The sequence below is a fragment of the Macaca thibetana genome, chromosome 3 (genome assembly GCF_024542745.1).
Source record: "Macaca thibetana thibetana isolate TM-01 chromosome 3, ASM2454274v1, whole genome shotgun sequence".
NCBI lineage: Eukaryota > Metazoa > Chordata > Mammalia > Primates > Cercopithecidae > Macaca > Macaca thibetana.
Window position 1 is genome coordinate 73,752,252 of NC_065580.1, and position 121,896 is coordinate 73,874,147.

The window sequence follows — 121,896 nt, forward strand, 5'->3', positions numbered from 1 at the left end:
ATGCTACCCAAAGCCAAGGGAGTTTGTCTCTAGTCATCAACTCGCATATGAATATTTTATTAGACCAGTTGAAGAGTCAATCACAACTATGAGGGGAAAAAGTGTCTGATTTTCCTCCTGTAAAGGAAGAATTCCTAATCTCTAAAGGAACTTGGAGATCATCTAGTACAGTATCCTCATTTTATGGATGAGGAAACCAAGACCCAGAGAATTCTATTTCCTTTTTTAAGGCTTCCCTACTCTTCAGTTAGTCAAAGTGACCTGGGGCAAGCAAAAACAAACATACTTTTAAATTAGACTTATTTCAGAAATGCAACGTTTGCCTTAGTAAACATCTCATGCTATATTTAATACTTCGTACAGGAGCTGAGTTTGGGGAAAATGTGACCTGTATCTCCTTCACTGATAATAGACTTTCAATATCAAGTCTAACTACTCAGTTTGGTAGGTTCAAATTGGTCTCATAGAATTTTTAAAATATTAGAGCCCAAAGGTCTTTATGGAAAATTTTGTTGATATCCCTAAATGTATAATAAGGAAGTTGAAACCTAGAGAAGATAAACAAACTATCCAAAACACGAATAGAACTCGTGAATGTGAACATAAGATATGCTGTTTCCACTCTAGAGGCACAGATGGTAATTTTTCAAAAGGGCATCAGGGAAGCCCTCATTAAGATGACAACATTTGAAGAAAGACTGGAAGGAGGAAAGAGACTGAACCATGTGGGTATCGAGTTTTTCAGGCAGAGTCATTTTCCAGGAACAGAAAGGAGGCCAGTATGGCTAGAGCTGCATGAACCAGGTAGAGAGTAGTTGGAGACAAAGTCAGAGAGGTAATGGAAGGCCAGATCATGTAGAGCCTTGGTAGCCATTGTAAGGATCGTGGCATTTACTCTGACTGAAATGGAGAGCTACTTGAGGTTTTGGATCAGAGGAGTGGTATAATATACCTTTATTTTTAAAGGAACGGTCTTGTCGCTATGCTCAGAATAGACTGCAGGAGGGCAAATTTTGAAGCAGAGATTACTCAGAGGCTCTTGTAGTAAATCCAGGCAAGGAATAATGGAGGGTCGGACCCGACCAGTAGAATGAAGTGGTAAAAAGTAGTCAGATTCTGTGTACATTCTGAAACTCCATGGATTGAGACTAGGGAAAGGGAAGAGTCAAGAGTAACTTCCAGGGTTTTGACCTGGGCAACTGGAAGGGTGATGTTTTCATTAACTGGGATAATGAAGGCTATGAGGGGAATAAGAATGGATCTAGAACTAGAAATGCCATTTGACCCAGCAATCCCATTACTAGGTATATACCCAAAGGATTATAAATCATGCTACTATAAAAACACATGCACATGTATGTTTATCATGGCACTATTCACAATAGCAAAGACTTGGAACCAACCCAAATGTCCATCAATGACAGACTGGATTAAGAAAATGTGGCACATATGCACCATGGAATACAATGCAGCCATAAAAAAGGATGAGCTCATTTCCTTTGTAGCAACATGGATGAAGCTGGAAGTCATCATTTTCAGCAAACTATCGCAAGGAGAGAAAACCAAACACCGCATGTTCTCACTCATAGATGGGAACTGAACAATGAGATCACTTGGACACAGGGTGGGGAACATCACACACCAGGGCCTGTTGTGGGGTGGGGGGATGGAGGAGGGATAGCATTAGGAGAAATACCTAATGTAAATGACGAGTTAATGGGTGCAGCAAACCAACACGGCACACGTATACATATGTAACAAACCTGCACATGTGCACATGTACCCTAGAACTTAAAGTATAATTTTAAAATAAATAAATAAAAAGAAAATGTGGCACATGTATATCATGGAATACTATGCAGCCATAAAAAAGGATGAGTTCATGTCCTTTGCAGGGACATGGATGAAGCTGGAAACCATCATTCTCAGCAAATTAACACAGGAACGGAAAACCAAACACTGCATGTTCTCACTCATAAGTGAGAGTTGAACAATAAGAACACAGGAATAAGGAAGGGGAACATCACCCACTAGGGTCTATTAGGGGGTGGGAGTTAGGGGAGGGATAGCATTAGGAGAAATACTCAATGTAGATGATGGGTTGATGGGTGCAGCAAACCGCCATGGCATGTGTATACCTATGTAATAAACCTGCATGTTCTGCACATGTATCCCAGAACTTAAAGTATAATAATAATAATAATAATAATAATAAAGAACAAGATCATGTCCTTTCCAGGGACATAGATGGGAAAAAAAAAAAAGAAGAAGAATAGAGGTGAGGAAGGCCAGGAACTCAGTTTTGGATGTCTGAAGTTTGAGCTGTCTATTGCTGTATTATGCAGTTTTTACATTGCTATAAAGAAATACCTGAGGCTGGGTAAGTTATGAAGAAAAGAGGTTTGATTTGATCACAGTTTTGCAGACTGTACAGGAAGCATGGCACCAGGCACCTGCCCAGCTTCCGATGAGGCCTTCGGAAGTTTACAATCATGGCGGAAGGCAAAGGGAGAGCTGGCACATCAGACGGCAAAATCAGGAGCAAGGTGCAGGGAGGTGCCACATATTTTTAAACAACCACATCTCTCGGGAACTCACTCACTATCACAAGAACGGCACCAAGTGGATGGTGCTAAACCATTCATGAGAAATCCACCCCCATAATCCAACTACCTCCCAAGAGGCCCCTCCTACAATACTGAAGATTACAATTCAACATGAGATCTGGGCAGGGACAAATACACAAACTTTATCAATTACTATACATAAAGTAGATAAGTCAAGTGTACAAGTCTGGAGTACAGGAGAAAGTCCAAGTCAGATATGCAAATTTGGGAATTGTCCATTATATTTGGCACAAGTGGTATTTGAATCGCTTTTCTTAAGCTAAAGAAATACAAAAGCAACATGCAATACATGAATTATGTTTAACTGTACTTCAGTGTCCACTTAAGAAAACAGTTAACAAAAATATCATGAAATAATAAATCAATCTTTATTAAATTTTAGATTCACTTTGTGCTGGGTTTCTTTGGGATTCTAAATATTAGCAAATTTTTTTTTTTTTTCTGGATGAAAATAACAATCAGTCTACAAGGTATCATTGGGTTGTCTCCTTATTCTTTAAACAATTTCTTTGTGCATATGCATTAGATTGGCTTTTACTATTATAGTCATTATATCAAAGATGACCCCATTCTGAATACTTACATGAAATGATGTTTTAATTTGACAACTAATTATAGTTTTCTTCACATCTCACGATCTGAGAAAATCAAGAGACCCAGTCTGGGATATGCAGAGAGACATGAGACCCTGACTGCCTCGCCAACCGTTAACAAGGTTTGATTTACTATACGTAACATCTTGCCTTTTTCCCAAGACAGCTGTTCAGAAAATACACAAAAGATGTATTTTGTAAGTATATAATACCCAGTAACAAACAATTTAAAGATCAATCAATTAATCATCAAATTTTCCCTGTTAGGTATTTTGGGCTATATCTCTATGGTAAAGTCACTAATGAAAGTCACATACACTGCTGTTTCATTTCCCTTGAGAGAATACATATCAAATTTAATTAGCCCCCTTTAAGTATATTTAAATCTCTTACATCTAGAATATTTTAAATAAAAGTTCCCACTTAGGCTTACAAATTCCCCACTTTAAAAAAAAAAAAGAAAAGAAAAAGAAGTGGGTCCAAGGAATACATATTCCTGGAAGGAACATCCCTGTGGTGATTTTATTTTAAACTGAGTAAATAAAGGTTAAGTAGGATGGTGTTGAAGAAGACACTTAGCATCCAAAGAATCTTTGGGAAAGAACTGAAGTAAGTTAGTTCCACCGCTAGACATCTAAGAGTAAATTATTGTGCTAAGACAGGATTGACTTACTCGGTTTTCTCTGCAAATTCCTTCCTCCCCAGCAAAACATACCTAGGATATAGTTAAAGAGATGGGAGATTGTAAAACAATACTAGAGGCAACACAAGTGGAGGCAGCTGTTGGCTTTATTTTATTTTAGCAGCATAGAAAGGTAACTAAAAACAGAAAGACATATGGAAGTGGGAAAAAAACAAAATTTACAAAGGCATAAGCCATTCAAATGAACAAAAACACACACTAACAATCCAAACACTGTATGCAGAGACCATGATCAGTGAATAAACAATCTGTACATGACATGTGTTCCCCTTTTCTATTTTTACTGTAAAAGACTCAACTGTCATGTCATTCAGTCAACAAATATTTCTAAGCTCCTCCTCCAACCCTGCACGATGCTAGGCATTGAGAACACATTGGGGAACAAGCTCATGAAGTTTTCAGTTGAATAGGAAAGATGCATAATAAACCAGGCAAGTGAGGCAGGATGAATGCTTGTAAAGGGGAACCTCAGACATCTCTGCTTTCTGTCACTCTCTTACTATCACCACCTATCACAAATGGTTCTTTTGCTAGTGTCTGCCATTCTCCCTCAACTCTGCAGTTGCCACTTGATCATCTAAATGAGTTCAGAATTCTACTGTGCGGGAAGGAAAAGGTAAATTTTTCATTTAGTGGTTTATCATTGCCATGAGTTCTCATACAAATCCTTAAATTCATTAAATTCATTCCATGTGTACCTATCTCTTCCTAGTTACAAGCCAAGGAAAGCCCAGAAATAACAAGCCATGTTCTTTGCTCTTATGAAGCTGACCCTCCTAAGAAAAGACAGATATGAACATGAGTCATTCTCACACATATCCATATGATAAAACATCCAAAGTCATGTATAAAGAGCATTGTTTTGAGAGGCCAAGGCTAAGGAGGGAAACAGTCAACACAAATCAAAAGACTACCAAATGAATTAATTATATCTGAGATGGAACATAAACAATGCTTAGAATTTCAACAGGCAGAAAAAAAAAATAAAGGACAATCCAGTCTGTAGAGAAAAAGATAGCCAAACTCACAAATATGGAAAAGTAGGGTGAGATGAAGAGACAACAAATGGTCGAGAATAACTGGAGCATGAAAGGAACACTTTACTTTGTCCGTGTTGTGTTTGCGTTCACTTGTGTGTCAGCGAGTGCTTTTTGTGCATTTCTTGCATACGGACACCCCATTCCTTACCCAAAAGTATTTCAGTTGTGAAGTGCCAGCCTTGGACTTAGAAAACCTAAGATCCAATCCCAGTGACTGTGTGATCATGAGTAAGTCATGTTATCTTTCTGATTTCCTCTTCTTTCTGTAAAGAAGACAATCATATCTTACAGAAGAGTCCGAGTGTGCAATAAGATAATGCCTTTGGAAATATACCACACAGTAAAGGCTGTGGAAATGCTTACAATCTTTCCTGGGACTTAATAGGTGCTCACGAAAGGTTTTGTTGTTTCCTAAGTCAGTACAACTACAGCCACAAATCTTTATTTAATTTCAAGTTACCAGTTTCACTTGACAGTATCATCAGAGATCACTCTGTCACAGCAAAATAGAACCCACCATTATTCTTCTAAACAGATTTAGTCTTCACAAAGGAATGACAGAGATATCAACATCATCTATAATGCTTAACCATATTTTAATTTTTGGCTTGAGATTTCTGTTAAGGAAAGACGCTGTATCACTTTTATTAAAAAAATCACAGCATCTAACATAGCTGTTATCGCTTTCTACAGGAATATTACAGTTTATGAAAGTTCAGGCTAGCACTATAAATTCTTAAAATTAAGAAGGATAAAAAGAAAGTGCAGAGAGGATAAAGGAATAGTTAAGAGGTGATGCAATTTCATTTCCTCTCCATGTCTGGAGGACAACTCCCGGAAAATACACAAGAATTTCAAGAATTGAAATAAGAGATTTACTGTTTTAAATTCATATATAAACATAAACTTAAAATATAGATTTAATAAAGACTCTATTACTTAAATCTCCAATTAAAATGTTTGGGGTTTTATTTTTGCCGAGAGTGCCATTTTAGTATATAAAACATCAGAAATACACAACCACTCGAAGTGTTACATAATAGAATGTTTCTGTGAACTTCTATTATTGCTAAGTGTAAACCAATCTTTTTTGAAACTCAAATTCAAATTGCATTTCAATTTCATGTAATTCTAGTGCTCCCTTCCTTCCACAGTGGCAAGCATACATTATTAAAATGTATTTAATTGTTTAAATTGAGTATTCCATTGAAAAGAAAGGCCTAAGTCTTGAAATATACAGTATTTAGTGTGTATAGCGCTATCGAAAAAACTGAACTAATACTACTTGGTATGAGCAAATAAAAGAATCACCTTCAAAACTGACTTGGCTCCTCAAGTATGATGTAAAGACAACCCTTGTCACTGGACTTGTGGTGAAATCTGATATGATGTATAATAAATCCAGGTGGAGTCTATGGTGTTTGCACATTAGGTAGAAGGCAGTAAGATGTCATAGAAAAAGCAGTGGTTTGGAAGATGGAGAATCCCTGCCCTCTTCTCAGTTCATATGAAATTGAGTCAGTCATAGAACTTTTCAGGACCTTGTTTTCCTCATTGACAAAATGAAAGGCTGGCTCTGGACAGGGTTCTAAAACACACATGCACAAAGAAAAAAAAATATTCTAAACATCATTTACTTTCCAGTTACAAATAGGAGGAGCCCCACAGCAAATTCCCACAGAAAGTTCCAGAAACAAAATTAGAAAAAAATCACATCATTAGAACTACAAATCCTCTTTCCCTCATCTTTTCTCTCCTCTGCACCCAGGAATTTGTATGGGGATGGCAGGGAGGGAGGATAGAATGGAGGTGAATTGTGGGAGTGAGGCTCTGAGAGGATCCTGAAATATTTTAGAAAGGAGTAAAGCTATTTGGTTTGCTTCCTGTTTGGTTCCAAGTATGTCTCCAATAGTTAGCCTTTGATGTCTCACTCTGTAGCAGCTGTGTCAGATGGGAGCATGTCTCTCTCTTAGATTGAATACAGTTCTTAAATTGTCTCCACGGTGAGTTTTTCCCGCCTTCATAATTCTCTGAACACTTAGTATATACTGACATCATTATAGGATATTTTTAAAGTATAAATGTTTCTTCTTAGATGGATTGTAAATCACATTTTGAGAAATACAACACATTATATACTCTTTGTTTTTGCATTTGGGACCCATCTAAAACCTTAGTTCGTAGAGCAAAGCTTTTCTTGCATGTCTTTAATAAGTATTTGCTTATTAATTAATAAATTAGTGTTGTAGGAGGTTCTATAATAGTTCCCAGTGGGAGTGACTTCCCACCTACTGATACCCATGCCCTTGTGTTATCCCCTCTCCTCAACTGTGGACTGGATTTAGTGACTGGAGTCTAATGAACAGTATACAGGAAAAGTGATGGGATATCACTCCCAGATTAGGTTACAAAAAATGTGACTTCCATCTTCTTTGACAACAATCACTCTTTCTCAGAGCCCTTAATCTAGGGGAAGCAAATGATTATGTTGTGAGTACCCCTGTGGAGAAGCCCACATGCAAGAAACTGATGTCACCAGCCAACAGCCATCAGGAGTGTGCCAACAACCACATGAGTAACTCTGGAAATGGATCCTCCGCAGGTAAAGCCTTGAAGTGACTAGAGCGCTAGGCAACACTTCGATTGCTATACTGTGAGAGACTCTGAGCCAGAGGAACCAGAGGAGCCACATTCAGATTTATGACTCACAGAAACTGCGATTAGAAATGTTTATTGTTTTAAATCTCCAAATTTTGGGACGAGTTGTTACACAGCAATAGATAACTGCAAAGCAGATGAGAATCTCCAAAAACATTTAGAAATGTAGCATCCAAGGATGTATAAGCTTCTTGTACTGATTTGCCTTGAAGGAATATTGAGGAAAAATCCCTCTCCCTAATCTTCCTTACTGTCTACACACATATAAACCTTCAATTAAAATGGGCCACAAAACTGTTCCTGCACTTGTCAGAATTTTTTGTTGGTTCATAACCATATTCATGCTGTTAAAAGATCAATCTTTGAATCAGTTTAAAAATCTTTTGCAAAGCAAACAAAACAAAAGGGTAAAGACACAAGCCACCTCATGGGAGAAAATATTTGCAAATTATATATTTGAAAGTGGGTTAATATCCAGAACATATAAGGAACTTAAATAACAGCAGAAAAAAATTAAAATGGACAAAAGACTTTATTAGACGTTTCTCTAAAGAAGACATACAAATTACCAACAGGTACCTAAAGAAAGTATCAACCTTATTAACCATCAGGAAAATGCAAATCCAAACCAAAATGAGTTACTATCTCACTCAAATTAGAATGGCTATTATCAAAAAGAAGAAAGAAAACAAGTGTTGATGAAGATATGGGGAAAAGGGAAGCCTTACACACTGCTAGTGGGAATGTAAATTAGAACAGCTAATATGGAAAACAGTCTGAAGTTTCCTCAAATAACCAGAACTATAGCTAGCTTATGATCCAGCAATCCCACTACTGGGTATATATCTAAAGGCAATGAAATCAGTACATCAAAGAGATACTCGCATTCTGATGTTTACTGCAGCACCATCCACAACAGCCAAGACTTGGAATCAACCTAAATGCCCGACAACAGATAAATAAAGAAAATGTGGTATATCTACACAATGGGATACTATACATCCATAAAAAAAGAATAAAATAATGTTATTTGAAACAAAATGGACAAACCTGAAGGAGATATATTAAGTAAACTAGGCCAGGAAGAGCAAAATGAATACCACATGATCTTACTCATATGTGGAATCTAAAAAAGGGTTGATCTCATAGAAGTAGAGAGTACAATAGTGATTACAAGAGTCTAGGGAGTGGGTGGAGAGGGGAGGATTGGGAGAGATTGGTCAATGGATACAAAGTTGTGATTAGATAGGAAGAATAAGTTCTGTTGTTCCGTTGCACAGTAGGGTGATAACAGTTAACAGTAGGGTGTTGTGTATTACAAAGTTGCTGGAGCAGGGGAGGTGCTGGGTGTTCTTATTATGCAGAGATGGTAGATGCATGAGGTGATGGATATGCTAACTACCTGATTTGAACCCTACAATGTATAGATGTATCAAAACATCAAATTGTATCCCATAGATATGAATAATTATAATGTGCCAATTACATTTCTTTAAAAGAAAGATCAATCCTTGAAGTAAGAAGCAAACAAGAATGGAGAGGTTCACATATAATATTCACTAATGAAATAATTAAAGATATAGTTCATCCACAGGCACAGTCCATTATGACCCGGATGAAGAGGCTAAATGGCTGTGGCTTCAACTATCCTCACAACCAGTCAGGAACTGAGTGCTTGTGTCCAGAATTCTCTTCTCAGCACTGGTTAGAGGAGACAGATGCGATAATGCGAAATGTATCTCACCTCAATTCAATGATTCAGTCTGGACATGTAGAGACATGAAGCTTTACACTAATTCCTCCACTTTGAGTTAAGCCTCTAAGTCCAGAGAGAGGAAAACATCAGGCTTGCTAGCAGTTAGCCCATGGAAAAAGAAAAGCATATTTGGGAGGAACCATGAAAACTCAAAACCTTTAAATACTTTTTGGGAAAAGAAAAAGAAAAAATAAAAAGAGCACCTGGGATTTTCATTAAGGCCAACATTTTCAGAAGGCTGGCCATTCTCTGCAGAGATTCTGCTACTATATGCCAAAGGATTCTTTGTTGTCATTGCAGGGGAGGGTGTGTTTATTTTAAAGCTTTCTCAACTCACTGCTTGTACCTCACCCATCTGGGGCACTTTCTCGTGCCTATGTGCAATATTGTGGAAGTAGTATGTCCAAGTTTCACCACCTTGAAACAAAAAAGCCCTACCCCAAAGTATGGCAACCACGACTTCCTGCTTTCCTAAATGAGCAGGAAGTCCCTGTTTCTCCAAAGTTCCACAACCTAGGTGTGTATAAAAGCCCCAGAAGTAAGAGTCAGGTGCCCTTGGTGCTGGCTGGCTCCTAGAAATCCACACAAGCTGTGTGTGCTAAAAGCTAGTGCAGCTGAAGATTAGCACAACAGGACCAGGCCTTTATGTAGAGATCCACAGCTCAGGGTTTAATGGGCAGAGACTCAAAGAGCATCTTTCTTAGAGGCACAGTTAAAAATGAGCAGTAATCACAGAGGTACTACGCAAAGGTCACAGCCCTAGAGAGATATCTCTTTTGCTCTCACCCTTCTATCTTGATTCTTTTTCTCCTTTCCTCCCAACCTATATCTAATCTAATTCAGAGTTTATCCTCAATGCAGCCACTTCTCACCATCTCCACTGTGACCACCTATACCCACATGAATGACTCCTTTTTCTTTTCTTGCTTAAACTAACGCAAGTTCTCCACCCCTGCCACCATCAGTTACAGTGTCAATGATTGTTCAGAAATATAAATCTCACCTGCTGATAGTTTCCAGACTTGCATGGCTCTTTAGGATCCATTATTTACTCACCTCTCCAGCGCTGTCTCCTGCTACATTCTCCTTGTTCTCTCTGCTCTCTGCTCTCATGATGCCAATCTCCTTCCCTCCTCAGGCTTTGCACTGCTTCCTCCGTGGGGCCCACTTTTACCCACATGCCCATGTCCCTCTTGCTCTGACTTCATTTCGTTTTCTGCTCAATATACTTCCCTCAGAAAGGCTTCCCTGGCCACTCTCTCTCAGATGAACCCCCCATACTCACAGACTCACTCGCACCCTACCTCCTTACCCTACTTTGTTGGTTTTTTTTTTCTTCATGGCAATTATCTCTACTCGAAATGATATTTTATATGTATTCATTTCTAGAAAATAAGCTCCATGTGGGCAAACATTTTGCCTGACTTTTTACTTTTATATCCCAAGTAATGAGAGAAGTGTCTGGCATATAGTCGATCCTTGATAAAGAGCCTTGACTAAATGAAGTACTGAACAACACTCCAGGGGAGCTGCGCAACCTGATGGTCTCACTGACATGTATTTCCAACAGAAGCATTTGCCCCTGCTGATCCCTGTGTCTCAGTTGTTACCATTTCTAACTTGGAGACTTACTGATTTAAAAAAAAAAAAAAATGCCGCAGGTGGGCCATCTACTCTGTGCTCAAACCCCCTAACCTATAACCACCCACAACAGAGAGGCAGGGCTCTGCCAATTCGTCACAGGCATGGTATTCCCCTCAGTGTGGAGGTGGTGGAATCTTCCTTTGATATTAGGCTCACTCAAGAATGCTTCATGCCGAACCTGGCCTTGATAGTTTTAATATAGCTCTTCAAATTCACTCACATGGCCACTTTTCTCGGAGCTAAGGCTGCTACCAAGAGAGGGGCCAGGATGGACTCTGGTATCAATTGCCACGAGGAACCAGTAGCAACTCTTCAACTTTTCGCTTCAACCCTTGACTCTCAGTACTGAACACACCTGATATACACCCTTCTTCCCAAACTTTGTTCATTCAATTCTCACAAGAAACTCAATCTTTAAAGTGAACAGTTTGGAGCCTGATCATGTTTCTCCTGGGAGCCATGCCTGCTTTTTATTTAAACCTGTGGCATCAAATAACTCCACTGAGTGGTTTCCTAGCCCCATATATCACTGGATATGAATATTTTAAAATTAAGTGACATGCACCTACACAACCCCAGCAAAAGACTTAAGTTAAAAAAAGTTTTATTACCCATGGAAAAAACAGGACACTTTAAAAAAGCGTGACATTACCAAATGTTCCAGATTGAAGGCCCACTTCATAATCGTTTCTTTGCTAAAACAAGGGGGATATAAAGACAAACAAATTATCTAGTTTGCCCTCCATGAGCTGACCCTATAGTCAGAGAGACCGATATTGTGATATAAGTGCAAACCCAAGTATGAGTTAGATAAAAATTGCACCCCTGAGCAAGGGGAGGGAGAATTGTACAGAGGGGATAGTTAAGCTGAGTCTAAGAGTGGTAGGAGGCTGCATGGTGGACAGGAGTGGAAAGGGCATTTCCAACAGAAGGAACAGCCTGAGTAATGGCCTCAAGGGTCTGACTCCAGCTTCACCTTCCAACACAGCTCGCTCAACCACTTCTGCTCTAACTGCGATGAACTGCACACTGTTCTCTGAATATGAATTGCATGCTCTTTCTCACCTTTGAAAATGGTGTTCTCTCTGCCTGAAGCAGTTTTTCCTTGCCCTCAACTCCTAAGCATCGGTGGAAGCTGAACAGCACTTCTCAACCTTCAGGTCTTAACTTGGATATAACATGTCTTCTTTGACCTCTTCAAGTCCAAGTTAGGTATTACTTCTACATCCCCTGAGACCATACCATAACTTCCCTACTGTAGCGCTTAATACACTCTAGTCTAACCTCTGTGGATTTACTCCATAGTTTCCTGCAGATTACACATTCCAGGGGGACAAGACTATATCTATCTTGATTATCACTGTATCCCCAAGGTCTGGCAGAGGGCCTGCCAAATAGTTGGCAATGCATGCAGAATGGATCAATTGTTCAAAATTTCCAGGCACAGGATGGGGCTGGAGAAAGGACTGGGATAAGATTAAGATTGAATTTATAGATTAAAACTAAGCCTGAAAGACGACGTGTGCCCTGCTGTGTACATTTGTTATCCTCTCTTCCAGAAGTCATGGAAGTGTTAAACACAAGAGGAGAGTAGCAAGTCAGCAATAAGAAAGCCTGAGATAACAGCAAGGGACTAGGGACTAGAGACAAGACTGATGGCAAGAGATACAGTATTTAAGAAGTTGTAGCTCCAAGACCTGATGATTTATTACAGGGTTAGGTAACAGAGTAGGAAAGAAAGAATGACTCACAAAATTGGTAAAATGGAAGATCTGTGGAGAGTATCTTTATTTTCCTCTTACATGAGAGAAATGAGTAATATAAACAATAGGATGGCCCTGGGTATTCAAGACTAAAATGTATCTGTTGTTCATTACTGTGTGTCTTGATATTGGCAATTCTATAAGCTATGGGGACATTTGCACCCACACAAAATTTGAAGGAACTGCTTCATAATTAAATTAGCAGAGAAATGGATAGAATGCTTTTTTATAAAAATAACACAAAATAAATCATCTTTAAATCTTTAAAAACTGGATAGTAAGTGGAGGTTAAATCACTAAATCTTGACTTAGGAAAATGACAAATTATCTGCCTATTTTTCTCATTACTTCTCACCTCAGATCACAAAGAACTTTCCCAACGTTGCAAACAAAACAACAAAAAGCCAATGTCTTTAAGGAGATGTTTATCTAAGTGGAAACACTGAGGAAACAACACTGTAATAGAGATGGGGAAAGATACACTTGATAAGTGAGAAAAAAAACCTCTGAGGCTGAGAGAGGCAACAGTTTTCAGAAAACACTTTGAAGAGATGAGAAAGGACACAAGACAATAACAAAACACTTGCATGGGGGTGGGAGACAGGATTTTGGAAGAAATCAGAAAATGGAGAGTGCTGAGAGAATAATTCTTAAGAAAGACTGCACAAATAGAAGGGGGAAATGGAATCAAACCTGTGGTTAGAGAAAAAAATAACAAAGCAGCCCCCCCAAATCTCACCCTGAGCTGGAAAAGACAGAGAGGTTAAAAACAGGATTAGAATACTGTCAGTTCTTTAACTCAGTGATCTAAGTAAGCCTTAGTTTCTTCATCTATAAAGGATTGCATTAGTCAGCTCAGGCTGCCATAACAAAATAGCATAGACTGGGTGACTTTAGAAAAAAATTAATTTCTCACAGTTCTGGAGGCTGAAATTTCAAGATCAAGGTCTGGCAGGATCAATTTCTTGTAAGGGCTCTCTTCCTAGCTTGCAGATGTCCACTTTCTCACTGTGTCCTCATATGATGGAGAGAGGGGGCCCTCTGTGTCTCTTCCTATAGGACCACTAATCGTATTGGATCAGGGCCCTACCCTTAGGACCTCGTTTAACCTTAATGACTTCCATAAAAGCCTTGTTTCCAAATACAACTACATTGGGAAGTAGGGTTTCAACATACAAATGTAGGGGAACATGATTCAGTCCATAGCAAGGTTGTTATAAGAAATATGAGAAATGATGCAAAGTGCATTATGCCTGGCACATAGCAGGTGCTCAATAAATGCTAGCTAATGTTAGCTATAAAATCATCACTGTAATAGGCATCATATCTGAAGTAACTTATACTTTATGTATTTTTAAAGGAATGCTGCAGATGGAAAAGCCACGTGTCGCCTACTGCCCCCCTGAAAACTGCCCAGTTGCTCAGTTAATATGGTTTGGCTGTGTCCCCACCAAATCTCATCTTGAATTGTAGTTATAAAAATCTTTTTGGGTTACTATTATTATTATTATTATTTTACTATTTCACAAGTAGGTAAATCAAAGAGCTTGCCCAAGTTTATGTAACTAATAAATGAAGGTTCGAATTCAACCCATGTGTGACTGCAAACACATCTCTCCTTTATGCCAGAATCATCATCATCCTTAGGTTACAGGGACATGTGAGTATGACTAGGAAAAAATGGGTCAGTAAAACACAAACACACACACACACACACACGTTGGCATTGATTCTTAAATCAAAGTATTTATTTTCTAATGTCATTATAAGTATTTACTCAAATTCTTTAAATCACCTGAAAAATGTCTCTCAATACCGAAAAATTGCTCTACCATTCTAGTCATATGATCACATAATGGGCTTTTTAGTTCAGATTCTAGAGCAGAAGATCTGGGTTGCAAATCAGCATTGCTACTTCTAAACTGTGTGATTTTGGGTAAATTGCTTATCCCCCCCTTAGCATCCATTCTCAAGGGAGCATTGTTGCTCATGTCACAGGGAAATTTTTAAAATTACATAAAACGCAGCCTGCAAAAGCATAGTAAGCTGCCACATTACCACTCAGTGTCTATATTTTAAAAGTTAATGAAAATTTTGCCAACTTCTCTATTTCTGAATAAGGGTAAGCAAGAGAGACTAAAGATTTTTACAAAGAATTCTAAAGCCTGAGAATTAGGACTCATTGCCATGTAAACTCCAGACATAATCAGAGTTGTTTTCGAGCTTCATTGTTCCAATCTAGTTTATCTCTTTTCTTCCCCAGTTATTTTGATGGGTGTTGCACAAACTATGCAGACTTCAATAACTCACTCTCTAATAATATACTCTGGATAATTGTTAGCTTCATGAAATGCAATTGCCTATACTTTAAGTTATAATTAGAGGAATTACTTAAAGCCTCAAATGGCCTTTGGAAATCTGAAAATGGAAGCTGAATTTATAAACGCTAGGAAAGAATAGGAAATCCCAGAATCCTAAATCACCAGACTCAAATTCATGTGAACTCACTGAGAGATATCCTCTTGCTTTGGTTATAATCACCAGACTTACACTGACATTAACACCAATGCTACAGTTACTAAATGAGAAAACTGAACTCACAGAGATCAGTTTTTTAATGTTCAATATATTTACCAAAGAAAAGTCTTTGTGACTCAGCTGAACAAAGGAAGTGTAGTTTTTAAAACTGACTTGTTGAGTAACGGACAACTCTAGTCATAAGATGGAAAATTAGCCTCTGTGGCATCTGATTCAATGACAATGGTGAATTTGGCAAATTACATATCTAAGACTTGGTCAGTCTGGGACCATTTGCCTCCATTTCCATCATATTACTGGCTGTTGTTAGAAAGTGACCTGAATAGCCATATATAGAAAGACCCATAAGTTGTCGCTATTATAGACAGTTTGAGCATTGTATCGTTTTCTTCAGAGAACTCAGTAATTTGTCTACCTTTCAATAACTTTGTCAGATGAATTCCATTGCACCAACTATTCTAAAATGAAATTAAGATCATCTCACCCTAAAGTCCTGGTCCAAGCTCTACCTTCTTTTCCATCACTAGTTAAGCTTAATTCTCTACCCAATATATGTATATTAAGATAAACTACTTTTACCCTAACTTTTACCCTTTCTACCTACACATATCATTAAAATGTAAAATATAAGTCTCTAAATACAGAACTAAGCCCCTCCTCCAATGAACAATAGTGTTGGTTCTTCTTTCAAGTAGGTTCAAATTAATACACTAAAAAAATTTTTATGGCCCAAGCAGTGTATTTAGGGTCAGATACACTAAGGTGAATTAGCCAGGAACCCTATCCTCAAAGATGTCTACTGAAGACTTACATAATACCTCTACTTTGTGAAATGTAAATGTAAATGGTTCATACTCTTCCCATTTTCCAGTCAAGAACTGTATTTACAGCTTTCCCTTATGTTATCTCTGACTACATTACTGCACAGAACATCATTGTTTTGTCTACTTGTTTTGGTACTTTAAAAAATAAAATTAGAATCAGATTAATAAAGCAGAAGGTGACCTGAGATCATTGATTTCAGACCGTGCTGCGGTCTGAGACTCTCATTTTATAGATGAAGAGAATGAAGTTTTACAATTCTGATAACATGGAGAATTGAGGAAACATGAACCTGTTCATGTTCAGCCATATAGAAATATATGATAAAACAGGATGAAAAAAAAAGTGTTCAATACATAGTCTGCCTCCAAAGAAAGAAACAAGAATTCCTGGAGCCAACAGGAGAGAGGAATTTATTGTGGCAGGAATGGTAAGCTCCAAGTAACTCTGCCACAGTTCCTAGGGGTTTGGGACCTCACAACTGGCCAGATCTCTGGCTGCCTCTACTGTCTCAGCCACTGTGGCTTAGGCAATCACTAGCTGCACTGGCCATACAGGTGTGTTGCTACGATTTCCTTCAAGAAAACTGTGCTGGCAACTTAGCTGATTATTAGCTCCAGCTGTCACCTTTGGGATTCATGCTTTCCCTAGCTATCCCTAGCCCATGCCTGAGCATAGCACAGGGTAGTAGAGCTAGCCCATTCCTACCTCACACTGGACTCCTCCAACCAACAACCTTTGGTGGAGGAGTTCTCATCAGCCTGGGGTATATCATCTCAGAACTGTCCTGGGGTCTGAGTTTTCCGATCCAACCCTCCCTTTCCTCTCTTCTTTCACAGGTGTCAAAATTGCATTGACATCTCAAGACTCTCGCTACCACATCCTTCCTTCTTTCTCCTTCAGAAGCGCTTTCCAGAATAAATTTCTTATACATCTAATCTCATCTTTCTATCTGCTCTTCCAAGGACCTAAAGTGACACCCAGTCTGAGCACACCATTGGAGAACTTAGGAAGCTCTACACCAAAGAACTTTCAGACATGTGCACAAGAAGACCTATAAGAAACAATGTCCATTACAGCATGGTTTGAAATCGTCGAAAAGCAGCAACAACCTAAATTTTCAAGCATAGAGAAAGGGAAAATTTGGGGATGTATTTACTTAATGGTACAGTAGATAGATATAAAGAGTAAATAAAACCGTAAGTATCAACCTGGATGCATCTTACCAATATAATATTAAGTGAACAAAAAAGTTGCAAAAATACACAAACAATATGTTTCACAATTTGTTTACATTTCAAAACACATAAATAGTACTCTAGATAGTTTTTTAATTACAAGAATTTGGGTAGCAAGAACACACACCAACTTCAAGAGAATGGTTATCTCTGGGATAGGAAGGAGAGAAAATAGGATAGGGTGGATTTTAACTTTTTCTGTAACATTTCATCCCTTTTTAAAAAGGATAACAACTGTTGTTAGATTTCATTGGTGGGTAGATGAGTGTTTGTTATAGTATTTGTTGTTCTTTTCTATGTGTTTGAAATATTTCCAGATATTTCAAATGAAATAACATAAATATATCTTGAAAGAAAAGAAACTGAGGCCCAAAGAAATGAAATTACATGACCAATTTCACATACTTAGTTCATGGCAGAGCAGCTGGTAGGTTCCTGGACTGGCCCTCTGGCCATCACATTTTGTTGTTATATACTTTTCTAATCCAGAAAACTATGGTCAACGTGTCTTTGGTATCCTTCACAGTGACTGGCACCATTGTGGGTGCAAGAAAGCACTTAAAATGTACTAGAGCAAATTGAACCATTAGCGTTCAACCTTTAATGCAAAATTATTTTATCACTGGAAGTATACCCCAAGAGAAAAAACTTCTTGCTGCAGTTTAACTGCTAAATGTTCAGAAATGTGTGGGCCGTGCACCCAGCAGGACCTAAGTCCTGTGGTCCTAATTCCGGGTCCAGATCTTGTCCAGAAACACCAAAAACTGTGTGTAAGACATGAAGATCAGCCATCTGAAAACTGTGAAAGTGTGCCTGTAGCACATAGATGATTTTGGAGAGCTTACGTTCTTCCTCTGAAGATTCACATCTATAAGAGTCCCACCAGCAGCTGTACTCAGGAACCACTTTGTTTAGAATCTGGAAAATTAAACTGGCTCCACTCTCTACACTCCAATAGTGAGGTAGGCCCCTTCTTCTCCTGAACAGAAAATGAGGGGCGTACTACCCCTCTAGTGGTCCTACAGAGTCCAAATGAAGATACACAGTGCCTGCTCTCAAGAGCTACCTAATATACAATAGAATGCAAGGCCAACAGCAGCCAAAACAAAGCACCCTTATATATTTTAAACCTGAATCATGGGCTAAAACCACAAGCAGAAAAGAATAATCAGTATGTACATTTATTAGGGTCATCTTTATGTATTTCTATTGTGAAAGGCAATTATTTTTCTAACTTTAGTAAAATGTGACACCTTTTTACTAATTTTGATTACATAAGAATTTGAGGTGAATATATCCTTGAGGATAAGCTTTGACTTTTTTATTAGTATATTTTTAAAAGCTGGCAAAGGGCTTGGCACATTATTAATGTTTGTCGATTGAATGAAATGATGAATAAATGAATATAAGCGAAATTAAGACATATTTCTTACTGACAGACACTAATGACTAAAAAAGGCTTCCAACAAATGAGCAGAGTTGACAATTAAAGTGTAAATAGGAATCTAATGAATGTTCTAATTGATCTTCCCTGCTTTAAAATGTAGCCAGAATTTTTTAACCTTGAGTTACAATGCTCAGCAAATTAGGAGACTGTCCTTGTGTGAAAATCTCTCTAATCAATCTAACAGTTTGTCTACTCAACTACAGACTTTAAGACCTCTGCCGAATTAGTGTTTTGTTTTGTTAGTCTCAGCAAGAGTTACGTCTCCATAATAGGTTCACATAGGAGGTTTAGCTTGGCACTTTGGACTTCTGTGAAAATAAAGAACATATGTTAAATTAAAAAAAAAAAAGTCTTCAAAGGTAATAAAGCTGAGAGGAAAAAGGAAACTCATTCTTTCTTGGTGATTCTACCTACAAGAAAACAATAAATCCTTAATATCTGAATCAGATTCTAACAAGATTTTTTAAAAATTGATTATTTCTCTTTAGTTGTGCAGTGGCTTCAAGAAAATGAGTGTTAAGCATTCCTTCAACCCATCAAGAAGTTTGATACCATCTATACAAGGCTTGCTAAGAGGTGGCAAAGCAAAAAAAAAAAAAAAAAAAAAAAAAAAAAAAAAAAAAAAAAAAATTTATCCTGACCAGGCCACTCCCCTCCAGCCTATAAAGGAGAATAGAGGCTGAAAGGGAAATTGACATTTACAAAGTGGATTTTGTAAGGGAGCTGTTAATGAGTGTTGAGTCCCACACAACTCCCATGGGGAGAAGGATTAGGGGTGTCTTCCTTCATTTCAAGCCCAGGGAATGTGGCTTCAATGGAATGGGACCATGTAGAGAGCTCAAGGTGTGCCCCAGGTACTGACAGAGGACAAAAGAATATGGGAAAACTCTAACTGACTAGTAATTCTGATCTGATGGAAGACAAAGAAAAGCTGACATGAAGAAAGGTAGAAACAGAATTTCCTGATGTAAAGAATATGCATAGTTACATGAATTTAACAGAAAAGAATCAACCTTGAGGTCCTCTAAATATTGCCCAAAATAACTTCCTAGAGGCACACAGTAGCCCCAACACAGGAGTGTACCACTAGGAGACTACCATGTAAGTGAGCAACTATAGTGAGGAACTTCCCTGAACATCAAAAGAACTGCAGACTAGGTACCCTAGTGATTCAGGATTGGTGGGTAGAAAGTTTTCAGATAATGCCCCGAAGTTTGCCAGGAGAAAGCGTCAGCTTTAAACAGCTGCCAAGCCCAGAGAGCACATCATCATTAGCTGAGAGACATCAACTAATTTCAATCGTGATCAACTAATGCCTTTGCTTTACTCTTACCTCCCCTCTATCTCAGCCCCTTCCAATCCCAAAGGGGTCAGAAACTGCAATTAGCAAGCTGGAGGAGGAGGAGGAGGAGGAGGAGGCACAGAAGCAGGAGGTGGAGAGCCTGAGACAGAGCTCATCATGTTTGCTCTCCCTACTTCAGGCCACCACCTCTTGCAGACCTACGTTAAACGAGATGAGAAGCCTCAACTTTGACTTCTACTAAGGTATTACATAGAAGCAGACATTCTGGGGGCCAAAATAAAACTTTCTGGGTGACTAGAAGAGCACAAAGGATCTCTCATTTTCTGAGAGTGGAGTGATCGAAAAAAGCCACTGTGCCATTCCTGGAATTCATTTAAGAACAGAAAAAAATTTGCCCCACTGAGTGGGTTAAAGAAATAGGGGAAAGATTAAAGCTGTCATGTGATTTCATTCCAGGAGACCTGCTTGTTCACTATAATGAGGTTATTTTCCCACATCAAAATAAAACTTCCAGTAAGTTCTATTTTCTAGTCTTGCAGTAGGTATTCCAAGAACAATGAGGGAATGATTACACTTAATTGTTTGATGTCCATGTAGTCCAGTGGAAGAAAATTTTGTCCAGGTTCTCCAGTCCCTACCTGCTGAAGCCGAGTCCCCAACTAACTCATTCAGGCAGGCAAAAAATACTGTTAATTCATTTTGCTGCCCTGAGTTCAGTACCAGCTGATGTTGGGATGGGTTTGCTCTTCACCCCCTGCCCATCATGATTTTTTCCTCATGCCCACTATTAACTGACCAGTTTGTTTTCTGATGGTGTAATGGTAACCTGCTTTCCCACAGAGACCTGGATTCTTTGGCCCACATGCCCTACCATGAGCCAGGGTCACCTTCCCGACAGATTCATCTCTTAGACTCTCAAATGCACATCACCTGACATGAAGTTCTGTCCAGCTCTGTGCTTCCTTTTCTCTGCCCCAATGACCAGATTCAACCTCTTTGTAGCAACACCCACCCACATCAAAACTGGTCATGCCACACCCGTAGGGAGGAATCCCAGGCCTTCCCAGTTCTGCCTTCAACCTCTACCTGTCCCATCACCCTTTGCTGCTGAGATCCCAGTATGCCTTGCAATTGAACCCATAGAAAGTTGGAATGAAAAAAAGAACTAGGAGGGACTCATTTGCAACTATTTCTTGTGATGAAAAATGGTGCGACCATTAAAGGAGAAAGGAGGAAGGAAAAAATTGGGGTCTTAAAAAGTACCCTTCAGTTATCATTTAAGACTAGAAAAGCAGCCACAAAGTGTTCTTAATGTTACTCAATGGTTATCATTTCAAATCAGACTCAGACCAGGAAGATGCAAGGATAATCATGAAATATAAGGCACACCGCTGCTGAGCACCAGTTAGTTCCAAATGTGTTCATTTATTCATTTGCAGTAACAGCCTCGGAAATCAGTGGAGTGGTCTCTAGGAAGTAAAGGAATAAAATAATTTTCCAACTCTCATAGTCAGAGGGCTAATTCAAATTTCAAAAGGAACACTAACTTGCTTAAAGTACCATAAAAATAGAGAGGGGGCGGGGAGAGTGGAAATTCCATCCTGTTTTAATCACTGTCCCCTGCAAGTTTCCTTAATGATTTCCAGCTGCCTCCATTTAGGCTGTTGCTTTGACAGAACTTTCATACAAACTTGGAACATTTAATGTATCCAAAAAAATTTTTTTTTACTTTGCCCTCAACTGCATTCTAACCAAAAGCAGATTTCTCTTGGATTATATAATATGATGAGCTGGAAAGGGGCGGAGTGAGGCAAGGCGTCTGCCTCTGCTTTTTGCAGTCTCCACAAACCATTTCACAAGAGGCACAAAGGAAAATGTGAAAATCCAAGGAGAAGCCCACACCCTTGCAGAAAGCCAAAATATGCTTTCACTTCAACATACTACTGCAATCCGAAGAGAAACTGACTATTCAGAATTAGGCTGCCGCAAAATAAAAACCTCCAAATTTTAATATAGTTAAAATTTTAAGAGGGGGAAAGAGAGAGAGAGAGAGTGTGTGTGTAGTAAGTTAGTATGGAAATATTTATAGCCAAACTTGTGCTGACCAACTGGCCTGTGACCCTAAGTCATCCATTTTTCTGCATGGGGAAAGGAGCAGAGAACAATGGAAACATGGATATACAATATCGTAAAAGATTAGATATTAACACTTGAATAAGGAAGTTTATTAAAAATCATGAGCTTGAGGCTTCAAGACCCTTGAAGGTCATAATTTCCTTTCCAACAGGGTTGTATGCTCTTTAAAAGAAAAGAGTAACCATCTCTTAATAATTTTTGTCTTCTCCCACAACCGCTAGCAATAGGATCTTATATACAGAAGGTCTTCAATGAAGGCATGTTAAAGCGAATTAAGAAAAGCTTTCAGAGACTGATGTTAATAAAACGGGGGGATATGTTTAAAAAGAAAATGAAGACTGTTTGCAAGATTAATTGGTAGGCTACATACGGGTGTCAAGCACTGGTTTAACTTACATTGCGTTTCTATCTAGGGAGCTTGGGAAGTTAAATTCTCCCAAGCCATTTGGTGCTGTTACATTAAGGACCTATTTTTAACATATTTTTGAGCTTTAATTCTGAATCTTTCCAAGTTCTCTATATTGTTCTCAAATTCTAGTGCCACAGATTGTACAGAGAAATTCTAATGTGGGCAAACACAGTTAAAAATAAACCAATTCATCAGTTTTTAGCGGCTGAATTTTGCCTATTTGTAGACTCCAATAATTGTACTTGTTTTTTGAACAAATTCATTATTCTTTTGGTTCCTTATGACTAATTTCAGCAGAGTGTCACCACAAGCAATCAATTTATTTTCAAAAAAGTGTTATGCAAATGAAAGGAATCAATAATACAGAATGGGAGTATATCTGTATTGAGCTTTCCTTTCTTTTGCCCACTTGTTTTATAAATTGCTACTCCTCATGTTTATTCCAGTATGCCATCTATTAACTATTTAATATATAAAATGTTATTAATAAATATTCCTGTACTGTACTATTCTTTTCTTTCATGGTCCATAGGTCTTATACCTTCTTTATTAGATTACAAATTTCTTAAAGACAGTGCCTAGTCCATTTTTGCATCCTGCTGGCCAGCATCTGGCCCTCTGAAAACATCAAAAATGGTTTGTTGAGTGAATGAGAGAATGCACTGAACCTTGAACCCTAGAAGAAAAGTATAAAATAAATCTTCAAAACTTTTATAAATGAATTCAAAAGCTGTTTCAGATAAACTATTAGTGAGTCCTCAAGTCTAACACTTCTAGAAGGCCCACTAGGGAGGGTCAACATAACCTGGTAAGGGTGTAAACACAGCTGTTGTTCTCTCCTGGATATGCTTACTTTTGATTTATTGCACGTGTCCACCTGCAAGGCTTCTCCAAGCACACAGAGTCATAATATCCAAAGTCACCTAGTGACTAGTGAGTCCCTCAGCTCCATTGCTCACTTGGATCAGAAGCTCTCATTTATCTCTCAGGCAGCTCAGAACTGCTCCCAGCCTCAAGGCCCACGAACTCAGACTTTGTCAAATCAAATGGGCAATAATTTACAATATAAGTATCTCTTATAGAATAGTGAGTTATTTCTCTTCTTTGTCATCTTTTTTCCTCAAAAAATAAAACCCTGGAATTATAATTCCACATGTAGATTTATAGTTAGTTTTTCTTCTTAAGAAGGTGTGTCCATTACTATTTCATTGATCACAAGGAAGACGAGGTAGGTAGTTTAAAGGATTTTAAATAAATATATCAACACTTGCCCTCAAAAGACTCAGAGTACATGGAATAGTTGCATATGGTGATGAGTTGAAGATTCCAGGAGAAAGGAGGGAAATCAGATAAAACCCAATCTTGAAATTGAAGTAGAAATGTAAAATTGGAAATTTAAAAAATAATCCACAAGGAAAGCCATGCTCCCTGAAGAGTTAAAATGCTAAATCCTGAGATGCGAAATTCTACTCAGGCTTTAAATCAAATCAAGCTACCTTGTACACCCATAATTTATCTCTTTGGTGATGTTTGTTCTTATTTTCAAGTAAAATAATGCATAGGTAAGACTGGACTATGTACAGAGAATGCCATAAATGAAAGGCAGACTGAACTATGTGAGTCTCCAGTGGAAAAGGGTGAGTTATGGTCGTGGTTATTCTACACGAAGAACACTACTAACAACATAGGGTTCCTGGATAAGGCATGCCTTGCAATTAATATTCTCATCAACACAGAATGCCTGTTCCCTTTCATCCTTTCTTAGCAGTATCTGCAAAGGAAGTATTTCAAAACTGTATATACCTGCTGATATAGAGTATGCACTGCCACCCACACAAGGCAGAAAGCAGAAGCAGCTACTGATTTTGAGGTTTCACACGATGATTTTTCTCCGTTACACAATAATAATACCTAACTAATTCTATGTATTTGGGAGCAAACTTTATTTGGTGAAACACTCAATTAGGAATGAAAATTTGTGTTCAAGTCTTGGCTCAATCTCTTACTATATATACATGATTTTGAGTAAAATACTTAAGAGCTCTTGCATTTTTTTCAACAATAAAATAAGTGTTAGTGATACTTGCCTTAATCACCGCCCCATATAGTTGAAAGAATCAAATGAGACGATATAGTTAATGTGCTTTGTAAATTCTAAAGTGTTATGCAAATATAAGATACTAATTAAACACATTCAGTAACATAAATTCCTTTCATAGGAATTTCCCTCTCCTCCTATGAGATGAAAAATTGCTTTAAATCTTTCCTATAATAAGAGAGCATAAACAAATGACTATAATGATACAGAAAGAGTTTTCTTGTGACTACAAACCATCTGTACCTACCAAAAACAGCTACTAAAACTACAGAAATAAGCAAATTCTTCCTGGTAGTTCCCTTCTCTTGTTTCATTGAGCTTTGGGGAAATATTTTTTAAGTTATAGTCTATTCCTTTTAACTTGTTTCTGATGCACATATGAAGGATAACTCTCTAGATGCTTACTCTTTCCAGAAAGTATTTACTTAGAGAAAATTAGAATTTAATTTATACTGGATGATCAATATAGACCTTTATGCATGCAATACATCTAATACACTGCAACCAGATTAATTTCCCTAGTCAGTGATTAATTGCCTACTCTGTCCCTGGCACTGGAGAAGGTGCCTGGAATACAACAAAGAGCATAATGGGCAGGGTCTCTGCCCTTCTAAATATCACGTCCATAGTCTTGTTTCAGAGCTCATCTTTCTCAACCTCTGTGATATTTGATTTTGTTGCCAATTTGCCTTCTCGAAACTTTTTTCTCTCTTGATTTTTGAAGATATTATTCTTGCCTAATATAGCAGACACCACTGGCAAAGTGCTCCAACCTGCATTTCCAACCCCTTCTCCTTCGTCACCTTCTAGCTTTCGGTGTGACATGATTTTGACCAATTAGACATAAAGTGAAATCTACCCTACCGTTTCTGCAAATATACAGGCATCACTGCTTCCACTTCCTCATTCTTTCTGCTAAAACGTAGACATAATTACTAGAGTTGTAGCTGACAACCTGCATCCATGGAGAGAGGTCAAGAAAATGGCAAAACTTGGGGCTGATGTTGGTAATCTAAGCACTCCTAGTAACTATCCATGTTCAGACTTCTTGCTTTGTGAAAGAACTAATCAAACAAGAAACTCCTTTTGTTTAAGCCACTATGTTCAGGTTTTCTATTACTTGCAGCCAAACACGTTTCTAATTGACATACTCTGTTTCTCATTTACTTATCTGTACAATATTTATTTCCTCCAGAAACGTCACATTTTTTTCTGTCTATTCTTTGGAGGTCAATTTTCAGCACACTTCTATGTATTCTTCCTGGGAAATCTCAATTCACTCATTCTACTTGTTCTTTCTTTAGTTATTCAACAAATAGAGATTAAAAGACTGCCACATGCCTGGCACTGCTCTGAGCACTAGGGATAGAACAGTGAACAGTAAAGCTTCCACCTTCATGGAAATTACAGTCTAGGAGTAAAATACAACCACCTAATTCTAATTCATTCTCAGTCACAGATTAAGTCTCTGCAGAGACTTCCCCAAACTTCCCAATCTAAATTAGCACATCCTACTAGATATTTTCATAGCATCCTGTCATTTTCCTTTCTATAGCATATATTTTTAGTTATATACTTCACTGTGTATTTATTTTACATCTTTTCCTCCAGTAGAAAGTAAAGTGGTAATTAAGTCTTTTTATAACTATCCTATATTCAGTGTTTCACAGATTATCTAGCACATATTACGTGCTCAGTAAATACATGTTGACATTTGATGACTTCTCTAGACTTATATTTCAAATTACCTTCTGGGCATCTCCACATTAATAATTTGCACTTTTTTTTTTTAAGATGGAATCTTGCTCTGTTGCCCAGTCTGGAGTGCAGTGGCACAATCTCAGCTCACTGCAACCTCCACCTCCAGGGTTCCAGCAATTTTCTGCCTCAGTCTTCCAAGTAGCTGGGATTACAGGTTCCCGCCCCCACACCCGGCTAATTTTTTTATTTTTAGCAGAGACAGGGTTTTGTCATCTTGGCCAGCCTGGTCTTGAACTCCTGACCTCATGATCCACCTGACTCAGCCTGTCAAAGTGCTGGGATTACAGGCATGAGCCACCGTACCTGGCCTGCACTGAATTTTTATCCCTAGTTAATGGCATCACCAAAAACCAAAGTCAGAAACTCCAAAATCACCCCTACCATTGACTCCTCCACTCCCTCTCATCTCCAACTGGTATCTAGGAGCTCTATTTCTAGCAATCTGATATTTTGTCACTCTCCCCTTCATTCCCATTAGTACTGTCCATCCTTTACAGCAGATTCTCATTTTACCTGCATTACTACCGTATTACTATTACAGTAGCCTGCTCATTCGTCTTCCTGTGTACTTGAATCCCCTCCTTACTAATGCTCCTCAACTAACCAGGTATTATACCCATTTCGCAGATTGGAAAAACTAAGCCTTTAAGAATTTAAGTAACTTTTTCCAGGTCACCCAATTAGTAAGTAGCAAAGCTGGAGTTTATACTGGCCTATACCCCTAATCAAGAGGCCCGGGAGATACTTTCCAGACCTCAGCATGACAAAAACCCCCAATCCAGATGCCCTAAATTGTAAAGGTATGTTATAAATGCATCACCCTCAGAAATCTACATATTTATTGGGAAGAGGTAAAAGGTCTTCTGCACTTCATCTCCCCCCACCTCCCACCTTTTACCCATTCTGCTCCATTATAAGCTATCAAAGGATTTTTGAGAGAAGAACGGGAGAAGGGGGAAATAAAGATTTTTTAAAAAGATGTACCCAAGGTAAAGAAATAAAGGAGGATCAAAGGTAGTAAGACCTGAGGGAGAAAGAGATAGGAGGATAAAACATAACTCACTTTGTTTAGACTCTGGTTCAGAAGTTATGCCTTTGAAAAAACTGTTAGCTGGAATTTTGGCTGATGTTTTACTTAGTTCAGCACAAGGAAAATTTCAACTTGGCCTTCTCCCTGAGGAACATTTATGAAGAAATAAGAGTTATATGAAGATGTGAATGAGGAGTCAACTCACATATACCCTTACTCAAAGTGAAAGTTAGCAACTAAGTGCCACCAAGTAAATCACTTGTCTTCTAAAAGCTTTGCCCTCTCCCCTTCAAAACAATTAGAGTCCAAAAACCCACATCAATTTCTCACTTTTTTTTTTTTTTTTACTATTTTATGCGCTAAGAGTAATTTGGGACTGTATTTGGGACTGTAGTATCTCCTCTATAGCAACTAAAAGGCTTTCAATCTGATAATTAACCTACCATGCCATTTCACCCAAATAATCTTCTGGAAATTTACCAATGTACTCCCAAATATTTCGTAGGCTGGCTTTGCCTCAGCACCACTAAATCACTCAGGATCATGTTTCTCATAGGCGGCGGCTGAAATAAAATATGCATAGTATGTAATTGGAAAAAGATTCTGTCTCATTTGCTCCGGCTGTTCTTCCTTGTTGGCAATACAGAGGGAAAGAAGGCAGTAAGAATATCTTCCTGCTGACAACTTAGAAGACAAGCCATCATCACAGAGCCACATCATCGGGGCAGGCCTGAGTCCTCTGAAAGCATCTGATGGGGCCGTTTGCCCTGGAGACCCTCATCACACAATCCCTTGATACTGAACGGGAGTTTCAATATGGTGTACGATTCCAAAACACATCCTGAGTGCCCTTACTCATTGGCCCTTTTGCCTTGCTCTTGTACAGCTTCTCCAAAAACAAAATGTTTACCTCCAGCCAAAGTGCCACATGTGCTGGGAAGGAACACAATCTGTGTTTATTTTTTTATGGGTTTCCATAATCCTTGTAATAAAACATATTAAAATGAGAACCTTCTTCATTAGTCTGGGGTTTATACAGGAGATGATTTAAAATTTTATAAGTTTACAATCACTTTTATTTTCATTTCTCTATTATTCAGAATTTAATTGTTCAATTCATGAAATAATAATAGCTAGGACTTACTGTGCTCTCCATGTTCCAGGCACTGTTCTAAGTGTCTCATGTACATTAATTTTGTCCTCAAAACAATCCTATGAGGCGGGTGCTATTATTGTCACTCCTATCTTTACAGACAAGGTAGTTGAAGCACAAAGGGGTTAACTGCTGAGGTCATCAGATAGTAAATAGTGCCAGTACCATGTACTTCTTTCTTCTTCCTTCTATGTTCCCTTTAGGACCATTTTATCCATGTATTCTTTAGAGAATTCTTACCTTTAGAGAATGTTATTAATATATAGTAGACATGCCAGGAAGCATACCCTAAAATTATGGAACTAAGGGAAATAAAGCAGGTTTAGAGAATCCTTCAGAGCATGTGCTAGAAGCAGTCAGTGCTCCCTGAATACCTGCTGTTCCCTTAATTTCCTAGCTTTCCTTTAAATTGGATGAACCCATGTCACTAGTTCTGAGCAATGGTCTTCGAGCAGAAGTAAAGCCGTGTGAAAAAGTATATTTGGAAGACAGAGTGTTTGACTGTATCAGATGCCACGGATAGGTCAAATAAAGTGAGAATTGATTATGGGGTTTGGTAATATGGAGGTCATCACCAACTTTGAAAAGAATCATTTTTCTATAGAAATTCATTAGGAGCATCACTGAATCAGAGTACAAGGAACTACTTCACTAGTGAGTATAGAACTTAGGTCTATACAAATTAGTCAATTACTGACATGGAGTTAGAGAGCCTAGATCCTTCCCAACTCAAACCTATGCTGTTCTCTCACCTAACACACCAAAAGCCTGGTTTGCTTTCCTTGTTCCATTACACATCCATATACATAGAGGTCACATTATCATAAATTTTAATAATTGGCCCCAATTCTTTACTCTCCTCTAGTAGTGCTACACATCTGTAACCTTGCCATGGTCTTATGAATGTGTAGTGTACTGCTGAGCCCCGTAACTTTGTAGTTGGTCATATTATTTACATTGATCAATTGGACATTAGCAAAAACAACCTATGTGGAAAAACTGAAATTTGCTGGAGCAACTGGACTTTCCCTCCGCAAGTCTACATAACCCTGAGTCAGTGTACATACCCAAGATAGTTCACTGGTCTCATAGAGACACCCAAAGCTAACCACAGCCTGGAACCAAGTCTAGTCTACATGAGCCAAACTTCAGTTAACCTGCAGAAGCACAAGTGAGAAAGAGATGACTTTTTTATTAGAAGCCACTGAATTTTGCAGTGGCTGGTATATAGTATTGTTGTGAATATAGCTAATTAAGACACAAGTTGCAGTAGAAATATTTCAAATGTCCTTTAAAAATAAGTAACACAGTTCTTCCTGAACTCTTCTTTAATTACGAGCTTCAGATTGATCCCAAAATGCCAAGTTGCAGTAGAAATATTTCAAATGTCCTTTAAAAATAAGTAACACAGTTCTTCCTGAACTCTTCTTTAATTACAAGCTTCAGATTGATCCCAAAATGCCATGAAGCCACTCCACCCAATACCCATACCACAGTAAAATTGGCCACTCTCCTGTTAAGAATTCAGTCTTTAAGGACTAGAAGGGACCTAAGTAGTCATGCCCAATCACCTCTTTTTATCTCTGAGAACACTCAGGAGGTGAAATGACATATGAAATATCACATTACTAATCACTGAGAACAGTGATTGGAAACTAGATTCCTGACTGTGATTTCAGGCCTATTTCTACTGTGTCACACTGCTTGTCTTAATTCCAAATTGAAGACTCTCAGATTGAAGCTACAGTCAGAAACAAGAAATCTAGAACTAACATTATAAACACTCATTCTCTTGTCACCTACTGTAACATCTTTCTCTTTGTCTAAGCCCCTTTCTCTCCAGGGTCTGAACTACCACCACTAACACACATACACACACATACACACACACAGTTTTGAATTTGGTCTTTAGTCTTTGTTTTGATTATGATTATGCATCCTTAAAAAAATCTCTGTTCCATCAATAATTAGCATACATGTTTAAAATATTTTGCTAGAATCATAGATGACACAAACTACTGGAAAAGTATTCCATGCTCATGGATTGGAAGAATCAATATCACTAAAATGGCTATACTGCCCAACACAATCTACAGATTCAATGCTAAACCTATCAAACTACCCATGTCATTTTTCTCAGAATTAGAAAAAACTATTCTAAAATTCACATGGAACCAAAAAAGAGCCCAAATAGCCAAAACAATCCTAAACAAAAAGAACAAAGCTGAAGGCATCATATTACCTGACTACAAACTATAATACAGGGCTGCAGAAACAAAACAGCATGGTACTGGTACAAAACAGACACATGGACCAATGAAACAGAATAGAGAGCCTGGAAATAAAGCTACACATCTACCACCATCTGATCTTTGACAATGTCAACAAATATAAGCAATGGAGGGCAGGGCATGGTTGCTCACACCTGTAAATCCAGCACTTTGGAGGCCAAGGCAAGAGGATCACTTGAGCCCAGAGTTTGAGACCAGCCTGAGCAACATGGCAAGACCCTGTCCCTACTAAAAAATAATATGCAATCGGGAAAGGACTCCCTATTCAATAAATGATGCTGGGATAACTTGCTATCCATATGCAGAAGAATGAAATTGAACCCCTACTTTTCACCATATACAAAAATTAACTCAAGACAGATTCAAGATGTAAATGTAAGGCTTCAAACTATAAGGATCCTAGAAGAAAACCTGAGAAATACCATTCTAGACATTCTAGACTCAATTTTGGGAAAGAATTTATGACTAACTCCTCAAACGCAATTACAACAAAAAAATTGACATGTGAGACCTAGTATTAAACTAAAAAGTTTCTGCACAGCAAAAGAAACTATCAACAGAGTAAACTGATAACCTAGAGAATGGAAGAAAATATTCTGAAATGATGCATCTGACAAAGGTCTGATTTCCAGCATCCATAAAAACTTAAACAATTAAACAAGCAAAAATGAATAACCCCATTAAAAAGTGGGCAAAAGACATGTACAAACACTTCTCAAAAGAAGACATACAAGCAGCCAACAAACATTTGAAAAACTACTCAACATCAGTAATCATCAGAGGAATGCGAATCAAAATCACAATAAAATACCACCTCACACCAGCCAACATGGCGATTATTAAAAAGTCAACAGCAACAACAACAACAACAACAAAAAACAGATGCTGGTGACGGTGCAGGGAAAAGGGAACTCTTATACTGTTGGTGGGAATGTAAATTAGTTCAACTGCCTTGGAAAGCAGTTTGGAGATTTCTCAAAGAACTTAAAACAGAACTACCAATTTACCCAACAAGCAATCGCATTACGGGGTATACATATCCAAAATAAAATACATCCTTCTACCAAAAAGAAACATACACTCTTAAGTTTGCCACAATGCTATCTACAATGGCAAAGATAAAATCAACCTAGGTGCCTATCAACAGTGGATTAGATAAAGAAAACATAGCACATATACACCATGGAATATTATATAATCATAAAAATGAATGAAATTATGTCCTATGCAGCAACATGGGATGCAGCTGGAGGCCATTATCGTAAGTAAATTAACACAGAAACAGATAACCAAATACCTCATGTTCTCACTTATACACAGGAGCTAAACATCAAAAACACATGGACATAAAGATGGCAACAATAGACACTGAGGACCACTAGAAGGGGAAGTAGGGGTGAGGGCTGAAAATTTTACTGTTGGATACTATGCTCACTACCTGGACGGCAGGATCATTTGTATTCCAAATCTCAGCATCACACAATATACCCATGCAACTAACCTGCACATGTACCCCCAGAATCTAAAATAAAAGAATTACCAAATAAAATAAAATAATTTTTTGGAAGATGTTATAAAAAGTGGTATGCCCAATAGAAGCATAATTTTTGAGCTAAAAACTTCATTTTACAGACAAGACAATTGAGCCGTAAAAAAGTAACGTGATTTGCCCAAGGTCATACAACTAGATAGCAAAAAGAAGGAACTGGATCCCAGGATTCCTTACTCTTCTGTGCCTCCCAAACCTTCCCTTTTATAACTAGCCATATATGTATATTTGTGCCATGGTGATTATTAACCTCATTACCTCATTCCTTCAGAAGAAACTAATTTTATATTATTTTTCTTTTTTTTTTTTTTTTTTTTTTTGAGACGGAGTCTTGCTGTGTCTCCCAGGCTGGAGTGCAGTGGCGTGATCTCGGCTCACTGCAAGCTCCGCCTCCCGGGTTCACGCCATTCTCCCGCCTCAGCCTCCCAAGTAGCTGAGACTACAGGCGCCCGCCACCACGCCCGGCTAGTTTTTTGTATTTTTAGTAGAGACGGGGTTTCACCATGTTAGCCAGGATAGTCTCGATCTCCTGACCTCGTGATCCACCCGCCTCGGCCTCCCAAAGTGCTGGGATTACAGGCTTGAGCCACCGCGCCCGGCCCTAATTTTATATTATTTTTCTATATATTTCTTCTATCTCTCTTTCTAGAATGAAGACAGTTTTTATATTAGAATCTAATCCAAATATTCTTGAAGGATTTCAAAAGTCAATATGACATTAACACTTTCAAAAAGACAGTCTCTCAAGAGGATAGTGAGGATAGCAGTCTTTAAACTGCTGTGCTTTCAAACAAAAAGCTATTTTGCATACTTAGAAAACATCTTTCATTTTCTCATCTGTAGAGCTCAATACTTTAAAAAACAACTCATTAATTCTTTCTTACCTCTTGTATTGTTAGAAAAGAAGCAAAACTTAAACACTCAAAAATTAAGTCATTTGCCAAAGGCTATATAGGAATTCACCAACTAAGTACATTGACTATGAAAGGTTTTGGTATGAAATTCCACATATTGTACCACTAATGATAACTCCTGTTCCAGGCACAGTGGCTCATATCTGTAATCCCAGCATTTGGGGAGGCCAAGGAGGGAGTATCACTTGAGGCCAGGAGTTTGAGACAAGCCTGGACAACATAGTGAGACCCTATCTCTACCAGAAACTTCTTTAAAAATTAGCCAAATGTGGTAGCACATTGCTGTTGTCCCAGCTACTCAGGAGGCTGACATGGAAGGATTGCTTGAGCCCAGGAGGTGAGCCATGATTGAGCCACTGCACTACAGCCTGGGTGACACAGCAAGAATCTATTTCTCAAAATAATTCCCACAAAACTAGCATTCATTGAAGTTATGCCATGCTCTATGCACCATGATATGGCTTTTGTATGCATTAACTTATTCCATGATAATCAAAATGTTAGTAGGTAATATTATTGTCCTCATTTTAGAGATGAGGAAGATGAATTTTAGAGATATCAAGTAACTTTTCCAAGGTGACACACCAGAATGAATATACCCAATTTCTGGCAAAGATATCATGTCTGTCTTACAAAGTATTACCAAATCAGAGTAAGGAAAAGATCTTGCTTGACTCCAGCACTGAAATAGTGAACAAAATGGGTTCTGAGGTTTTCATGGTGGATTGCTGTAGGTACATTTATTTATTTTTCTGGGGCATAGTGAATCTATTTTTTTTTTTTATGTATTTGAGCTACTTCGTGAAAGTAAATTAGAAATTAGCCTTTAATGTTAGCAGTCAGGATGGTGGTTTCCAGTAGAAAGGAAGGAGTGGTGATGACTTGAAGGGGAGCTCAAGGGTGACATTTAGTGCTGATTGCTTACATCTTGTTGTAAGGGATCACAATACAGTTGTGTTTACTTTGTGAACATTTGTTATGCTGGACACTTATGATTCATACAGTTTTCTTTATGTCACATATCATTAAAGTTCATATTAAAATTACTCTTTGAAAATATCTAAAAACATATTTGAAATAAGTATACTAAATACCTCGAAAAAAAACTGATTACATTTACCAGCTGTGAAACAGGTGAGGCAGTGTAACAGAGCCTATGCTTATAGATTTTGAAGATGATATGTCTTGTTCATTTCCATCCCAATTCAAGATTTCTAAGCCTCAACATACTTGCCTATAAAAATAAAGGTACTGGCCAGGTGCGGTGGCTCACCTGTAATCCCAGCACTTTGGGAGGCTGAGGCAGGTGGATCACTTGGGATCACGAGTTTGAGACCAGCCTGGCCAACATGGTGAAATCCCGTCTCTACTAAAAATAAAAAAATTAGATGGTCATGGTGGCGTGCATCTGTAATACCAGCTACGCGGGTGGCTGAGGTAGGAGAATTGCTTGAAACCAGGAGGTAGAGGTTGCAGTGAGCCGAGATTGTTCCACTGCACTCCAGACTGGACAATACAGTGAGACTGTCTCAAAAATAAATAAATAAATTTTTTTTAATGAAGGTACTGAGATCAATGAGATCTATTATAGTATTAGCTTTGTCTTGGTTACTTCATCCTCCAGTGAAGGTTTCTGTGTGCCTTGTATGTTAGTGTAAAAAACAGATAATAAGATGGAATTAAATGTGCAATCAGTTTATTGGGGGAAACATCAGAGGAGGCTTGGAGAGATGCCCCACTGCAATGCAAGTGTGAATTTTGTGAAGGTGAGAGAGCAGAGTTCATGGAAACAGATTATGCTTTAAAAGAACCAGGTTTGGGGAGAATGAGATTTTTAAAAAGAATTCCATTTTGGTATAATGAGCCTGAGGTATTTTTTAGACATCAGTTTTGCACTGTCATAGAGAAATATGGGTCTGAGTTGTGCTAAAGTTGGACATTTGTGAGTCATCTGCATATAGGCAGTAATGGAAGTCAGAGACATGAAGAGAAAGCATAAGATCATGATACTGAAGAAAAAACGGCCTCAAGCACTGAGGAATTCTGGCATTTAATGTCAAAAGAAAGAAGGAGAAGCTCACAAAGATAAGTCAGTAAAGAGGTAGGAACAAAGCAGAAAAAGATTGTGTTCAGGAAGTCAAGAAGAGTAAGAAATGATCCACAATGACAAATGCCACAGGAAGGTCAAGTAAGAGGAGGTCTAGAAATGCCCATTGCATTCAGAGACACAGCGGCTATGGTTGATCTAGCAAGAATAATTACAGTTCAGTGATGCGTACCAGCCAATTCCCCTATATAATGGTGGGGATAGGGGTGGGGCAGGAAGGGAGACAGAGGTGGAGATGGCATACAAATCTAAAATGGAACTGAATGTGTTAGTGTTACGGAGGATGCAAACAGCTCCTCTATTAAACAAGAGGAAAGGAGAATAAATTAGATACAGATGTAGGCAGTTATGTATATTTGGAAAAAGGAAGATGAGATATCCCAATCTTATATAATAGTTGCTATTTTCTCTTGAAAATGTCATCTCTGAGAGCAATGAAAAAGGTAGAAAAGTTGGAGGACTATGAAGAACAGAGAGTTTGAAAAAGTCTTTTCAGAAAATGGGAGTGAGAGTTGAACAAAACATACAGCAATGTAAAAGGTTCATTTGCTGTTGTTGACTGTACATTTAGAGTAGATTCAATGTCACCTTGCACTGTTGGATGCAATCACAGGAAGTGCAGATCACTGGGTTAATCTGGTACTGACCTTATTTCTACAATGAAACATAAGGAGACATGTGACATGTTTCATTGAAGACAATGAAAAGCCAAAGGCAAATGCATTAATGATACTGGACATGATGTTCCTGAAATAATAGTGTGTGGACTCATGGTTGAGTAGTGAAGTTAAGAAAAGAAAGGAATAATGGGTTGAGAGAACGCAGGGAATCCTGGAGAGAACCCCAGTACCTGAGCTTTTTGACCTCCAACATTAAACAATTCTTACAAAACCAATCAATTCAGTTCTCAAGAAAAAGCTTGTTATACTTCTTACAGTCCAAAAATTAGCTACATTTCTGTTGGCAAATACAACCAAAAAACCTCCCTTGCCTTCATGAAGTTTGTGTTCTAGGGAAGTCATATTAACAATACTTATTAGAAAGAAATACTATCTAATAGAAATATAATATGAGCCATATATATAAGTTTTAATTTTCTAGTAGTTACACTAAAAGAAGTAAAAATAAACATATAGGTTTGTGAGTTTTAAGAAAAAACAGGATTATACTTATACTAAAAAGTAATCCTGTTTATCTGAAAATTTATCCTATTGTCATCATTTCTAATGAGCATGTCTGTTTTCTCTAAATTCTCTCAGGGTGTTTTTAGTTTTCCAGAGTGAAACCACCTGGAAATTATTTACTTCACGGTAGAGACCCAGAAGAAGAGTAATGGCAGGCAGAAAGCTCACACACACAAAAAAAGAAGGTTGAAGCTGTCCTTTACCTCGGGGAGAGAATAATCTGTCTGAGTGCAATGTAGTCATTTTTTCTTGCCATTCTTCTTATCTGCTGAAACTGTGCTTTCCTAGAGCATTCATCAAGCAGTACTTTTTGGTTAGCAGAGAGAGCCCTGTATGCATTCTAACTTTGCAATATAATCCATCTTGGAGAGAGGAAAATATAATGAAAAAGGAGAAGGAGATAATTCTCATATTGATATTTACATTTCCCAGAACATACAAAACCGTCATTTAAAATTAACTGCTCACTAGACCAACATCTCACTGAGAAAATGCTGTTTCATTCAGAGAGGAGATTGACCTGGAGCCCCTTTGAAATGGAGACACTATTTTAATTACCATTCTTTCTTTCCTCCCCAAATGAACCCCCTTTAATGGTTCCATTTGTAAAAAGTTCTCTTCCTTTGTATTTTTAGTCTGCTGAAGTTTAGAACTCATTATATCATTTTTAATTAGTAAAGAGGTTACAAGTTCTGACCTGCCAAAACAATAATTTCTTTCCAGTCTATACATGGATGTTTTTCCGATAACAATTACGGAACCAATTTCTAAAGTTTGAATCTACCTGTAGTAGTAAGGTTAGTGCCCCAGTTTGCAGGGGAGGATAGTATAAAAATTGTAATGACCTTACAGTGGTTGGGTAATGTTTGAACATTGGAAAGATGACAGCCGAAATATACTACTGTTAAATCAAGGTTAGCCTAAAGCTGCCTCCTTATACATTTTAGGTTTGGCCTAAAGGTTTCTCTGTACATAGTGAACTATAACAAGTGGAGGTGTAAACAGACCATAGCCTGCTCTTGTGCCTGTCACTGAGTTTGGGCCAATCAAATGTAGCCAACTGCTCAAACTATGTTCAAATAAGACAAACGCCAAGCTGTAACCAATCCAGCTGTTTCTGTACCTCACTTCTGTTTTCTGCACCTCACTTTCCTTTTTCTGTCCATAAATCTTCTTCCACCACATGGCTGCACTGGAGTCTCTGAGCCTACTCTGACTCGGGAGGCTGCCTGATTTGTGAATCGTTCCTTGTACAATTAAATTCTTTTAAATTGAATTCAGCTGAAATTTTTCTTTTAACACTATCCACTGGTACTTTATTGAGGCATGGAGTCAGGAGCAATAAAAAGAAAAGAGAGGTCACCATCTAGAATCATTTATTTCCACTACTTATCATTACCAAGAACTAACAAGTTCTGAGTTCTTGAATATACTCAGCACATAAGCACAAATTTTCTCATCCCTTTCTTTTCCTCCTTACTTTCCCAAACTAGTATAAACAATCCTACAGAAACATAACATGACCTAGGATAGAATTAGGATTATGGCTGGAAAATATTCAATTGTCCTTTACCCTAAAAATGATCATTATTAGTTCTCTTAGAGGTACAAAATTGTTAGGATGCAATTCTTTGTGGGTCTCACATTTCTGCACATTTTTCAAGAGAAACACCAATTACTTTTTTATTTTAGGCTATATTCGAAAAGCCTTAGAAGAAAGAAATGGTATATCCCTCTGGAACAAAGGGCAGGCATGCTTCTCATCCAGTAAAAGAGAGATGATGCCTCCCTGCAAGCAAATAAAGGAGAACTTACCACCCAGTGTAAAATATTTGAGTTCCCTAAATTCAGTTTTCCTCTCCTGGAATCCAACCCACTGCATGTGCAAATGTCATTTGACCCGTTTTTACATCACTCTATAGGGCTCAGAGAAGTATCAAAAAAATGTTTACTCTGACCGATACTCTTACTGTAAATAATAAACAATCCTTTGTCTCTGACCCAGGAGTCTTGTGTTTTCTACTAGTATTCATGAAACTGTGGAAAGTTTCATGTGGCAGGCTTACTTGTTAGTTTGCAAGCAGGATAAAATCTCCAACCCTTCATAGTTCTTCACAAGAATCAGCAACAGAAAAATGCATAAAGTTACAGACTTTTAACACTCATATGCCTACGTCTGAAATAGACCTTCAAGCTGAGGCTGGAAGTGGTCAGAAAGTGAAGGCTTTCTGGGGAAGTTTCTCAACTGGTCGCAGCACACTGGTGTACTGTTAACTCTTCATCATTGTAGAGTATCAACTCAATGTGCAAAATGTATTTTTGATGCACTGAGGAGATGTACCACCATCATCATATACATCAGATAAGATGCTGAGTTGACCCGATCATGCTGTATGATATAGAATATACCTTTTTGAGGGTAAGAGATGAGAGGTTAAACTCAATTCAGGTTAAACTCAAACTGAAAGGAAAGCTGAGCATTTACTGGTACATGTGAGGATCTCGCTTCATTCATATAAAAGTGTTGACAGAACGTTCAAAAACTTGATTCAAACAGGGTCTAAAGCTGAGCGGTGACGAGCTGAAAGTGTGGTAACTTCAGGAAGTTTTTTTAGTTTTCCAAACTTTTCCCTTTCTTTAAACCTGCTATTCACCTTTTCATCTTTTCAAGTGTGCTTTCTCCCAATCTAGAATTCAAAAAATGTGCCAAAAAACACACCAATAATGCAAACCACAGATATGCAATGTCCACAGCTATGGATTGAGTTGAGGCTGACCATCACGGTAACTGCAAGAAAATCCTCTATGAGGTTGATTCTCACAGGAATTTATAGGTCCCTACAGGGTCTAAACTCAGAGCTGAGCAGATTAGATAGTACCTATTTGGTGTCAAAATTTTACAGTGAGAAAAACCTTCTCTGTCCTTTAAGTTCCTCTTTAATCCTCAAAACTAACACAACCTAGGTACTATATGAAAAGATTCAAAGATGTATTCTTCTTGAGTTTACCCTAGACCTCAAATATAAAACATTACTAGTCATACCTAAGGGGTAAGAGATACATGGAGAGAGAGACTCAGTTCATGAGTCCCTGCCAGACAGAAGCCTCCAGGAAAAGGTCTTGACCTCTGGAGAGAAATGCCAAGATAGGAGAGGAATTCCACAGACCACAAATAAGAAGTGGCATTATGCAGGAAGAACCAAGGACAAGTCAGCTTGACAGAGCCTATCTCCGGCCTGCGCTATGAAGGATGAGGTGAACACTAAAGTGAGTGAGCTCCTTTAATGCAAGTAAGAACACATTGCCACCATCAGACATTTAGGTTTCCTCCCTAATAGCAAGATTTGATTTAAAAAACAAACACACCAGCCTCCATGTCCACGAAGTGCTGAAATCCTGGAGGTTGGGCTATAGAGAGGGTCCTCCTCTGACATTATCTGGAGAATAAAGAAAAAATGATTTATCTTAGGAATAACCTCATTCTTCACCTCTGCTGAAAAGTAGAAAAAAACACAAATAAATATTTTAGGTGGATATGCTACTTGACTGCCTATTATGTTTATAATTTTACTTTGTAAAGGAAAATCCGGCTGTCTTTCTACTTAAAAAAAAAAATGCCTTAAATAATAAAGCTCTTCTCAGGAAAGTCCAATTTGAGGATGGCTATATGTTTTAATGAAGGCTTTTGACTCCTGGGAAATATAAAAAGGAACATCCAGAAATAGTGATAATAGATTTTCTGTCTTTTATTCCTGATGGGAAAGGCTATTTTAAAGAATTTCAATTCTTAATGAAGATACACAACAGATGACAGCACTGATTAACTGGTTAAGCATTCAATTCTTCCCCAGCTATCTAGTCAGGTTTGGATTCTCTATTAAAATTCAATACTTAGGTACACCAGTCAGGGAAGGAAGGAAAAGAATGTCTCTTGCTTCAAACTTATAATGGCCTCCAGCTCTGCTGTGCCCAACTTTAAGTAGATTGCTTAGTTTGGCCACTTCTACTGTTTTTTCTGGAAACCACTCACACTTCTTCTGGGTTGCACTCCTAAACCACTGGAAGTAGTCTGGCTGAGAAGGAATTAGAGTCCAAGTATCTTTTTTTCTTTTACCTGTGCCTTTTGAGCACCCTACACTTTAAAAAACATAGAAAACAAATTTATTGACAACTTCTTACAATTATGTCCTACAGGAAGATTTTGTCGTTACCCACTCCTTCTTTCCAAGTTTTACTGCGAAAGAATAAGCACTGTTAAATCCAGCTGGTGACTCCTATGGAAAAGTTTACCACAGAAACATTTGCAATCAGTTAAGACTTTGGTCCCATAATGCTTAGCAAAAGAAGCTGAAGATCATTCAGAACGGAAATGGAATTCTGTGTGCCAAGCCTTAGAGCTAAGCTTTAAAAAGTCACACATGAACGATGTGCACTTTTCTCTTTGTTTGGTGCCTGGCGAATGGAGACAACAATGGCTTTAAGGAGATTTTTATCCACTGTATTTGTGTCTGCATTTGTATAGAACATACTGTTTCCTTGGCAGGTCACCGAGACTTGCTCACATCTGTTTCTGCTTTCATTTCTATTACCCTATTCATTTCTGGCCAGGAGTCAAAAGAGCTCTAAGTTTACAAGTGCCACGAAGGCATTTGGTTGAGGAGAATATATTTTCTTTTATTAAACCTGTATTTCTGTTTTGATTTTTTCCTATTTTTCACTTAATCAGGATTAATCACAATGGAATAGAGGTTTTTACGAATATTCTGGAAAATGACATTTTAAAGGTGCAATTTACAGTGATCTAAATGCTTAGAAATTTTATGTTTCCTACTGATTTACAGACCGTATAGAGGGGCAGCTTTCTCATCTGTATATAGGCGATGAAAAAGAAAATTCAACATCTTTAAGTTGTGAAGATTAACTATAAACGCATGCTAAATGCTTGGGAAAGGGGGAGAATTATCAATGAAGAGTAGCTCTTATTAATACTTTGTGGCAGTAAAATGCAAGGTTCTAATCACACTCAGCAATTTTTTTGAAAGCTTGCTGGTTATCCTCTCTATGAAATCTAATTATTATGTAGTGGTTTTTCATTAGGACCAATAGCACGTCATCACTAATAATAATGGATGCAAAGGCTTACTGAGGCATAGAAGTTTTATTTGCTTAGCATAGGCAAATGGTCTCGAGGACAACACATTTATGTTTGAGGAAACAGAAACAAATTCCTATAAAAGCCAATACCATAGTGAACATTTGAGAGAAAAATGCAACACTGGTAGATGTGAAAATAAGTCCTGGTACCAGGAATAAGGGAAAACAGTGGTTAGCCACTGAAAACCAGATAGTAGACCTAAATAAAATAGACAGTAAGATTAACCAAAGGAAACTATTCTCCATCTCTCACCTCTATTATATTGATTATAATCAGCATTGGCTCTTAATCGAAGGAAAAAGCCAGACCCCACCTAGGTAAGACCAATGCCAATCTCAGTTAACCACTTGACATGACAAATGGATTTGCCTCAGAATGTCGATTTTGTTTTGACCCTGCAATCAGTAAAATTAAGCAAAGAGACTTATGTACACACATCTAGCCCAATCATAACCGTAAAAGATGCTGAAGTTTAAAATAAAGAATTTGAACAATATTTAAAAGACAACATTTTAGGCGTTCATTTCACTTCTGGAGTCAAGTAATATTGAAGAAGAAATATTGTACTATTTCGATAGGATTTACTCAACCAGCTGGATTTAAAGGTTGCTTCTTCCACATGGGTGATACTGTTTGCTGTATCAGGGGAGATGTTTATGATTCTTATCTTTAAAGCTGTGATTATTTTCCATACTTCCTAACAATTTTTCAGGTACCCCAAAGACAGCCACACTCATCTATCTTTATTCTCTAAAAATGTATTTTGTTTTTTTCTCGCTTAGGTGAGGTTGACTTTCATAAAGGAAGACAGGGATTCTTGTAAACATTGGAGTCTTTTCTTTAATCAGTTTTCTTGTCTCCTATTTGGTATCGCTTACTTCCCTCTGGGTCATTTCAATGAAATTAGACCTCACCATGCCATACCAAATAAAAGAAAAGAAAACTATGAATTAATGAAGTTTGGATAATGTAATTCTTTTAATGAAATTCAGGCTTATTGCTTTAAAGAACCTACGGTAATTAAAACAAGACTGAGAACTGCTTCGTTGAGATTCAAATTTAATAAATAACGAAGCGAGATTTGCAATTAGAATAACAGATCAGGCACCAGCCCAAGTATTGCCAATATTTGCTTATATTGTAAATCTGCTTTTTATTCATCTATTCATTCTTCCTTTCAACACAAACTTATTGAGCATGTATTATTTTTCAGGCAGTATGCTAGATGCTAGCGATAGAGTGGTTAACAAGAGAGAATTACTTCTTTACCTGCTTTATTCTGGTATACTTGGAAAAAATTTTCCTCTAATTAACCTTTCCCTTTATTATCTTATTTATATTATTCAATGTTTTCATATAATCAAAAACTCACAATTAAGATTAAATTAATGAGGTTTTGTTCTACTTTTTATAAGGGCAGAAACTGATCAGCAATTCTTCCTTTTTCTGCAGCTGTGTGTCTTAACAGATTAAAAGCTATTTGAATCTGTTTCTTTTTTCCTGACAACTTGCAGGAAATGGATACTTTTTGGCTAGAAATGACCAGAAATGGCAAATCTTGTCTTTATTTCTGCTATAACATTATTATAAGAGTTCGAACCAACAACAAGTTAAGAGATACAAACTCAAGGAAATACTGCACAGTAAAAATACAGTGAAAGTAGATTTTGATAAGAAAAAAATGCTACAACCTCCAATAGTGCATAATAATATAGTTGTCTCAGGAGGCAAAATGACCTAGGAAAGTTAAGCACAAGAACGTAAAGCCTTATGGTGCTCAGAAGTATACCTGGCACCGCTGCAGGATACTTTAACCAGAAAGAGCACAGACTTCTGGATAAAGAACTGAATCTAGTGGTCCCAAGTTCTGCTGGAACCTTGGGTCTGTCCCTTTACCTCTTAGGGATACAGTTTACTGGATAAGCAATGGAGTTGCGATCAAAGCCTGATCAAATCCGATTGGGAGTTGTAACTGTGGCCAAGCTCCTTCCCTGAGGGGGCTCTTTCATCAAAATGATGAGGTCAGACTAGAAGTTTTCTAAAGGAAGCTTTGGTGTTGACATTCTTCATTTGTAAAATTAGAGTTAACCAAGAGCTGTTTCCCTAGGTGAAAAACTTATTTTTATTTTTTTTTCTGCATGGCACCTGTTCCACTCACTACCCTCCTATAAATACTCCTTGTAGGACCACCCGAGCATACAGGAAAAGTTGGTAATGCCGTGTTATGGGCTGGATTGTGTCCCCCCCCAAATTCCTGTGTTGAGTCTTAGTGCCTAGTACCTCAGAATGTGACTTTATTTGGAGATATAGTTTCTAAAGAGGTCATCAATTTAAAATGAGGTCATTAGGGTGGGCTGTAATCCAATATGATTGCTGTCTTTATAAAAAGGGGACATTTGGACACAGAGGCAGGCACAGAGGAAAGACAAAGTGAAGACAGAGAGAGAAAATGGGCATCTATAAGCCAAGGAGGGATGCCTAGAAGAATGCTCTCCTTCACAGTCCTCAGAAGGAACCAATCCTCCCAAAAACTTGATCTCTTGAGCTCTACAACTGTGAAACAAGACATTTCTGTTGTTTATGCCAGTGCTTCCCAGCTCCTAGGCCAAGGTCCTTGGCCTTTAACAGAGCCAAACAGCAGGAGGTAAGTCAAGGATGAGAACATTACCACGGCATTAGATTCTCATAGGAGCGCGAACCCTTCTGTGAACTGTGCATGTGAGGGATCTGGGTTGCGCGCTCCTTATGAGAATCTAACTAGTGGCTGATGATCTCAGGTGGAACAGTTTTATCCCGAAACCATCCCCCTCCCACCCCCGTCCCTGGTGCCAAAAGGGTTGGGGCCTGCTAGTTTACATGACCCACTTTGTGATACTTTGTTACAGCAGCCCTAGCAAACTAATACACCCCACTGAGCTAGTTCCAAGAAAGAAAGAAAAAAAAAGAGGTCTGACTATGACAAATATCAATAAACAGTGGCTTGGATCCTAGTCTCCCTGCCCCTTCTAAAGACATACCCCAGTTTGCATGTTTTCCTTTCATGGCATCTCCCTTTTTTCCTGTATCTCCCACTCCCCAAATCTGCCTACAGACATATTTTAACTAGACATAAGTAGGCCAATTCGATGCAGAGGATTTATAACCTAATTTGTCACACTCACCCACCCTACTTGCCTGCCTCAGAATATTTTTCTTTATGGCCTGACTTCCTCATGAGGGCCCCTTTTAGCTACAATATCTGTTGAAATGGATGTGGTAGGTCATCAGTGGCCTCCTAGAGATTCTGAGTAGAGGAATCACATGATGAAAAAGGTACTTTAGGAGATGATTAGTGACCAGAAAAGGAGGATGAGGGGAAGGAAGTAGATGCTGAGAGACAAAAATTATTGTCGTTTTTCAAGCAGGTGATATGACCAAGTAGTCAACAGGAGTAGACTAGACCTGTGGTTCTCAAACTTGAGTGAACGTGGGAATGAGCTGGAGGGTTTGCTGAAACACAGACTGCTGGGCCAACCCTTGAAGATTCTGTTTCAATAGATCTGCGGTAGGGACCCAGAATTCCTATATGCGTAACAGTGCCAACTCAATGATAATTGATCATGCAAATTCTATCTTATTTTGTCACCATATTAGCCAGGAATTAGAAGCTGCCATGCCTAAAATTAAGGGAAAATATGAACTGATGCCCTCAAATCTGGCTATAGTCTTAAGTTATAAACAGAGGTGACTAACATTTCTATTCCTCCACTTTCCCCACTCCAGTTGGTAATCACTGATTTATAATTTGCAAAACCCTTACATGTGATTTTCTTTTTAAACATTTTTATTATTTTATTTTTATATATATTTTTTTATTTTTCCACAAGTTATTGGGGTACAAGTGGTATTTGGTTACATGAGTAAGTTCTTTAGTGGTGATTTGTGAGACTTTAGTGCACCCATAACCCCAGCATTATATATTACACCCTATTTGTACTCTTTTATCCCTTGTCCCCCTCCCACCCTTCTCTTCAAGTCCCCAAAGTCCATTGTATCATTCTTACGCCTTTGTGTCCTCATAGCTTAGCTCCCACATATCAGTGAGAAGAGGCATCACACTACCTGATTTCAAACTATACTATAAGGCCATAGTCACCAAAACAGCATGGTACTGATATAAAAATAGGCACATAGAACAATGGAACAGAATAGAGAACCCAGAAATAAACCCAAATATTTACAGCCAACTGATCCTCGACAAAGCAAACAAAAATATAAAGTAAAGAACGGATGCCTTTTTCAACAAATGGTGCTGGGATAATTGGTTGGCCACATGTAGGAGAATGAAACTGGATCCTCATCTCTCACCTTCCATTTGACTTTCAAGAGCAATTGATGAATTCACAAATAATGGTTCTGTTCATCATTCTATTAAATAGGCTTTGAAAATATTACCCCCAATTTACAGATGAAAGAAATGATGAGAGAGGGCATTTCACCCCTCTCTCACTTCTGTTCCTGCCAAGTTTTTAACAATTTGCCCAAAAAATTAATGTCCCAACTCTAGAAGTCGCCCTTAACTATACGATGGGAACAATATTAGATTGATCATTACATTCACACAACTAATTTAAAGCAAAGCACCACCCAATCAGAGTCCATTAAAAACAGCAAGTCAACCTTAACAGACTTCTCATTGATAAATTATGGATTGTGCTTGAATGTTCATCCTATAAAACTGATCAAGTTTCTGGGTTTTTTTTCTCTGTCCTTAGACTTCATGTTATATAAAGAAGTGTCAGGCTATACATTCAATAAGTTAGCTCCTTGTGAAGTGAGGAAAAAACAAGCTTCTCATTTCTGATTTCCTTCAAGTTTATGAAGAGAAAAATCCCAAGAACTGTACTTTCTATTAAATGAGAAGAAAGATATGTAATGAGGAAAGAATTTTGTTCAACAATAGCAGCAGTGCCACATAGCTGACCAGCTGGAGTTTAGCCTGGTGGTGGCTCTGCCGCCCTCCCTTCCAGGGAGAAGCCAGCGTGGCTCAACCTCTCTCCGTGAGGGTGAGAGGCGCCTTCACAGAGGGAGTTTGCCCTCAGCCCTCATCAGAGAAACCAGCCATCCTTTCTGTAGTAGAATGTATGCACTTATAAAACTTTTGTAATCTCTCTCTCTCTCTCTCTCTCCCCAACTTCTACCTTTTAAGTCAGTTTGGTGGCTTTCACATGAGCATTTAAGTGTATTGGGTCCACCCGGGCAAACCTTGGATTTAAATGAGTTGCTTTTATTTCCTTGGGGACTTAATTTTATTCAAAAGATGAGGGTTACACACTGATGCTTTATGTGAGAGAGAGAAACAGAGAGAGAGAGAGGAGAGAGAGAGGCCATTCTGAGATCAACATTTCAACCTCTCCTTCCTGATTGCTATTTAAAGCACTTATTCCAACTTGGGGACAATGTAATATATAGTTTCTTAATGTGTTTAGTTAAGGACTTCATGAATCATGTGGATTTCTCCTCAACTTAAGTGGTTATTATGCTGACCCAAGGGTGTGCCGTTTTGTGGACACTTCATTTTTGTGTCCCTGTTTATTTGTAGCAAGCAAGCTCAGTTCTGTAAGACACTGATTACAGGGACAATGGAAGTTGTTATCTACTGTAAATCGCATACAGCAAAAAGCTGCCAAGTGGTGTTCACATAATTGAAGAGGTAGAGCTTTCAGACTTGATTGTGATTTTGGGTTTGGGGCTTCCAATTCTAACTCAGGCTCTCAATAAGGCTAAGACCACCCCTTATCTTGAATTGTTCCTTTTTAGGAACAACATTCTAACTACAGATCTTGGAGATCGCATACAAGTTGTTGCATTTAAAACCTCTTTCTTAACTAAGACAATCTCTTCCTCAGTCTTCCTAAAGCTAACGAGTCCAAGCTGCTTCTTTTGCTTGCTGCTGGATATCAACTTTGCAAGGGATTTTACTAAGTGGAGAGAGACTATGGGGGATGGTAGTGGCAGTGAGTTACTTAGTACAACCCCAGGGCTGGGAGGGAGGGAGATGCTGTGCTTTCTTACCAGCTGTTATACTTCAAGAAGAAACAGGATTTTGTAACCCTTTCCTGGCATACCAGTTTCAAAACAAAGGCCAGACTCAGTTTTGACAAAGATTTTCTTGTGAAAATACACACAGCATAACAGTATGAATGCATTCCTATCTAAATATGATTAATAACATGTGACACTGTTTCTGTGTTTTGGATTATCACAAGAAAGTGTGAAAACAGAGGCATTAAACAGTGTTGGTCTCGTTGACATCCAAATGGCGCAGCTATTTGCATCTCCCTCAAGGAAAGCCAATCTTTTCCACTGAGGAGTAGGGAAAGAAAACACCAATCTGAAAAAGAAAAACTGGAGGGTTGGACCTCCTCTTGGTCAAAGCCCAGAAGCGTATTCAAATGTGCTTCACTTAAGAGTTAAGCACAGGCACCTCCCAGGAAATGACAAATGGTCCTACAGCCACAGCTCTGCTAATTTCCCTGCCCCCAATATCCAGACTTCCAGACATCAAATGGTTAGAAAAAGTGTTTAGTTTGAAAAAATTCTTGAGGTTTAGCTTGCCTCACAAACCACATTCTTGTTACTCTTCTCCCCCAGCCCAGTTTAAAAAAAAGGCGGGGGGGAAGGAAAGGGGCATGCGTTGGAATTCTGACGATAGATTTTCATAAAATTGTCCACGTTGCTTGCTGAGGCAAAAAAAAACAAAGAAAGAAAAAAAGAAAATCTATATAAAGTTATGACTTTTTTAGCTGTTGGTCTTCAATTAGAGATATTTGTCTTCTATTTTTACTTCTTTATCTTCTATATTTACTTCTTTACATCTTGAATTTTTCATTTTTATTTTATTTTATTTTTTGATAGAGGACCTAGTTCTATTTCTCAGGCTGGAATGCAGTGGCATGATCATGGCTCACTGCAGCCTTGACCTCCTTGGGCTCAGGTGATCCTCCCACTTCAGCTCCCTGAGAAGCTGGGTCTCTAGGCATGTGCTACCACACCCATCTAATCTTTTTACTTTTTGTAGAGACAGGGGTCTCACTGTGTTGCCCAGACTGGTCTTGAACTCTGGGGCTCAAGTAATCCTCTAGCCTCAGCCTCCCAAAGTGTTGGGATTACACATTTGTGCCACTGCACCTAGCCACATCTTGAATTCTTGTTGTAGTTTTCATTTTGCAATTTTTTATTCCGACAACCTAACTGCATATTTTCTGAAGCTCAAGTTCTCTGAATATACCAAAACCCTTGAGTCAGTCTGTGAGCAGTTTTTAACCTACAAATGCATGGGGCCCAGCCTCAGAATTTCTCATTCAGGCCCAGCACAGTGGCTCACGTCTAATCTCAGCACTTTGGGAGGCCGAGGCAGGTGGATCGCTTGAGACCAGCAGTTCGGGACTAGCCTGGCCAACATGGCAAAACCCCATCTCTACTAAAGATTAAAAAAATTAATTGGGCATGGTGACACATGCCTGCAATTCCAGCTACTCTGGTGACTGAGGCAAGAGCATTACTTGAACCCAGGAGGTGGAAGTTGCAGTGAGCAAAGATTGCACCACTGCACTCCAGCCTAGACAACAGAGTGAGACCCTGTCTCCAAATAAATGAATAAATAAAGTCTCACTCATTAAGTCTTATTTGGGCCTTAGAAAGTGTGATTGGCTCCTCCAGCGGTTTAAATACAGATCTGGGCTTGGAAGACACTGCTGCATAGTATACACCTACACACACACACATACACGCAAACACACATTACTTTCCTTAATGACTACTATCCAATAAGATCAGTCATCATTAAAAGTTCTGTTTGTAATTCTATTGTAGAAGATATCCTATTTTGCCTGTACTGCTAAACTTCTTGAAAAAGTGGCCAGTCTGGCCTCACTTTTCCTACTTCCTAACCCCAGGGCCCACTTTCATTAGATACAATCAGGTTTCCTCCCAACAATTTCTAGATCCATAGTCAGTGATCTCATAATCATGATCTTCTTTAGTCCTCTGCTTCTTAAACATATTTTCAGCATTTAACACTTGATCATCCTCACCTTCTAAAAGCTCCCTTCTTTTTAGGATTATTAAGATCTGCTCTCCCTGGCATTCCCCTAGGTCTCTTCCTCTGGATCATCGTATTCTTTCTGCTCCAGGTCTGTCTTTGGCTATTTTGTGTTCCATCTCCACAAATTCTCCTCTGGCAGGCTTATTCAACCCCGCAGACTCAACTAGCATCTCTTTGCCTATATGCTCTCAGATCTAGTTCTCTAATCCTCACTTCTTTCCCAAACTCCATTTCTCTTTCTTTATTGCTTGTACAACTCCTTTACCTGGCTCTTCCACTATGCCTCCAAAGTAACTTATTTCAAAAAGGAAGTTACATTTTCTGCCATACCCCTGTCCATCTGGTGTTTCATGATTCTGTGAATGGTAGCTCAATCCTCTCAGCTATCAAGGCTCAAAGCTACAATATCATCTCTGACCAGCTCCTATTGCTAGCCTACAACATCCAGATGGGCATTTTGCCCCGTTAATTCTTTCACCAAAATATCTCCAACTCAGTCTTCTCTTTTCTGTTCCTACATCAGACTATAAATGCTATTGTATTTCAAAAATGGGGAAGATTTTTTTGAGAACTAGAGTATTCAAAGAAAGATTGTAAATGCTCACCCTGAAACTGAACAAGCCTGGAAGGACAGGTAGGCTCTAGGAAAGTCAAAGGAGGAGAGGGAAGGAACGTCTTGGGAAGATCAGCAGGATTAAAGGTCCAGATGCAGGAATAAGCATGGCATGAGCAAGTACAGTGAGAATTTGTTTGACTAAAGCCAAGTGTGTATAAAGCAATCTTCAAAAGTTGCTCCCTAATGAACTATGCTTCCAGGTAATGATGTCCTTGTGCAATACCATCCTCTTCAATTTCAGTTGGCATTGTGACTCTCTTTTTTCTACAGAATGTAGTGGAAGTGACACTGCATAACTTCCAAGGCTAAGACAGAAAAGTCTTGCAGCTTCCTCGTTGCAGTCTTAGAACACTCTCTGGGAGCCACATAAGAAATCTTCCTGCTATGCTAGAGGTGCCAGATATAGGCATTTCAGTAAACAGTTCCAGCTGAGCTCAGCCTTCTAGTCATCCCTGTTAAGACAATAGACATGTGAACAAAGCCATCTTGCATCCTTCAGACCAGACCAGCTGCCATCAGGATCCTAAGAGAACTCAGTCAGTACAAATTAGAATAGAATAATTTCCCAGCTAAGCCCTACTTGAATTCCTGATCTATAAAGCAGGAGATATAATAAAATTCTTGTTGTTTAAAGCCACTTATTTTTAAGGTAGTTTGTCAGGCACCAACAGATAACCAAAACACAAAGTCACAGTTTATTGAACAGTAAAAAATAGTATTAAATGTGTATGGTGGTTCCACATTCTGGATAGTCTTGAAAACACCAAACAAAGAGGCTCTTCTTACTGATATAGGATAATTGGAAGCCAGTGAACGTTTTTGAGCAGTAGGTAACTATCGCATTGCTAGTTTGGCAGAAATATACAAAATGCACAGACATTTTGGCAGAAATACTCAAAATGCATAGATAAATGACAAGTATTTGGCAATTTAATTTAGTAGACCTAGAGTTCAAACTTAGCTATGTAATATTGAGAAAGTTACTAGCTTCAGCATACTACCTCAAGGAAGTGTTGTAATGGTTAAATGGGTGACATACATGACAGTACTTTGAAAATTCATTCTAAATACACTTTAAAATAAATTCTTGTTAAACCGATGAAGGAGAAACTAGAAGCATCAGAAGCAGCTAACAAGTTGGGACAGCAATCTGGGTGTGGTAGGATGCATTTCTTGATTAGGATGATTTATTTGGTCCCTTTACAGCCTTATTTTTTGTAACTTTCTGATTCACAATATGTGCTCTGGCCATACTAACTATGAATAGTGGATTCCAAATGCCATACCTTGTACATTTTTCCTTGATTTTCGTAGTTTGAATTAATCACCCTCTCATTGGTGCCTCCACTGTACATTGTACTCTATGAGGATTCTATGTCATATTAATCAGTAGTTGTTGGTTTATGCATTTGTCCCTTCACTAGCACTACACTCTGAGCACCTTTGATTACCTGGCACATGGTAGGGCTTTAACGAATGTTTTTCTATTTATCTGTTAGCTAGAACATTAGGGGTAACAACAAAAGAAGGACTGAAATAAGAGACATCTTAAAGGAAAAAAAAATAGAACTTCATGATTTCCTGAATTTGAAGAATGAAAACTATGGAATGATCAGAGATGATCTTGAGGTTTCAGATGTGTGCAAATACAAGAACATTAGTGCACTAGGAGACTTGGTGGAAATAAGGATTCTAGACATAATGGAAGAATTCTGGAAAGCTGAGATATGAATATGTTGAACTGAGAAAATGGCAAAGCATCCAAATAAAAATATGGCCAAGGCAGGCGGATCACCTGAGGTCAGAAGTTCGAGACCAGCCTGGCCAACATGGTGAAACTCTGTCTCTAGTAAATATGCAAAAATAAAAAAAAAAAATAGTTAGTTGAGCATGGTGGCGGATGCCTGTAGTCCCAGCTACTCAGGAGGCTGAGGCAAGAGTATGGCATGAACCCGGGAGGCAGAGCTTGAAGTGAGCCAAGATCGCACCACTGCACTCCAGCCTGGGTGACAAAAAAAAAAAAAAAAAATAGCTGTGTGTGCTGGTGGGCACCTGTAATCCCACCTACTCGGGAGGCTGATGTTAAAGTGAGCCGAGATCACGCCACTGCACTCCAGCCTGGGTAACAGAGTGAGATTCAGTCTCAAAAAGAAAAAAAAATCCAGCTAGTTGTGTATATAATGCTATCACTGAGTTCATAAAGCAGAAGTCAAACTTTTTTGGTTGCAGCACTTACATCAGTGATGATATTTGGTATCTTCTTGATAAAAGGTTTTCCCAAGGGGTAGTGTAGGGAGAGAAGAAGTCCATCCTTAGAAACCAAGAGAAAAAAAGAAGTTATAGAGAGAAACTGGAATGAGTCAGCATTAATAAAACTATCCATGACAGTGTCACAGAAGCCAGCAGCTGTTGCCTGCTAGTCAGGATTGTGTTCTGCAAAGCATCCCATGTCCAAATCTAAGTTCAAACTCAGAAGTCTGCCTTTCCACTCCTTGCTTTGTGAATGACACCATCATCCATTCAATGCTTTAAAGGAAATTTAGATACCATTCTCAATTCTTCCTTTAACCCTGATATTCTATCAACAAATGTTATGAAGCTATCTCTTAAATGTAATTCTTACCGTCTTTCTACTGCTCAACCTTCTACCTCCATGTTTCATGATGCAACTGCTCCTTAGCTGACTGTCTCCAATATTAGCTCCCCATGATCCAGCCCTCCCACTGCCAGAATAAGTGTTCTAAACCACAAATCACACCAAGAAGTGCCCTACGGAGAATTCCTCAATGATTCCTCATTTCTAACACTATATACCACTGCCTCTATGATATGAGCACTGGCGCTTACTTCTTTTCTGATTCTTTCCCACGGCAGCCCACGTTGCAGCCATAGGGAATTACGTGCAGGTATTTCAAATACAATTAAAGCCCTCAAGTTCCGCCAGGATTCTCTGTCTCAGAAATGTTACCACAAGGCAGAAACCTGGTAGTCATATTTAATTCCTTTCTTTTCCTGATTCTCACATCCCAAATTCACCTAATTCTCTTCATCCTCAATTTTATCACCCCCACATCCTACCACAATTCATCTAGCATCATGAAGAGTCTCTTAAGTTCCTCTTACCTGTTCCAATCCATTCTCTAGACCATGGAATTATGTTTCTAAACACATATCTGATCAGAATTAGAATTACAACGAGGTTAGAGTTAATATTTGGGTCAGGATTTAACACTTTCAGAGAGTTCTAATTGTTGTTAGAATAAATTTCTAACATGCCTTTCAAGGCCCTCCCTAATTATCCTCTGACTAACTTGGAACGTACTTGCATTAATTCAACCCCTATCTCACTCATCTTCCTTCCCTCCACTAACTTGTACCCATTTGTCATGGACTCAATATCTGTGTCCCTCCAAAATTCATTTGTTGAAGCTCCCAATATGATGCTATTTGTAAGTGGGGCCTTTGAAAGGTAATTCCGTTTACATGGCGTCATGAAGATAGGGACCCCACGATGGGATTAGTGTCCCTGTAAGAAGAGACACCAGAATGCCTTCTCTCTCTCTCTCTCTCTCTCTCTCTCTCTCTTTCTCTTTCTCTTTCTCTGCTATGTAAAGACATAATGTGTCTGCAAGCCAGGAGGCCAGTCCTCACTGGCAACTAAATTTGCTGGCACCCTGATCTTGAACTTCCTAGCCTTCATTACTGTGAGAAATAAATGTCCGTTGTTTAAGCCAACCGGTCTATTTAGTTAACAGTAGTCGGAGCTACGACACTGTTGTAGTTCTGAGTTTGACATTTCCTCGGAGTCCTTCTCTATGTCCCATAACTAGATCAGGACCCCTGCTATATACTCCCATAGCACCCTACATATTTCCCATAAGATGTTTCATCACAGTTTATTCTGTAGACTTGTTTAATGCCTATCTTTTCTGCAGGAATCCTCTTGCCTTAGGTTCCCAAATCCCATCACAGTGACTGAGACATAGTAGACACAAAATACACACTTAATAGATGAATGAGTGAACCACCTGATTGAACCATGAGGCTACCATTTTGCATATTCCTCTTTACTTCTTAGAGTGCCAACCCAACAAATCCTCACCCATCAAGATTGATCTTCTGTTCTTGGTGATCCATCTTAATATTCTCAGGCAAAGCTAGAAGCCTTATTTCTGTTTTCCCACAGAAAGACTTCTATCACTAATCTTTTTCACATTATTTATCTCTCACGCATGTCCACCAAATTATAAGCAACTTGAAGACAATTGTCATCTAAAGCATCCTTCTATCCTTACTGCCTATGATTCAATACATAGTTGCTGAATGAATAAGAAATGATTCACATGAGAAAGAGGTAGGTTAAGTAACGTTGAAAAACAGGGATATCCTAACTATTCAGTGATACTAGTTCTTCATTATCTTACTTGAAAGAAATCATAAACATACAAGAAATAATATTTTCTTTTTAAAAAGAAATGTAGAAAATAAGAGTGTAAATGTAGCCATCTACATTAGGAAAATACCTTCATTGAATAGGGAAACTGCTCAGCAAATTCCTTATTATTCCCTACCATACATTTTTAGCCCATTCTTTATTTGTAAAAACAAGTAGTAAAGATTCCTTAATGTCCTTTGAGAAATTCATCTAAAACATTAAACACCCTACAATTTTAAGTTGTATCATGAGTTTCCACTCTGCTTTCTTAAACAATTCTTTTTCTATTACATTTATAATTCTTCTAATTACCACTGCCATTTTCTGGCTTTACTGTCTGCAAATATTTTGGAGACAAAATCTGTAGAAGGAAAACATTAAAGTTCCCAGATTTGGTGAAGTGTTCTATTTCAGACCTCTGCCACTGACAGGTCACAAGACATTGATGAAGTCACTTTATGTCTCTGGAATAACTCCACTATGCCCCACATGAAGTGTGGCCATCAGGACTGTAAAAACAGAGCAAATGGTCTCCTAAATCTTTTCTCACTCCCTGCCCCTGCCAGGGGCTTTCATTGCTGCCGAGGCTTTATCCAGACAGTTTCTCCAGTTTGAAGAACATTTTCTATTATTTGAGACCATTATAGATGGCTCACATTGATTTCCCATATTTTTACTCATCTTTCCTTCTCATGAGACTCTGTGCTTCTTTTAAAAAAAGTTTTCACATGAAATGTGCATAACATAAACCATCTTAAAAGTGTAATCAACCATCTTAATGTGTAAAATTCAGTGGCATTTGGTATATTCACAGTGCTGTGCAACTGTAACCACTATCTAGTTCCAGAACATTTTCAACATCCTCAAAGGAGACCTTGCACCAATTATGCAGTCATTCCCAATTATCCCCTCCCACCAACGCCTGGCCACCACTAACATGTTTTCTGTTTCCATATGTTTAGCTATTCTGGATACTTCATGTAAATTGAATTATACAGTATCTTACCTTTTGTGTCTGGCTTCCTTCACTTAACATTATATTTTCAAGGTTCATCCATGCTGTAGCATAGGTATGCACCATATTCCTTTCTATGACTGAATAAAGTTCCATTGTGTGGATATGCCACATTTTGTTTATTCATTCATCTGTTGATGGAATTTGGGTTGTATTCACCTTTTTGGCTACTGTAGGTAGTACTGCTATGAACATGTCAGCTTCTTAAAAACTGGAGTTATATATCTTGACGACTTCTATACCTGGGTAATGGTTACATAAAAAGTCTTGTTGATAATGATACAAACTAAGGTTTTAATAAATATTCAAAGGCAAGTACCACATACATGCACATATACAAATCCTGCTTCTCCTCCTGTCTTCCTCATCCCAAGTAACGATACCAACACCCACTTAGTAGCCCAAGCCAGAATTCTCACCTCTACTCTCCATATTTAATTGATTAGCAAGTCCTATGAATTCTAGGTCCTAAATATCTCTCTGCTTCTCTCTGTCTTCACGGCTTCAGCTTTAGGTTAGGCCCTCACCATCCATTGGCCTGCACTGTTAATTATACCCCAAGTACTAACATACATATTGTTCTTTCTCAAACATGACTTCTCTTTCATGCCTCTCTTCACTTAGCAAAAGTTAAATGAGTACCAACACTGACTGTAACCGTGCTAGGTTTTATGACACAGTACTGAATAAGACAGGCAAGATCCCAGCCCTTGTGGGACTTACCTTATACAGCAGTGGCAATATTGACATTTGAGGTGAGTAAGTCTTTGTTATGGCTCTGTCCCATGTACAATAGGATGTTTAGCAGCACCCCTGGCCTCTATCCACTAAATGCTAGTAGCATACACCCCTGCCCCCAGTTAATGACAGTCAAAAATGTCTCCAGACACTGCCAAACATCCTCTGGGGGACAAAATCACCTTGGATTGAGAATCACTGTTCTAGAGGGAGATTATAACATTAATTATATAAGTACAAATTATGATGTCACCTCCCACTACAAATATTGTATCATCTTTCCTAGAAAGGGTTTTCCTTTCCTTTCTGTTTCCGTGAATTTCTCCAGGATTCACTTCCAATGTTACCTTCTTCTTGAAGCCTCCTCAACTTCCCCAAGCAGAACTAGTTACTTTTTAACTCCCTTAGATCTTGTTAATACATTGTTCACTGCATTAAGGAAAAATACCTTTGTTTTAAAGAGCTAATGCATTATTTTCTCAGGTAAGTTATGGTAACCTCTGCCCATGCACGAATTGCCCCTACATCAAATTTTAACAAACAAGGTATTCAGTATATGCAGTTTAGTTTTGTATACTTTTTCTCAACCACAAGAATTTTAGTTCCAGTATATAAGAATTATGAGTTACTCCTTTCGGGGATAATTAGAAAAAGAGGAAATTGGGTGATGGGAATAAAAAAATAAAGGAAGGCAGATGGCATGACAGTAACAGAGGTTTTTGCCTTGAGGCTTTAGGAAATTAGGGAATCTGAGGAGACGTCAACCAGGACCTTAAAATGGAACTCCCACAGATGCAAGGAAGGAGGGAAGTAGTATTTGTGTAAGAGGGGCCTAATGGCATGTACTTTGGGGAGTTACCTCTGGGATTGAGGATGCAGAAGTCAACAATTCCAAATCATGAAATCAGAAAGGCACTACACATTTGGATGGAGAACCAAATTCGGGGGAAAGATCTTTCATATGTATATCATTTTGGCAAAGCAAAGCAAATTTATGGGCATTTTATTGAAATGCCAGAGGAGAAAGACCCTGAGAAATTTCAACGAGCAAGAGATGATAAATGGAAAGCAATTGTACCGTAACCATTACTAGTAATTTAAGATGTGAAAAATGCTACCGATATTCTTTATTTGCATGCTGTCCTGATGGTTCTGTTTTAGAGATAATACAAAGAAGATTTATGCGAGTTTGCTTCTAATCCATCTATAACTGTATTGTCCCCCTAAAATCTTAAGTACCACAAACTGCAATATCTTGTTATCCTCACAACTGGGGAGAATCTACTCTATTTGTAACAGTCTCCTGAGACTGGAATTTCTATCTTATTCCTTTTTCTATTCCCACATCTACATTGGGCACATAATAAGAACTTAATCATTATTTGTTGAACATATAACTCAAAACAAGATGTGGCAGGAGGAATTAACAAAACCTATCCTACTCTCTCAGATGGAGATTCTGAGAGCAAAGTGGAGATTGGGAGCAGGCAGAGCAGAAATGCACTCAGCTGCAGACGATAGACAGAAGTCAGAAGCAGAGAAAGCATGGAGGCAATAAGCCAGAACGGCCATCAGAGAGGTCCTGCTCGAAGGAGTGTAGGTGCTGCAACAATTGTAGGACTGTAGAGTCCTAGGGGAGCAGTATTGGAGATCCAGGCAGTTAGGTCTGCAACAGTAACTGACATGAATATACAGACATGACACTGAAGTTTAGGAGCAGAACTCCAGCCTCCAGGGTGTAAGGAAGTGGTAACAAATGACTGATTGCCAAGATCATAGCTCAGGCCCAATTTTTTTCTTTCTTTCTTTTTTTCTCTCTCCCTTTTTTCTTTTCTTGAGACAAGATCTTGCTCTGTCACCCAGACTGGAGTGCAGTGGCACAATCTCAGCTCCCTGCAGCCTGACCTACTGGCTCAACTGATCCTCCCACCTCAGCCACCTGAGTAGCTGAGACCACAGGCACACACCACTAGGCCTGACTAATTTTTATGTTTTTATTTTTTGTAGAGACAAGGGCTTTCTAGGTTGTCCAGGCTGACCTCAAACTCAGGCTCAAGCAATCCCTCCCATCAGGCCGAATTTCTAACATTGTGTCTTACACAGACAGTAGTAGTTTTGTTGAATGAATGAAGGAAGGAAGGAGTGAATAGAGTGATTGATTTTTACCAATAATAGAGGAACAGGGCACATTATCAAAAGAGAAACTCAAGTGCAAGAAAACAAGAGGGATGATATAAGAATGGACATACAATTTAGTCTGGTTTCAGAAACATGAAGCCCAGACGAAAGAACAGAGCCCCAGAGTGAAATACGATAAACAATGCTTAGAAAAGGCTAGAACTGAGCTTCTTCAATTTATCCTATACAACAGGTCCTGTTCCAAGTCTGGGCAGAAGTATGTCTGCCAGTGTGCATAAATGGCCATAGTTGTAAAATGAGGTCCCTGTCAGAAAACCCAGTAGGGACTCACAGACATGAACAGTGACTTATGTGACTGTTTTAGTCTAGCATCTTGCACATTCTGAAGTTCTGAATAGGAAGATCTATTCTCTTACCTAATCTCCTGGGTACTTCAGAAGGAAAGTCCATTTTTCAAGGCTCCAGAGTGTCATTTTTATTCAAGTGTCAAAACGTGACACGGAAACTACAGGGAATAGAAGCATATGTCTCCGATGTCAATGTGTAAATAAAATGTTTCAAAACATCACCTTGGGCCTCTGAAGGCATTTTCTAGAAGAAGTAATGAGTTTACAGTAAACTATGCATCTTTTTTGCCTCACCAGATCTGCTTAATTACCAAGGGAATGGCACCCCAAGTCCACAGAGTGGTGAATTCCAAAATACTACAACAGGGAGAAGTTAATTGGTCCACGGAGGAGCTGAGGCTACAGCCCAGACTTCATTAGCACCAGGTTTTAGCCATTACTCAAATCACATTCAGCTTTCTTGAAGAGTTCATGTATACCCTTCAGTACAAATTTTTTCGCTGTAAATATGTTAACTAAATAAGTTTAAATAGAGTTGGGATCAGCAAAAAAAGGTTTAAAATTCTTCCTTTCATGCTACAAATACTGTAATAAAGAATAATTAATAGCTTTTTAGAATATCCAGCTACCTATCCCCTTGTACTAAGGAGAATCAGGAAAAGAAGGGGCTTAGACAGGCAAGGGGAGACGCTGGCAATGGGTATGAAGTTCCTGTTAGACAGAAGGAATGAGTTCGTGATCTACTGCACAGCATGGTGACTATAGTTAATGATAACGTACCATATACTTCAAAGGAGCTAAAAAGAGAGGATTTTTTAATGTTCTCGCCAGAAAGAAATAATAAATATTTGAGGTGATAAATATGTTAATTAGCCTGATTTGATTATTCCAAATGTATACATGTATCGAAACATCACATTTTACCCCACAAATATATACAATTATTATTAGTCAACTAGAAATAAAATAGAATAAAAATAGTATGTAAACAGACATATTAAGGAGAGAGCAAAAAAATGTGAAGGAGGCTTTTTGGAGTGAAGGAGAAGAGAGAAAAGAAGTTATCTTCATAACTGGACTTCCAGATTTCCATTTTGCCCTACTCTATTCTGCTTGAGGTTATCAAAGTAATTTATCTAAATCCAAGTTTAATCATAGCAGTCATATTCCTCAACACTAGTAGTTCCCTAACTGCAGCATGATCAGAATCACCTAGAGGGCTTGCTAAACCACAGATTGCTGAGAAGCCACACCCAGAGTTTCTGATTCAGTGGGTCTGAGATAAGGCATGAGAATTTGTGTTTCTAACAAGTTCTAAGGTGATACTAATGTTACTGTCCAGGGACCACACTTTAAGAACCAGTGATCTGGAGACGGTCTTTAACTTTGAGCTTCAATTTTCCCCTTGTAAAATAATTTTTTCCTTGTAAAACTCTTCAGATTGTTGTGAGTGTTAAATATTAAAAAATATTCCAGACAAATGCTAGATGTTATTTTAATTTAAAGGAAGGAGTAAGAGGCTTGCAGTCAAGAGGCCAGTCCCCTACTTACAGGTCTACCATAAGTTGACTAGTCAAATAACCTCTCTAGGCATGTTTTCTCATTTATAAAAGGAATTAATTCATGCAACTAGCACTTATCGAATACCTGTTGTATACCAGACACTTGTCAGACAATAGAAATGCCATAGAAAAACAAATCTTGCTTCCACACATTTATAATTATGATTATGATTTGGACGATATTTAAATTGTCTTCCCACTCTCAGTTATTTCATGACTTTATAATTAATAAAATCAGCTTTTTCCTATTCTTATGGTATTTTATTCCTCATAAATTTGACTTAAATATTTATGAGCTATTAGGTAACAATTAGGTATGACTATTGGGTGAACTGCCTAAAATACGTTCGTGTGTTAAGTAAATTTCATGTGTTGATTGCCACTATAGCAATAAAAGAAAGTTTCTAATGTGTGGGTTAAGTAGTAAATCATCGGCCGGGCGCGGTGGCTCAAGCCTGTAATCCCAGCACTTTGGGAGGCCGAGGCGGGTGGATCACGAGGTCAGGAGATCGAGACTATCCTGGCTAACATGGTGAAACCCCGTCTCTACTAAAAATACAAAAAACTAGCCGGGCGTGGTGGCGGGCGCCTGTAGTCTCAGCTACTTGGGAGGCTGAGGCGGGAGAATGGCGTGAACCCGGGAGGCGGAGCTTGCAGTGAGCCGAGATCACGCCACTGCACTCCAGCCTGGGAGACACAGTGAGACTCCGTCTCAAAAAAAAAAAAAAAAAAAAAGTAGTAAATCATCAGTGAAGTAAATAACCAGTATTTATATTTAAGTTCCTTATTTTCCAGCTATGTCATGCCAAATCAGTTGTTTATTGGGTAGGTATTTGTTGAGCATCTACAGGTCAGCAGACACTAGGCCAGGATCTAGTGATAGAAGGGTAAATGAAATTGGCATTGTGTCTGCTATAAAAGACCTCACATTCAAGTGAAGCTAGTCAATGAACAATTAGCACTTTTAATTAATTAACTAATGTGGTAGATATTAGGTGTTAGAAGTATAAGCCATTTTGAAAATGTACAGTAAAAGGACTTGACCCGTTCTAGGATATCTAGGAAGCCTCAGACAATTCACTTCAGCTTTCTGAGCCTCAGTTGTCTTATAAAACTGAAAAAAGTCATAAAACACACCCCCTAAGACGTAGATAATGATTGTTGGCGCTTAGAGATAATTTATTTAAAATTCCCACCACAGTACTTAGCACACTATATAACAGGTAGTTATGACATCACATTATTCACACGCAGAATTCCAATGGTCAAAATCAAATTATAAAGAGTTTATCAGGGCCAGGCACAGTGGCTCACACCTGTAATCCCAGTACTTTGGGAGGCCAAGGCAAGGCGGATCACTTGAGGTCAGGAGTTTGAAACCAGCCTGGTCAACATGGCACAACCCTGTCTCTACTAAAAATACAAAAAAAATTAGCTGGGTGTGGTGGTGGCTGCCTGCAGTCCCAGCTACTCAGTAGGCTGAGACACAAGAATTGCTTGGATCCTGGGGACAGAAGTTACAGTGAGCCAAGTTCGTGCCACTGCACTCCAGCCTGGGCAACAGAGTGGGACTCCATCTCAGAAAAAAAAAAAAAAGTTATACTAGTAACTTAATTTGCCAGTTTTAAAAATAAAATATAAACTGTATTAATTGCACATATAGTATCACATAGAGTTAAGTCTTTATAGTTCTTTTTCTACATGTAATATATGAACCAAAGAGAGATCCTGGATGAATTAATCAATTATCAACACCCAGACTCTTTCTTGCAACTGGAAGTAAATGTTTCCGTATTTCTTTCAGCTACTTGAATTGAAAAATATGAGTCTGGAAGCCAAGCCAACAAAAGTTCTAATAAACCAGAGTGGACTTTTGGAATGCATCAACAGTCTGGTGTTTTTCAACTTAGGGATGGATTTGGAACTGGCTGCAGAAATGTTATCAGCATCTTCTCAAAGAAAAAGGCGAACTTAACTAAAAGTTGAAATTTGTGTGCCCAGATATATCCCTCTGAATTATGGGGCTTGGAATAGACAATAACAAGATACCACAAAACAACTATCTCCATACAATCTGTATAAAAGAATACTCAGAATCATGTGTAAGTAAAGAAGTGGTTATGTATTTCATATTTCTAAACTTGAAAAATGGGGCACTGGAGATTAAACTGGGATTCTCGAAATATGAGATAAATCAACTCTGTCTACACATTTTAAAGGGACCTCATGAGAAAAACTGATGATTCACTAACAAGTTAGGAAAAAAAATCCATACACACTTAAACGTTCCTTGCTTCAATACTAAAAAGCAAAGGAAGAGAGGCATAACATAGAAAACCTAAAGAATATTTTAGTGGAAGGCTTTAAAATGGGGGTGAGTGTTAAAATTCAACAGCTGCTTCAAATGGTCTTATTCTAAACATGCATTATCCTCTTGCATAGTAATCCTAACATCATCCTTAAACTCTATTCAGCTCCCTATGGACTCCTGTAATAGCTAAAATTCCACACCACATGTGTTTATTACCTCACCTTTCCCTCTTCCACTTTTGCTCACCTGGATTTTGTTCCACTGAAACCAGTTATCAAGGTCATCAGTGACCTTCAAGGTGCTAATTTATGTAATCTTTTTAGCCTTTTCTGGACCTCTCAGAAAAACATAAAACTTTTCAACATCCTAAAAAACTATTCTTTCCTCCCTGCAAAACCTGTTTTCTTTCGTTCTGTGATGGGGACATTATGGTTTTTCCCCATCCACAGTGGCTGCTCTTTCTCAGTTGCCTTGAAGATTTTTCCTCTTCTGTTCATTCTTTAATGCTGGACCTCTTCAGAGTTTTGTCCCATGTTTGATTATTTTCTACTTTCACACGCACATATAATCTGGGGGATTTCATCACTCCCATGACATTAGTGATCTGATGACTCCTTTATCCCTAAGTCAAGGCCAAATAGAGATTGTGGACTTGAGGCCTAAGTATCTAATTATCTATGAGACTTCTCCTCTTAGATGACCCAAAATCACCCAAAATTGAACAGGAATTGGCCTCTTTATCCTCCCCTCCCCACCCCAAGCTGTCTCCTCCTCAAATGTTCCCCAAGTCACTGAATGGCACCTCCAGCCAGTCAGTTGCCAAAGCCAGAAACTGGCAGTGCTCCTTGAGTCATCCCCTTGAGTCCTTCCTCTTTCTCTCTTTCTCCCCATTACCAAACATCAGAGTGCTTTTCTTCTACTTCTGAAACATTTCTAAAGCTCATCAACTTCTCTTGAGTTCCCCCACTTCTATCCTAGTTCAGGCTACCATTATTTCCCCTCAGAATTCCTGCTGCAGCCTCCTAACTGTTCTCCCTGTCTCCACTGTGCTCCCCTTCCAATCGTTACTCCACACTGCAGCCCCAGTCATCTTATTCAAAACACTCTCTGGTTTCCTACCTTCTCTGTTTAAAATAATCTAAACACTCCCATAGCACACTTGAGAAAACACAAACACCAGAATACAGCCTAAAAGGTCCTTTTGGATCTAGTCTCTGCCAAACCCACCAATCGTATCTCTAGCTCCTTCCTCTATCCTCCCTCTTTTCCACCACAATCCCATCATACTGAAATGCTCCATTCCTCAGATTGCCAAATTTTTCAGTGCTTCTGTGCCCACACCACTCTCACACCTCTTTTTAAAATTCTGTTTGTATTTAAAGGTTTAACAAGGATGCTGCATCCTCCAAGAAGCTCTCCTTGACTCCACTTACCTGATCTAGATGAGATGTCCATCCTAAATCCTCCCCTAAACATGTAAGCATTCTATTCCTCTATTGCAGTATTCATCACACTCTTCTCTATCCTCCAACAGACTATAAGCCCTCTGAGGGCAATGACCTTGGCATTCTGTTTCATAATTATATACCCACCAACCCAGTAAGTGCCTGGCATAACACTAAATATTACTTGAGTAAACATACATCTTACCAGCCTGACGTGGTGGTTTATGCCTGTAATTCTAGCACTTCGGGAGACCGAGGTGGGTGGATTACCTGAGGTCAAAAATTCAAGACCAGTCTGGCAAACATGGTGAAGCCTTGTCTCTACTGAAAAATAGAAAAATTAGCCAGGTGTGGTGGTAGACGCCTGTAATCCCATCTACTTGGGAGGCTCAGGCAGGAGAATCGCTTGAACCCGGGAGACGGAGGTTGCAGTGAGCCGAGATCATGTCATTGCACTCCAGCCTGAGCAACAGAGGAAAAACTCTGTCTCAAAAGAAAAAAAAAACAAAAACGAAAACAAAACATACATCTTGACTCATTGAAATAATCAATGGGAACTGAATATCCTAATTGATATGACACGGAGCAGGAATCTCTATAACTTTCAAACAAATATCACAGAAAGAAATCAGCCCTTGCTGGGCACAGTGGCTCACATCTGTAATCCTCGCAGTTTAAGAGGCAGAGGCAGGTGGATCGCTTGAGCTCAGGAGTTTGAGACCAGCCTGGGTAACATGACAAAACCCCGTCTCTACAAAGTATACAAAAAAATTTGCCTGGCATGGTGGCATGCACCTATAGTCCCAGCCACTAGCGAGGCTGGGGCAAGAGGATCACGTGAACCCAGGAAGTCGAGGCTGCAGTGAACCCAGATGGCGCCACTGCACTCCAGCCTGGGTGATAAAGTGAGACCTTCTCAATGAATAAATAAATACAGAATAAAAAACCAGCACTTAACTCTTCAGCTACCACATTAATTATCAGCAAATACCTTCTAAGCAGTTGTTTGACAACCAAGTTAACTAGAACTGGAACTAGAATGAGATAATGTGGTATTGCTGCTTCTCACAGACTGGATCCTCAATGGATGTTTGAAAGGAGATATCAGTCTGATATTTAACTTTGATCAAAGAAAGAAATATAAAATTAAGACATCAGGGCCTTGTCAGGCTGTTCTGCATTTCTGTATTAACCAGACTCTCAACCATTTTCTTGCCATATGTAAACATGTGGCGCAGTTTGTAATCAGTGGGTTATAAGGAAGCTAAAGAAATTATCTTTTCTTTCATTGAAAATAATTTGGGAATAGGGACCCAGGCATTAACAGTCTAGCACCAAAGTTGTAGGAATCTTTAGTCTCCTCTGCCTCCCTTCTTCCATCCCTCTATTCTCAGTCTTGACCCCACCCCACTCACTTACTTGTTTTTCCTTCTACTCATTTTCTCCTCCCTCCCTCTCCCTTCTTCCCCACACTAGAACCATCAGGGCCCTCACCAGGGCACTCAGTTCAGGTTCTGGTTCAGCTCTCGCAGCTCTACCAGTCCCACCCCCATCCTAGGAAAAGCTGCTCCTTATTTGGAGTCACAAAAATATTTAACAGAGATCTAACTGACCATTAAAAAATTCCTCCTTTAAAACAAACACCTAATCAACTATTTCCCCCCAAGTTATATGTAAAAACAGCTGCAATTAGAACCTGATTCTCACTTTAAGAAAGAAAGATGCCTGTTTAGTTTTCTCCACTTTCATTGCTTCTTTCTAGGTCCAGGGCCTCCCACCAAATGCTGACGGCTGCCTGCTTCAAACCCTGCCACATCAGCAGGGAGGGAGCCCAGCGGCATTTGGTATTTGCATCAGTTTCCAGGAATGCTTTTCAAGTTATCAGTTCACTCTGCTGCCTTTAGCAGAGACGTTTTTCCTCTAAGTTTATACATGTGTGCTTGAACTTATAGTCCTCTAATTCTCAAAAACTTGCCTAGGATTTTTCTTTTTTGGCTAAAAGAGAAATAATAATCACACTTCTAAAAACATTCTACACTTTAAACTATTTTGACAACCACAACAAAACCTACCATGAAGTGTTTAAAATTGGGGGTATCTATTGCAAATCCAATGATTGAACCAACTTGACCCCCGAAGCGTTATCAGATAACCTCACTGAAGGGTATTTGGAGGGTTTCTTTCATAAATCTGTTGCATTACGACCCTGAGTCATTTTGCTCAGAATTAGTTTCTGACTCTCAGCAACACAGGACAAATGCACACATATGCCCTGCAAAGGCAATTCAGCAGAGTGGTAACAATGATACTTAGAAATCATTGCTCACTTTTCTGATATGCAGAAAAAAAAATTGTTATGATGTAGTATTAAAGTTTTTCTTTCCTGATAAAAATGATTTCCACTTTAAAAGATTTTTTGTTAGTTCTGTAACTGCGATGTTTCAGGGAAAGGGTAAAAATGTTCTTGGAATATACAATTCAACCTCAGGTCTTTTGTTGCTGTGTTGTCCCTAGAACCTAGAAAACTTCAAACATTGTTACCTAGTTAGAAAAAAATTTGAATGTGGATTGCTCCTTGTAAACCCCCTTCTAGGAATGACCAGACACCCTTTCAAATTCTTTCACTCCCAGTTACTTTAAAAAATCATCCAAAGTTGTCTTCCAAGTCAGTGCCTTTAATTAGAATAAAACAAGGGTTTATTGTTTTTGGTTATCCACTTTTACTTGCATTAACCTTTTTTTTTCTTTTACATTTTGAAAGAGTAACCTGCTTTAGAATAGTCCCTTTTATTTACAGAAGCTGCTGATGGAGTTAACTTCTGCAGAAGTTCTTCCTTAAGGCAAAGCAAAAAAAGGGGGGAGGGGGTGGGAGGAAGGAAGGGAAAAAGATTCTCAAGGAACTACAGCCCACTCGTTTCTGTTTCTTAGAGACAGAACTGACCTAAAGATGCCCCCTTTGCGATGACTTCTGGGATACAGCAGCACTCTGACTAGGCCCCCGCTGCCTCATAGGGGCCTTAGGCAAGTAGAGGAGAGGCCTGACACACACACACACACACACACACACACACACAGCCTTTCAAACCTAGGACCTGGAATGCCATCCCAAGAAGCTTTAGAAAAGGGCACAGGACCTTTGGCCTCCCACCCCAGGGTCAAGGTACCAGCTCCTCCTCTCCCTAGTAGGGAGTGGAGGGTTGGATGGAGGCGGCCAGAGAAGAGGGATGGTGGGTGTTGGGGAGAGAGTTAACATCTACGTTGGTGGGCGCACTGCTTGGGGTGTTACCAGCGAAGACTATGAAGACCCCAAGCTCGAATCAGAAGGCCCTCTGGATGTGCTAGGGGAGGTGCTTGGGTGTAGCTGTAAGAGATGGGACAGAGAGTAGGCAGCAAGGTCAAGAGAGACCGGGGGCTCACGGGAGGGTTGAAGGGTCCAGGCTCAGGATAGAGCTGGTAAATCCGGACAAGGAGCCCATGGAGGAGGAGAGGAGAGACTGGAAACCATGAAAGATCTCCCACCACAGCCTTAGAAAGGAGAGACTGAGAAATACATTCTCGGTCTCTAGGTCGGTTGCAGTCGTTTTGGAGTGCCAGATCATCCCCCAAAAGACCCTGTTTGGAATGAGCCTCAGCAAAGGCAAGGTAGGAGGTCGAAGGACTTCCCAGGTGACTTGGTCTAGTCTACGGTTCGCAAAGCCTATCCTCCCTGTAGCCGGGTGCCAAGCAGCCTCGAGCCTGCTCCCCAGCCCACCTGCCAACAAAAGGCGTCCTCCGACTGCAACCCAGCCTTCTACAGACAGGACCCCCCTTTCCCGAAGTCATAAGAGAAAGAGAGTGCATCACTGCTGAAACAGTGGGCGCACACGAGCCCCAGAGCTAGAGAAAAGCTGGACGGGGCTGGGGGTGGGGTGCGGGGGTGGAGGGGCGGGGAGGCGGCTCCGGCTGCGCCACGCTGTCGAGTCTTCCCTCCCTCCTTCCCTGCCCCCTCCGCTCCGGCCGGAGCCCTCCACCCTACAGGTGGCCTACAGGGCACAGGTGAGGCAGGACTGGACAGCTCCTGCTTTGATCGCTGGGCTCCCGATCCCTCTCTGGCTGCTCGGCCGCCCGGAGGTCTGCACATTCTGCCCATGTCGGGGCTGCAGAGCACTCCGACGTGTCCCATAATGTTTCCAAACTTGGAAAGGGCGGGGGAGGGCGGGAGGATGGGGAGGGCGGAGGTATGCAGACAGCGAGTCAGAGTTTCCCTTGAAAGCCTCAAAAGTGTCCACGTCCTCAAAAAGAATGGAACCAATTTAAGAAGCCAGCCCCGTGGCCACGTCCCTTCCCCCATTCGCTCCCTCCTCTGCGCCCCCGCAGGCTCCTCCCAGCTGTGGCTGCCCGGGCCCCCAACCCCAGCCCTCCCATTGGTGGAGGCCCTTTTGGAGGCACCCTCGGGCCAGGGAAACTTTTGCCGTATAAATAGGGCAGATCCGGGCTTTATTATTTTAGCACCACGGCAGCAGGAGGTTTCGGCTAAGTTGGAGGTACTGGCCACGACTGCATGCCCGCGCCCGCCAGGTGATACCTCCGCCGGTGACCCAGGGGCTCTGCGACACAAGGAGTCTGCATGTCTAAGTGCTAGACATGCTCAGCTTTGTGGATACGCGGACTTTGTTGCTGCTTGCAGTAACCTCATGCCTAGCAACATGCCAATGTAAGTGCCTTCAGCTTGTTTGGGGGAGACTGGGGAGAGAGGTTAGATGGGAGGGCACCCTGCCCTGAAAAGGAAAACCTGTAACCTGAATTCCAGGCACATTTGGAGGGCAAACTCTTAGGCATGTGGGAAAACGCCGGATTTGATAAGAAACATGGAAATTACTTTAAAAAATGAAAACATAAAAGTCTCGCCAAAAGTTAGGGAACTTTTCTTCTAAGTTCAGAGTGAGACAGTTAACTCGATCTGGATCCTCAGCTTGGTAACCCCCAAAGGGAGCGGAAGGTCTTTCCCTAAGGATGAGATATTAACCACCAATGTGGTGGAGGAAGTCAAGGTCCTCCACCCCACAGGCCCCATAACTGCACTGATGTCCACCTTGTAAAACTTGAGGCCTGCGTTAGAAAGTCCTTCAATTGAGTAACATAAAACTCACCTCCCAAGAGCTTTTATCTTCTGGGCATTGTAAGGCTTGTCTGGAGGAGGAGGATGACGATGATGATGATGGTTATAAGGCGCCCTCTGGAGGAAGGAAAATGAAAGTACAGGGGACAGGGCCTTAAGCAAATGGAATCCCAATTAAAGCTTCTATGGGTTTATACAGATTAATGATTAGCATTTCTGGTTGGAGCCTTTCCCAGTGGCTAGTCAGTGAACCCTGGAAAGAAGAATGGATGCTACTTGGAATGGGTACTTTCTGAAAAGTAATATAAGTGTCTCAATTCACTTTCTAGTCATGGAAATGGTAACATTTTTAAACTCAAATCTGCCCTAAATTTTGTTGAGCCGAGAATTACCCCTTTGACATGTTCCCAGTGATAATCAAAGGTTATGAATGCAGCAAGTTGAGAAATATCAACACTGACAAGAGACTCAAGAGACCGGGGTTTTTCCCATGACTCTGACACCAATTTGCTGCGTGACCTTGGGCAAGTCAAACGGCCTTTTCTAAACTGTGAGACAGAGATTATGGGGACCCCAAGGCCACTTTCCAGCTCTAGGTTTTATGACCAGACTTTCATATCAAGATAGAATGAAGAAGATCAGTCCGTTTTCATCTTGAAAATGGCTGCCAAAGTACTAGACAAAGATATTGACTAGACGGGGGATGGTATTGTCTGACCACACCCAGTACTCCAAAAAGTTGTTTCAACCACATAGCACGGTGTCTACTACCGCATAATTACTAATGAGTGTGTGTGTGTGTGTGTGTGTGCGCGCGCGCGCGCGCGCGCGCGCGCGCGTCTGTGTGTGTGTGTCTGTCTGTTCCCCCTTCATTCACTTTTAGTGTACATACTGTGGATACTAAGGAGTAATTGCAGTGAACAAATTCACATTACCGAGTTCATATTTTTAATGAGATCTGAGAGTGGGAAGAAAGAGTTGGCTCCTAGAGAATAAAATGAAGGCAGACTTAGGGAAATTTGAAGGTACAAAGGCAACTTACCTTCTGATCAACAACCAACCACACTCTGGAATAAATGTTATCAAACACACATTCTTCAAAATGGTCCATGTCTGAGTAATTAAAAGGCAAATTTCCAAAATCATAAGGGCTTCCGTTAATAAAGTCAGGCATAATTTTTCTTCCTATTGATGGACACAATGAAGTAAACATATCATTCTTGTAATTTAACAGTAATTCTCATAAATTGCCCTTAAATGTCAGTGCTGGATGTGGTCCACCCTCCTGAATTGTGACTGTTGCAACAGATGTTCTCACTTCAAATAACGCACTTCTTGGCCACCTCATTAAAGCAATTTTAGGGGTGATTCATCCTACTGCAAGCTTGGCCACACTTGTATCCTGTATTAACCGATAATTTTTATACTGTAGGAGAGGAATTCACTCTTTAAGGACTTATAACAATTATGGCAAAAGGGTGGATAGCACTTTTGTTTATTTTTTCTATTATTTTTCAAGATCTTTAATCCACAGTTTTTCCATTTATACAAAGCTCTTTCTCAGGGACAAAAATGATACATATTGGTAAAATGACCTTACCTAATTTAAGTGAACTAATTTAAAGCAAAATTCAGATGTCTGAATTAATCCATCTTCACAGTTAATAATGTGCAAATTAGACCTTTTGAAAAAGGGTATTAAGAACAGTACAAACTCAATGAAGTACTAGGTAACTTCAATGTTTTATAAAAAAGTAAGTCTACTTCAATGTTTTATAAAAAACAAATTTCAATATAGAATTTTAAGGTAGCATACTTTCCTAAATTTTACCTTTTCTAGATATTTAGGTATTAAATATGGATTAAGCTATAAATTACTTCCTCATCAATCTACTAATCTTGTCTTACATTCAGCGATTCATCTGTGCACTTTACCAGCTTAATTGCTAAGTATTCGAAATATCCTTCAGACACATTAATATTTCACAGCATTATACAATAGTAAATAATTAACAATTTAATTCAAAATATATTTACATATTAATATTGCAAACAAATCACCCTGCTGATCCCTGCCATGCTTTTGGCCTGCATAATTTCCAAGTCATTAAAATATTCTTAATAAAATATATAATTGGTCCTTTAATTAGGTAGCTCAATTTTATAAACTTGTCTCTCTATTTGTTAATTATTGCTATTGATCCATGAGGTGATACTAATAATTATTTCCTATCTTTTCTTTTTTATCTACAGCTTTACAAGAGGTGAGTAAAATTATTTTTAGAATTTTTTTAAAATACTTTGATTCCCTTGGCTACAGTGATGTCTTCTCTTGGAAGGGAAGAAGTTACATTAATATTGACCATCCTAGATTCCCAAGAAAATTGTGAAGAATTTTGATAGTCAAAACCTTTCTGGCAGCCTTAGAAAGTACCCACCCAATTTTCCAAAATAGGCGGGGCTACTGAATAAGACTAAGTTTATAAAATACTCATAAGAAATATAGAGTAAATAATCCAATAGAAGTTTGAGTTTTAGGATCTGCTACTATGAAGCAGAAGATTTCACTGAGCTAGAGAATCTTTTCACTCCTTTAGAATCATTTGCAAAAGCATTTATTGTTAACACATTCTTAGCTCGTGAATTGAATTTGAGACATAATTACAGGTAAGTATTGATATGTATTTTTTGTTCTGTAGGTACATATTTTTATTTGATGTATTGGCAAAATTTTAAATTGTAGTTTGAAATATTAAACTAAGATAATAGTAAATGCATAATGTAATGAATTGTGAAGGTATATTTGTTTACTACATCAAAATGGAAGCTGTTTTAAAATATATATACAATTTTCTTCATAATAATCTTTGATTTCTTCTTTTCTAGGAAACTGTAAGAAAGGTAAGAGTATAATACTTCTCCATAAACATCTAAAATTATCAGGGATAACTTATAATTTAACTAAATTTATAGTAGACTATGGAAGGAAAATATCAAAATTTTGCTCATATGAATATGCATTAGCTAAAGCATAAAATAAAGTAGCTTTGATGTTTACGATAACAAAGTTTAATTATCTTCCAGAATCATCCGTAATTACATTTATGTGATACAAACTGGTGATTTACATACAAAATGAAAAAAATGACTTGTTTTTATTCTGGAGATGGAAAGCATATTATGTTAATTATAGGTAGTAAAAAAGTTATTTTAAAGAGCTTTGACTATATAAATGTGCTGTTAAAAATGTAACAAAATGGTCATTTCACCTACAGTTATCATCTTATTCAAATGCTATGCATAGTATTAACCCAATAGCTGAAGACTGTGGCAGCTTCCAATCCCCCAGCTGAAAAAAATTACGTATAATTACAATTAAAAAATGTACTTTTATCTATTGCATTGTGTCGATTTTTTATGTAGTATCTAATAACATTGTAGTTAGATCAGTCTTACCAACTAATTATTATCAAGAATGATTTGTTTTCACTGGAAATTACTTCTTAGGCATTTATTATCCTGCTGTTTGTATCTTTCCTGTAGGGCCCAGCCGGAGATAGAGGACCACGTGGAGAAAGGGTGTGTAATTTTTGAACTATAAAGGGCTTTACCCCATATTTGAATAGCTACATATTAGAAACTATAGGAACTGGCAACTGGCAATTTATAAGAATATTATGTATCCAGATAATTGTACACCCATTTAAACAGGTAATGCACTGCAGAAGAAGTGAATGAGCATTATTACATATAATCAATATTTGTTTTAGGTCAAAATTACCGTTAAAAAAGAAAAACTGTTACAGTCATATTATTTGCATGGCCTACTTTCTTTATAATTTACCCATCCAACACATGCATAATGAAAATGTATCTACCTACTACCACAGTCCTCTCTTTAACATATTTGGTTTCCTTTTGAAGTAAGATCCCTTAGGTAGCTTGGAAATAATAGTGAATTAGTAGTCAGTAACATGTTTCTCTGCTCAAATTCATACATGTACAAGTCAGGCTTACATTTTATTTGAGGCATTATTAAATCTCCCTGCAATGCTTATTTGACATTTATAACTGCGTGGTTTTGCATTATATAACACTTTTGCCAATATGTGAATACCTATATCTTATATCTGTTAGGAAGTGGAGACTTACATGTATTCCACTCAAACAATTTATTAGAAATAGAATTATACCAGTTAATTATTTTAATAACACAAGTAGTTAATGATAGTAAATCTGCAGGATTTTCTATCGTATGATAAAGCAACCTTATTAACTGTCATATCAATTAATTTATTCACATGTAACATACCAAAACTATTGAATAAGTTTGTCACAGTCAGAGATCGGCAAATAACAATACAATGTAAGTCCTTGTGCACTGTTAAACATGTGAAGCACACAGAACCATACTGTTTGGCTATAATTTTTATATTTGAATACTGGAGCTTCAGTACAAATTAATATTCAATGGCTGAGATACTTCTTTAGGAAAGCTACCCTGTGATATCTTGAGAGTTATTAACCCTCTTTCTAAAATAGACTCATAAGTGAATGTCAACCAATGACAAATATAGTATATTAAATTTCCACCCTACTTGCACATAGAAAGGTCTAAACAACTGATCTTACCACATATAATTCTTAGGTTTCTACAGGGCCTGTCTAACCTGACCTTATTCATTTTTTACATAACAGGGTCCACCAGGCCCCCCAGGCAGAGATGGTGAAGATGGTCCCACAGGCCCTCCTGGTCCACCTGGTCCTCCTGGCCCCCCTGGTCTTGGTGGGGTAAGGTGTCCTAAGTATTGCTAACTTTTAGCTAACTTCAGTTTCTCTCTGTTGAAAGAAGGCTTATTGTGGAATTTATTTTTAGCAGTTAAGGGATAATTGTTCTATTTGAAAATTAGTATATTTTATTTCATTTATTTGGTTTCTTCACTCAAGATTCTGCTTTACCCGTTCTCTTTGTGAGCCCTTGTCAATTACAGGACTGGTCTTTGTGTGCGCTGAAGTTAGCTGTGGCCATCATTACCATTATTTAATTTGGAGATTTAATATCTTTTATCAGTAAGGCACAAATAAGAGGTGTTACATAATTAAAGAGTTTGATTAGATTGAACTACATACGCGAAATCCCTGATCTTAAGCAATTTCACAAACATCCTACGCTTTTTATTCTCCTTGACTTGAAGTCTGCTGAACCAACATTCAAAGCGGTTTTAGGTTTAATTTGCTTGAAACTAATTTGAGAAAAGTACATTTCCCTTTTTCATTAATATCTTCTTTTAGCTTTATGTCTTTAACAATGGTATGAGTGCCAAATGGCCTCACTGCAGGAAGGAAAACATTTTGCTTAATTGGTTAGCACTATGAATCAGAAGCCTGATTCTAACACCCAACTGTATGCCAGTAAAATAAGACCTTTCTCCCCCGAAGATCTTATTATGATTGCTTATCTATGAAGGGCATTAAAAAGCAGCTTCTTTAATAGAGCTACCACTATAAGAGAGATCTTTAACAGTAAAGTTATTACTGTGAACTAGTTTTTAAAAGTTTTATCTTCCAAGGGGCATTTTAATTTAATTTTCCTCTAAACTTGAAAACTCTTTATATCCTTCCTGAAACTCAGGCAAGAAAAAGATCCCTTAGTCATTTTGTGTAGCTCCGGTGGGGAAGGGCAACAGGTGAAAATGCGAAGATGTCCTCTTGAGCTCTGTCTAATTTGTCAGGAGCCCTTAGTAACATTAAAAGTTTAGAAAGCTTCCCTTCCTCAGTGTAGAAGTAAAAGGTGGGAGTGGAGACACTGAGTTAAGGCAGAAGAAGGGCTCAAAAAATAAAGTAGGGAAGTTCTCCATTTCAAAGAGATGTGGGCCAAGTTTTAAATGCACAGCTCTCCTGACTTTTTAGGAATTTAGTTCAATATAGAATTTTAAACTAATAATTATATCAAAAACATTCCCCTCTTTTAAATAACAACAGAAAAATATTGACAAGTAAAATGAGAAAATGAATGACATGGCTAGTAACTAAAAATATTTTATATATATATATAATATACATATATTTTTTTTTTACTCCTCTAGAACTTTGCTGCTCAGTATGATGGAAAAGGAGTTGGACTTGGCCCTGGACCAATGGTATGCTTATCTGTTTATCTTAGCCAAAAAATTTACTAAATAAAGAATTCATTGTATGTCACATTTTACAACGCCATTTATTTAGCTACCTAAGTTAATACTCAATACTTAGATCATATAAAAACAACTCTTTTTGTCTTCAAATTTATGAAAACATAAGTTAAAGAGTTCACTTTTCTTTACAAAAGTGCCTCATTAAGATAGGTCATATGCTTATGTTCAAGAAATAATCTTTGGATATAGTAATCATAATTTGAGCAAATAAATTTAATTTAAAACAGTAATCACTCTGATTAATTTTTTAAATATTCTTTAGCATTGCTTAGAATTTTAAGCAACACTTAGAGACATAGAACTATTTATTAAGTTCTCTGAACTTGTTGGAAATGATCAACAAGTTCTAGTCCAGCTAATTCATTTTAAACTGGGAGAGTTTAAGTCCTTTTCTCAAGGTCGTCCAGGTAACTAATGACATAATTAGAACTAGCTGCCAGACAAGATGTCTAATATTTGATGACATCATGGTTTATGTACCTAGTCCTTGAATAAACCACTCATTTAGTCAATGGATATTAATCAGGTACCTTCAATGGGCCCTAAACGGTATTAGGAACTGGGGAAATTACAAGGAATATGACAGATTCTGATCCCTCCTCAAGGAGTTAACAATATAGGAAATGTTTCTTTTTCTCCATTTTGACCAAAAAAAATTCTTTTTTAGTCTATTGATTGTAAATCAATACAGAATAGAGTATGAGTAAAAATCTAGCATTTATGTCACTCAGTACAAATATTCAGCACCATACCCTATCAGTGGAGCACCACTTAGAAACATTCCCAATATGATGATGATGATGATGACTATTAACAAATGAAGCTTCTAAAAAGCATTAGAGATGTTTGAAGGGAAAAGTGCTAATATGAGCATGCGAAATGTGTACTAGCATATATGAAATAGAGGGAAAAATTGCCAGAAGTCAAAGTGTTAGGTTGATTAAGCACTACAAAATTGAATGTACACACACACACATGCAATTTAGTGATTTTAATTAACTGTTTCAAAACTAAGGTATTTATCTGCCCAAAGTCAACATGGTCTTTAAAATGTAAATTTTACCTGGGCAATGCACTTAGTGCTCTAGCTTCAAAAGAAGATGTTCTGCTGGAGCTAATGGCCCACAGTAAGCTAATATACTCTAAGGGTAAGATAATATTTTCTGTAGATTAGAACTCTCACTTGAGAAATAATCTACCTTTAATCGATGACTTCTAATTCCCTATTTTTTTCTGGTAATTTAAAATGTTCATATCTGAAATGAAAAAGTAGAGCGTTTATTTTGGCTTTGTTTATATTGGATATTTGAAATTAGCTGTTTCACCTAATGCTGGACATTAGTCAGTTTTAAAGCAGTACCTATATCTCAAGAAGAAGCAAAGGGTGGAAAGTAAAGAGCCACTAAATGTCATTTTTAAAAAGCCCACTAAGCTGGGAAAATTAATATGGATTTCAGATTCCCCTGTTTTTGGAACATCTGTCTTAGGGGCATAAAGCAGAGTATTTTACTTTGAAATATCGGTGAAATATAATTTAAGCTTGCACATCCACACACACGCACAGACATATGTAATCAACAGATATGTGTTTCACAAATAGGGAAGATAGGCAGCAATAAAGTATTAGTATTAAATATAAAGTATTAAAATAATTCTCCATGCTGGAAAATCAATAACTATAAAATCCCACAGGGTTCTTCTCTGAATTAATGAGTAATCATACTGTCTCACAGCCTCCACGAAATACACTACATTTTATGTAAATGAAATTGTTGCAAATACATGAAAAAATAAACAAATATAATTAGAAATTCCTGGTGTCAAAGAAAATTATTTTTTAACATATGCCTAAAAAGCTATTGTGATTGAAAAGTGACAGTTTCTTTTAATGTTGGAGCAATTTTTAAAACCAAATGAATAATTCTTATAATTAAAATGACATACATTCTAAATAAAATCCATGTTATTTCACTCTAGGCATTAATATAGTAGGGTAGGTTTGACTGCAGAGTCCCCACGGCTGATGTCATGAACAAATTACTTGAGACTGGTACATGAAATATTTTCAGCATTATGAGGAACAGATCCTACAGATGAGCTTACACAGACATTGATTACTGCAAAGAGGAGTCAAGAAAGGGTTTTTGGTGTATGAACTAGTAACAGTCTGTTTTACCCTACTTTTGTGCTACAGAAAGAACAAAGGGAAAAACAATCTTCCATCATCTGGGCCATATTTTCAACAATAATATAATATAATAGACTTTTCCAGAAGGCTGTTTCAATAATATTTTATTTTTCCTTCACCCCTCATTACATCCACTTTTGTTTGACATTTTCATCAGTCACCAATAACCCTTAGAGGAGCGATAAGGTTATAACAAACTTCCCTTTAATCATTAAGAAGGACTTTTGATTCTTTTCAATTTATGTCCTTTGTGGCAATGAAAATACCAATTTCTTAGCTAAATATGACATAGGAAGATGACATATGATCAAAAAAATCCAAATGGAAATGCTTCATCTGCTGCATATAAGACAATTGTATATTCTGCACTTGTGCAAAGACTGATGCCCTTCATTGCATCAGAACAATCTCAATATGCCCAATCGTGCACAAGTTTAAGGAACTTATGACTGTCCCATCTAATTCTCACTGATTTCTATTGATTTGGATTGGGAGAAAAGGAAAAGCAAAGGGGCAGAACTAGTGCAAGAAGCTTGAGTCCTTAAATTCTTCCTCAGGAGAAATAAAAACTATGGAATAAAACCACAACAATTCTGTTTGTCCATCACAAAATGTCTATGGCACTGCTAAGTTGGTCATATCTGATGCCAGCCAACACCATGACCACTTACCAGTGCTAACTATTGATATATCTGTTTTCTTTACAGGGTTTAATGGGACCTAGAGGCCCTCCTGGTGCAGCTGGAGCCCCAGTAAGTACTGAAAGTTTATTATGCCTCTTATGTAAAAAGACAGAGAATTAAGAAATAAAGGCTTGGAGTATGACATTCTTTTCTTCTTTTAGGGCCCTCAAGGTTTCCAAGGACCTGCTGGTGAGCCTGGTGAACCTGGTCAAACTGTGAGTACCTTTTTCCACCTTTGTGATCAGTTTTTTTCCTGGGAGTTTATGAATATAACCTTAACGAAATGATGGGTCTCCCATTTTCTTAGGGTCCTGCAGGCTCTCGTGGTCCAGCTGGCCCTCCTGGCAAGGCTGGTGAAGATGTAAGTATTTACTCTTAAGCACTTTCAAAATGCTATTTAAATACTCTTGCCTCAACAAGATTTTCTAGATTCAAATTAAGTATTCTGCCAAAAGCTGAATATGCCTGAAAGAACTCTTAATACATGGGAAATGATATTTTAATGAAACATTAACTAACCTGCTTATGTTAAGGGAAATATTAAATATGTATCTGGATCCACATTTTTATGTGATAACATTCTCCCCTTTTGTAAAAACCAAGATTTCCCCCATTTTGTCTGATAGTTTACCAAGAAGAAGTTGACTGTACGATGTTTTCATGTTTAGGGTCACCCTGGAAAACCCGGACGACCTGGTGAGAGAGGAGTTGTTGGACCACAGGTGAGACTTTTTACACTGGTAGATAGCACAAACATCATAGGCCTATAAGATAGTTGCTAAAACTAGCATCAATCTAAATGACAACATAGGTGTCACCCAAACTTATGACACGAATCGGAGGCATCTAACAAAGAAAAGAGCCTAGTAAAAAAAATAAATGCATATACATTTTATTCATGCAAATAATGGAATACTAATGACAGCAAGCATACTATAAGCAAATAAATTGTGTTTTCTACAAACACCACATTCTTAGTTACATTAGAGTAGGTTAATTTGTCGTTCCATGCTTAAAGGTATACTAGACTTTGATTCAAAGCTTGAACTTTGATGAGAATAAATACTTTGGAGGGAAGAAGTAACTGTCTTTTTATTTATGGTAAAACATTATTCACCATCTTCTCCATTTCTTTCTAAGGGTGCTCGTGGTTTCCCTGGAACTCCTGGACTTCCTGGCTTCAAAGGCATTAGGGTAAGCACATTCTTTACTCAGATGAGAGAAAATGCCTATTAATTTTTGGAAAAAACTCAAATATGTTTAAAATCTTGGATGACATATATTCACTTTCAAATTCCTGGAGTTTGCCAAAGGGAAGAAAGAGTTAAAGAGTCAGATTTCTTGAAAGTACAGTGGGGTGCAATTTTTTCAGTCTGTTCATAGCAACCAAAAAACAGGCTCACTACAGAGAAAATTATATGGAACACATATTATTTATTATTTACGACCATCTGAAACTCATAAAGTTATTAAGGATGGAAAAGATGTGAGAGAGCACCTAGTCCTCCATCCTTCTCTCCCAATGGCAGGAAAGTTAAGTGACCTATCTAGGGCAATAGACTAAGTTTGCTGGGACCCAGAACACTGGACTTCTTTCTACTGCAGCAGACGAGATTCACCCAGGAGAGATTAACGGCAAAGATATGCAATTTTTATTTGGCCAAACACTATCATGGAACAGTATTTTATAATAAGGCTTGCCTTTCAGGGACACAATGGTCTGGATGGATTGAAGGGACAGCCCGGTGCTCCTGGTGTGAAGGTAAATATTAAATTAGAAGCACTGTTTTTAAGCACTTGATTGAAATTCCCCATGACCTCCAAAAAAGTATATTATACTGAAGATTACCCATATTCTAAAAAGTTTTTTTCCTTTTCTGTACTTCAAATCCCTCAATGATGGGGACTATGAGAGTCTGTGACAAAAGGTCAATTATTAATATTTATTTAATTCAATGTCTATTAAACAATTGAGACAAAAATAATATTAATGGTTTCTTCTTCCATTTTCTTTCTCCCCTCTGTAATTTCAGTGTCTCTCTGCAGCCAAAATAAAAGTAAATAAACATATTATCAGAGATTAGAACACTCTATTATTTTAAACTGTAAATTCTCCTTTGCCACACACTAATTAGATAGGTACATTCATGTCACTATACACTTTTCAACCTCCTTCCTGTGATTTATCTGTGCACACTCAAAAAATTTTTAATTAGGTAATTAAAGTCTCAGAAGTGTGTTATCTCTTGGCTAGGCTCTTCTTTGACAGCGTTTTCAACTATAAAATGTTCTCTTTCCTATTAAGGAGATAATGTGATATTAAAGTGAATACCAACGTAATTACAAATTAATGAGTAACGAATACTAGCGGGACCAGAAATGAACATGAATATGGAGAATCTGTTCTAACTTTCCAGCTGCCACACAAATGGATAAGGTCAAACTCATTCTCCCAAGAGCCCGATATAACAGCTCAGACTACTAATCACTGTATCATAAAATGTTAGAGCTGCAAGGAGCTTTGGAGACCCCCTCATTTTGCAGAGGTGGGAAACTGAGGCTTAGTGAGAGCCACTGACCTGTCCAAAGTCACACATCTAGAGGTTAGAAAGTCATAGGCTAGAAATGATCCTCCCCCTGCCATTTCAATGCTTATTCCCAAATAATAGACTTCACATAGAATCCTGGAAATGAAGGGTCCTTATGAGGTCTCTTAAACCATATTTCCCCTATATCAAAATCAGATTATTTTTAAGAAAAGTTCTTTTACATGTGCCATAGTATTAAATCCCACTACTACTACTAGTACCCTGGTTTTTACTCAGGATAAGAGTATAGATTGGAAATAAACATGATAGCTCTAAAAAATATTATGAAGCTTCAATTTTTCATGCACATTTTATGAAAGTGGTAACACTGAGTGTTCAAAACAACTTTAAAGAGGATAAATATGGTTACATTGAAAGTAAATCTATCCTTTGCCATCTCTTTTTATGATATTGTTTCTAATATATAATTGATATCCAGAATATAAGGGAGAAATTGGGGAGGAGGTACACCCAACTAACCACATTTCCTTAGAACCTGGACATGTGGTACTATCTGCATAAAAACTCATGTTAGCACATTTTAAAATCTGTGTGTCTGGCATAATTGAAAAACAATCTATATGTGTAAGAAATGTTACGAAATATATGAATGGTTCAAAGTGAAAAAATAGGGTAAAATTGCACTATCAGGAAAAATAATTGTTATATTTAATGAGCAAAAACTCAATCCTTCTTCTCCATGTAGGGTGAACCTGGTGCCCCTGGTGAAAATGGAACTCCAGGTCAAACAGTAAGTATTGATTACTTCATTGTAAATTTAAATGTGTACACTCTTTGTGAGATGGAACTTCTTTAATGTTCTTGCTAATCACTGCATTCTTCAGCATTGTATTCTTTGATATTTTTCTAATAGCCTTCTGATACTTAAAAGAAATCCACTACTGTTTAGTTGGAATTAGAAGGCAACTTATTTATTTTTAGTGTTATTCTTGTACAGGTTGGAAATTGAACAAAGCAAATGATGCCTGTGACATTTTTTAAATTAGCATTCTGGATTTTATTGAAAATATTTCTGCTTCTAGGGAGCCCGTGGGCTTCCTGGTGAGAGAGGACGTGTTGGTGCCCCTGGCCCTGCTGTAAGTGCTTCCATTTCTGTTCAGTTTCATCCTTTTAAAAAATCTTCTAATGACTGTCATTTAAGTTTCCACCTGATCTTCCTCTTTATTTTCTTCCTAGGGTGCCCGTGGCAGTGATGGAAGTGTGGGTCCCGTGGGTCCTGCTGTAAGTTTTGACACTGGGGAATTTGAAAGGAGTTGAGAATGTGGGGTGGGAGCTGTCTTTTTCACTAATCTCTTATGAAATAGCATCATTTCAGACACTTTACCAAATGTTCTGTGAGGTCTTTTGAAGGCTCCATTTGTACGTAGTGTAAGCCATTTATAAGTACCTGAACTTTTGATTGATGTGTAAAGCAAAATCTCCCCACCCTGGATACCATGAATGTCTTGACTTTGATGAGATCCTAATGACAACAGACTGGCTGTCAATTTTTTTTCTTTACTAATATAAATAGTGTCATGCCACTGTAAGCAACTTTGATCTTCTGTCATTGTTATTGTTTCCTTAATTTACTTGGAAGAAATTTCTTATCACCTTCTGCTTTGATTTCAGGGTCCCATTGGGTCTGCTGGCCCTCCAGGCTTCCCAGGTGCCCCTGGTCCCAAGGTAAAAACACTGGTGACCATTGTCACTACTTTGATAAACTTTTTACTGTGATGTGAAAGATTGGAACTGTGTTTGCAGATAGAGAGATAATTACAAAACAATTACCTTAATTATTGCTTCCCTTCAAAATGGACATAGAATGACCTGTTTTCTCACTCTACGTTTGAAGTAGATTGTCTCTCTGCACTGTACACTGTGCACTGTGCCCATCGATATAGATGGCAACATGGAAATTGATTCTCCCAAGTTAGTTAGGACTGACTGAGAACCAGAGTCAATCACAGAGACAAAAGGAGAGGGAAGGTAGTAACAGTAGCCAAGATGGCAGAACCAGGCAAGGAAAATAGGAAACCAAACTCAAAATCTTGCTGTATTAAACAGATAAGAAAAGTAATTGCAATTTTCATAAAACTTGACACCTTAAAAACAGATATGGGCCGGGCACGGTGGCTCACGCCTGTAATCCCAGCACTTTGGGAGGCCGAGACGGGCGGATCACGAGGTCAGGAGATCGAGACCACAGTGAAACCCCGTCTCTACTAAAAATACCAAAAATTAGCCGGGCGTGGTGGCGGGTGCCTATAGTCCCAGCTACTCAGGAGGCTGAGGCAGGAGAATGGCGTGAACCCGGGAGGCGGAGCTTGCAGTGAGCCGAGATCGCGCCACTATACTCCAGCCTGGGCGACAGAGCGAGACTCTGTCTCAAAAATAAATAAATAAATAAATAAATAAATAAATAAATAAAACAGATATGCTGTTTATGCTGTTTCAAATCCTTGGTTTAATTTCCTCTTTTAGGGTGAAATTGGAGCTGTTGGTAACGCTGGTCCTGCTGGTCCCGCTGGTCCCCGCGGTGAAGTGGGTCTTCCAGGCCTCTCCGGCCCCGTTGGACCTCCTGTAAGTAACCGTTGTCTTTAACCTTTATTGAGTAGAAGAAAACGAAGGTAGAGTAGGGAGAAGAAGAAGAGTGAAGGTGGGGTCAAAGAAGAACAGAAATATTCCAATTAACTGATATCCTTCTCTTTTCCTTTTCCTCATAGGGTAATCCTGGAGCAAACGGCCTCACTGGTGCCAAGGGTGCTGCAGTGAGTATATCTGTGTAGCTAAAATGTGCCGCTATGATTTTAAAGGCATTTAATGTGTACTGCCTCTACAGCCCATCACCTCCCTAATGGACCACACTGCATTTTCCTTCATAGGGCCTTCCCGGTGTTGCTGGGGCTCCTGGCCTCCCTGGACCCCGCGGTATTCCTGGCCCTGTTGGTGCTGCTGGTGCTACTGGTGCCAGAGGACTTGTTGTAAGTGGTCATGACTGTGGGTTCTCATCATCCTGAAATACCAGCTCTGCCATTATTTCATCACTATCTAGACTTCCACTTATAGTTTTATTATTCCTATTTTTCTCTTCCTTAGCGTTTTTAGTTTATATTTCTTATGTAAGTGTATGTATATACACTCCCGTCTGCTATTTGCACACAGACACTCCCCTCCTGTTATCTTCGATCATTACCTCAGGGTAAATGAGGCGAAGTTCTACAGTATCAGTTTTGTCCCTTTGACCAATACCATTCCCCTGTAGGCAATTTAAATATGAACTGGGTACATTTCTTAGAGAACTTGAGCTTCTCTTTACCTTGACCCACAAATATTCTAAGAGATTTGTCTGCAAGAGAGTTTCAACATGTTTGTCATTTGACCACTGTTCTGTATTGAACCCTAGGGTGAGCCTGGTCCAGCTGGCTCCAAAGGAGAGAGCGGTAACAAGGGTGAGCCCGTAAGTAGCTCTATCATCACAATTTTATAAAGTTAATTGTTTTTTTTTAATTCCAGTTTCTCCAGCTGGACATAGTATAAAAATTATTTTTTTACTCCCTCTTCTTTTGTTGTTTTCATTAAACAGGGCTCTGCTGGGCCCCAAGGTCCTCCTGGTCCCAGTGGTGAAGAAGGAAAGAGAGGCCCTAATGGGGAAGCTGGATCTGCTGGCCCTCCAGGACCTCCTGGGCTGAGAGTAGGTTTCAAATGCTCCCAACATCCAAACACATCAGAGGCAGATAATGACACCCCTTCATTGGGAATTGGTCAAAATTACTGACTCTATTTTCTTAGGCAAAAAAAGCATCTGCTTTCCATCTGCCTTATTAAATTAGTGACTCTCAATTTAATATGTTATAAAATGGCCTGGAAACAATGTTGACCTACTTTTGCAGGATGCTCATCTAAGAATTCCTCTAGGGGTTGGGTGAAGTGTTTTGCATTGGTTTGTGTCTGTATCTCCCCTGTAAGGAGATCATGCTATTTTAACAAACTCTACCTTATCAAAGTCCAGAGATTTCTTTAATTCCCTCATGTACTTTCTTGCAGGGTGGTCCTGGTTCTCGTGGTCTTCCTGGAGCTGATGGCAGAGCTGGTGTCATGGTAAGCTGTCCATCACTTACTTCCTAGAAAGGAACTTGATGCTTCTCGTGGTGGTTGTGTCATTAGCTTTAGCATCCTCCTCCTCTATCTCTTTTTTTTTTTTTTCTTTTCTTTTTTTTTTTTTTTTTTTTGAATAGGGCCCTCCTGGTAGTCGTGGTGCAAGTGGCCCTGCTGGAGTTCGAGGCCCCAATGGAGATGCTGGTCGCCCTGGGGAGCCCGGTCTCATGGGACCCAGAGTAAGTTTCAGACTGATTCTGAGCAAACCACACCTGGCATTACTTCCTTCTTTAAAGGGTTGGTTAATATTGAAGATAACAATAAAGACATCAAAAGTAAATTTGTTAGTAGTCTTGCTGACAGTCGCATTTTTAACTTAACTTTATCAAAGCTCAGTAGATATTTTCATGTATTTAATTAGTTCATACATTTTCTATTTATTACTTGATACAATGGCTATGAGGTTTTTGGAAGAACAGATCTATTTTAATATATCCAAATGAGGTTGGTTCTCCTATCAGCATGAATCTTTTATCTTAATTTGTGAGTTTTATATAAGGTGTTCATGAAATGTATTAGGACTATACATTATTCGTTTATTAGATTCATAAGTGAAGTCATTTTCCCAGCAATCACAAAGTGCTATAATGTATTCAGCATCACACTAGCTATGGAGAAATAACCTCTAGGTCCATAGACACACTAATCCATAGCAATAGAGTAATTTTTTGCCTCCATAATCTCTTATGGGTGAATATCAATTGTAATTGTATCATAAACAAGCAATAGGGACACCAAATATAGCAATAAGAAATCCACTTCAGAAATTGCTTGCTAAAAGTATTAGTTTTTCTATTATAAGGTAAATAACGTGATACATTTTGCCCATATAGCATGTTGCTTAACAGTTTCTTGAGATATCTATAAATGGGTGAGTTGCACTAAATTTCTGTAAAAGGAAAGCCACAAAAAAAAAAGAAGAAAAATTTCAGAACTCTTCACACTTCCCAGCTAGTGGCTAATATTCCTAATGATTTACTTTAGGCAACAAACAAAAAGTGGAGGGAAAAAGTGCCTTTGTTAGACTTCAGTTAATCTGAGGCTTGAGTATGTAAGTTAAAGTGCCAATATAAAAGCATCTTCATTTATTTTATAGGGTCTTCCTGGTTCCCCTGGAAATATCGGCCCCGCTGGAAAAGAAGGTCCTGTCGTAAGTATTGCTAATTTTCCATTATATTTTCAAGGACACTTATTGCACCCTTATCAAGTCTATTTTGTGGCTTATTTATACATGAACACATTGAAAATAAATATCAGACACATATATCATCTGGGAATGCAGAGTAATAGATTGTAATTATGGAGTCCAAATGAATGCAGGACTGAAAGCAGAGCAGGGGAGAGAAAAACACGGCAGGGAAAATTGAAGCAGGTGACAAGGGGATGACAAGAGAAGGGAATGAGGGAAATTGCGTACATACGAGATTGAATTGGCTATGTGTGTACCGACATCCTAGTTAGAAAAGGAAAATGGATTCATAATTTATTGACTCTTTATACAAGAAGCTCTACGCATTCAGAAAACTATTCTGTTTCATCCGTGGCAGCATCATAAGCTTGAGGTTGTGAGAATATGTTGACACTGAGTAAACTTGAAATAACTCTGCTTTCAGGGCCTCCCTGGCATCGACGGCAGGCCTGGCCCAATTGGCCCAGCTGGAGCAAGAGGAGAGCCTGGCAACATTGGATTCCCTGGACCCAAAGGCCCCACTGTAAGAATCATCACAACTTTCTTACCCTCAGCACTTTTTGTGGCCACATTTTACCAAACTCTAGTATTTCTCTCCTGCAAATCAGTCCAGTCTCAGGGAGTTTCCTTTCAACACAGGAAAACTGCAGGCCACTATCACATTAAGAGTTTACCTCCAGTGTATTCTTATATCCCTGCTGAAAATCCATCTCCTGAGCCCCATGCTTCCACAGACACAGGGACATCTTACTGTACATGGAGCTGCATGGTGACGGATCATCCTTAGATAACAGAATCCACAGACTAAGGAGCTCAAAAGAACACAAAAACAAGCAGGAAATCAACACTCCAAAATCATCATGGTTAATTTGACATTAAATGTATAAGGCTGTTTTTTGTTTTGTTTTGTTTTTCATTTTTTCTATAGGGTGATCCTGGCAAAAACGGTGATAAAGGTCATGCTGGTCTTGCTGGTGCTCGGGTAGGTGCTAACTTGTGTACAGATCTATTCACAGCATTCATCTAAGAACCACACTTTTTTTTTTTTTTTTACATCATCTCATATCATTTTGTCACTTTCTTTTCAAGATGGCATCCCCAGGGGTCCTTTTACCATCATAAAATGCCTTTTTTTAAAACCAAATTTATAAAACAGTGAGCAAAAACAAATCAGAATATCCATTAGGTCAAAAATACAGAAGCCCTTGGCTTTTATTTTATTCATTTTGTAATTAAAAGGGTATGAATATGTAGTAGCATTCTCTGGCCTTTATAAATTGCCTTGTATCTACATACTTTGCTTGATTCCTATCAAAAGTTAGTAGGTAAACCCATAAACATATATACCTACTATGTACCCACACAAATTAAAAATTTAAAAAGTTAGTAGGCAGTATTTGGGCTGTGGTGGGAACCCACAATGAGTTTAATTCATGCTAAAATGACAAACTTGTTTTAAGGAAGTAACACATGAGGCTTTGAGACATCTTAAACTACCTGGCTTACAGGTAACCATCAGCCTTTCTGTTAAACATTTTTAGGGTGCTCCAGGTCCCGATGGAAACAATGGTGCTCAGGGACCTCCTGGACCACAGGTGAGTATTCCTCCCACTCTTGTGCTCTTCTGCACTAGAATGTGTATAGTCTCTCAAACTGACCATCTCCATTTTTCAATCCAAAAGTTATATAGCTAGATAACAGTGGTGACAGACGTTGCTATTTATGCTCTCTTTCCTGTCACTTTCAGGGTGTCCAAGGTGGAAAAGGTGAACAGGGTCCCGCTGGTCCTCCAGGTTTCCAGGTAAGTCAACTCAAACATACACAATACTGCCTTTGGTCAGCCTATTCAGCTATAAGTCACCATACCGTACCTCTCTCCTCCACCACAATAAACATGATTTCAGGACCAAAGGAAAGAAAGGTGCATTTTTTTCAAACAAACTTCTGTTTGTTTAATAACACACAATCATGCTCATATTGGTATTTGGTAGCCACCACCCTGAAACTCAATTATTAGCAAATCTCCTGAACATAGCCATAGGATTGAGATTTGTATTTCTTTTCATTTTTAGGGTCTGCCTGGCCCCTCAGGCCCAGCTGGTGAAGTTGGCAAACCAGGAGAAAGGGTGAGTAAAACAAGTAATAGTAAGTGGTAACTACTAAACTTGAGAATTTCCCCCTGTTTAATACCCCACTGCTATGCAATTATAATATGTAAAAGAAAATTTCATATTTCATATGTTAATGATAATGTTTTACATATGTTGGTGCTGATGGAGAGAATGAGCCAAATTACTTTAGTTCTGATTACTTTGTTTTACAGATTTAATGAAACATCACCTTATGAAAGTAAAATCTATCAATGAATATTTTATTTAATAGCCTTACTTTTTGTATTGTTCTTGATAACATTAAGATACAAATTATTTCCTTCCCCATAGTGAAAAAGTAAATGCACAATTTTCAATCAAACTAGATCCTGAAAAATTGCTTTTATATTTTTCTTGGCATTCAGACGTGACACTGCTATCCACAATCAGGGCATGAGTTCTGAGTCATTTTCTCTCTAATTGTGATGAATGTGCCTCAATTTAGTTACATTCTGTGGCCTGGTCTCCTTTATCAACAGTGGGGCACATTAAGGAGACAGCTGGTCAGTGATAAAAGAGATACACTTGGGTATACAATTAACTAGGTAATGTACAGAATATGATAATTTCTCTTAAGAAGACGGTCTGTCATATAGCTAAAAATAGGCAACGTCTAATATTATTCATTATTATTTATCTTTTTATTGAAGGAAACAGTCTGTTTTGTCACTTTTTAAAAAAGCAATAAACTAAATAATGGGAAACAAATTTTTTGATACCAAGTTCTGGGATGGATACATTTTTGTCACCAATAAAATTCTCTCTTTCTGTATCTTTCCATACTAAAAGTTGTTCTTATTAGCCTGTGTACTTATGCACTCATGTAGATAGTGCCAGCTTTATTTCACTCTTTCAAAATTTTTCAAATATCTTAATCATAAGTGAATTTAGAGATCACACAGAAATTTCATGTTTTATTCTCATGCTTTGTCTAGGGTCTCCCTGGTGAGTTTGGTCTCCCTGGTCCTGCTGGTGCAAGAGTAAGTGTTACTTCATTACTTTCATAAACTCTAGCAATGTGTTTTACAAAGTAGTAGTGCTTTCTCCTTAAAGCCACTGATGACCCTGCAACAAGTCTCTGATGCGCTTCTACAGTCAGACGTAATCTGTAGAGAGAATTAGATTTCTAAGTTGATAGTAGAATTTTTTGTTTCATTGCTCATATTTCCTATCCAATAATTACATAGTTATAAGAAACATAAATAAATCAATATATATATGTTATCATCAGTGATTTATATAGACAACTATGCTACATTTGTGACAGTGGCTCAACTTGAGCTAAGGAAAAATAATATCTTACTAAGATCTAAAGTTAATTTTGGCAATGTGTATTGATGTTCAAAGCCTAAAGCCCAAATTATGAGTAGTCATATAAAGAAAAAAATACTTAGTTTCTCTGTGGGTATTAGCATCACTGAAACAATTAATCTGCCCTGAAAGTATCCCATCATGTCACTAGTTAACACACATGTAGAAAGCTCAAAAAACCAACTTATAACAAGGTCCTTTGAAACAGTTACAATGTGGACCTATGTGATAAATATTTTGGGCTACAGAATGCTATGTTCTAGTGATATTTAGATGTAAATTGGGAGATATTTAGATAGGCATAGATTACATATACAAATACATGTATCAAATATAATACATATGAATATTATAACTATTACATCATTATTACACAAGGTTATAAAAAGGGGGCACAGATAGGAGAATATCTGATCTTATCTACATCTGCCATTGCTATTCAACTAAAATGACACAATCTTTTCCTTTAAATAATACACATAACTGGCATCTGTTTTTACCTATGGATTTATCACAGAAAAGACTCCCCCAAAAAGGGGAATGAATTGCAAAAGTTGGATATTATACTCTAGAAGCAACAAATTCTGGAGTTGTAGTCATGGGACATTAGAGCTAAATGACACTTTAGAGAATATCTCATCAATCTCTTCATTTTACTAGTGGAGAAATTAGGAACAAAAGAAACTTTAATTTGCTAATAAATGCAGAACGAAGATTCAGAAGCTACACAAGTGTAAACTCTCATATGTAAAATAGTATCACTGAAAGTGATGAATGGTGCAACACTTCTTCTAATCACTTTTTTCCAGGGGGAACGCGGTCCCCCAGGTGAGAGTGGTGCTGCCGGTCCTACTGGTCCTATTGGAAGCCGAGGTCCTTCTGGACCCCCAGGGCCTGATGGAAACAAGGTAAAATCTTATGTTTTACATATTACTGGTTTGGCCCAGTCTGCCTAGAATAAGTAGACCCTTTAAATAGAAAGATAATTGCTTTTCAGATTTTTATTTATTTCCAGTTCTGTGATGACTTCCCTCTCAGTAAAGAGCAATCTGATTCCAGTGGACCTGAATTATTCTAAGCAAGCAAACAATAGGGAGAACTGTGGGGGAAATTCTGTGTTCCCCAAACATAAATGAATTAGTATGGGTTGTCACTCTTTTCTCATCACACTGTTTATACTTTCGTTTTAATCTAGAAACATTGTATACATTGGACATTATTTTCAGAGAAAAAAACTTTTTATCTTCTTAACATCTCATCCCATAAAGTAAAATTTCAAAAAGTAGTCTGAATTTTAATAATAAGAGTTTATGATGATGAAAATTCATTGTGCAATACATTCACACCAAAAATTTGTCTGGAAACTTGTGTTCCAAAATAGAATCTGTGGTTTCGATTTTAAAATAGATTTAATATACATTCCTGAAAAAGTGATTACCTTAACCACAATAAAAAGAAGACAACTCATATTATTTTAATTCTTAACTCTAGGGAAAAAGTGTAAACATCAGTTGCAAAAAGCTATTTTAGTGTATGGAAGGATGTTCTTGGGAAAAAAATAAAAAACGTAAGAGGGAGAGAGGAAATAAAGAAACTTTGGTATTGTGAGGTAGTACTTTCAAAGGGATCTATTTATCTCAGAAGCTAGTCAACAGGTTTTAAGTACGTGGAATTGTAGGGTTTTATGTGAAAATGGAAGATACGGTCTCTACTCTTAAGGAGATTAAAACATAAATGTCTCCTCAATTGACAGGGTCTCTTTCCATGTTTTCTATCTGGGCTAAGAGACTTATCCTTGAAAAATGTCTGTGGGTAAACATTTTTTACTCTCTGCTTCCCATTGTCCTATCCTCTTCTTCTCCGTGCCTGCCATCCTTAAGAGTATTGAAGCAGGTTATAGAGGAATCACAGCTGTGCACTCCCACTACCCTCATCTCTTCAGTCACCGTATCATTAATAGCATCTCTCTCTGCTATATTCTCCCTCCTTTCAATAGTCCAGACCTTCTTTGTGTTTCAAAGCAGGCAAGAAGCCTGTCTAGATAACTGTTTAAATTGGAATTCTTCAAGAGTTTGATTCTTCATTTTCTTCTTTCTCCACTAAAATTGATTTCACATGTGTTTGACTCAAGGGTGAACCTGGTGTGGTTGGTGCTGCAGGCACTGCTGGTCCATCTGGTCCTAGTGGACTCCCAGGAGAGAGGGGTGCTGCTGGCATACCTGGAGGCAAGGGAGAAAAGGTACCCTCCTAGTGTTGAACTCTATTACGTATTGTTGATGAACTCTAGCGAAGAAGGCTGCACAAGGATGCCCAAGTTTTCACAATTCTTGGCAGGTGGTCTGGTAGCATTTTGATATCTATCTATATACATTTCCCTCTGCCACCTAGCACCTACACATTTCTAAACTCACTAATCTGGCAAAATTCCTTTCTACCATGGAATTTCACACAAACAGATGGTGTTGAGTAATACATGAGGCTCATTTTAATGCCACTAACAATAATGCCTCATCCTGCCCTAATTAATGGGAAGAAGCTATATTGAACAGCTGTCAACCGTGCTGCTGCATTAGTTATGCCATAAGAGTGATCAGGCGCTGCAGCCCATTGTGATGTTGCCTTACAATTCTGTCCACATGAATCTGTACCTTGCTTGATTATGCTTCAGGAGAGTGTACGGAAATTAGAAAAGATTGTTTAACAATAATCTGGAAATGGCCTTGAATTATTTTTCCTCATTATTTTTCTCGATTAACATTCTACAGAATGGTAAGGAATTGAGACATTGCTAAAAATCTTAAATGACTGAAGGTATCATAGCCTCTTCTGCAAAAAAGAAAAAAATTTTATATTAATTTTGATTCAAAATTTTGGTCAGAAAACAAAAAGTTGCTCTTGCTTTATGCTTTCAGGGTGAACCTGGTCTCAGAGGTGAAATTGGTAACCCTGGCAGAGATGGTGCTCGTGTGAGTAGAATTTTGTTTGTATGTTTGTTTGTACTTAGATTTTTTTTTAACGTTTGACTTGAGAAGTTTTCCAAATTAGAACTACACACACTTTCTTTATCAAGTTTAATAAAATAATATTCCTTTCTCTCCTGAGTCTATGACTAATAATATCATTTTACATGTTTCAAAGGAAAAATTCAATGGGATTTAACCTCTTTAAAAATAATATCCTGAATTTTCTAACTTCCCTAGCGTCAACGATACCAAGTACAAATGATAGACCAAAAGCTTTAGGTTTAATAGAACATTAAATGATTGTTTCAAGTGATACCAGAGATTTAAATAAATAAATAAAAATAACTCTCTTATGCTTTAGGAAGCCAGAACCTCTAACAAGGTTCTATAGTGATTCAAACCTACTTCCTAGAAATTTATCACCCAAAGAGCAGCCCCAAAGGTTAGCTGTTAATGCCATGAAGATGCCGAAGATAGTCCCGTGACAGTCTAATTACCTTATCTAGGGGGTCAGCCTCATGGGTCTTCCAGGCCACAGTTGGCCTGGATTCCTTTATTCACCTCTCCTTCGGAGCTGAAAACTGACTATAGCACATCTGTAATAGTCTTTCTTTTGAATCACATAGTTCTAACAGTTTCAAACAAGGCTGCTCATTTGCTGCTCTCCAGGGAATTTTATAATAGCAGAAAGTTCAGATCTCCCAAATTTCTGACCTGCTATTGACTTACACATTTCCATGACCTTTATTACTCGAGTACCCTCCTTCTGAGAGTGGCTTCTAATAGTCTTGATAATTAGAACCAAAATGCATCAGAGGCCTTCTTGATGTCCAACCAGAGTGCAGTAAAAGTGTTCAGTCACTGTATAAGCACAGTCAAAAAGAATGACAAGGTTTACTCTTGATGATACAGGGTGTTATTAATAAGACATGTTTCCTTTTTGGTACTAGGGTGCTCCTGGTGCTGTAGGTGCCCCTGGTCCTGCTGGAGCCACAGGTGACCGGGTAAGCATGAATTTTCACTGAGCCAACAGCAATATCTAAAATTTCCTGCCTTCCCTAGTCCCAAAGAGCCCCAGCAATTCATTTTTATGGCTTGGTATAAAGCCTACTTATTTAAAAACCTAGCTATTGTGATAGGGCAGCAGGAAACAAATGCTGTGTGTTTAAAATTACTTTTCCCTTCCCTTCCTATAGCTATCTGATCTATTCTCTAATCCCTAGCATTTGTTTTAAAGTCTTTCCATGTTGTGCATTAACAATATCCTAATGTACTGAGGCTTCTCAAAGCCTTCAATTATTAAAAAAAAAAAATCAATATAATACATAGTGTGCCCATTTCACATTGAACAGTCCACTTAAAATAGATCTTATTTATTGTATTGCAAAGATTGCCACAAATAGATCAGCCCCATGTCCATCTAAAAATTAAAATGTCCTCCTCCTGGTATTGCGGGCACTGATTTATAGTGTTTTCTGAAGTGTACAAGCCATACCACTTAACCCCCAAAATGAATATAGCATTAAGTAAAAATCCACTTCATTTTACTCTGTGAAATGTACATGAGTTTTCTCCTCCACGGCAACTACAGACTCTGACAAGAGCCCCCTGTCCACCACTGTTGTCTCTGCCTCCCAGTTTTTGAGCATCTATGTCAGGCACATTAACAGACTCATCTTTGGTCCCATTATAGGGTGAAGCTGGTGCTGCTGGTCCTGCTGGTCCTGCTGGTCCTCGGGGAAGCCCTGTAAGTAAGAACCTGGGTCATTTTGGATACTCACACCTCACGATGTTTAGACATTGATGAACCTAGGATTGATAAGACATTTTTAAATACTTTCTCCCACCTAGGGTGAACGTGGTGAGGTCGGTCCTGCTGGCCCCAATGGATTTGCTGGTCCTGCTGTGAGTATCACATAATGAAGATTAATCTGAAAATATCCTAATTTGGGGAGTAGAGTGGGTCGGAGTACCAGAGCTCTAACTGTTTCTTTCCAACAGGGTGCTGCTGGTCAACCTGGTGCTAAAGGAGAAAGAGGAGCCAAAGGGCCTAAGGGTGAAAACGGTGTCGTTGGTCCCACAGGCCCCGTTGGAGCTGCTGGCCCATCTGTAAGTTGAATTCACTGGTGGTCCACACAGCAGCCACCCATTAGATCTTACAATTAAACATATATTCGTCAAGTGCCTACTATGCAACAGGGAATACACCAGATAGAAGATGGAAAATAACGGAAGGGTTAACATTTGCACGCTGTTTTACAATGTATAAAAGTTTCATAAATATTGTTTTATTTTAATTCTCTGATAACTTCATAAGGGTGGTAATATTGAAGAACATTCTGACACAGATAGTCATTTTTTATTTCCACATTTTTTTCTAAGAGATGTGGGAATGATCCTCTTGAAGAAAAGAGTAACATTTATAAGAGTTTGTTTGTGATTTGACCCCACTTTTTTCTTTGCATTTAGGGTCCAAATGGTCCCCCTGGTCCTGCTGGAAGTCGTGGTGATGGAGGCCCCCCTGTGAGTATTTACAATGGACTCTCACCACTTTTCTTTCTTCAGAATCTATTAAGGACACTTGAAGGTTTTGACATTTTTGGTAAATTTGGACTACCATGAGGAAACTTTTGAGATTCAAGTTCATTCTATTCAGAGCAATTCCGATATCGATGTTAACTTGAACTCAGCTGGAACTCAGTGTATGTTGCTATCACCTCACTTGAGGTAATAACGAAGGTGGGCCCTAGGCAGTTTAATTGTAAAGTAGGAAAAAATATTTCTTTGGTGTCTTTCATCTGTTTATTAATATGCCCCTTCTTCTGCCTGACCATGTCCTTCCCCTTTGCAGGCAATGCTATGACAACAATTCTTTAGAGACCCAAAAATGAACTTTACTGACTTCTTCTCTCACTGGACAGTGCTGAATGTTCTAGGTCATTTGTTATTCTTCTGTTCATGAATACCATTATTTATTAAGTGCCCATTTCCTTACCACTCAGCCAGGTGGTAAAGATAGTTATTAATGTATACACATTAATGTGTAATAATGACATAGTATCTTAGCATCATACCTTTACAACCATAAGATAATATGTCAGCATTTCAGAAAGGACCATCCAAACCTTAATGCAAAATATGGGCATTGCAACTGGTGGCATGCTGGTAAGGAAGATGTGTGGAGAAGGCAGGCCTTCAGGGTCCTGGCTAAAGAATACCCTATATAAATCTGCCTACCTCCTACTCCTTGGTCTATCCCTGGTCACATGTACTGATTTTCAAAAAAAACAAAAAAGAAAGAAATTCCCATCTTACCCAAATTCTTGGAGTTGATGTTGACTGTGGAATTCTAATGTGCTTGGTTCTTAGGGTATGACTGGTTTCCCTGGTGCTGCTGGACGGACTGGTCCCCCAGGACCCTCTGTAAGTAAATCACTCCAAACATGTGTCTTCATTTACTCTAGCCAAAAGACCTGGCTTCTGGTTGAAAACTGGTAAGAAACTCTTCATGAAAACACATCACTAATATTTACTATTACTCTCCTGGTCTGAAATCAGTTTTTCTGAACCATTAAGATGGTACCATCACACATTATATTTTATAATATCAGTTTTAGAGGCTTTTACTCATGTGAACCCCAGTCCCCTTTCAGGGGCATGGTCTCTTTGGGAGAAAAAAAAAAAAAACAGTTTTAGCCACATATCAGATATTTCTATATTTAATTACCCTTTATGGCTAACATTCTGCCACCATTGTTAAGGTATAATTGTTCCTGAATTTAAAGGTGGTTTGGCCTCTAATTTAATTCTGAGTCAGACTCTCCTGTCAGGACTCAAGAAAATTTAATTAATTACCAAGGATTAAGTCTTCTGGTTAAGGTTTCAGGGGAAAAAAATAGCAAAGATGTTGATTTCTTGGAATCCTTTTACAGGTTCATAACAGAAAAATATTCATTCCCTGTAGACATTTAATTAAACCTAGTTGAGAGCGTGTGTGATTCCTCAATTATGAACAAAATGCCTCTATTGGTTTTCTTTAAAAAAAAAAAAAAAAAGAAAAGAAAAGAAAAAAGAAAAGGCAGAGTCCTTCAAAACTCAGAGTCCCATTCATTTATCATTAACTCCTATCATTCTACATAGTTCTGATTCCAATATGCCAGGGTACCAGTGGCATGGCATTGTTTTTCCTCACAGAAATTTGCCATAGTCTCTCCTCCATTATTTGGTTTGTTACAGCCTCATGAAGGAAGACAGGAGTTGCTTCTTTCTGCAAGAAAGAATGTTAAAAACTATAAATATTTCCCCAAAATGGCCAGGGTATTATTTTATTGCATCACATTTTTTGCATCTTAAGATCTAGAATCTTTGCCTCTCTCTTCCAGGCCCTTGCTGATTAACAGAAAGAAAATGACCTTGTACATTTGCTCATAGGGTATTTCTGGCCCTCCTGGTCCCCCTGGTCCTGCTGGGAAAGAAGGGCTTCGTGGTCCTCGTGGTGACCAAGGTCCAGTTGGCCGAACTGGAGAAGTAGGTGCTGTTGGTCCCCCTGGCTTTGCTGGTGAGAAGGGTCCCTCTGGAGAGGCCGGTACTGCTGTAAGTGATTTCCAACTCCTCTTTCTTAATACTTTATGTTGAATTAAAATAAAGCCCCTACACAAATCTTCAAGTGGCATCAATTTGTTGATGAGTATTGTAGGCTCTCAAGTAGAGCTCAACTGAGCCAGGAAATCTGTCCAGCACACACTGAGGGGCTGTGGCTTCCACAGATGCTCACAAAGCACAAAATTGGGAAGACAATAAATGAGGGAACTCAGTTTAATCACAGCGGCCCTTTAAGCTATTGAGGGCACCTTACTGGTACCAGGATTAGAACAGAGTCCCATTGCTGTGGCCATTCTACTACAAATTAATCAATCTCAGTAAGTTACCAATTTCTTAAACATACACTGTCCAGTACTAGTGCTACTCTGAAAGGTGCCCCTAGTAGACCTTAGATGCCAAAGTCAAAATTTGCTTCCTTTTGAGACACTGATTTTACTGATTCCCTTTTTGTTTGTTTGTTTGTTTGTTTGTTTTGGGATGGAGCTCCCCTGTGTTGCCCAGGCTGGAGTGCAGTGGCACGATCTCAGCTCACTGCAACTTCCACCTCCCCAATTCAAGCAATTCTCGCCTCCCAAGTAGTTGGGACTACAGGCACACGCCATCATGCCTAGCTAATTTTGTATTTTTAGTAAAGACGGGGTTTCACCATAGTCAGGCTGGTCTCGATCTCCTGACCTCAGGTGATCCACCCACCTTGACCTCCCAAAGTGCTGGGATTACACAGGTGAGCCACCCCACGCAGCCTGATTTCCTTCCTTTTGTGTATATACCCAGCAGTGGGATTGCTGGATCTTATGTAGTTCTATTTTTAGTTTTTTGAGGAACTCCTCTTACTATGTACAACTATAATGTATCCATAATAATTTAAAATAAAATTATTTTATTTGTTTCCCTGCCTCGAGGCCATAAAAACTCTGTTTCACCACCCCAAGTGTCTTTATAAATCTCAACCACATATTTTTAAATGTTGTGCCATTGGTCTCAAGGATGAATCAAATACAGAAGTATACATGCCAAGATGTAAACTCACTGTCATCACTAGAGAAAAGATATCCAAGGATATTGCCTAGTAATATGAGGTCATTAGCCTTTTTCTAAGCTGAAGACAGTTTATTCTCACAATCATCAAGCCAACCTGTGTTATCACCCAGGCTCTTACCCATAATACTCAGTATTTTTTCTCCATTTAGGGACCTCCTGGCACTCCAGGTCCTCAGGGTCTTCTTGGTGCTCCTGGTATTCTGGGTCTCCCTGGCTCAAGAGGTGAACGTGGTCTACCAGGTGTTGCTGGTGTTGTGGTGAGTGCTTGACAATATTCTGACTCCATTAACATAAGAAAAGATTTTAAAAGCTGCCACTTCAAATGTGACAGATTGATCACTGAATAACTTCACTTAAGATTTTTATTCATGGCATTTTCTTTATACAGATCACATGTCACTTGTCTAAGAAGCTTTAATACCACCTTACTTAGACACACACTATAAAGACACAGCTTAAAATTATGCAGAATGATTTTTGTTCTTTCGACGCGCTTAAGAACGATACAATCTCTAATTGCATTTACTCCTCTGCAATATGAAATGCTGGCATCATTTATCCTGTAGGAAGAATGAAACTCTGGAAGTTCTGAATCATTCCATTAAACCTTATACGTGACAACAACTAGAAACCATCTCATCTCCATAAACTCTATCAACTTTATGAATTCATTTCATTTGGGATACTAAATGACACGAGGCTCACTTTTTACAGAGCAACATCCTGTGATTACATAAAGCTGGCCATCTACATGTGGAGAAGGAGGGCAGGGATGATACTGATAATACTTCTTACCACTGTGTGACCCATTCACATTCAATTTACCTTCTTTCTTCAACTAGAATCTCCTGAATAGGGTTGTTTTGGAGGGGAAGGTTAGCATTCTGTCAAATGAGGGGAATGTCATTTTATCTTCTCTGCCTATTTAGGGTGAACCTGGTCCTCTTGGCATTGCCGGCCCTCCTGGGGCCCGTGGTCCTCCTGGTGCTGTGGGTAGTCCTGGAGTCAATGGTGCTCCTGGTGAAGCTGGTCGTGATGTGAGTCCAACACTTGGTTTGTAAAATAAAACCGAGCAGGATTTCATTGTGTGAAACTTTATGTCCTCAGCAGAGGTTCTCTTGTTCCAAATTTCTGAACAAGATGGTCAGCTTCTCCATAATATCTACACCTAGTATTGAAAATATGAAAAACTGCTTAGGCCAAAAAATGGGCTTTTCAGTAGCACACTGCAAAATTGGGCCCAAGTATTTAAAACATCTCTAAAAAATATCTAGGTTGGCAGGTTTTTATCCCTAGTTTTAACAGTCTGAAAGAGGGTTCATTACTACTGAGCACTGGAAGTGATGAAGACAGAGTAGCCACAACATAGGGGCTGGTAGGCAGCAGAGCCTCGCCAACAACCTTAATTTGTGTGGTGTCTTCACAGGGCAACCCTGGGAATGATGGTCCCCCAGGTCGCGATGGTCAACCCGGACACAAGGTCAGTACACTTTTCATCTTTCTCTAATTCAGTAGTGATTAAAATACAACCCAGATTGATGCTAAGCTTCATTTTGCCTTTGATAGGGAGAGCGTGGTTACCCTGGCAACAATGGTCCCGTTGGTGCTGCAGGTGCACCTGGTCCTCATGGCCCCGTGGGTCCCGCTGGCAAACATGGAAACCGTGGTGAAACTGTAAGTTTGTGAATATCATTCCCTCAGTGCAGCATTCTCGTGGGCTTCGCTTCTGACTTCCTCACACTTGGGGATGGTGGGAGAGTGGGGAGAGGAATCTTGGGCCTGGCTAAGTTGTGTTTTTCTTTTCCATTTCACAGGGTCCTTCTGGTCCTGTTGGTCCTGCTGGTGCTGTTGGTCCAAGAGGTCCTAGTGTATGTACATGCTGAAGATTTCTTTACAAAATTAAAACTTAGAGAGAATCAGTCCAAAACATCCATTAAGAAAATAAACAATATTTCAGCTAGACTTAATATTTTTAAAACATTTCAGTCCATGCTGAGAATTGATACAAATAACTTGAGCTATTTTAAATCTCTTCTGCTTGTTTGTATTAAAAGATTACAAGGATCTAGCCACTTTACAGATAGCGCAACTAAAGCAGATTACTAGCAGAGGTGAGAGCTTAGCTAGACCTTTACATGTCCTGAGTTACCTTTGTAAATGAATTAAGTAGTATTTGTGGTGAAGTGAGTATCATTTTTTTAAAACGGTAAGTCTTATCCATCCTTCTCTTTTTTTATAGGGCCCACTAGGCATTCGTGGTGATAAGGGAGAGCCCGGTGATAAGGGGCCCAGAGGTCTTCCTGGCTTAAAGGGACACAATGGATTGCAAGGTCTGCCCGGTCTCGCTGTAAGTAAACTGTAGCCATCTCGCACATAAACTGACCCTGAAGGCCTTCAGCTCAGAAGGATTTTCATATTTTCACTGCTATTGTTCCAATATAGCCTATGTAATATCCATTTCCCATTCTCTGGCTAACTCCATCTCACTCTTGGAGATAATGCTATTTCATCCCAACATGAAAGGTGAGGATTGAGGGAGATAGAAATATACATACATTAAAATCTCCTGGCAACAATGTCCTTCAACCCCACTTAAAATAAACATAATTAGAGGAATGACTAATATTGCACTGCTGAAATAGGTTGTGAAAAAAATAATTGAATATAATAGACATAATGGGAGACAAGAGCCCCACTTTACATTTTCAATTTTCTCAATCCGGAGTCCATTTAAACTAAAGTTTCCCATTCAATTTGGAAAAAAAAAAATCTGTCTCTTGAAATGTGCTCTGAAAGTGTGAGTTTCCTATTCTCTCTTTAAAGGGTCACCATGGTGATCAAGGTGCTCCTGGCTCCGTGGGTCCTGCTGGTCCTAGGGTAGGTAGACTCAAGAGAAGACAGTTCATCTCTGAAATAGAAGCTAAAGCGAGCAGTGAGCCCCAGGCTGCTGCTCCCTTGGTGGGATTCACCAGCTCACATGCACTTGGTGTCTGTCTTCCTTAGGGCCCTGCCGGTCCTTCTGGCCCTGCTGGAAAAGATGGTCGCACTGGACATCCTGGTACAGTTGGACCTGCTGGCATTCGAGGCCCTCAGGGTCACCAAGGTCCTGCTGTAAGTGTGATTTGGGGAAATAATAAAGAAGATCACTGACCTGAGGAATATTTTCTTCAGACTAAACCAAGACAACTATGACAACCCATTAAAGTTAGCCCAATTTCAATATATCCTCTAAAATATCTGGAAATTGTCTATATGCAATGGGCTCGTTAAGCCCATCCCTGCAAGTATGCCTGGGAGCACGTTATTTATTTATTTGAATTTGATTATTTTTTACTTATTAGAACATGCTTCCGTGTGAAGCTCAACGAAAATCTGCCATGGATGTCTCTCACTGTAACAAAGTACAAAGCCTCTCCTCTCTCACTTTCACCTTTGCAGGGCCCCCCTGGTCCCCCTGGCCCACCTGGACCTCCAGGTGTAAGTGGTGGTGGTTATGACTTTGGTTACGATGGAGACTTCTACAGGGCTGACCAGCCTCGCTCAGCACCTTCTCTCAGACCCAAGGATTATGAAGTTGATGCTACTCTGAAGTCTCTCAACAACCAGATTGAGACCCTTCTTACTCCTGAAGGCTCTAGAAAGAACCCAGCTCGCACATGCCGTGACTTGAGACTCAGCCACCCAGAGTGGAGCAGCGGTAGGTCAAGATGTCCAGACCAGACTGACCCTTCTCACAAGTTGAGCTTTTCAAAATTAGTTTCCATTGACATTTAGAGTGAAAATGCATTTGGGTAAAGATTACATTATGTGAAATCACACACAATTAATGAAGCATCATCTTCTCCCAACCAGCACCCAACCTCATTTCTCTTAAAATGTATTTTTGCACTTTTCATAGTAATAAGTACCCTGATTTGATTTTTCATGGAGGAGGGGAGGGAAGGAACTGTCTAATCTTAAAAACAGCCACTCTCTTCTTCTTAAATGTGGGGTAGACAATCAAAAATGTTACTTACTAGAGTCAGTATCTTTCATTAGTTATTATTAGAATCTATGTTCTGCTCAATGAGAAGTTTCATGATCTGAATGTTATTTTCTTAAAAGGTTACTACTGGATTGACCCTAACCAAGGATGCACTATGGATGCTATCAAAGTATACTGTGATTTCTCTACTGGCGAAACCTGTATCCGGGCCCAACCTGAAAACATCCCAGCCAAGAACTGGTATAGGAGCTCTAAGGACAAGAAACACGTCTGGCTAGGAGAAACTATCAATGCTGGCAGCCAGGTGAGGAATCCCCACAAACACCTCTCCTTCTGCTAAATAATATTTTGGTAGAACTGTTTGTTAATTATCTGCATTTTAATCTCTGACAAAAATGGGCTTATTAAAAAAAAAAAAAAAACCTGTTCATTTCCTGGGTTCCAATTTTGTCCTAAATTGCACATTAGAAGATGGATTGATTGGACACATCCATGTAATTCAAAGTTATTATTCAAATTTGACTTAATTGGTAGTCATTGAAAAAACTGACTAATGTCATTTAGTGTGAAGGAGCACTGGCCAGCATATACCCCACACTCATGCATATGCATTTTCAGAATGTGAGCAGCTTTTCTGAATTTTTAATCAAACCTTTTCACCAACTTTACTGAATGCCTACTGGAATTCCATAAATTACAAAATTACAGAAAAAGAAAAATGTCAGAATTTCTACCTCCTCATTCTCTTATTCTAAAGAAGAAAGCATATGCAAAAAGGATTAATTGGAACAGATAATGTTTTTAGATGACCTTGCCTCAGTCTACTAGGTCTTTTGTTCATCTGGGTAACTGATATTTCAAAGACAAGTGAATTAAGTTTTCTTTGAAAGTACCCTTTTCCTAAGCTTGGCTCTGAGTCCACTCTTCCTGAGATCTTTTTTTTTTTTTTTTTTTTTTTTTTTTTCACTCTTAGTGTCTGAGTCCTTCTCCAATTAACTGGAATTTCATCTTATTTTCTGTAGTTTGAATACAATGTAGAAGGAGTGACTTCCAAGGAAATGGCTACCCAACTTGCCTTCATGCGCTTGCTGGCCAACTATGCCTCTCAGAACATCACCTACCACTGCAAGAACAGCATTGCATACATGGATGAGGAGACTGGCAACCTGAAAAAGGCTGTCATTCTACAGGGCTCTAATGATGTTGAACTTGTTGCTGAGGGCAACAGCAGGTTCACTTACACTGTTCTCGTAGATGGCTGCTCTGTAAGTAATAGTGAAATATGGGAATAGCTTTGGGAAGTGGGATGGGGGGTTCTAACTTAGACCCCCCACAAGGAGGGGTCTAAAGGGAGGGTTAAATTAACAGAAGAATGAGAGAACTATCTTATTTCATCTTTATTTCATAAGTAAATTCAGTTTTTGTATGTATTTTATATATATTTATTTATGCATATTAATTTCATATTTAAACTCAGATGATAAATTCAGAGTATTCTTATCAGATAGTGCCTTCTGAAATACTGAAATGTATGCTATGTCCATGCATTGTTTTTCCTTTAGCATAAGTTTTTTAAATGATAATGTATGCCCAGAATGTAAAATTTCTTGAGACTCCAGTGGCTTAAACTATAATTTATAGTTATGTGTATTTTATTTTACTTATTAGTATGGCCTACATTTAACTTTTAATGCTTTCTCTACAATATGCTATAAATATAAGAAAAATTAAAATTCACTAACAGCAATACTACATACCCACCCAGGTCCTGCTCTCAAAGACACACATAGACGACATACACACAACAATCCTAAAAATGACTTTGTAGACATAAGTCATTTGGAACGTGCATTGAAATGTTGTGGGGTTTTTTTGGTTGGTTGGTTGGTTTTTTGTTAGACTGATAGAGAGCCCCTCCCACTAAAGACACCCTTGGTACTGTTATTTCAAAAATGAACTCGTTGATCTGGGACAGACATCTTCAGAAGGACACATGCCAAACAGTGGTTCTTATGAAATCAAAGGTTCAGATGTTATCAGATTCAGAAATAGTGATGATTTGCGTATCTATTTTCTTCTCTTTAAACAGAAAAAGACAAATGAATGGGGAAAGACAATCATTGAATACAAAACAAATAAGCCATCTCGCCTGCCCTTCCTTGATATTGCACCTTTGGACATCGGTGGTGCCAACCAGGAATTCTTTGTGGACATTGGCCCAGTCTGTTTCAAATAAATGAACTCAACCTAAATTAAAAAAGAAAGAAATTTGAAAAAAACTTTCTCTTTGCCATTTCTTCTTCTTCTTTTTTTAACTGAAAGCTGAATCCTTCCATTTCTTCTGCACATCTACTTGCTTAAATTGTGGGCAAAAGAGAAAAAGAAGGATTGATCAGAGCATTGTGCAATACAATTTCATTAACTCCCTCCCCCGCTCCCCCCAAAATTTGAAATTTTTTTTCAACACTCTTACACCTGTTATGGAAAATGTCAACCTTTGTAAGAAAACCAAAATAAAAATTGAAAAATAAAAACCATGAACATTTGCACCACTTGTGGCTTTTGAATATCTTCCACAGAGGGAAGTTTAAAACCCAAACTTCCAAAGGTTTAAACTACCTCAAAACACTTTCCCGTGAGTGTGATCCACATTGTTAGGTGCTGACCTAGGCAGAGATGAACTGAGGTCCTTGTTTTGTTTTGTTCATGATACAAAGGTGCTAATTAATAGTATTTCAGATACTTGAAGAATGTTGATGGTGCTAGAAGAATTTCAGAAGAAATACTCCTGTATTGAGTTGTATTGTGTGGTGTATTTTTTAAAAAATTTGATTTAGCATTCATATTTTCCATCTTACTCCCAATTAAAAGTATGCAGATTATTTGCCCAAAGTTGTCCTCTTCTTCAAATTCAGCGTTTGTTCTTTGCCAGTCTCATTTTCATCTTCCATGGTTCCATGGAAGCTTTGTTTCTTGGGCAAGCAGAAAAATTAAATTGTACCTATTTTGTATATGTGAGATGTTTAAATAAATTGTGAAAAAAATGAAATAAAGCATGTTTGGTTTTCCAAAAGAACATATTGAGTAAAATTCCTTGCTTCAATGCTCTTTGCAATATAAATATGCATCTCTACCAGCCATTAGACCAAGTGCCTCTGATTAGATAGAAATTATGCAAAAAGGGCAGTTTGGTGTGGTAGAAAGAGCAGAGAACGAGGACCCAGGAGAGCTGAACTCCAATTCTGGCTCTGTTCCTTGTGGCTGAGTGACCTGAAACTCTGAGCCTCTGCATTTCCGTTTCCATAGCTATAATATGAAAATATTCCTTTTCAGCACTATTAAGCATTTGCCCTACTCAAAATATGTAATACTTAAGCAAGATGGCATTTTCGATCTAATTTTACTATAACCAAATGTCCATAGAAACTTTTGGTTTATTATGTATTAAACACTTTGTAACAGTGGCTGAAAGTTGGTCTATGAGCAATTAATACTATTAACTAAAACAGTTTCAAATATTCAGTAAAAATGCCATACACTTAAATCTGAGGCAACTGAATACAATGCCTGTTAAGAGGTAATGTGTGTGCTGTCAATCAGGATAGACAGTTGTGGATAATAGTACCATGAACACCTACCTGCCAAATCAAGTTCATTTTCCTCCCCTGCACCTTTCAATGACATCTTTAATACACTTAAACATAGTAATGTGTCAAGTAAAATGTTAAGATTCATTTAGAGCTTATTTCCTGTTGCAGAACATAATTGTGATTGTAATATTTGCCTCGTGTTATAAGTCATCTCAAGATTCAGTTAGTTTTAAAGGCAAAAGACTGAACATGGTAAAAATGTAATATTAACCCTAAAAAGTTAGCATGGTCTCCTAACCAAAATGCAGATTCCTGGTCCTCATCTGCCAAATTCAGATTTAGTAACAAATTGGTATTCTTATGCATCCTGTGAAATTCTGATGTGCACCAATTGAAGAACCATCCAATGAGATTACTGCCATAGTCCTTTGTAGTTCTAATATTCTGTGTCTGACAAGAAGGAATATATATACCTGACCAAACCATATAAAGAAAACTCCTGGGATCAGAATGCTGGTACTCCCTGTAAATTAGTAATTAAAATGACCATGCAAACTTACGTGATAAAACAGTTAGAAATCTCTGGATCAAATATGAACTATGCCATCTGGCATATAGCAAAAGAAATAAAATAGCATTTATTGAGTACCAGCTAGAGGCAAAAACCATGCTAAATAATAATAATGACCTTTGTCAAACTGAATCTGAATTAGCAGATTTCCTAAGCCAATGCTCACTTAATAATCACTTAATCATCATCGGTGTGAGACAACTGAAAATAGGCAAAAAAATAATCATACACCTAATAGATTACAATGAGGAAACAAAACATGGTATATCCAGTAAACAACAATGAGGAAATAACTTACAGTATATCTAATAGATAATGATAGGATGAATAGTGAAATAAATTTTGGTATCCCAATAACATTTATGATGATGACTGAACAAAAGAAAAACTTCCTAGAATGAAATTTTCAATCTTGAAAATCTAATATTCAAGAACGCTGTCATTATAATTAGATATGTTAAACATATATGTAAAAAAAATGCTGAGAGTAGGCGCATTTGTGTAGAAGTTTAAGGATAATTTTTAGGCCTAAAATTTTCAAATTTGCAATAATGTAGCTATATTACTTTATTATTTACAACAAATTTACTCTTAAAATATTATGAAAGAAGATAAACAGTCAAAAGTGAAAATATTCTGGTTCAGGAGTAGCCATCTCCAGGGAAGGAGTGGTCAACCTCCCATCCACCTGTTTCCTGAAGAGAAGGACAAGCCTGGCCTAAGGGTCATCATCCACCATGGACCAGCCACCCTGAGAGAAGCTTGGGAGGGTGTACAAAGCTCTACCAGGCCACAGCATCCTCAGGTAGTTCAGGGAGCTTATAGTTCAGTTCCAGAGGCAGAATAAAATAATGTGTGAACAGAATTTTAAATGACATATCCTCTGAGGATAACAGAAGACACTATTAATTAATTAGAGGAAGTGTTGGGAAATTAACCTTTGTCTCACACAGTAACTGATATTTGGATTGAACTAGCCTCTCTTGATAGAGATCTCATTTCACCTGCAAGCTCTCTGTCTGGCTCAATGCTTCTTCTCTGGAAGTCACATATTGGAACAGGCTGGTACTTACCAAGCCAGGAGGTCCACTGTGAGTGTTCCCAGGGCCTGGGCTCAAATGTGGACATAGAGCAATGGACTGAAGACTTGGCCCTTCCACGACCAGCCCACTCTTTACAGGCTGATCACCAGGCCCAAAGCATACTCCTCACAACATTTCTTGACCCTTGGTCGAGTGAAGGTCAGCCACCTTTAACTTGTAGGAGTGCGAAAGGGAAGAAAATTGCACGTGAAAGAGAGAAGAAGCAGGTAGCCAAGATCTGGGGAGGGGACATTAATCAAGTCTAGTAAAAAGGGTCATTTAAAATTCTAAAATCAATACAGCTAATGCACTGGCAAAGAGCAAAGATACCTGAGCAATGCTGAACACATTTATTATCTTTAATGCCAAAAGACTTTTTTATGCTATTCCACTTAATATCACTGAAAAGGAAGTTCAGAAATTGGATTATATATAAGAAAAGTTGGAAATGTCATTCTGGGTCAGAACAACAATCCATCTAGATGAGTACTTTGTCTTTGACAGTGGCACCAGGGGAAATTTGGGAGAAAGAGCAGTTGGCACTTCTCATGAAGCCAGCCTCAGAACTCCCATTTAATAACCCATTGTAAATCTTTTTTGTACATAGATGTATCTAAACTCTTCCAGAGTCCTCTATCTGTTTTGAAATATGTTGGTATTACAGTACCAACAGGAGAGAGCTAATGCTGAATTGTTAGCTCAGCTTCCTAACTCTCTGATCAAGTAGCTAAAATATGTTTTCTATCCTTGTGCCTGGATCAGCCGTGGATTGGACAACTCCGTATCCTCAGGGAGCACTAGTAACTGCAGCAATGGGGCCATAGACAACCCATAATGATTGACTTATCCCTGTTGTTCAGTGAAATGAGCACATAATTTGTGGTCAGCAGCCAAGGCTAGGAGTACTAGCTCTACCATTGACTAGCCCAGGGCCCTTGGGAAAGTCTCTTAAGTTTTTTGAGAATTTAGTTAACGTGCCTGCTCTTAGAGATTTCTATTACCATACCTATCATCTCACAGAACTGCTCGGGGGACCAAACCAGGCATGTGTGAAAGTGCTGAGTAAAGTATGGGCAAATAGACTTGTCATCACTAGGTCCAAAATTTCCGGGCCACCGGTGGAAACCTCTTGATTTATTTTCTGATCACTGGCCCTCTAATTTAAGAGGAAGAGAGTGTAGAATTTACACTTAATTAGCACCACTCTCTAAAGTGGTAGTCTATCAATTTTGAATTATGCCTCCTTATTAGTAAAAATTTGAGTTCTTACAACAAATTTACTTACGTATATATAAATGTTATGCATATATTATGATGCTAGTATATGCAATATAAAACCTCTACAGAAAAAAAATTTGTAAAGACAGAAAATAAATACGCATAGAAGGGTCCATAGTCCAGTGGATCATTCTGCATGCCCCTGGGATGCATGCACCACCCCACTTCCATTTTAGAGAGTATTGCACTAAACAAGGATGGTCTTCAGGGGAGGAGGAGCATCAATGAACTCCTGAAATCACATGTTACATACATTCGGTGGGTATGTACATTTTTCTTGGAAGAAAAGTACACAAATTTCATCTGATACTCCTAAGGGTTCATGTCCCAATAAGATGCTATAAGCCACTGCACAAAAGAAGCTTTATCCACATCATTAAACCCTGGACTTTTCTGAACTATGACTTTCTTTTTTTTTTTTTTTTTTTTTTTTGAGACGAAGTTACACTCTTGTTGCACAGGCTAGAGTGCAGTGGTGCGATCTTGGTTCACTACAGCCTCCGCCTCCTAGATTCAAGCTATTCTACTACCTCATCATCCCTAGTAGCTGGGATTACAGGAATGCACCACGCCTAGCTAATTTGATATTTTTAGTAGAGACAGGTTTTGCCATGTTGGTCAGGCTGGTCTCGAACTCCTGACCTCAGGTGATCCACCCATCTCGGCCTCCCAAAGTGCTGGGATTACAGGTGTGAACCACCGCACCCAGCCTGAACTATGACTTTCATATCTCATCTTAGGTGTCTTATTCAGAACATGCTACTTCTCCTATCCTAAGAACTGAGAGAACCAGTCCAAATTTAAATAACGGTTTGTCTTTTATTCTTCCACTTTTCTGATATGAGTCCTCTGTCCTATCCTTTAACAAGGCTTGACATATATCTTATGACCTGTTCTTGTACTCTGCAACATAAAAATGCACCAATCTTCAGAACCTTTTTAAAGAAGAGCAAACAAACTCAGTAATGGGGAACAATTAATTGAACTATGCCTTTTAGGTAAAATGTGAATGTATTCGTTTTTTAATTTTTAAAAGTGACAGAGTTTAACCTAAAAATTATTGCAATTCCTGGCACTGTAAAATGTCTTGAGGACAATACTGTAATTGTTTTCCAGGGATCCTCAAATCACCTCATAGAACCAAATTTTTTCATCTGATTGCTCCAAAGCAAACCTAATATTCTGAGCTCCAGACATAGGAGTAATTTTGGCCAAAATTAACAATCCTACTGGAATCTAGAAAGGTATCCTTAAAATTGAGATTCACGATAAATTTAAAGAAATTTATAAGCAAAGCACACAATGCATTTTACCATCAAAGCGAACGTATTTTTGTAGTGCGGCATTGCTCTTGGTGTCCCATGGCTTAATTAACCACAATAATGATGAAAGAAAAGATAAACAATATCTTAAAAATGGAATCTATTAATGCTAGGCAGAGTAAGAACACCTACTGCCAAGTGGATGGACCTTTCTCTCTCTACGGAATGTCAATTCGAGTTCAATGCTCCCCCTGCTGGCTGGATAACAGAACACCTCAGTCCTTTAACAGTACCACGGGCATACCATTGGAGAATGAAAATTCCAATTTAGGAGGAGAAAATAGAACAGCTTCCTGTGCTTATATCCTGTTAACTCCAGACACACAGACTTCTCCTCAACTTCCATAGGGGTCTACCTTCATGTTCTCAGTACTCCCTATTTTACTTTCCCTCTCTGATCTATCTTTAATATCACTCCCATGGAGCCAATAAATGGAAGCCACAAAGAGACAAACATAAGCTCAAACAAAGAATGAACTTTTGGATGAGTAGAGCTGTCCAATGCTACAAACATTGCCCCAATATAAAGTGAGCACCTTTGAGGATTTAAGCAAAGGGTGGGTCTATTCTATGGAACAGAGACAAGAGGGTGTGGTAACAAAGAATCAGTGTTTAGGAATCCAGAGCTATCTGGATTTGTATGCTGTCCACCATTTCCTAATCTGTTAAATGGGGATAATAAAAACACTATCCACGGGACTGTCAGGATCAGAGATGTGAATGCATAGCAGCTTGCAAGGTTGGCCGGAGGTAAGCACTCAGGAGCATTAGAACCATCACTATCATTATCCCCTTAAGCCTGAATCCTCCCTAAAAGCCTTTAATTCCAATGCCAAGAAAAGTAACCACTTTTTCAGAAGTACTATCTTCTCTAACAGCAGTAGCCTAAGATGCTAGCGCATCTACAATTCAATTATCCTGCAATTTCCCTTACCACAGATAGCTTCCAGCAAAGTCTCAAATACTCACAATTTTGGTGAGTCCTTCTCCACAACCCAATAGAAAAGCATCCAGTTTTTATTAAAAGTATAAAAATCTCTCCAATGTTTTGCAAAAGTAAACCCACAATTCCACCTTCACAGTCATAAAATAAAATTGCTGACAAAAAGAACAAATTTGCATTTAATATTTGACTGGTCTGTCCCCTATGCCTTAGGTGTCCAATTTTGGAGGAAAAAAAAAGATTTCTAAGCTTAGAAATGGCTCCTTTGCTTACTTGGAAGTCAGTTCTTCTACACAAATCGACTATAACTCATATATGTTAAATTTGCAAACCTCTGACACTTAATTTTTACAATTTGATTTTATAAAACTTTGTGGCTGGCTGTAAAAATTCTAACTCAAGAGTTTACCAGCGTAAGAAATAATCATAATTATTAATGTCCTCAGAGAAATTTCTTGCCCTACATGAATTTACTAAAGGGCTTTAAACATTTTAAATCACCTATTATTGCCAGTGCTTTGAATGTTTATGTGAGTCATATTATAAGTGGATCCACTTCAAAGAAACATGGAAGAAGCTTTGATTATAGATATTTTCAAAATGGTTTTTCTAACACTGATTATAGATCTACTTTCCCTTATAATACAGAAGTTTGAAATCATTTCTAAAACTTTATCAGTATAACTAGAGTTTCTAACTGCTACTTTGTTCACCATGATAAGGTTTGTTCCTAATCAAAATAATTTAAAAAAAAAAAACCTTCCTCAGATAACATCTGGAAAATTGCCCATTTAACCATTTCTCTGAGTTATTCTCAACAAATAGGTACTTTTATTTATAACTGGGCATGCTTTTAAAAATATAGTGAATTTATGATCAGTTTTAACCTCCACATGTTTTCTTAGACTTTCTTCCACTAAAATATCACAATAAATGGTCACCTTGACACCGTAAATTATAAAAAGAGCTTTGCTTTCCTTCTCTCAAACTTGGGAGGGCTATGTATCAAAAACAGAACAAAGTCCACTGAATCCTTTGAACCTTTGAAGAGAGAAAGACAAATCAATGACAAAAATGATGTACCTTTTCACCAATACACAAATTAAACTGTGTATTTTGTAAGATGTATAGGGTTATTGGTCTTTTTGTTATCACTTTTGTGAGGTATCTGCCAAGTAAGTCTAATTCAGTAAAATAGATTGATACATTGAGGAAAAATCTCTAGTCTGCCTCCTGGGTTGGGAAGAAAATCATGCAGACTGTTTAGACATCCTGTACCACTCATGTTTTTATCTAATTGGTCTGAAGTATTATTTAAAACTCCCTTGTTGATTGTAATATGCAGGAAGTCTTGAGAAAAACTGTATGAAACTAAAGCCACAAGGTTCTGAAACCCTCCCTTAAAGTCCTGGCAAAGTGGGAAGTCTGTGCCTATGTGCCTTTTTCTAGGAAGACAGAGTATATTGTACTTCTCTAAGTTTTTCCAGACCCCACACAATATTTACCAAACCAGAATTGCTAGGGGTGGACCCAAGATATTTCTATATTTAATTAGTACACCAAGGTGGTTCTCATATACTCTCAGAGTTTGAGAACCACTGGTATATTAACATCATCATATTTTTAAGTGATTCTATATCCCTCTCTGCAAAATGTTTAGGACTACAGCTCTCAAATAGTGGGCTCTTTAAGCTGTTTTAAAAAGAACATGTAATGGCTCATTGAACATGTGAGCAATTAATTTGGGAACAGTTGCAATATTACAAATGTGATTACTTATTGCTAACCCAATTAATCCAGTCAGGAAGAATGTTAATTACAAAGAAGTGTGGAAATTAGCATGAGTGCATGACTAAATGCCTAAAATCTGACCTATTATATTGTCTGTCAGGTAATTTACTTTAAAAATACTTCCACAGGAGGTTTTATGCATATATGTGCATGAGGGCTGTAAAGTAACATTAATCCACACTTCAGGACTGATTGAGTAATCTTGGACATATCCTAATTAGGAAAATCCATAGCTTTAGAAATGGCTACTCTGGCATTTCAAATACCATCATTAAAACCTACACCAGAGGGTATGTTAATTAGCATAAAAGATGTCAATAATAATTTTTCATAGTTGAAATATGGTCTTGAAGATATATGGAGAATTAATAAATATTTGACATAATGAAACTTAGGCTAAATCTTGCTCTATTTGTGACATATCACTTGGTAGCAAGATTAATGGGGAAAGACATAAAATCCTATCTATCTTCAATCACCACAGACTACTTATATTTACCAAAAACTCTTGAATTACTAAATTAGTTCAGATCACTTCAAAAAACAGCTCAAAAAAATGGGAAAATGGTAAAAGATGGCCAAGAAAATGACACACAAAGCAAAACTGTACTGAATTGATTTAAAAAGCGAAATGAAATAATGCTCCAAACAGTAACAGCATTTCTCTTATGAGCAATGGAATATCAATCAAAATGAATCCAGATATAATAGAAAGCAATCGGGAAGGATGCCAAAGTTCCAAAGAAATCATCTCTCTTTCTATAGGAACAGCCAAGATTTACTAGGTGCTTTTATGGCCCTTCCCCTCTGGGAATTAACTGAAAAGCTAAAGGAAGAGCCTTAGCCAAGCTGAGCCACTCAACTCCTCTCTTTTGAAAATTTAAAAGTTGCAGTGGAGAATGGCAGAGAATAATGGAGGCGTGATAATGACAGCACTCTACAGATGACTGTGAACTTTTGCAGATGAGGTCACAAAACAGTACTAGATTTCTGGTTGTTCTTTCAATTATGAAATAATCCAGTATCCTTCTACTAACTTTCCTTTTTGCTTAAGTTAGGGAGAGTTAATTTCTGTTATATATATATAAAAAAAAACAGTTTTAACTAATATACCTAGTAAACAGGATATGGCAAAAATGGAGGAATACAGGACCAACTTAAAGGAGAAATAAGAGTCACAATTTTGAATGGTCTATAAAGTACCCAGAGAAAGAACATTGTTGGAACACAGTTCATGGATGTTTGGCATTTCTGCATGTTTTGCAAGCAGAGACACTGATGACCTTCGTTCTGAAATATCTGTTCAAGGATGTTTGTATAATGATAGTGTGCAACCTTGGAAGAGAGAATTAATGTCTCCTTCAGAAGAGAGGTTACAGTCCACTATAATCAAGATAATAGCTCCCTGCAGGGCAAATGTCAGGCAGGTTTGCTCCCAGCCCATTGTAGTTTTGGGTTCCATATGCTGGTGTTTCTCAATTGCAACACATCCATTTGGATTGCTCAGCATTTTCCCCAAGGGACTTGGGGAAAGGGGGCCTGAAGTAAATATAAAGCTTTTAGTTCTTTGCCTTGCTGGAACAAAGTCTTTTGTCTCTGTGACCCAGAAGCTGCATGCCTTCTGTCAGCATCTATCAAACTGCGGCCGGCTAACATCTTAGCTTTAAAGTAGAGAAAATTCCAGATCCTTCAGAGTTCTTGACAAACATTTCAAAGAAGAATTTATAAGAGAATCAAGCTGCATCCGTTCTGTATTCTTGTCTTTCAAGTTGCCTAGCAACTAGTTGGTCACCATTGATCTGACAATCTGCAGTAATGAACGACCACGCTATATAGAAAAGTGTAATTGAACTACATGCTTCTAGATGGCAGATTGTCTGATTCATCTCTGTATCTCTATCACCTAGTCCAATAATACAGACTCTAGACTTAGTGATTTTATTGTTGCAGGATTTTTCTTTAGTTTAGCTAATGACAGGGTTCTTTGTTCCATGGCCACAAAAATTCAGGCTTGCAGACAGTTTGAATGGTTAGTAAGACAGGGTTTTATTGGGTGAAAAAAGAAGAAAAGGGGAAACAGGGACTCTTCCCTAGGCCAGAGTCCCTGTTAGAGTGCTTCTCACCTGGCCATTTGAATTCCAGTTTCCACATAGGAAGAGGAGGGGCCAGGCTACTCCCCCATGCAAACAGCACGAACTTCTGTGTCTCCACCCCTATGCGCATTCCTCCTAGTGTGCAGGCTGGTTGGAGTTTTTCCAGGGACCCCCTCCCACCTGGCTATCTCATTATGTTGAACAATTGTTAAACAAAAAAGGAAACTATAAAAATGACTGCTGGAATATGTATAGAGTTGTAGTAACTAAGATAGTCCAAAATCTGTATCACAGGTACTTTACCTTATGAGCATCTTGTATCTTCAGGTTTATTTAAGCAAAACTAACAGAGATCCACTCAAGGAAGCTCAAGTGGCAGGGACATACATAGAGAAATAAGAGCAAGAAAGGTAACAGCCTACTGAAATTGGAGCTGCAACATGGCTGCCTCTCTATTTATTTATTTTTTTAGAGACAGGGTGTTGCTATGTTGCCCAGGCTGGAATACAGTGATTGTTCACGGTGCCATCATAGCACACTGTGGCCTCGAATTCCTGGGCTCAAACAATCCTCCTGCCTCAGCCTCCCAAGTGGCTGGGACTATAGGCTCACACCACCATGACAGGTGTGGCTCTCTATTTAAGGTGGCTTCAGAGATCTCAGGAGCAGGAGTTTGTGACTTTTTCAACTCTTTCTTCTACAGCTTCACCACTAATCTGGTTCATTCACATTCTGCATGTTTTTTTCATATCTGCTATTAATTGGCTTTCATTATTATTATTATTATTTGTCATTCTGATTTCTAAGAGAGAGATTCTGATATTGTTCATAAATCTCTAGACAGCCTAGTAAGTGCTGACGTTTGGGTAGGTATCCCATAATGAGAGTCGTGTGATATAAAACATAGCCACCTAGACATCAGAAGCTCTGTGTGGGCAATTTTTAAAGAGGGCAAGGGTATGAAAGACCATAAATAACATCTCTATTACAAACTGCATCACTAAAGTTTTAATGTTCTGGATAAAACAGAAACTTAATTTAATTCAAATACTTTGTATTTGAATGCCTGCTTCCTATCTACCCATCTCACACTCTTCCTAGCACTACTTTCTCCTTGAAAATATATATGTTGGTCAGGCCTGGTAGCTCATACCTATAATCCCAGCACTTTGGGAGGCCGAAGCGGAAGGATCACTTAAGCCCAGGAGCTTGAGACCAGCCTGGGCAACATAGTGAGACCCTGTCTCTACACAAATTAAAAAATTAGCCAGGTATGGTGGTACATATGTAGCACAGCTACTACAGAGGATGAGGTAGGAGGATTGCTTGAGCTCAGGAGGTAGAGGCTGCAGTGATCATGCCACTGCATCTCAGCCAGGGTGACAGAGTGAGACTCCATCTCAAAAAAAGAAAAGAAAAAATATCTATCTATCTATCTATATATATATGTTTCTTATTACAATTTGAGCATTTTGCTTTTAGATAAAGACTTAAAATATAAAGAGTTCTTAGATACCAATTTTTTTAATGCTTGTACAGAAAAAAAGAGGGGGTGGGGGTGACAAAGAACATGAATAACAAAAAACAAAAGGTCATTAAAATGCACAAAGGATGTTCAATTCCTTTAGAAATTAAAGAAACACGAAGTTAAAAAGCTCACTTCATCTCTGGCTATGTTTCTTTTAAAAATAATAGGTTGATAAGTGTTTAGACAAAAGATCACTCTCATCTACAGTTGATGTGGTATAAATTCGTACAAAATTTCTGGAGAGAAATTTATCAGTATGTATCAAAAGCCTTTAAAATGTTTATATCTTGGACAAGGAATGAATGCTAATAAATTAATATTAGATTTTTCTAAAGACTTTGACCCAGTAGAGTCCGTATGAAGGGTTCTCGTAAAGTGTGAGACTCAAGTTTTCTCTCCACTGCACAAATCAGAACAGCACATAGCTTTCCCCCAGTGCAGCTGTCCAGGCAACCTAAACTTGGAGGGAGAGCTGTGTGGGTCTGAAGAACAAGCACGTGAATCACAGAAGTCTTCTAACTTTGGGAAATACCATGGCTATTTGCAGCGCAAAGCTGACAGAAGGAACTAGAACACTGCAGCTCTCAAAAAGCCATGCAAAAACACTCTTTGAACTGGTTCACATGACTATGTGCAAATCCAACCCTCTAAACAGGAGTCATGGAAAGGAGTCTGCAAAAAACACGAAAAGATTATATTTCTAAAATCATGTTTTATTGCCTTCTCTTCCAATGAAGGTAACCCCTAGCTAGTTATTGGGAAGTCACATCGCCCTTCTTCCTGTATCTTAGCATGGGAGTGGTAAAAGTGCCTGAAAGAAAGACACTACAACAGCATTAAGTCCATGTGCAAATATAATGACTGACCCTCATATTATATCTCAGGCACAACAGTTGTCATGGCTTTATTTATAACAAAACATTGGAAATTAACCAAATGTCTAATGATAGTGGATTGGTTTAAGTAGATATGGTGCATCCATTTGATGGATTGCAATCCCGTATTTTAAATGTTCTCAAAATATACTTATAGAAAAAAATTAATAACTATTGCTAAAATAAAGAAGTAGATTACAGGGGAGTTGCATCCCATGCAGGAAGTTACGTTTTAAAACTAGCACATAATGGAGAAAAAGTTTTGCATAATCAACATTACCCTTGAAAATCTCTAGGTTGGAGATCAAATACCATAACTTCCACACAGTTTTCCTTTTAGTATTAGAATAGTAAGGGCTGTTTTTGTGATTGTGCATCAAAATTGTTGGCTTGAGTATAGCCCATGTTATAAGAAAAATATGTATTTTTACCATCAGAATCATAGTCACTGTAGCAAGTTTCACACACCATGTGAGACACACAGAAACTGAAATTGACTAAGAAAAAAGCAAATTCCTATCCCCTATCTCATGCTTATTCCAAAGCATATATTCATGAGCTAAATGAAGAGGAATTTTAAAAATTTAATTAAGTTACTGTTTCTCTCACATACACAGAGAGTAAAATTCATCTAAGTTAATGTGTGTAGTGATTATCCACGTAAATCATTACATACAATATAAGTTCAAGTTTGCTTTAAAATTTTTATTTTTTATAGATATGCATAAAAATGCAGAAAGGATGTAAGTAAAAATATTAATAGCCATTTTCTCTAGTGAGGTGATGCATATTACCCTGGTTTTTTCTTTAATCTCTCTGCATTTTTCAAAAAAAAGAGCTTATGTTACTTTCATTATCAGAAGAAAGTAAGATTATTTTTAACTAGCATTCACAAAACATAGATGGTATATTTAAAACTAAGCTTTATTGTGTTACAAATGCAGGCTACATGTAGAACAATATATAATTTTGATGTACAATTTCTCATTCAAAAGAACAAGCATTTGGTTAAATTACCGCTAAACATTACAGAAACATGAGAACACATTATGACGCAGGATGCTTCAATCAACAAAATTTTATTCGTCTCCCTTGGTAAAGCAGTTGTTATTAGGGACTATTGAACAGAACACGGAGACAGCCTCCTTATATTGAACTGAATGTTAAAATACACTTGTCAAGAAAAAAAGGTTCTGTCTAGATATGGATTATATAAATATACATACAAAAATCTATAGAAAATTGCCCTAGGCAGTCCTTTCTGAGTGTTCGTACATTCCTAATCTTTCTGTGCTTCCCTGATATATTGTTAAAATATCTATTACAGCAATACTTTCTCTGCTTCATTCTCAAAAGATGCATAGATGCATTCAGGTAATGAGGGAAATTTGTTACTGAAACACATATATCGCTCTAGTAAGCCTGTTTTAATGATTGAAAAAAAATATGTCTCATATAGAAGGATTTAAAAGATAGGTTAGTTGAAATGGTTCTTTGATTATGTAAAATCACTGGTGGTTGATTCATTGTGTCAGATGTGAAATGAGATTAAATTGTAAGAGTAAGTTTTAAATTCTCTGCATTAAACTGAATTAATAAATTGAGCAAAGACATGATTCAAATAGGATTGAAAGGTTCTGCTAAAACCAGACTGTTTAGGTCCATTAGCAACCAGCTAAGAAAGAATATCTTATCAGAAAATAGTGTAGGCTGTGGAAAATTAATAGTGCTAGACCCAGTCTTGGTGTAGAATTACATGGAAGGGATTAGGAAGTGAGAGGAAGGTAATTAAGTAGAAAGAACAGCCGGAAAGAACTGAAAAGCCAAAGATCAGATGGTCCTCAAGTTGAGCCCCTCACCATCTGTTGGCAATCATCAAAATTTATTTGATCTTATTGTATATTTACTTTGTGAAAGGAAAAGAATAAAACCTCATTCTAGTGAATGAATAGGTGAGACGCAAGGAGAATACCCATTATAACAGAGCTCGTTATTATAGCAAGTAAAATCATTCCCATTGCAACATAACAAATACAATTAATATAACCTAATTGTTCCATCTTTGTCCATGTCCCTAATATCAGCTTCATAAAAAGACTCTCATGTTTTCCTGGCCTTTTGTGATTTATTTGCAGCATTGTGTTTATAATTTTACTGTCATTGTTTATTGTATGTTTGTCTATACAATTGCTCTTACAAAATTTCTGAATGACTGCATGTATCCATCAGGAAAAGTAGGTCAATCAGCCACTTAATGTTTCCCCTTCTAATCTGCATTAGCACCTGTGATTTCAGTATCAGTTAAGGGGGTTACTACTATTTACCCAGTTATACAAAACAGAAAATACAATTCTTTCCTCTCCTTTACCTCTGGTTCTCACATTCAATCAACTACCATATCCTCCTAAATGTTTTTCTATAACTTTACTTCTTTAGCCTTTGTTTTTGGGGCTTCCTCCCTTCTTTTTCAGCTGTACTGCAACTTTTCACTTCAGTCTTTCACCTTAATAAGTTACTACCTGCCTCTTTTCTCGTTCCCCTCAAATCCATCTTCCATTACACAGAGAAAACACAAATCTGACCTTTCAACTCCCTGTTAAAAGATTTCTGTTTCCACAGCACTTGCAGGATAAAGTCCAAAGGCGTTTGTGTAGTATAGGAAACCCTTAACCACAGTGTCCCCTGACTATTTCAGCTCGCTAACTCTTTTCTCCCATCTCACAGTTTATGCCCTCCAGCAAAACCAGAGAGTAATTTATAAAGCAACCACTAATAAATAATTAAGCAATTTTTATTATAATCAACTCATGACATGCCTCAGAGATGAGTATTTCTATTCATTCTTAGGTCTGTGCTTTGCGTTAGTATTTAAAAATTAGGTGCTTGAGTTTTAGACTGTGAGCCTTGCAAGGAAGGCAACCCAAACTATATAGCCAGCTGTCACATGGGAGCATCTGTGCAAGAGGTCTCCATACAGCTCAGCAAAACAAGCAGATACATCATCATATCTCTGAATACATATTAGTATTGCCCACCAGTCAAGCAGTATGCAGCTGCACAGGAGAGCTGTATATTTTCCTTTATTAAAAAATGATTGAGACTGTCTTTCTTTGCCTGGTGTCATCTTTCACATGCCTAGCAGCACACTTTTAACATGCCAGATATTTGAAAGCTTTATCAGAAAAGGCTGACTGCCTCATATCAAGTGTTTTATTTAATTTAGTTCTGAAGTCACTTGAGAAAAATGAATTGATGTCAGATTTTTAATTTTAAAGTTACATTTGCATTGCAGATGGACTATTTAACAGTTCACATAATCAATAAATTTACTACTTCAGCACAGGATATGTTAATGAGAGACACTAGGATCTAAATTAGTGGTTTCTTTTGAAAATTCACATCATGCTTTCTTGGTTACTTGCTTACTTAAATCTGTTAATCATAAGAAATCACCATCTTGTGATGAAAAAATAAATAGCTGAATGTTTCCACAAAGTAGTCAGCTTCTTGGGCATGATATTCATTTCTTTTTAGGGACTAACATATCTTGATAAGTAGGAATATTCTACCCCACTCACCCCTCCCTACCAACCTTCCAAAGAATATGCAGATCCAAACTTCTAAAACCTGTTTAAAATGCTATTTCATTACTGTGCGAAATGCTAGTGAAGAAATATTTTTAAATGTATTGGGTATTGCATTAAAAGTAATTAATGGCAAAAACTGCAATTATTTTTGAACCAACCATACAAATGGGTACTGAGCTAGTAAAAAGTGAACACTTTGTGTTTTAAAATTATTCATGTTTCTTTTTATAAAGAATAGGTAAACTTGTTTTATTGGACAACATTTATACATTTTTATCAGCTTTATTGAGATATAATTGACATAAACTGCACATATTTAATGTATACAATTTGATATATATGAGATAAATATATGTGTATGCTTCATGATTTCTAGTTAAAAAGTTAGAAATGAATGAAGAAGAAAACTATCCACTATATTCACAGTACTATAATCACAATTAAAACTTTAGAACATGCCCTTCCAAGTTTTT

At 38.2% G+C, this 121,896-nt stretch overlaps 1 protein-coding gene and 1 long non-coding RNA gene across 3 annotated transcripts; one reads left to right on the forward strand and one right to left on the reverse strand.

The window, feature by feature from the left end:
• Positions 1-40,133: 40,133 nt before the first annotated feature.
• Positions 40,134-66,395, reverse strand: LOC126949948 (uncharacterized). The gene is made up of 6 exons (XR_007724002.1): positions 66,321-66,395; positions 65,605-65,733; positions 64,819-64,937; positions 59,365-59,453; positions 52,858-52,932; positions 40,134-40,201 (listed from the first exon to the last, which is right to left on the reverse strand). It is a non-coding gene; the product is annotated as an uncharacterized LOC126949948 (long non-coding RNA).
• Positions 66,396-68,833: 2,438 nt separating this feature from the next.
• On the forward strand, positions 68,834-105,839 carry COL1A2 (collagen type I alpha 2 chain). Of its 2 annotated transcripts, none has more exons than XM_050782904.1 (51): positions 68,834-69,323; positions 72,598-72,612; positions 73,255-73,290; positions 74,410-74,502; positions 75,798-75,851; positions 78,801-78,845; positions 78,938-78,991; positions 79,084-79,137; positions 79,445-79,498; positions 79,917-79,970; positions 80,485-80,538; positions 82,071-82,115; positions 82,408-82,461; positions 82,562-82,606; positions 82,997-83,050; positions 83,849-83,947; positions 84,091-84,135; positions 84,250-84,348; positions 84,771-84,824; positions 84,951-85,058; positions 85,412-85,465; positions 85,603-85,701; positions 86,619-86,672; positions 87,136-87,234; positions 87,640-87,693; positions 88,253-88,306; positions 88,459-88,512; positions 88,784-88,837; positions 89,797-89,841; positions 90,982-91,080; positions 92,304-92,411; positions 93,085-93,138; positions 94,086-94,139; positions 94,829-94,882; positions 94,987-95,040; positions 95,137-95,244; positions 95,605-95,658; positions 96,505-96,558; positions 97,567-97,728; positions 98,928-99,035; positions 99,708-99,815; positions 100,205-100,258; positions 100,345-100,452; positions 100,593-100,646; positions 101,018-101,125; positions 101,602-101,655; positions 101,782-101,889; positions 102,217-102,475; positions 102,883-103,067; positions 103,786-104,028; positions 104,853-105,839. In XM_050782904.1, exons 1-51 carry the CDS (start codon positions 69,237-69,239, stop codon positions 104,997-104,999), a joined length of 4,107 nt encoding a protein of 1,368 aa, XP_050638861.1. In that variant the 5' UTR covers positions 68,834-69,236; the 3' UTR covers positions 105,000-105,839. The 2 variants fall into 2 exon arrangements, with proteins under 2 accessions (XP_050638861.1, XP_050638860.1); XM_050782903.1 differs by having other exon boundaries at positions 68,834-69,306; positions 71,965-72,612.
• Positions 105,840-121,896: the final 16,057 nt, after the last annotated feature.

Excerpts from the sequence above, each read along its gene's own strand:
- COL1A2 (XM_050782904.1), top strand. The coding sequence starts at position 69,237 with ATGCTCAGCTTTGTGGATACGCGGACTTTGTTGCTGCTTGCAGTAACC. Across the intron at positions 83,948-84,090 it reads CCGGCCCCGTTGGACCTCCT|GGTAATCCTGGAGCAAACGG; the intron begins GTAAGTAACCGT and ends TTTTCCTCATAG. Across the intron at positions 97,729-98,927 it reads CTGGAGAGGCCGGTACTGCT|GGACCTCCTGGCACTCCAGG; the intron begins GTAAGTGATTTC and ends TTCTCCATTTAG.